Source organism: Aethina tumida, chromosome 3 (assembly GCF_024364675.1).
Source record: "Aethina tumida isolate Nest 87 chromosome 3, icAetTumi1.1, whole genome shotgun sequence".
NCBI classification, from domain to species: Eukaryota; Metazoa; Arthropoda; class Insecta; order Coleoptera; family Nitidulidae; genus Aethina; species Aethina tumida.
In genome coordinates this window covers 36,473,192-36,617,370 of record NC_065437.1, presented here as the reverse complement: position 1 = coordinate 36,617,370, position 144,179 = coordinate 36,473,192, and the positions used below count along the sequence as shown (strand labels likewise).

The following is a 144,179-nucleotide window of genomic DNA, read 5'->3' as shown; positions in this document are numbered from 1 at the left end:
TCGTCCAAAAACACGTAAATTCGATTTTAGAATTCATGATTTTCGATGACGCAGTAACAAAAGTTGATTTAGGAAAATTGGAATTCTAAAAAAGTAACCAAAAATAGAAGTTATCTAGTTCTGTTTTTATATTCTGGATGGCATTCGTCTGAGAATATTTATGGCACCAGTCACTTTAGTTTTGACACATTATACTATACTGCACTATATTCATATACACATTTCTATTATTTAAAATATACAAAATAACTTCTTGAACCCGAAGAAAATATTTTTACTTTTGGACCGAAATTAGCCCAAAAGGAGTCCGAAGTTCCCACGTAATTATTATGCCGTCTCGACGAAGTACAGCTTTTCTCACCTAAAATATATAATATAATACAATATGTCAATATATATATTAGGATGGGCCGTAGAAATCGACCACTTTCTTTTTAACTTCTGGCACTAAAAAATTGATTACTAGTCACCTTACCACCAAAAAAGCTCACCTCAGTTTTCCATTTTTTCTCTATTTCCATATGGCAAATCCATATCTCTTAACATTTCTTGTAGGAAACTGAATGCTCTACAAAAAAATATATAACTTTTTCATAGCCATTACCGTTTGAGTCAAAATTTGAAGAATTAACAAAAATTTCTTTTTTACTTCTAATTTTTATTACACGTAGACAAAATATTATACAATGCGCAACATATTTGTAAAGAAGTGAACGCTCTACAAAAAGGTCCCAATGCTTTTTATAACAATTAGGTTATTTTGTTCGAAAAAAACACCGCAGATGGTGTTGTTGTGAACAACATAATCGATTTATCACTTCGAGCTCACTGAATATTTTTCGCAACGACTGAGTTGTTTAGCTGTAATCTATAATTTCTGCTTGTTTCTCTCCATCTTTGAAAGGTTGATTTATATTTTTTTATAACATATCGTACAGTTTGATTAAATAATTATAATAAGTAAAAGGTCTCTGTTAAATAATTGACTGAATCAACACAAATCATTGAAATCTAGAATTAAAAATTTTTGTTCAAGAAAAAATAAAAAATGTGCACATTTTACTAAAGAATGAAATTAACTAACTGCATATTTGGCTTTAAAATTTTATAAGTTAAAATATAACATAAATACATAAAATCTGTACATATAAGTAAGATTGGAGTGTCTGTTTGTAATATTGAAATAACCGTTTTTTACTACATGCGTATGAATATAAATGTCTCTCTGTCTGTCTGTCTGTTCTTTGAAATGGCTGCACCGATTTTGACGGGACTTTTATTGTCAGGTAGCTGATGTAACAAGGAGTAACTTAGGCTACCTTTATTTTAGAAAAATAAAGTAATGTTGCAATGTCCAAGTACTGTCCTGTACCGCACGCAGCTCGCGCGCTTGCTGCCACAGAGTACAGTTTAAATTAAAAAGAATTGTTCTTTTAATAAAATGAGTATGTCTTTTAGTCATTTTTACGTTTTTAGAAAGAATTAGAATTATTTATTTTAACTTTTTTAATGATTTTTCAGGAAATTAGTTAATACTAATGTAAAAAAATAAAAATCCTTAAAGTTATTAAAGTGAAACTGATTTTAATTATATGGAAAATGATTGTATGGATTTTGATCGTATAGAAAATGATCGTATGGATTTTGATCGTATGGAAAATGATTGTATGGATTTTGATCATATGGAAAATGATCGTATGGATTTTGATCGTATGGAAAATGAGCGTATGGATTTTGATCGTATGGATTTTGATCGTATGGATTTTGATCGTATGGATTTTGATCGTATGGAAAATGATCGTATGGATTTTGATCGTATGGAAAATGATCGTATGGATTTTGATCGTATGGATTTTGATCGTATGGAAAATGATCGTATGGATTTTGATCGTATGGAAAATGATCGTATGGATTTTGATCGTATGGAAAATGAGCGTATGGATTTTGATCGTATGGAAAATGAGCGTATGGATTTTGATCGTATGGATTTTGATCGTATGGATTTTGATCGTATGGATTTTGATCGTATGGATTTTGATCGTATGTATTTTGATCGTATGGAAAATGATCGTATGGATTTTGATCGTATGGAATTTGATCGTATGAAATTAGGTCACTTTACGTTTTTACTAATTTCTCACGTTTTTAATGAATTTTTGATATTTTAGTAGTTTTTTACGTTTTTAGTAAATTTTTACGTTTTTCGTAACATCGTTTTATTTATATACAATGCGAAAAATGCTCGAGATGGATGCACGACACAAACAATGCGCCGTGCTGGTGAGCCTGGTGCACAATATACATTAATCTTTGCGAATGCATTTAGTAACTCACCATATGCGTAAGTTAAGTATATCAAAAACAAAAATAAGTATCTAAAAATAAACTTCTTCTTTCAAAATGAAAATGTATCCCAAAAATTAAATAAAATAAATAAATGCATAAATAAAAAAAAACTAAAAACAATTAAATAAAGTGTTCAAAGGCACCGACTCGTCTGCGGAGACGAACCGCATGCTAAACACAGCAAAACCAAATGATCCCCTCCAGTCAGTCCGGCCCGCCCACATAATTGCATGTATATCTGTCTTTTGTGTTTACAAAGGAGTATTGATGTTCCGTCTCAATACGCGAGTAAACACGTTCATCATTTTTGATACTGTATATACTGTATGTATATATATTTCTTTAATTGTAGTAATTAATGCATTCAAGAAATTTCGAAAGTGTGGCTCATTAGTATTTACTACTCATACGGGAAATTTTCTTCGAAACTAAATTGTTCGAGAAGACCGAAATTTCTTCCAATTTTGTTCTCACAAGAAATTTATTTCACAATAATTTTCACATGAAATTTATATAATTAATTAATTTTTTGGTTATAGAAGTGTAATAAACAGCTTGTATAAAATAAAACTCTCTTATTTAGGAGTTACTGAACGTACTTGTGCATCGTTTGACAGTTACTCACCAAACTTAGTTGACAATCATTTGAGTGAATCGATGTGAGTGTTTCTGTGAAAATGGAAAAAATTAGAATCGAACTGTTATTAAATTTTTGTTTTAGAAAGGCAATACGCCTACGTAAATCAAAGATGAGATGAGAGACTCTGTGTATGGGGACTTTGCACCATCATTTACCACAGTGAAATTTTAGGCACCTGAGTTTAAACGTGGACGTAAGAACTTGGGAGACGATGAACATTCGGGACGTCCAAAAACTGCAACTAATGACGATAACATTGCTAAAGTTTTCCAAATAGTGTTAAACGGCCGCCGAATTAAAGTGAGAGAGATAGCAAAGGCAATGTCCAAAATTTGCATTGCAGAAAAAGAAAATCCTGTTTCACCAAGACAACACTTCAGTGGTTGCCATGGCAAAAATCCATGAATTACGGTTTGAACTGGTGCCTTACTCACCAGATCTAACCCCAAGCGACTTCTTTTTGTTCCGTCATCTAAAAACTGCGCTTGGAGGACAGAGATTTTCGTCGAGTACTATTTGGACGAGTAAATTAATGGTTAAGTATCCAAAAACTATGAACCCTCGCTAAATATCCAATTTACTCATTTATTTTTTTGAACAAGAAGAATATGAGGGCCTTATAGTTAATTTCTTCAGTCATTCTACACTTACATACACGTATTTAATAGTTCTTCAACCATTGTCACTACAACAACAAAAATAAACAAGATATTTAAAATCATTACAAAAACTAACTTAAGATATAGTAGGTTAGATGAAAAAAAATTAAAAGTTCTGAGTGAAGATTTTATTGAAAAATATGAATTCGAAATATTCATTCATCTTTGATGGTATTTTTGTTACGATTTGGTTACGGAAGTACGCTAAAATCTTATTCTTTTGATCACATGTCCAACACATACGACCAAATAATTGGAGTACTTTGTGATGGTGATTTAATTTGGTTACCGATATGTTTACCATATCTTTAACTTTCTATCCTCTTATCATTTTTTATTTATGTTCACCAATCTGAGGAAGATGCGAGATCTTCCTGGGGAAGGATTGGTCTTGCTGGATTGGATCCGTTAGCTTCCCACTACCACTGGCTTGTGGAGCGGTACTGAGCCCCAGGACCACGACAAGGTGGATCCATCCTGGGGGAGTTAGTCTGTTTTAGTCTCACTACTATTAAGCTTTGTAACTGCACCACCGTGAGTTTTAACTTTTTTATTTGTATTTTTATTTTTTTATCATTTTTATTTCATTCAACTTATCTTGGAACAGTCAACATGAAATTTGACATTTTACAATTTCTACAAACCTCGAAATCAGCAAGTTTACTGTTCCGCGGCCAAATGGGAATATGAGCCTTTGTGCAGCGTCTAATAAGAAGATACATAGATACATCCCGTTGGCATCGGTATTTTTATATAAAAGTGCATGTTCCCGTGCCAAATGAAACAAAGGCGAATAAATCAGAAGAGGAGTCGCGTAGGTTTGCGGGAGCAAAAGCTAATAACGACAGTCGTTTATATAACAGAGTGAATCCGACAATAAATATCTTGACAAGCGGAACCAATAATAACACCGTGATGAAATCTACATCTGCGAATAAATCTCGTCCGGTAACAAAGCGCAACGGATATATTAGTAATATCGTCGGGATCCGGTGGAGGAGCAATAAATAAATACCGCTTAAAAAAGTAATTACACATCAAACGGTTCGCGGAAAAATGCGCCCCGGAATTCATATTGTTTTCATAACGCAACTCTGGCGATATAAACTGTCATATATCAAGTGGCCGGGGTGCGCCGCAAAGGATCGCTCATTGTTGGACCGTCTCCCCTCGATGAACCTTGTTAATATCATCCCCCCCGTTACCGACATTAGCCACTCGCTGTCATAACTGCTGTAATCGTCCTTTTAGTCCTTTTATGCGTTGCGATTCAATTTTTAGATATGAATCTTTGAATTTTTATTTGAAACAGTGACTCTCAGCTTTTTTTGTCGCGGCCTTTGATTAGTTAAGTTTCAGTTACTGTTACTCTTCTCTTTCGTTGGTTGTATATACAGATTAAATAAAACTTTGTGTTGCTTGACGATTGCTGAAAAGGAAAAGTTGATCGAGGAGAAAATTTATGCTGCTCAAACTTGTTAAAGGAAAAAGCAAAAGAGAAATGGAATTGTGTTTAAAGAAGTTTGTGGAGAAAGTGGTGGAAAGTGTTAATGATGCAGTTTGCTTATATTGGCATGGTAAATTGAAGACTTTGATTGAAAACTACAATATAATGCCCGAGACATTTTTAATAATTTGTAATATTTTAAAAGTCGAGTCTCAAGTTTTGAATTAACGAGAGTCGACTGTTTCTGTTTTTACCCTTGCAAGAATGACGTCGTTTAAAAATATTATCTGCCACTTCATCAATAGGGCATAAATTTTACATATATTTAAATTATATAAAAACAGTTCTTAATAATTTAAGTACATGTTCATCTTTTTTGTGTTCTTAGACATTAAAAGTCTGCAAATTTGCTCCGTAGTGGGCGACCTTTACTCTCTGTCATGCATTATTCTCCCTCAAATGCTACTAACAGTAAAAATATCGGCTGGCAATATTGTCCGTCTTCACATTAACATTTTCTTGAAGTAAATGTAGAGACAATGCCTCTCTACAAAACTGCTGATTGTGAACCGATGACGAGGAATGATTTGAATGATCACTAGTTGAGATCTGATAAATTATCAACTGTAGGAATAAAGAATTTATATATAATAAAGTTATATTTTGAGTTTCATTTATTGTTGTTCATGATTGTGTATTTTAAGTTAGTATTGCTTGAAGCAATATTTTCGTTTTTATTTAAACATTCGTTTATGTGACGATTCATGAATTCAGTGGATTTGACTTAATGTACGGCATTATTAAATTCTCAGGACTTCAAAAGGTTTATGTCGTTAGCAAAATTGTGAAAACTCACTTTGAAAGACAATTTTTACTTTAAGGTAAAAATGGAATTGAATATTGTAATAAATGTGTAATATGGGGAAGTATAGAGTTTGATCATCTGGGTAGTTCCCGCAGTCACATTGCCACCAACAACTCTCACAATGTTACCGCATCTGATATTTTATTATTTATTCATATTTCGATATGAGCAGAAAATATACATTGAAAATAAATAAAACGCTCTATGTAATTAAAAATATATTATTTCTTTAGACAAATGTGGAACAAAATCAAAATGTTTGAATTAATAAGTGTGTTAATTTCAAGAAAAAACCTCAAAAAATTACTATTTTTCAAATTCATAAAAAATAAAAATGTTATTGACATTTTTTTGAAAATATGAAGTTTCCGAAAAAAATAGGTTACTTTCGTTTCCTTTTCTTTAAATATTCTATTAATATTTATTACATAAAACCGCAAAAATCAGGATTTTTTCAAATTGTTCTTTAAGAAATCTTAATTATTTTACTTAATCGAAACATATTCTTTAAAGGTAATATTTTGAAAAAAACGGAAAAATGACTAAACAATTTCGTTTCAATCTTATTATTATTCATGGCTGATATTATAATTAAAATAAACCAATGAACACCTAAAATACTAAGCTAAAGTTATAGCAAATGAATTTTTTACTTACCAACAAAATTATTATAAATCACACAAATCAAAGGCAATAAAAATTATGTATAAATCAATGAAAAATAAGCTCGGAAATAAATGAATGTTAAATAAAATACAATACAAAATAAATGGATATACGCAAACACGTGTTAGAAATGAAACTTACTTACCTTAACAATATTGAATTAGTATTCAACATCATAAAAATAAAATGCAATATAATAATGAGCTTATGTATTTAAAATCCTTCATATCTTACACCTTATTTACTAAATTAACATAAATAAAATGAATCAAAAGTTGGGCTTTGGTTTCAAGTGTTGCACTACGTTCCACGGGTTCTTAGATATTTACAAATTGAATTTTTCCACCGTTCAAACTGTTTCCTTTCACGTATCTGTGCCGGAACTATTCGTGTCCTGCACGTCCGGATGAGAGTCGTCCAACATCAATTGCTGTTGCTTCAAAACTGCCAGCCGTTGATGAGTCAGTTCCAAATGGTGTTTTCGCCATTTAATTCTCCTGTTTTGGAACCAAACCTTCACCTGAAACAAACACACGTACAATTCTTCAGCGTATAAACAACGTGAAGAGCATACTTGAGCCTCCGTCAGTTGTAGAGTGTGGGCTAAATAGAGACGTTCTGGTCCGACCATGTATTGCTGCCTCTCGAATTCCGCCTCCAGACGTTCCAACTGCTCGGGAGTGAAGATTGTCCGCACACGTTTGCTCTTACAATTCTTTTTACTCGCCTGTTGCAAACTTGACGGCGACATGTGTTTTAAACCTCTCACTGCGACAAAAAGAACCGAAACAATTTTACGAGGATGATTTAAATATACAGATGTACTATTTAATAAGTGCGTAGTAGCTTTAGATAATTTAATAGTTCACGTTGTCTAGGATTACGTTTCGATATGCAGTGCATTCATTAATGTCACGTAATATTTAGCCTCATTAAAAAAGTCTTCTTATTCATGATGATCGGGTTTCCGTGTAATTCACATTTAAAACAAAGCGTAAGGCGATATTTCGTGTTTCTGCAAAGGAAGTTGCGATATTCTATGTCCTGTGGGATACACTTGGGTAATCGAGTTCGACATTACGTATAAACAAACTATTATTTCAGTAGAAAACATTTTCACCTGATTGTCTAGATGGACAACCCTGAGCAACTGAGTAGTGTTGTGCGACGGCGGCTGCTGCGGCGGCGGCGGCGGCGGCGGTGGCGGCGGTTCCGTGTCGATGCACCGGAAGCTGAAGTCTCCCACATGCTAAAGACCGGTCGGCACTCACAGCGGGATGAACGCTCAAATTCATGACACTTAATTCACCGAGTGCGGGACTCATGTCTTTGCCATCGTTCTTTAAACCTGCACCAATAACTTATGTTATGAAAGAAATAAAACAGAGCAGTCAGTCAGTCAGTCAGTCAGTCAGTCAGGTACCTAATATCGCAGCAATGGTGAAAGATTTATTGTTGGACGCGGACGAGTTGCTCCTACATCGCAGATCGTCCTCTTGGGAGAGTTCATCACAGAGAGCACTCGATATGGTGTGGTCGTTTTCGCTCGCGTTTTGTTCTTCCAGTTGGTGGTAGCTGAGGAAATGGCTCAATGAGGTGGAATAATTGTAGTGGTGCAACATTTTTAACGCAACAATCCGGGTCCTTTGTCTTTGTCTTTTGGACGGCCCTCACATAGCCGCAAATATCTGTAAACAATTTCGGGGATCATTTTAACTCTTTTTCTTGTGAGAGCACAATAATATTTATTTAAGAACAAAATTTGAAACAATTGCAAATAAAAAATTTAAGAGTGCTACATTTAATAATGTCCTAATGAATCTATTTGAAAACAAATCTTATAGTAATTGTAGATAAAAATATATTAAAGACAATCTGTTGTGTACTTACTACATTCTAAATTACATAAAAAATCGGTATGAATACACTATGAAAAATTATCTGAATAGCTGAGTATTTAAGAACAAATATTTAAATAATTGTTAATACAAAACTAAACTGAAAATAAAATCTACACTAACTCGTAAGTAATATAAAAAGCCGTACGGAAAGTGGAGACTGGGAACTTAGAAATAAAGCTAGATTATAGCCATACAACTCCAAAAATTACCGGAACAGACATGACAACATTGGAATAATATAAAAAATACACAATCTACTCGAACAACTCAAAATTCTTTGCAGAGTGATGATCACAAATTTTAGAATATAGATAAAAATTTATTTATAAGAGTTCTCTTCTTTTCTGCACTTACCTCAAACCTGAAATGGCATATTTGACAACAAAGTAATTATAGATAGAAAACCACCACTGCATTTACAAAAACAACTGCAATTGCAATGCAATTTTTAATAATATAGAACAATTAGTATGTAATAAACGGAAAGTTGCAAAACCGAAAAATGAACGGCAAAGCAGTATAAAGAAACAGAAGCACTGATTTACCGATTGGAATGAGGAGCACTAGCCACGAGTACACAATCGCGGTCACTTCGTTGGTGGCACCAGGTGCCCGACAGTCACAAGTCAATTAGCGGCAATGGAGAGCGATCGACCTGACCGTAGGAGAGTTAGATAGTTTGTTGTCGGTTGGTTATCTCCGGGGCAATAATACCGTGCACACATAAGTGAGACAACAGCAGACGGCAGACAGCGGGGACCGGGCTCATCACTCCACCGCAGCCCCCGTGCCCTGGCCCTGCGCAAGAGGGTGGGATCCGCCGGAAACGGACACACCTCCCTTCGCAAAACCACCCCCCGGATTTAATGTGCTCATTAAGGGCGATGCCGCCGCGCTCTCTTTTTTATTGGCCCCGCTAATTTGGTCTCATTAGGGGCGGCGGTGGCGGGCCGCGGCCCCGCTTAATGAATTTATTGCTTATGAAAACGTTTAATTGCGACGGGTGCCGCACACCTTGCCGGAGGGTGTTCGGACGTGCGCTGATTTATGGTGGTGCGTTCGATAAAGAATTTCTATTAGACACAACGTTTTTCTCATTGCATCTGAGATTAATCATTTGCGTAAATTATTTGTCGTTTATTTACATTTAAATCAGAATAATACGTCAAGGGATAGTCACGGGAGCACACATTATTACACCACATTTACAAAGACAACACCTCAGTGCTTCACCATCCGCCTCACTCACCAGATCTATCCCCAAGCCACTTCTTTTTGTTCCCTCATCTAAAATCTCACAATTATTTTACAGAGAAACACGGCGAGAACTATTTGGACGGGGTAGAGAGATGGGAGCGTCGCTAGGAAAAGTGTGTAGAGCTACAAAATAAATGTATCATTGCTAATTGAAATTGTACACATTAGTCAACTGAATCGCAAATTACACAAAGGAGGAATTTAAGTAAATTTCAAGGAAAACGTAAATAATTATTTTTATTCAACAGGAAACTAGAGAAAAAATGACAAAATTCGATTCACGTCCGAAATTTGTCCCTTTGGTTTGAATGCAAGCTTGGATCCGTCGAATCCACAAGTGCACCAACTGATCCCAAAAACGTAAATTATCATATGCTGTTTTGATTAGATCGAACAATTCTTCAATATTTTGTACTTCATTTTTGAAATGTCCCCATAATGTAAAATCTATACTAGACATCATGCTTGACAGAGACAGCACAAGTCTATCCTATGGTGGGAGACTTCATATCTCTGTTGCACACGTAAGTTTTAAATAATTTTTATGAAAAGCCTCATTCCGCGAATCGTTCGTTTATAATAATCACCAACACAAATGTCAACATTCGATTCAGTGCTAAAAAAAATTTCAACCAGTCTATAATTCAATACACCAATTAGATTTTTTCGGAGAATTTTTACGTTTTTTCCACACTGATTAATTATATCATAAACCATTGATTTAAGAATATTAAATTCATCATCCAATTCATGTATTGTATTTTTTTTTTTTTTTTTCATTGCATACTTTATCAATTTTATATTTCTTTTTATGAGTTATCTTTTTCATCTGAAACATTACTAATAGAAAAACAAATTTGAATTGATTTCCCTTTCATTCTTAATAAACCAATTAACATGTTATTAATTAACAATTAATTATTTTATTTTATTCAATATTTAATGCTTAAGGTTCTTACATATGGTTAATTTGTAATTAAATTATGATTTAAGTATGAAAAAGGACACATTATTTTTGCCAAATTACATATATTACATCAATGTAATTAATTAATGATGAGATGTTATTTTTTAATCCCTGTTATTATTTTTAAATTCCTCATCAACATATATATTAATATGTAAGTAATTAAAAAACCGTTATATTTTTCATTATTATTATTTTATATTAATCTTAATATAGAGATATACATTTTTATTTATATTTATCGTTATTAGAGAATAAATTAACCAATTGTATAATACAATTGGTGTGAATAAATACTGTAACTGTATTTAAATAATTATTTAAATAATTGATTTATTTACCAGAACAAAATGACAAAATAATTATTAAAAGTTAATGTTTTATTCGATTTATTTTTCATTAGTATATTTTCATTTTATTTAAAGATAAAACTTGATTTCAATTACTTATTATTAATATTTTATTAATCTTTATTTTTTAATGTGACATAAGAATTTAAATTATAATAAAATTGGTTGAATTGAAAGGTTAATCAATACGTATTATAATATTTAGATATATTTATTTTTAGATTAATTCAAATTTATTTATTTTTACCATTTACAACAATGTTCTATCTAAAAACATGTAAAAATTCATATTGAAATTAACACAATATTTTTAACAAATTACATTATATCAATGTAATTAAATTCCTAATGATTAAATGTTATTTTTAATATCTGTTATTACTTTTACATTTCTCACTAAAATACACAATAATATGTAATAGAATTAATGATTATTATTTTTTTAAAGGTAGTATATGTGAGGTAATAAGTAAGTAATTAAAAATCCATTATATTTTTTATTATTTTATACTAAGCTTAGTATAGAGGTGGTTAATTAAGAAAAAATAAAGATCAGATATACATTTTTATTATTTATCGTCGTTAGACGAAGTACAACAAAGTTTTTAATCCCCATCCTTGTTTTTAAAAAAATACATATTTAGTTTAATATTTAACGAAATAAATACAAGTTTACAGTTTTAAAAAATACTAACGATTAGGTATATATTATGTTTTCCTTAAAAACATTGACAAATAATTATTACAATTAAAAATAAATCATATTTATTATTTCTAAAATAACAGTGACAAGGGAACTGTCACATTTTAATCCCATTCTTATTGTTAAATTCCTTCTTAAAAATTATGTATTAACATGTAAAAATCATCAATTTTTTTGTCCCCTATAACTATTAAACTATAAATATTAGTAGTCAACAAAATAAACGCATTAATTTTTAAAAATTACTTGATCAATGTGGACAATTTAATAATAAAAATTAAATAAATAAATATTATTTTGTAATATATTTACTTTTTTTAAAAAATGATTGAATATGGAAGTCGTCAATTACGTAATATGTAAAAATAAATTCTACATATTTATTTATGTTGACGAAGTATTGCAAATAATTCAATGTTCCTCCATAAGAACATTGGAAAAAGCTATTTAGATATTAGGTAAACGTTTAATTATCCATGTTTTTGTTTGTGTTTTGAACAACATGTCTCCTCTCCAATTGAAAACGGCATCCGCTTAACCTACCCCAAGATCAACCGGATGGCGACCAAAAATGAAGTGGCCACCCGAAACATGAAATATGACAGTGGGGGCGTACCTGCGACCCCCGTCGCAGCACGAGGCTCGTCCACACGTACACGGCCCCCCGCCACGAAGATGCTCCCGGGAGGCGGAGCGTAGTCCCCTCCAATCAGTGTCGGTGGCGGTCCGCAAACACCCGGAACGGATAATAAACTCGTTTAACCGCACACACTGCCGACCGACATCATCGACTGCTTTGGAGGTCTGCGGTCACAACACAATCCCATTCCTCCTCCTAATCTGCCTCAGGAACGAGAGGATGCGACCGTGTCACTGCACCATTTAATTTGCATCGGCCTTACTCGTGCCGCAAATGATTATGTTGTTTCTTGGTCGCTTTCTGGTTAAAACGTGAAGCACAATGTCGGCCGCACAGCATGCTCTCCTGATAAGAGAATGTGTTCGTATGTATGTGGGAAGTTGGCACCCATGTTATTGAACACACAACCCCGACGGAAATTTTAATTAGAATGTTGTTTCCTTTTTGACCTAAATTGTCAAAAGATAAACATGAAAACAAAATAAATTACATATAGATTTTCTAATAACATTTTTCTTTACATATTTTGTTAAAACTAAAATCTGTATAGAAATAACATACTTTACTACTTAATACTATTTTATTAGACAAATGTATCAAATTTAAATTTTACTTGACAACTTGCAGTGAGATCATGACGACATTGTATTCCCTCCGAATGTGAATTACATGCATTTTAGTATCAAGGACTATCCATTGGCTTACACAGACACCTGATTGATCTGAAAATTATGAAACTTCATCATACAAAAATGCTAAATTGTCAATAAAGAAACATTATTAACCCACGTCCTATGTTGAAACATATGTCACAAAGTATGCAACATTATATAAAAATTGTTCGAGTAGTTTTCAGAGTCCATCCCAGACTCACACTGTGATACATGACCAAGTTATCTTGTTACTTAGCACTAAAGAATATTTTTTAAAAAAACAGTGAGAACTTATTCAAGATCCTAATATAAATATAAATATATAATATAACACTTAGATATAATTGATCTTTTCCATTGTTTTAGAAAAATATTAATCTTAAAGCATAAAGTGTCAGAAGCTAATAATAGGTCGGAGCCCCTTTTTAATTAAGACCCTCATTGACGCGTCGTGGCATCAATCTAATGAGATTATCGACATTTTCTTGAAGTATCTCATCCCAGGCAAACTGAATGTGACGCCTTAGTTTATTAAGAGACCGTGGAGGCCGGCCGCTGTAAATTCGGTTCTATGGGCAAAAGGTCTGAAGATTTGGGTTGCCAAAGCAGTAAAAATTAAAAAATTATCATCGTCATCCGCATATGAAAAGCAGGTGACCTGCTACCATTAAACTCTTAGTGTTGTGATCATGCCTCGTCCTTCTCCACATCACCGTCTTATTAACCCACGAACATTGCGCATGTCCAAACACAATGTGATTCCATTCTCCATGTTCTGTGCCAGAGGTGGCCAAACTGCGGCTCGCAAGCCACAATAAATGTACTCCAATTCCTTTTTCATTCCAGAATTATGAAGAAAAGTAAAATAAATGTGTTTAATTTTTACATTTAAACTCAAATTTGAAAAAATGACTCGGACTATCACGGAGCTTGGCCCCACCCCTGTTCTCTGCAAGAACTCCAACTACTGCATGAAACAAATTGTGAAACCTTAAAAAATGAAGAAAAAATAATAATACCGACAATACGTTTTCCGATTGACTTCAATAGGTTGCTACTTAGGTAATATTGCACAATCAGCAACTATAAGGAATATTGTAGAGAATAATAGTAAAGAATAAAATATGTAGAGAAAAATGTTTATCTATAAACGCCCTTACAAAGCGACAACACTGCATTGTAAACTGTTCAAGAAGCGCGAAACCAATGCGCGGATTCTGCAAGACAAGTGGGGGTACACTGGTATACCTTAATACGTTCTGGGTGTTGCTACAGCTACTCGCGTATTGAAACGAAACATCAGTACCCTTTAGTAAACAACTGACTGGAGGGGATCATTTGGTTTTGCTGCGTTTAACATGCGGTTCGTTTCCGCAAACGAGCAGGTTTTATACGGAAGGTTTAAATAAGCTTATTTTCAATAAAAAAGTTCAAATTGTAACGTCGCACCGTGCCGGCAGTGGTTACGGAAGTATTCTTTGGCCAGTTCACCGGATCTGACACTGTGGCCATATAATTAATTTATTGGAGTTTTTTACAGAAAAGTTTCCCACCTCAACCCAAAAATGGCCCTCGTCAATAAAAAATTATGAACGTAGTTGTGCATCTTTTGGCAATTACCATTTTGGACGCGCAGTTTTTAGTTGACAGTCGTCACTTATTAAATCAAAATTTAGACATGTGAAGTCCGCACGTTGGTTGCTGCGTTTACTCAAGTTAGACCAAAAATGTGTTCTAATCAACATTTCGATTTTGGCACAGTTTGGGCGCAATAAATCCGAATATGGGCGCCAATTAATTACTGTACGTGAAACTTGGATACACCACTATACGGCTGAAACAAAAATACAGTCAAAACAGTGCACGCAAAGGGAGAATCGGCTCCAAAATAAGCAAAAACTGGCGACTGTTAAGGGAGCATACTTACTTGACAAGCTGAAGGCATAAACTGCGGAAAAACGACCACATATGCAGAAAAAAATTATCCTGTTTCACGAATTATGGATTGAAGTGCTTGACCGTCCGCCTTACTCACCAGATCTTATTACCTCATCTAAAAACTGCGCTCGGAGGACAGAGATTTTCGTCAAATGAAGAGACAGTCACCTTTGTGAACAATTACTCTGCAAAAAAAAAAAAAAAAATTATTGTATCATTGTTAAGTCGGAAACTTTAATTTATATACGAATATCTTTATTTACGTAGTTTTTATACAACATTTTATTTCGGGAAGAGTTCATAAGTAAAGCAACCAAACCCTATATTCAATACAATTGATTTTATAATTCATTTCTGTGTCCTACATCGTTCTTTAAAGCTAAAAATGCGTCTTTGGACAGATGGGTAATGGAAAACAATTTTCTTCGGCTCCAATTATTCAAATATTATGTTTTTCTGGGTTTGCCATTGGCCCATTTATTAAGTTAGACGGAATAATTGATCGTTTTGTTTAGGTAACATCAGTTTAAAGTAAACCTCAAGGAGTACGTGTCATGCCATGACCAGCACTAAACCCAAACCTCAATCCAATGAAAAACCTTTGAGAAGAAATTGATCGGAAAATGCATGCAAAAAGAGTGTCAAATATGAATGAAAAGTTATACTATCAATGAAGAAAAGGTAATAAAAGAAGGCTAAATGTACGTAAGGTTGTTTTATTTTAATCCTTGAATGTTTTTCAAATATTATTAAATACCTAACTAAACCTACTAATAAACAATTATATTGCTGTATTGTTTTTATCAAACGTACAAGACATGTGAAAATTTCTAAAGTTGCTCTACATATGAGCGGTAGTGTGTATGTTATTATTGTTTACTTAATATTTAAACTAAGGTAGAAGGGTAATATGTTATGAAACCGAATATAGCAGTTTTATTTTAAATTTCAATGAATATTTTTGCGCCAAATCGTTTCATACATACTTATAGCTTTGATGCTTATAGACAATGAGATAACTCCAAATACTGACAGGAACGAAGTTTCAAAAACTAGAAAGAATTTATTAAAGAGCCAATTACACGATACGTTTCCGACTGCCCGTTGCCATTCATGGTCCCGATCATCCCTACTCCTCGACAAAGCGTTGTATTTACACGACGACCAACTGCTCAGGATCATCTAAGAAGAAAACACTAACTGCATTGGCCCTGTACGAGAAAGACAAGAAAAATGAAAGATATGGATGAAGGATTGATATCTCCAAAGACCCATAATTCCTTTTTCTTTACATTATTTATCAAGTAAACTTTTACTACTAAAGCAATGACCAAGTCCCCACTGGATTTTTTCGCGAACGAACAGTACAACAACCCTAAACTTGTAAGGCATTTCCTTTAGTAGTAAAAATTTTAAATTAAATATGTATTAATTACAATATTCTAAGGGCTTATGTGTCTCCTTAGATGAAAACAAGGCCATTTTACGAACATCCTGATCAGTTGATCGGGACAGACCCTATAGTGTGGTCGTCCTAATTCCACACTAAATCAGTTCCATGGACGTCAAACCACTCGAAAACTGTTCTCGATTTTCAGGATTGATACCTAATTAAATGTACTACAGGTTTCAATTTTCTTCGCTGCCGCGACACCGTTTCCATTAATAAGCAATCAGAAAATTGTCGCGTAGGCTATTAAAATAACGTAATGCGTTTGACAAGTGTTTTGTTATATTTTCCGATATGTCGACGAGGGAACGGGGGCCCTGCGGTCGGTTGAGTGCGCACATTCAGGGAGTACGAGACTGATACTTATATATAAGAGCTTATCAATCTTCCACTTCATTTATCGAGCCCCTCATCAAGATTCATATAGCTTTGACCGACTCTTCCAACTAACAGTGAGTACTTGTGTTATATAATAATTTTAACAATTTTATACAAACCTGTACATTTATTAATTATAGTATTATTAAATTTGTTAATTAATAACTATGTATTCGATTGTATATAATCTAAACTCAAATTCAAAAGGACTTCATAGAACTGTAATTCGAAGAAGAGATGCAACAACAATCAACATTATTTAAAACTTTTATTAATATTTAAAAGTAATTATTTTTTGTTATTTGGTAAAAATTTATATTTTTAAAGTGTTTATATAACATTCAATATTTAAAGGACTAAAATTAGTTTAAACAAAATTACTTAACCGTTTAAGAAATATTGACAAAAAACCAACCATATTGTTAAAGTTTCTTCTAAACAACCCTATCGATTTTTATTAAATGTAAATTATTGTTTCATAATTGTAATACTCAATAATCCCTGATAAACCGTTATCTATTTATTTATGTTTTATACGGTGTAGTTTATGAAGTTTGACACAACAAACAAATAGGTATAAATAATAATTTATCAGTTACTTTCATGAAAATTAATTTAGTATTCAGTTAATAATTTCAAATTGGAGATTTTAAATAACTTTTGTCGACATCAACACAGAAGTGGAAATAGAAGAGCATATTTTAAAATATTCTTTTAATATTTCAAAGCGTTTGATCTGACTGAATATTGAGAGAGACATCATGCACGACGAAGACACTAAAAGTGGCAATCTTTTACTGCTCTTTTACTGCCTCTCCCAACATTCAGTAGGATCAAAGACATTCCAATCGGTATATAAAAGAAACATAAAATAGTTCATTCATTTCTTGAAACATTATTTAAAGTTTGAATTTTTAAATATAAAAAAGTTATTTTTTAATTTAATAGAAAACTGGGGACATCATACATTATTTTATTATCCTATAAAAAATTTGGTAAATTACCCCTATTAATCCACCCGTCGATTTCCGGAGGGTGTTTTCAATCGTAGAGAGGTCTGTAATGAGAGCCGTCGGCTTTCTGCCGGGAATTCTACGCCGCTGGTCGCCAAGAGTGTTTCGATGTCGAACCAGAGGGTGGTGGTGGTCAATAAATCCATTTATCATTACACCATGGAATCGCCACGTCCACTTCTACACAATATGTTTCCGCAGACTCAACCAGACAATTTTTAATATGCTGCAGTTTGTTTTTAATTACAGGTTGCGAACATGACGACGTTGACGTTATGGATCATCTGCGGATGCGTCATCTATATGTTCCAGGTTGATGCCGCGTATCTCCCCAAGAGAGGGGTAAGTTATGGTGCTATTAAACAATATGTACTCAGAGGCAGAAAATAGAACACGTAGATCCAGTAGTCAGATTTTATTGATTTTTCTCAAGCTAATTAGCTTGAATTTCCTCCACATACTTACTTATTGACTTGGCTAATCATTGATCTAATAAAAGTGACCACTTAGTTTTGAGATACATTATTCCATACCACTTCTACTTGTAGACGGAGGGTTGATGATGTACCACACGTGTGGGTGATAATTGTGGAGTCTTCTTATCCAGGGCAACAAATTTACATCGAAAGGTTTCCAAATTAAGGCAACATATGTTTCACAACTTCCTGAAGTTGATTTTCCTTACATGAAAATAAATTACCTAACCTCTCAAAAACCCGGATTTTGTGGTAAACTCTTTGCATGATAAGAATGCTTCCTTCTAAGATGAATTAACTAGTTGATAACTCTCATATGTCACTACGTTTTACATAACATACAAACCTTCTCCAACTTAAACATAACAAGAGTGAAATGAATACTACATTATACGAATTTAACGTACACAAAAACTATACACAGAGTAAACCAAAAATTTACTTTGATTTACAACCTTTAAAATCTAATGTTCTGTTTTCTCTGTGAGTAAAATTAAATAGTTTTGTAATTAAAAAAGTAATATTTCGCAGCCGGCACCTTTTAACACTAAGGAAAGGATACTAGACCCGAAAAAGAGACCATTTTGTAACGCATTCACAGGTAAAGTATAGCACCTATTGTAAAGGATAAATTTATAGTTTATATCAAACTGTACACAGTATATAAATTATCCCTTATCCAATATCAATGTTTATTACCTACCAGGTTTACTAGTCATAAATTACTCATAAACTAATTACAAAAATTATAAGAACGTTAGTTCACATAACTCGCCAAACGGGACAAATTTTGACAGCAACAAAAAAGATAAAAGCTGATAAAAATAAATATCAATATCTACATGTCTATACTTGGGCTTCTAATAAACAATGTGGCATAGGTTGCGGCAGAAAGAGATCGAATCTGCCGGCCCTTTCAGACCAAGGCGAAGAGATAGACGAGTCGATTGGGAGCTTGTTGGAGTTAAGCGCAGAGCCCGCTGTCGAAGATTTGTCTCGCCAGATTATGTCGGAGGCCAAACTGTGGGAGGCTATACAGGAAGCCAATGTGGAACTCAACAGACGCAAACAAGGACTCTCCGATATACCGGAAGATGACGCCGTGCCTGCCAGAAGTGCCACAGCCTCTTGTGCACTTCCGCCGTGTTACATTTAAATAGGAACCTGGCCGTATCTTTGCTGTTTTGAAAATTGGGACTGGAAAGTTATGGGATTCACACGACCACCATTCGCTAAAACCCATCGTCGAACGTTTAAACAACAAATTACATTCTTTAGTGTTGTGGAACAGGAACCTGGCTGCAACTATTTATTACAATTATTACAATACTTCTATTTTTACCAGTCTCGCATCTTATCAGGTTTACCTTTTTTCTAGTAACCGTTACTTAATTAGTATAATATAAATAATTTAACCATATAATTTATAAAATTTACTGATAATACATATTTATATATCTTATAGTAATTAATGACAAATTGAAAATGGTGTGCTTGGCATTTATAAAAATTAAAACAGGCTTCCTAAACTATTATTAATATTTGTAATAGGTATATTAAAGTATGTTACATATCCTGAATGTTATTTCAAGTATACTACTAATAAAATTTACGTTAAAAAATTGTTTTAATCTCTGAAACCTAATTATATTGCTTCTTTAAATACACAAATTTCGTTTTTATTATATTATTTGTTTGTTATATATTCTATATTATTATTATTATTATTATTATTGTTATTATAATTTTTGCATATATGCAATCTAAAAACAACATGAAAAATATTTTTCAATAATTAATTAAAAATTAAATTTACTTTTTCTTTTTTTATTAAATTACTGATTTTAAATCGTTTAGGACTAAAAAAGTAGCTAATAACTCTCATCAGTCATATTATATAAGCACCTAAATCTTAGTGTTAATCAAGGAATAAAACAAGTGCAATGTGGGGAGATAAAATTAAATAGATATTTAAATGAGTTGCACATATTTATAAATTATTTAATATCCAGCCAAAACTAGTTTTAAAATATATATGTTACACATTACAAAACACACAAAGTTAATTTATTTGATTTTCGTTAGATCTTGATCTGAGTGTCACGGTCGTCGTTGTCGCTGACATCCTGCGCTTCGTTGAGAGCCTCCTCGAAAGCATTCCGTTGCTGAAAATAGGGATATCGGGACTTGGCCAGCCATAATTCCAATCTTAAGCTCGGGTCCATGGCAAAGGGTAAGGGGGGCTCCGGTGGGGAGGAGCGTTTCTTCAAGTAGTTGAAGCAGCAGGTTCTAAAATGTCTTGTGCCGCACGCGGACTGACATTCTTTCCCACAGGAATTGCAGGACTGGACTTCTCCCAACACCACCCCAGCTAAAATATTTCATATTATAATGTGTCTCAATATTTAAATATGAATATTCGTCAACAACATTTTTAAAGGATCATTCAATAATATATATTAAACGAAAAAATTTTAATACAAATTTCAATTTCCGATAAAAATGCGAGATGATTTTATTAAATAACGACAATCAATATTCAATGTGAGGAATGTAAAACACGGCGTGGAAAATTTAAAAAGTTGAACGGGCGGTTTCCCTTTGATCTCCGGTATTAATATCCAAAAAGTAATTTTATATCAGTCGTGGAAATTTATGAGAGAATAAGTCCGAACAGCTTTATAGCTTTATTGGATAATTAATTAAAAATGCTTGGTGGCTTAATGTCAAGAGTGGAAGAGTAATTATGTAAAACACCATTATAGAAATAATTTACATTGATTTGTTTATTTTGCACAATTATTATTATAATTTTTCATATAATTTTTATTATTTTGGAATCTTCTTTCAAAGAAAAATTCATATATCGAAAGAACAATGTTTAAAGGATTTGAAAAGCTAATGAGAATTTAAACAGTAAAAATGCCTAAAAATAATCAATTTTAAAAATTAGATGTTCAGTATCAAAATATACAGGTAAATCAAATTAAATGATACATAAAGATCTTAATAATAGAGAATACAATATCATAAATATAAAAAAACAAACAAATAAAAAGAATTTTGTTACACATTTATGATCATTTCATAAATGATATAGAAGAAGATGTTTTAAATATATGTAAAGTACAGAAATAATTAATACGTTCAAGATCGACCATATATTTAACATTCAGAAAAAAACTGTACTTACCACATGGAAAATTAACTTACCCAGAATGATTAGGGCAACTAGCAGTTCCTTGTTCATAGTCAAGTCAACCATCTGTAAGGAGCTGTCTTCTTGGCCAAAGTGTAGGATAACGAGCTCATCCACGACTTTATATGTCAGCGCTCACCCCCGTGTCAATCTGGAGGGGCAGGAATCGCCTGTTTATCTTATCAGGGAGCGCGTGAAATATCTACTTATCGAAACCAATCACATCATCAATTGAATTTCAAAGAAAAACTTCGCCATAAATCCTGATGGGTTTATGCAAACAGACTTTTAACCACGTCATGAAAGTGTTTGCTTGTAGCGGTCTTATCGGGTCGCATCCAATTTTCGTCGAACCGGGCGAGCGGAAAACCAATCAAAGGGGTTTGATTATTGATGCCGTCGAGCATGCCGGCAAGGAAATTCGATAATTGTAGGTGTAAATCATTATTAACGACACGACACATATGACGATCAGGAAATCATGTAAGTGATTGATTTAACTAAAATATAAAACTTTTGTAGTATATATGTGTACATATTTATCGTCCGTATATAAATATGAGCAGATCCTATTAAATTTTATTTTTTGTGGCACATACTTAAGACTAAAATTAAATTTTTAATTACTTTAATCACATTTGCTATTAACATTTAATCGAATCTTATGATTTATTAACATACTATTGCGATATCTTATTTTCAAATAATTTATGCGAAAAATAATAGACCAAGAAAGTTACTGTCACTGCGTATTATAAATAATGATATTTTCTCAAAATAGATTAAAAACGGACCGTGACTGATGTGATTTATAACTCTTGATAAGCGCCCCCAAATTGTTTTGATTCAAATGAAATAAGAGCAAACAAGCAATAAAATTATGTGTTTTATTATTAACAATAATAAGTATTACAAAATCATTTCTTTTTCTTTTTGCTAAACCCTTCAAATTCCATACTCAAGAGAGGATTACTCTTCTTTAACTGAAATTTAGTTGCGGCACTATCTGTAGCGCGATAGTGATCTCGTTTTCTTTTGTTATGTCTTGATATTCCAGCTAAACTCTTCAAAGATGGAGGAACAATGTAGTCTGGAACATCAGATAAATGCTGTTGTACTTTTACTGTGTGAAGAGCTTTATCATGTCTTAAAATTTGTAAATCATTTGGATTATCTTCAAAATAACTCTAAAAAAGAACATGTTAATAATAGTATATAATAGTATATAATAAAATAATTAATTTACCTTCAATTTTTGTGAATTGAATATTTCCATTTTAATTTCCTTTAATCTTGCTTCTCTGACTGCAATTCTGGTCACAGCCCTCCATGCATCTTTTGCTCTATATTTGAATGCTTCAACTTCTTCTAATTTAAATTGGTATGTTCTAAAATAAGTTCTTTTATAAAAATTTTTCTTTATAATAAATTTATTGGCTTACTTGAACACTGAAGTATCTTCTTGTCCTTCCTTTAATTTAGTTTCTACTTTATCAAGCAATTCTTTTTCTTTAACACTAACAAATGATAATACACTTCCCTAAAATAATAAAATTAATAAATGCTTAATTCAAAATGAGACTACAGAAAATATATATACCTTATTATTTCCTCTAGCTGTCCTGCCTGCTCTGTGAATATATGACTGAACATCCAAAGGAAAATCAAAATTAATTACATTGGAAACACATTGGAAATCAATACCTCTGGACACACCACTTTCTTTGTCCTTACGTCTTTTTGATTTTTTTTCAATGACATTTTTGACATCTCCAGGTTTCTCCAAAGCTTTTTCATCTGAAGCAACAATTATATCATAAATTCCCTGATTGAATTGATTTACAGAGTGACAACGAATTGTTGAGGGCAGCTCTGAATTTAACACACAAGTAGGGATACCAAATTGTTCCAAATACAGTTTAATTCTGAAAAAAAAAAAATAAATATGAACTAAAATAAATTAATAATGTAAATCACTACTTACTTATAACATTTGTCAACTGTATTCACAAAGACAATAGTTTTTCCTCTAATTAAATGTAGTTTTAGCAATGCATACAAAATTGTGGCTTTGTCTATTTCTTCTGCATACAAATGATAGTGGGTCAACTGACTGGCTGGTGCTACTTCAGGTTCTTCTAGTTTTAAAACCACAGGATTATGAAGTACTAAGCTTTTCAAACTCTTGACATCATCACTTAATGTTGCTGAAGCCAATATAGCTTGGTAAAGTTTTGGCATATACCTAAAACATATGTGACAAAACTATATTTAATTAGAAAAAGGTAATACTTACAACATGAGTTCCTTAATTTCTGCTTCATAACCAAATGAAAATACCAAATCTGCTTCATCAATAACCAACATATCAAGAGATTTTTTAAGGGATAAGTTATTGGCTTTTAAATGTAACAAGGTTCTTGCTGGTGTGCCTACTACAATATCAGGCTTCTCAACCAAAAGTGGTTTTTGGACATTTAAGTCAACTTGAGGTGCAATGTCTACACATCTAACTTCTCTTGAACATTTTACAGTCAAACTTTTAATTACTCCACATATTTGGTGACATAATTCTTTTGAAGGTGCAAGTATTAATGCCTTTATTTCTTGATGGGTTGCTGATTGTTTAAGGTTTAGAATTTTTTGGATTACTGGTATTGAAAATGCTGCTGTTTTTCCTGAGCCAGTTCTGGCTCTAACTAATACATCTTTACCTTCCAAAAGCAGTGGAATGGCTTGTTCCTGTATCAAAGTAGGTGCTTGCCAGCCTTGTTTAGCTATAGCCTACAAACAACATATTTAACATATTAAGATTTAATTATAATAGAATGAATCACCTTTAATATCCGATCATCTAATTCCATTTCATGGAAATTTTTAGGTTTCTCTTCAGTTTCGTCTGCCATAGTGTTTACTTTTAACAGTCGTATGTTTACATGTGCTACACTTAACCTAAACTGTAAAAGTGGTTAAAATTCTTCTTCTTTTAAATATTGACGCGAAATTTTTTTCACAGTAGTTAACTTGTTGTCTATGACACATTTGAACTATTTGTATGTTTGACGTATATATATATATATATATATATATTAATTTGTATTTATTACAACAAATATTAACCATGTCTGAATACGATAACGTGAGAGTGGGCAAATTAGTTTTGAAGGGCGAAAAACAAAAGTAAGCATATAATTTTAATGTTGAAAAATTTCTAGAGAAAAATTTTCAGAGCAAAGAAAAGGAAACACAAGACAAAGAAAGTACAAGAAGCCCCCAAGGAAGATTTGGATTGTATTAAACATGGAAATTGGTGGAAAGCCACTAAAATAGAAGATATTAGCGGACCTGTTGCTATAGAATTTGGTAACCACTGCTATGTAAAAGCATTAGACAACGGTTTGTTTACACTTGGGCCTCCCCACAATGAAGGAGATGGCCCATCTCCTGAAGAAATTTTGACTGCCATTCCAATTAATGAGAGGAAAGTAGCTTTCAAATCAGGGTACAATAAGTACCTAAGAGTTGAGAAGGATGGTGCAGTTACTGGAAGGTCAGATGCTATAGGTGCAATGGAACAGTGGGAACCAGCATTTCAAGAAGGAAAAATAGCTTTACAAGGTTACAATGACTGTTTCATGTCCATTGATGATTTAGAAGATGCTGTTGTGGCAAAAGATAGAAAAGCTGGTGAAAAGCATGTGGTACAAATTAGGTCACAAACAATCAAAGAGGTTAACCCACTAAAAGATGTACCAACTGAGGAGCAAGGTAGCCTTAAAGAGGTTGAAGTCAACTATGTGTAAGTACTTTAGTTCTTTAAGTCTTAATCGTCACTCATAAAAACTTTTTAGAAAGAAATTTCAGAAGTTCCAGGATAAGAAAATGAGAATATCAGCAGAAGATGTGAAAGAACTTGAAAAGGCAAAAGAGAAGGGTATTTTTCATGAGAAATTGTTAGACAGACGAAGTAAAATGAAGGCTGATAGATATTGTAAATAAATCACGGTTTTTTAAATGATATTTTGGTTTATTATTTTATTACTATCTAATTGTATTTTTACAGATTTCCATATAAAATAAAGGTATATCAATTTCCTGTAGTTCAAGATCAAAACTAAAAGAATTCAAAATTTAACCTTTAAAAAATATAATAAATTAACTATATCAGTTCTGTGTTACATTGTGACAGAAATTTCTAATATTAAAATTTAATGGTACTTTGTAAAATATTTTGGAGGAAATAATTTTATTGGAAGTAGAGTTTAAAGCAACTGTACCTAAAAATTACGATTTACAGTATCTATATTAAATATTAGTACAATTATAGGATACACTTCCATTAAAATTACTTCAGTTCACAATTAAATTGATTCAGATTCAGTAACTTAATAATTTACATTGTAAAGATTATGAAGGAATATGCCTCAACTTATGTCAGTTTTAGCTCTTGATGCTTTCAACCATTCTACAAATTCATCTAACATCACGGGCCCTAAAAGAATATAATTATTTAATCATTTTAAACAATATTTGAAACTTATCAATACATACATGCGCCATCCACATCATAATTGGACAAATCATTATAAATAGTCCTTGAAAATTCCAAAATATTACACCACTGATCCTTATTAATAACTTTGTACTTTGACTGATCGAGGAACTGACTGAACTGTGAATACAGGGGCCAATGTTTACCCAGTAGCAGCTGTAGCATCGCTTTCGCCGTCTCCATATCCATACTTCTTTGATCCTTATCCTATTAAGAAAGTGTTTTAATTAAATTTAACCAGTGAATAAACCTACAAACATACCCTGGCAAAGTCGTAGGCGTACCGGTAGATAGCCTTAAACGCATTCTGGTCGTTTAGCAAACAGCGGAGTTGGTCCAGTCTTTGCTGCAGCTTCTGTATCGAATCGCATTGCATTTCGGCCAGACCTTTCAGCCACTCGTCCCTTGTGAAGAAGCCCATTTGCCGCGCCTGCATCTTGTACGCCAACACCAGCATAACGACGTTCTCGGGCTCAACGCCAACATCCTCACAGAACTTTTCCATGCCCTCAGGACCGAGAGTATCGGGCTCGTCAGGGGTGGTATACTCTCGGAACCAGGCAACGCATCGCTTCTGATTGAACGTTGGTACCGTTTGGGGCGTAGCACCGCCACCAGCGGCATCGTCCACACGCGATACCCGCCGTGAACTGCAACAAACCGCATACCACATGTCTAATGCCTCTAATGAACAAGTTACTAAAGACAACTATGGTTTTATTATACGATTGACATGGTCGTGCCAAAGAAATTCAATATTCTAACATATCAATGATAACATTCTAGTAATCTACCAATACAAATAAGGTATCACTTTTCAATATAACAATAATTCCCAAATTGTTTTCATGTATTATGAATTAGTCAACACACAAAGTTATGGACTCAATTTTAACTATTAATAGTAATAGTAACTTATTCTGACAGAAAGATAAATAAATAAATATATTTTTATTTAATAACTCAAAATAAAAGGACGCATTTTTAGTCAAAAAAATAATTTTGCATTTAAGTATGAGACACAACAATCTTCTGTTGTTTTCAGTTTGCTTAAAATAATGTTAGTAATATTTCAAAACAAAAACTCAATACAAAAAACTTACTATCAACAACATGATTAAGATTATTTTGATTAAACGGATTCGATAGACGTAAAATGTGCTATTAAGTATTTTTCAACTAACAAGAGTTGTAACATTTAAATGTTAACGTCATAAAAAAGCTGGTATGCTTTTTAATTTCTAATAATATTTTATTTATTTATTGATTAGGAGGCAAATTATTATTAATGAATAAAGCATAAAGGTAAGACACAGAATAGTTGGAAACGATATTATTTTATTACATTTCAAAACAAGTGGCAAATACAAAGATGATCCGTTCCATATTTCCTTACCTTAAACAAAATTTTCGTCTATTCTGTCGTTTCATCCTCACAGTGAAAAATTAGTTACTAAAGAAAAGTAATACTAAACAGTATCGCCTTTTTAAAAAATCAAATTTATCAAAATTACCAAACCTGTTTTACGATTACCTCAAAACATATCAGATGCGAATGCCACTTAATGTTTAACTTACATTAAATAAGAAAGAAACAAAGCACAACGAAAAAGAAGTATTAATAAATATTTTGTACACAAAACGATGAGTAAAATGAGCGACAATATCTGACACTTCTTCACGCACATCACACAGAACGCATTTTTGTGAGGCCAAGCGAAACTTGAAATAAAAAAGATCTCCCAAAAAACTCACTACCGACACACAATCCGAGACGCTTTTTCTGTTTAATATTCTCAATGAATGCGTTGGAGACTACCGTTTGAATGCTAATTAAAATGATTATTTGGGGCGGACGTAACAATGAAACCAACAGAATGGTAAATTAATGAGAATGGGTTATAATCGAGGTATTTGAATAGTTTTGTTAATACAATTGCCAGTGGGCACTTAAAAGATTTAAAAGAGATTCTAAAATTGAGTTTTATGCCACAAAGCTTGATTTTCCGGTATAAAAAATACATGAATGATAAAATGATGCAATTTCATAATTAAAATTATTAAGGAAAAGTTAAAGCAAATATCACTCAGAACTCAACAGGTACCTATGGAGGTCTAACTTAAAAAAGTTGCATAATAACTTAGCAAACAATCCAATCAGCACACACATTTATATTTTTAAATGTATAACAAATAGTGATAAATACAAACTTTTACATACTCTTCATCATCCATACAGAGAGTATTTTTTATCTAATCCGATATGTGCCAATCTACTGAACTTGTTACGAAAATAATACCAGCAATACAAACTCGCTCCGCTAAAAATAAACCACGGTCAAATCGACTAAAACTAACCTCTTTTAATGTATCCAAAAAGCCAATAAAATGCTTCAAATCGAGATTTGTTAAAGAAAGCAGATTACGTAATTAATTTAATTATTGTAAAATTTAAATACACAAAGAGGTATTATGGTTCACAATTACGGTCTAGATTCTCTAGATGAAGAATTATATAAAGGACTTTTTAATACGGAAACGACATTTTAATAAAATCAAATATAAATATACACGTAATATTATTAAATTACTCTGGCAAAAGTAAAATCTAATATTTTAGATTAAATAATATCATTATTTTTATAGAACAAATAAATATTTTAAATTGAATTTTCACAATTTGCTTAATTAAGATATTCCCATAAAATATATTGCAAGAGAGACATAATTTATGACAGAGGCACTCCCACTACACAACACTTTTCAATCGGTATACTATGTACTTACATACAAAATATATGTTAGGTTAACAACATTTTAATATAAAAGTGTTTATCAAAGAATTTGTATTGATTTACTTAATTGTATTAAATATTTACTGTATTTATATATAACAAACTATTATTTTACTTTAAGACAAAAAAAAAACAAAGAAATGGATTTATAAACAATGAATGTTAGTATTAATTAAAATATTCTTGTTATATAAAAAAATAGAAAATAGTATTCCAGTAGTATTTCAAATAGCATCATAAAATATACTTTTTCATGTAAAACACTGCTTACCTATTTGAGTTCCTCGAACGTTTGGAGGCATATCTGTCATCATCTGTGGAGCTCATGTCTGACGCTGCTGACCTACGTTTACTACGTGGCATTGCAATTTTAAAGGGATTAAATGATAAAGAAGTGAATGCCTGAAATAAAAGCGAAGAATTTTTAACACTATTGAGGTTATGTTATTTCTTATTGATAAAATTTACACTTGCCCGTTATTGATTATCGTATTAGAAATTTTTAGTTAGTTTTTCGATTGGAAAAAATAATCACATTACCTGAATTGTCCAAATAGCTGAAATTTCTAGTAGCCCTGTGCGAACATAGAAAATCCGTAAAATGCACCAACAATATTTGGGGTTAAAGCTTCAAGTTCTATGTGAAAGCGATTTGTGAATGCTTGAATTATAGAATTGACCGGATTTATTATTAAAAAGCATGAGCTTTATTTTAAACTTTGGAAATCAAACTTGTACGTTTTATGCATCAGCTGGGGCATATTTAACCTTGAAAATTGGGGTGTTTTTGGCGGATGACAGTTGTGGCAACAATGCACCTCTAACTTCAGTGAAACGAATATGATTTCAAAGTTGGAACTTTCTCATTTCGTTCGTGAAAATGTACCCTAAACTTACAGCGTTGTTACTTAAAAATGCAAGCGACACAAAATAATTAACTTACCTAGCGAATGCCGGATGAAAAATTTACACTAAAATTATGACAACATTTAGACATTAACCTTTTTGTGAGTACTAACGTGGTTAAAGAAAATTTATTTGAAGTAAAACATTGTCACTAAATTTCGTAAAAGAACTTCTGTACTAAATCTATATTATTTTTCAGGGTTTTGTTCAATAGAAAATGTGATATATGAGCAATTTCAAAAAAGCCGCCAAATTATAAGAAATGTACGTTATTTAATGAACCGATGTTAGGCTAAAACTACCGAATTTAGTCGACGAAACACAGAGAAGTTTTATAAATGGGTTACAACAATACAAAAATTTTACCAATTTTACGATTTTTATCATTTTTATGAAAATATTGTAAGTTAGAATTATTCTATACTCCCCCTTTTTATTTATGGTCTCACGTTTACTAGAATTTTATCTTTTGAGATAATTGTTCAATATAAATAGTTCTTTAAATAATTAACATTACTAAATTAAAATAATAATAATAAATAAGTATGTGATAATAATTTTAAACATATCGCTGTTCATATGTCGTTTTTATTAAATTATTTATATTAATTTAAATCATATTTTAAATTTTTCCCTTTAATTTCTTTAATTATTGTTAATGATATGGATGAAGACTTTTATTTAAAAGCTTACAAATCATTTTTAATTAAATCATTATACATTTCCAAAACGATTAATAAACAATTAAAAAAAAGGTGATGGATGCCTCGTTGTCGTGCCAAGTCCAGGCGTTATAATATATTGAATGTGTTTTTATTAACATTTCCAATAAAAATTTTAAAATATTGATAAACCCTTTATATTTCTACGCCTATGTTGGTGTTCGTGTGCCTCCGTTGCCTTTGTAATCGAAGTTTATGGCACCACACCAAAACGTTTGGCCTTGGTTCTGGATTGTTTGATAGCAGATTTGAACACGTGATTTGTTTATCTAGTAATTTTATCCCTTAACTGCGTTATTAGCAGGTGAATAATTATTTTTGCGAAATAAGAAATCACATAACCGCGTTTGTTTTCAAGACCCTAATCTAAAATGATTATTACTACTGTTGGATGATTTATTTTCATATAAGGTAGTACTTTGTTTATCAACTAAATATTGTTTATTTTTAACTTTGTTGTTTATAAACAGGTTTTGGCGACATGATGTAAATTCCGTTGGGTTTTCAGACAGATAACAAGAAGTGTAACCTTATTAAAACAGTTTATAAATGTGGACAAATATAAACTATTGAATGCAATTGAATTTTAAAGTTTTGCTTTGTTGTGTCTATAAATGTAACTACACATTTCTGTTTAAAGGATGGCTTCTAGTGCTCTTCAAAGAAAACCAGATGTTGTGGATCAACTTAACGAATTATTTGGGAATGTTCTCAATTTAGATATAATTGAAAGTGTTGCGGTGTCTTGCCAGTATGATGGTAAATATATTTGTATTACTTATATTTTATCTTATGCATGACTTTTATAGTACACAAATCTTCAAATAAATTGTTAGAACTCAGCAGCCAGTTCTCTCATGGAGGTAATTGTGTACCTTTACCTAAGACCATGACAATGAATATAAAATCATTTGCTAGTACTGGTGCAATTAGTAAGTCTAAACCAAAAAAACAACAAGACATTGAGGCAGCCATTGCTGATATCTGCAAAGGTTACAAAGTTTTGGTTTTATTGAGGGGTTTACCTGGTTCTGGAAAAAGTTACTTATCTAAACAGATATTACAAAATACAATTGGCGGGACTTCCCATTCACATTTTCACATTTTAAGCACCGATGATTTCTTTTATAAAAATGGACAATATATTTATGATCCCCACAAATTAAGTGAAGCACATGGATGGAATCACAGTAGAGCATTTCAAGCTGTAAGCAAAGGCATCAGTCCAGTAATAATTGACAATACAAATACACAAATGTGGGAAATGAAACCTTATGCAACAATGGCAGTTGATTTTGGATATATTATACACATTTTGGAACCAAACAACCACTGGTGCTTTAATGATAAAGAACTTGCAAAGAGGAATACACATGGTGTGCCAAAACAAAAAATTAGGGACATGATAGATAGGTTTGACAAAAATGTGACTACAGAAAAGTTACTCTCTGCTTACAGTCTTTATTACAAGCCTTTACAAAGACCACCACAATATCGTAAAATTCCCCCTATCAATAATATTAACAACCATAACCTACAGGGTATTAGTAAATCTCAAAGTGCAAGTGCCTTAAATCAGGATACTTATAAACCCCAAAGGAATGTTGCGATTGAGACAATTAATCTCATGGAATTTAATGAAATATCCCCAACAGCCAAAGTTAATACTGTTAGGGAACATGAGAGCCCAACACTTGCTAGCTGGTCTAGTGATCCTGTAGATGAAATTTTAATGTGGAATGATCCAGTAAGTGCTACAAAAGTACTGAAACCAAGCAGTGCAAAAGATGATCAGGTGATTCTCATTGAGAGTGATGTTCAAAAACAAAAATCAACAGACATTGAATCTGCATGGGGAATTAACATGGAAACTCTGCAGTCTTGGAATGTGGTTACACCTCTGCAGACTCAACCAGCTGATGCTGTTCAGAATATACCACTTCCTTCTTCTCAACCAGTTATTGAAACCAGAGATTCTTTTTGTAATACTGATGATGATGATACAAAATATGTAAGAATTATAATTGCCACTAACAGGGATATTAATTTAGATACACCCAACAAAAGTCCAGGTATACCTAAAAAGATAATGGTTGATAAAAGCTGTTTCACTGAAAGAATTGATAATGAAGATCACATAAAACAATTGAAAGTCTTATTTCCAACAGTCCCTGAAAGACATTTAATTAGTTTATACAGACACTGTAGTGGTGATGTGGACTGGGCAGTGGAACTGTTGTTAGAAAATAAAGATGACCTTGAAGTGCTGCTGGACAAAGATTGTGATGAAACTCCAGAGAATATAGAAACAGAGCAGCCTGTTCAAATAATATCTACAATTAATTTTGAAACTCCATCTGAACCAAACAAATCACCTGTAAAGCGGAAATATGTACAATCACAAGAACTCAAGTCACATTTATTCTCTTGTAAACAATATAAGCCAAAAAATAATCACTCAACATCTAAGGTTGAGACTACAATGACTACTTCAGGGGAAGTATTAATGATTGATTCAGATATAGAATTTGATGATATTGAATCAGAAAAAAGTAGTGATTCTGGTGGTTGTGAAACTATTGAGCTTAACTTAGGTGATTCTTTGATCAATCAGTTGGAAAATAAAGTGGGCGATCCATGTATTAATTATCCAAAAGGGTTTCAGCCTATTGTCCAGTTACCAATTGATTTGGCCAAACAACTTTACATGTTCTATATTGAATCAGTTTATCAACAAATTGACGCTCAAAAAGAAATTCTAAACCAGTTGGTTAAGGAAGATGAAGAATTGGCTAAAAAATTGCAAGCAGAAGAACAACCAAATACATCTCCATCTCATACAGAGGGAGTCACATTAAGTGGACAATGGAATAATCTTACACCAGAAACATTGGCTGATAAGCTCACCAAACAAAAACTCTTTCAGACTTTTCCAACACTGGATCGCAATGTTCTGGTGGAAATATTAAATGCACATAATAATAACTACCAAGAAACTGTTGAAACCTTGATAGCCTCAGCAGGTGAAGACAACATTGTGGGATGTGTGAATGAGGCCAAGAATCCGCCAATAAATGAGACGATGATGAAGGAAATGAAGGAGGCACATCAAAGTAGCCAGAACTTTGAGGTCAGTATTCACTAGTCTAGGTATTGCTTTTGTTTTGGCAAAAACAATCCTGAAGTTTATTTTCTTATTCTATAAGTTTTTTTTTTGTGTCACTTAAATGTATCCACAAACGTAAGACGGAAATTATCAATCTATGTCGTTAAGTATTTTAAATAATCACAAATTAGTAACTTTGCTTTGTTGTAATTCCTATTGATGATGTTGTTTTTTCTAAATATAGGAACCAGAAGGGAGAAAAGATGCACAATTTTACAGGGAGGAAGCTAGCAAATACTTGAAGAAAAGAGAAGAGCTTCATCAAAAGGCTCAAGGTTTTTATAGTCGCGGTATGATAGAAGTTGCTCAATTCTACTCCAATCTAGCATCCCAACAGACAAAATATTTAGATACATCAAACCATCTAGCTGCTCAAACCTTTTTACAGGTATATGTTACAAATCTAAAGGAAAAATAAAATTAAATTAAACAATTTCAAATTTCAAAGGAACACTCGGAACGACTTCAGGACTTTAACACATTGGATCTGCATTATTTGTACGTTAAAGAGGCGATACCAGCTCTAGATTTGTTTTTAGATCGGAATATAAATCTACTTCAAGGAAGTGGGAAAAATTACGAAAAACTGACCATTATTACGGGAAGGGGAAAACGCAGCCATATGGGTGTGTCGAAAATTAAACCTGCGGTTATTGCAAGGTTAAAGAAACGACGTTTGCGGTAATATTGTTTAGATTGTTAGCAATTACTCACTAAACATGAAAAATTACTATTTCAGCTATACACAATTAAATCCGGGACTGTTAGAGATAAAAATCACAAAAGATTCTCTGGTATCTAGTGACGTACCGTCTTAAGGTATTGTGACTAATAAATATGCAGTGTTTTATTGTTGAAAGGTATTGTACTTACCATATATTTTTAGGTTTGTTATTTGGTTTTATTGATGTTTTTAAGAAATTTTATGAAGAAATACTTAAATTTATTTTAAGAAATTATTTTTATTTTAATAATGTCAATTGTGGTTGTGATCAATAGTTCAAATTTCACGGTTTTTTTCAATCGACCATGATATAATGACATTAAATTTTTACAGTGTAGTTCAAATTTAATTTTATTTTTTATATACTAATTATTTATTAATAATATTAACAGTCCTTTTTACATAAATACATTTAAATTTTTCATGGAATCATATTTACTATTTACCTCTTAAGAATAGAATATTTACTTATTGGTATTACATAATTACTATTAACTTTTCATTGGTCTAATGGTATCATGACATTTTATTTTTATAATATTCATGAAATCATACGTACTATTTAGTTCTTTAATATAATATGTTTACTTATTGGTATTATATAATTATTATTATATTTTCTTTGGTCTAATGCCAAAGAATACGTATTTCACCGCTACAATTTGGAGCGCAGCGAAATAATGCAAGTAAAATTGTCTTTAGTGTACAATCTAATGTTTGGAAATGTGGAAAGTGAGCCTAATTTAAACAAATATATGCTCTTGTTGTTACTGTATTGAGTTTATAGTAGTAATTAAGGTTATCTTTTCAAAAAATCTAAATTTTATTTATTTGTTATTAAAATTGGTACATTCCGTTACTCATATATATATATATATATATATATATATATATATACATATACATATATATATATACATATATATATATACATATATATATATATATATATATATATATATATATTTATTTATTTCATGTAATATTAAATTGATGAATTATAACTGTGAATTTGTGACGTATATTTTAATATACTCTATTTACATATAGTAACAATATATCTTATTTGGCTAGAGTGGAAATCACATTTTTGACAAATGTGGTATCAGATTATGCATTTTTACTCTAAACAAATAACCTCAAGCGATAAAAGTTAAAAGTGTTATTATTTTGTTTTATCAAACGAATTGAATGAAATTTTAATGTTTGTACAAATTAGATTTTAAGAATTATGTGATATGTTATAAGAGTTACCGTCAATATCTATTATAAATTTTAGGGCAATTTTCAATCATCAGAGAATATGACAAATCTATGTAATTCATAATATAATAATATATAAATTGTTTATGTTTAAAATGTGTACAAATATCTGATGATTGAAAATATGATTGTTATAACTTATAGTTACGCTGTTTATTACAATAGTTATTTTTATATATTTATAAACAATAAAAGTTACAAATAGGTTAAAAAATTATTTAAAATCATCAATATAAAATAGCTCCATCTTACTTAAACTATTTAGTTATAAGGACATCGTAAAATATTTTTTAGCATTTTATAATATCGCCTCAGATAAATATAGTTAAACATGATCATGTTTAAAATTTCTGGAGAATAAACAGTAGAATATTTTTTTATCGGAGTGAGGTATTGTATTTCAAAAATATTGATATCTTTTTTATTTTTTTGGAACAAAGAAGAAAAAATCGCACTTCTGATGGAATTCGGAGGCAGTGTCGGATTCACTCCGACTAAAAAAACCCCTCTTCGAGCACCGATCCGAAGATTATAGCCAAATGTCTCACATATATGACAACTCATATATGGATGACACAGGACGTATATGCAGGGATTAGTACTGAGCCCCAGGACCACGACAATGTGGATCCATCCTGGATATTGATATCAATGACTCGAATCTATTTAATATCACAATTGTGAGTCAATAGTAGGTATTTGATAGGTCCAAATGCAAGATGTCAGAACCCTTAGTGCCTAACGGTTTAGCAAAACTATTTAACTAAACCATATTTAATAACTAATGCAGAATTAGATTTGAAAAATAACTTAAATTGTGAGTCAACAATTGGTGAAATCGTTGAACTTAATTTTAAAGATTTCAGCCTATTATTCAATTACTAATTGAACTGATTGATCTTGGTAGGAAGTTATCAGGCAAATAGATATACAAAAATAAATCTAAGCCAGTTGCTCAAAGAAGATGAAGATCTTACATCCAAATAGATGAATGTAATAAATTTATGTGAGAAGTGAACTTGTGTTATTAGGATAATTTAAATATTTTATGACGTGAGTTTAATATACGTTATACATTTAGTTGCACAATTGAAGATAAAATTACTTTAAAGCTGATTTCAAACTGATTATACAAATTTTTGGAAAGATGGCAGGAATTCTACACATTAGAGAGATGGTTTTCAAGAATTACCAATCATTACTGGTCGATTAAAGTATAGTCCTTGGATTTCTAATATTAAATCAGCTTTAATAATTAAAGAAATATGCATTTTCAACTATTCAATATTTACAAAATGTGATAATAATATAATATACTGATTCGAAAATGATAGACCCCTCTACTCGGAACATCAATACGCTTTAGTAAACTGCGGCCATTTAGGAAACCGACTTTCTGTGAACTAGTTATTTAAAATATCTGATTACGTTTTTTTACTTCGTATGTTTGATCTACGCAGTGTCATCAGGCCAACGATAACGTTTAACCTAAAAATATTCTATATTCAAAACAAACAATTCTAATAAATATCTGTTAATTTATAAACAATCAATGTAAGAACTAACTAAATTTGTGCATTAACTAACAAATAATTACTGGTTAATGAATACTAAGATAATGTCAATTACATGCAAAATTTAGATGCTTACATGTTAATTATTATATTATTATAAACAAGACTAATATTTTAAAAATAAAGCCAATTGTTTTCAAACATTTCCTTTTACTACTTTTATGCAACTAAAATTTTATTCCAGTAATTCTAAATAAATAAATTTATCTAACTAAAAATATTACATTAAACAACAAACTTTGTTAAGGTATCTTCAGACTAGACTATTATTTACTTATTTGGTAACAAAATAAGTCTACTTGCATATTTTGTTTTACTATTTAAATTCACATCATCACAATAGTATAATACTTTAGATTCTTTCTAAAAATTGAATAGTTTTAAAAATTCATAAGTATAATTTTACTAATATCCATTTAAATTTTACACTTTGTCACATTTACTTTGTGTTACGTTTCCCCATTTCACAATTTAAGTAATGTTTTCGATGCTTGTTGTCAAAATATTATTAATATTGTTGCTAAAAATTTAAATATGTTCTAGTCTAGTACAGCACATTGAGTAGGGACTCCTACTACCGGGCAATATTTTATTCTCTTTGTCATGCATATCCCTTACAAAATTCAACAAAATCCAGGGGAACACTGTATAATAAACTATTCAAATCATAGTAATAAAAATATGATACTTATATCTTTAATAAGCAAATATAATTTATCATTTTGTAGTTTTAACTATTTGATTGTCAATATTATTTACGTCAATGTGGTTTGACACCAATTAATTTTTTATTTAAATATAACTTGGACAAACTTGGAATGAAACAGTTAACGTTTCTATTTACTACAACGTTTGTCACCCTGTCTAGTGCATACACACTTAAATGTATATATTATCATTCAAATTTCGTAAATTTGAGTGATGCCAAACCCGTAGATTGTGATGAAGAATGTATAGAAGTAATATATAGAGAAAAATTTAAGGAAGAGTCTACCATGTTCAGAGGATGTAATTTTGGATATTTAAGCTGCACATATTTTAAAGACGACTTGTACAATAACGAAGGATTGTCAATTGAAACTGTGGAATATTGTAGAACTTGTGGTACAAGCTTTTGCAATAATGATGCGTCCCTAGATGAACATTTTAAGAACAGGACTGTAGTAGGAGACTCGAGCAGCCCATGCAAGTTTCCTACTACATTTTTTCTCCTGTTTATTACTCTTTTGATTACAACATCAGTTAGTTATTAAAACGATTACCAAATAAGTACATAAAATATGTATTTGAATAAATGGGTTATTAAATAAATCCTTTTTTATTCAACACATCACATTACATTAAATTCTCATTCCTTTTAGTTATGTGCTAAAATTAAAATTCCAAAATTGAAATTTGATAAGGAAGTTTATCAAGAATTTTACCTGTGATGCATCCGACCGGAATGTTGGAACTGCGACGTACGAACTGATTTGGAAGTGTTTTGTTTGCGAGGTGAAACACGTCGTCTGCTTTTCTGTTTTACAGTACTTCGTGTATTCTGTGGTATGCCCGTTGATTTGCTGCGAGGATGTGTAGCTTGCGGGAGTGGTGATTTCGTTTTACGTTTAGGTGATTTTAGCGCTCTGGTTGTCTTTAAAAGGGTTGAAGTGAAATATATTAAATTATACTCAAATAAAAGTCACTTTATACCTTTTCATTGATTATTTTCTCGTCGGATTTCTTATGCTTTTCCGATTCATTGTACTTAAGACTCAAAAAGTATGCCTTTTTTAGGAGTCGTTTTGCATTAATTCGTTTCACCGGGTCGTACTCCAACATCTGTAGAATGATGCTGCGACATTCCCTAGAAACTTTGGGCAACAGCACCTGAAGACCGATACCAGAAGTGTAGGGGAATTGTATCGCATTTTTCGATCTAAAACACTTACTGCTTAAGGTTTAATTTAGTTTATTGATTTGTAACTTACTTTGGTTGAAGTTTATTTAAAACGTTTCTACTTGGAACTCCGATAATCTTGTGTATCTTTGCTAACTGGTCAATTTCATTAACACCAGGAAATAAAGGTTTAAATCTAAAAATATTGAATTCATATGAATTATTTTCATAAGTCAAATATTTACGTTAGCAATTCGTAGAAAACACAACCAATAGCCCAGATATCCATTTTGCTGCTATAATGACCAATTGTTAAAAGACACTCTGGCGATCTGTACCATCTCGTGGAAATGTATTCTGTATAAGGATGTGAGCTGTAGATACCCCGGATCGAACCAAAATCACCCACTTTTACGTTCTCTCCCTACAAAATTATATTAAAATTCACCGACATCACAAAATGAAATAACGACCTTATTTGTGAATTGTATTAGTATATTTTCCGGTTTAATATCCCTATGAAAAAATCCTGATTTATGTAAATGATTTATGCCACATATAATTTGGTAGACAAATGATTTAGCTTTATCCTCTGATAACGGACTGAAATCGCAAAATTTTAGGTGAGGCCTATATACATAAAAAAAAGTTACTATTTTTTATGAGTTATATATTCATACAGGCTCATGTCCATCATCTGAAAAATGAAAACCACTTGTCCTGTAAAGTAATCACTAAAATTTTATATAACAACACGTCTTGTTCTAACATACTAGTAATATTCGATCATGTTCAAAATATTATTATGGTAAGACACGTTCCTCCATGCGATTACTTCGGCACATTTTTCTACATTTTCAGGCCTGAAACGTGTACATGTAATTCTCGATTCATTCACAATTTAAAGGCATTACGATCGGCAGATTTTCTTGAGACGTTTCGCCGCGTACTCATCACCAGTTGTTTTCTTTATACATTTAATTACATCGGAAAATGTTCCTTCACCAATTTTATTGATGACGTGATACTCTAAAATCACACTTTTGGTAAGAAATTCTCCAACTACCGAAATTTTTCTTTACTAGATTGGAAGCTATTCATTATAAACTGATTTTGAAAATAGAATTTTGACACATTTCAAAGAAGAAATTCTGAATGATCTATAGATATAAAACTATCAAATTTATCTATATAATCATATTTATGAAATGTTCGATTTTAAGACATAGTATTCAATTTATAATCTTATGTGTAGTCAAATACAGGATGACAATCTGAAAATTTGGTGACCTATATCTGCGTTGAGTTTTCTTCCTTCCAAATTATTAAACAAATAATTCGTTATATTAATGGTCAAATAGATAATTTATATTTCTATTAGAAAATTAATCTTTGCTCATATATTAATAAAATCTATTTATGTGCGTATATACCAACATTCTCCGAACGAAATACATAGGCGCACATCTCTGATTAGTCAGTTTACATAACCACCTTTATTAACAATTTTTATTGTTTTAATAACGCACGAAACCGTTTTAGATAAAATCTCGTTGATTTTATTAACATATTTTGAACAGGTCCCCAGTTTTATTATCATTAGTTGGTTGCGGTACAGTTGAACTATTACAGACAGCCATTTGTGTATCAAGAGCTATTTAATTGCAGATAGTCCGTATTATTTTGCTGTGCGATTGAAGCGAAAAAATGGTGCATGCGCATTACCATATGACAGAAACAAGCATTTGTATTGTGACGGAATATTTATTGTTTTAATAGTTTCGTGAGCTGTTTGGTGGTCAAGCATTCCCTCGGAGCCGACAGAAATCAGATTTGTCAACCTGATAGGATACGGGTCAAAGCAGTTTACGATCAGAAAATAACTCAAGGCCCCGAGGTTGATTTTGTTTGCAATAGCCTCCTGTTGTTTATTTTTTTGTTACAAATAAAAAAAAATAATTAAAAAATGAATAAAATAGAAAATATCTCTCAAAAAAGATCATTTGAAGGTAAGAGTGGCGATCTGTGAATAGTGTCAATTCATTAACAGACATTTACTTTTCAGAGGACAATGTGATATGCAAAAAAAAGATTGTTGAAGTAACTTATAATGATAAAAATCCTATATCAGTCCTGAATGAGCTACGCTTGGGCTTAAAATATAATATCATTGAACAAAAAGGTCCATCACATGCACCCATCTTCAAAGTATCTGTAGAAGTAGATGGTCATATTTATTACGGTGTGGGAGGTTCAAAGAAATTAGCAAAGGCTAAAGCGGCTGAAGAGGCGCTGAAATCATTCATCCAATTTCCAAACAATGGGAAAATCATAACAACTCATGAAGTGATAACTAACGGTGATTTTACAAGTGACTCATTCGAAACAAAAAAAGTCAAACCAGACGTAAACGTGCCAAAGAGGGGAATAGCCAAAGCTCCAATTATGTTGCTTCATGAACTTTATCCGAACAGTGAGTTGGACATTGTTAGTAATGATGGTGATCAGTTTTCTAGGTTTAAAGCAACTATCACTGTTGATAAAGAGCATTATGTTGGAACTGGTGAGTGCAAGTATGTTATTTTAATATAATTATTATACAGTGTGTAATTTAAATAAGTCTGATTTTTTTTTCAAACTCATTTTTTTATTATTTTATTTGATTCAATCTGGATTGTATTATTTATTACGTAATTAAATTTAACCTGTTCAATTAAGACCCTAAAGATGTATAATGTGTTAAAAAAATAAATTAATTATTCTTTAAAAATAATAACACTAATAATGAAAATTAAATTTAAAGTAGTGTTGATATAAATATCATCAAGATAATAGTAAGTATGGTATGCACAAATATTGCTTGCATAAAACAACGCTTTTCTGCATATTTTATTCTTTTATAATTATAATTTTGCCTATATTGATTTTGAATTGTATATAAATAACACTTTCCTCTTCTATAATGCTTATTGTTGAAATAATGCTTATTGTGGAAATAATTTCTAATAACAAATTTATGAATATATTTTCAAGAATTAATATTGGTAATTCTGCTCACCGAGAATTACATAAAAGCATGTCGATTTTTATAAATAATAAATAATATTTTGAAAGTAGTGACTAATTTGTAGCAATACACTTTTACTAAAGTTTTTAGTTTTTTGGTGTGTAAGTAGACATGTTGTTTGTAATATAGATGGTGAAAGGAAGCCCAAAAGCGAGATATCCCTGAGTCAAGAGTGGCAAAGTCCTATATCGATTTTGAACAACTTCGCGGTTAAACTTAAGTACGAGTTGGTCGATCAAAGCGGTCCTGCGCACTCCCCCACGTTTACAGTTGTGGCAAAAATGGATGATAAGACGTTCACGGGAGTTGGAAACAGCAAAAAGATGGCCAAACACAAAGCTGCACAAGAGGCGCTCCGTGTTCTCATGGAAGACGACAAAACATCCAAGAAATATGTCGTAAACGATCTAACCGAGTCGAAGATCAAGAAATCGTTAGGCAAGATGTTCAAGAAGGGTAAGTGCATGGTTAATCCAATATCAGCGTTGAACGACATGTCGGTTGGTGCCCGCTACGAAGTTTTGGAGCAAGAGGGTCCAGCTCACGCACCAATCTTCAAAGTGGTCGCCATAGTTGACAACAACAAGTACACCGGCGTGGGCATGACCAAGAAGCAGGCCAAGATGAAGTCTGCAGAGGAAGCTCTCAGAAGCATGCACGAAGCCGCTTGTTTGAATAACAACAACGAATCCGACTCGGAAACGAGCTCGACTTGTGGGGACGGCTCGCTGACGTGCGGCTCCGAAACGGACGCTTCCGATGAACAATCGAACGGCGGCGGCCGGACGGTGCCGAACGCGCACCCAGTGTCCGTTCTGCACGAGATACGATCTGGTCTGGTTTTCAAAGTTGAGGAAGAGACTGGTCCGCTGCACAAGCCCGAGTTTCGCATCTCGGTCGAGGTGGACGGCGAGAAGTTTTACGGTGTAGGTGGCACCAAGAAATTGGCCAAATGTAACGCCGCACAGAGTGCTCTCACCTCGCTGATGCGCTACTCGGATGATCAGAAACTAATCGCCGCTCGCCTCAGCAATGACGGCTCCAAGAAAAAGGAGATCAATCGGCTTCTGTCGAAGAAAGGTGTGCTCAAGCATCCGCTTATGTTAGTCAATGAATTGTTTCCCAACAGCGAGTTTGATGTTACGTTTAAGGCGTTGGATGAATTTTCACGGTTCAAGGCTGTTTTGACACTAAACGATGACACCTTCGTAGCCACTGGTAAGTAATGCGTTAGGGTCGTGATGTTTTGTCATGGAGAATAGGTAGTTGGGTCACTAAAGTAGTAAGCAAGTAGATAGTTAAGTTAAAAAGTTTCTTGTGCACTAACCAAATAATTATTATTGATTATCTATGTTTGAGAGTATTCATTTTACAAAAAGTTTTATTTTTGACTCTTGGTAAAATTCTTACGCATAGGAAATACTATTGGTAAGTAATGGATATAATAAACTTTTTTTTACTAAATGTTTTACTAATAATTGATATTAGTAAAACATTTAGTAAAAAAAAATTAATATGTATAATAACTTAACTCATTGTCAAATATAAATGACTAACCAACTAAAACTATAACAAAAAACCATTGCATGTGGGTAATATGTTTCTTAATTTTTAAAAATGTTTATATACGTTTCCATGTTAAATTCTGTATAAAATGTCCAAAGAAATACATGGGGTGTACGTTATTGGACAGGTATTATGTATTATATTATTTAATAATTGGGAATATTATATTTACGAGTTTATTATCAATTTTAACACACTGTATAATTGTGAACTAACATAAAATATATTCTTATTTCCACAAAATATATTAACATTGATATTATAAATGCACTTGATTATAAATTAATATTCAAATTTTTAATGTTCTACCTATTCAGGTGCAAGTAAGAAATTAGCAAAAAACGCCGCTGCCACAATAGCTCTGAGAAAATTAGTCAATTATCAACCTAACGGTGATTCAAATCCAAATGCCCAATTTAAAAATGTGTCTACCGAGGAACAAGAACTAGCAGACACTATCGGAAGGTGAGTTACTATTAAAAAAAAAGTGTTAGAGGGTAAATTTTGTTACATGTGGGAAGCAAAATTCAATCCTGGTAAAATAATTCTAATGGATTATTTTATTTTACAGCAACATTGCTGTATTTCTTAGAGTTCCCTTTAGTTTCAGTGTCAGGTAAAAGTCCTTTATTGTTGGTTGCATGTTGTACAAGGAATATCTTAAGTGCAGTATTAACATCAACTACTTAAGCAACACCAATCACCCATGTTACTTGAAACACATCATTTTTTCCGTTTACATTCAAGCTCTCATCATTCATAAAAAATACATAGACGCTGCATTTTTGATATTTTATGTACAGGATTTAATATCCGCAGTTTATCTGACACTGTAAGTGCGATTTCTTGCATTTTGTATACTAAAGGTGTGCCATAAAGGCCAATAAGTGTACTCAGAAATGCACCCGTGGTAGGTATTGCGTGAGTATAAATAGGCAACCCGGATGCTTTTGTGGTCTCCGAATTATAGATGATGCCACTGTGGAAGAAGACAATGTTTCGGATTTTGGAACCTTGCAGGTAAGTAACAGTGTTAAAATTGTATAAGGTTCCAAAATGGTACATATATAACTTCGAAATTAACAGAAATTGAACAGTCCCAGGATTGTATACATTAAAAATGATCAATATACCAGAATATAGTTAAATATTTTTGGGTGTAGTAATATTGAGTTGCAAGAATTTATTTTTAATTATAATTTTATTAACAAATGTAATTTTAAATTTTATTATATAATTTACTTTATAATTTCAATATCTAAAAACATTTTTAAGAAAAGTTATTATCAAAGTAGACAGAAGAAAAAAATCTGTTTCATAAATATCGAAACTGCTTTTATCTGTTTTTTTTTTTTTTAAAGAAATTTCATTATACATATTAAATCTTCTGTCTATTTTGAGATTATCTTTTTGAAATCGTTCTAACATGAATTTTTAATTTATAATTAGATTGGTGAATGACAAGTTCAGTGAGCTTATGGAAAACGACGTCGCACACTCCAAAAGGAAAGTTTTGGCGGGTATCGTGATGACCTACGATTCCGATCCACAACACGCCAGAGTTATTTCGGTGGCAACTGGAACGAAGTGTGTGTCTGGAGAGCACATAAGTATGATGGGCAGATCCGTGAACGACATGCACGCAGAAATTCTGAGTCGAAGAGGTTTAGTTAGTTTTCTCTATTCGGAGCTTGAGAAACTAATCGTTCCCGGTAAGTTTATCGTTTTTTCTACTGTGATAAATGGATTGTTTTGAATATAGGCGTTTTAGAAGAAGCATCAGATTCTATATTTGAGCCACGACCAGACGGCAATGGTTATAAGTTAAAGTCGAATATACAGTTCCATTTGTACATAAGCACGTCGCCCTGTGGCGACGCACGGATATTCAGTCCACACGAAGAATACGCTGCTGTCGACAAACATCCGAACAGAAGTTCACGGGGCCAATTAAGAACAAAGATCGAATCAGGTGAAGGAACCATTCCTATCAAGTTAACTAGCGTCAGTCAAACGTGGGATGGCGTGATTCAGGTGTGTCTTCAAAATTGATTGTTGTTATGTAAAGTTACATTGATTTGAATGACTTTAATAAAAGTCCATAGGGGCATTTTCATAAAGAGATTATTTTAGGGAGAACGATTATTAACCATGTCTTGTTCAGATAAGTTATGTAAATGGAATGTTTTGGGTCTGCAAGGCGCATTATTGTCTCATTTTATAGAACCAGTGTACCTGAGTAATATTATTTTAGGAAGTTTGTTAAGAGAAACGCATCTTTTTAGGTAAGATATTTGAATTTATTAAGTTATACCCAAATTTGATTTATTACCAATTAAAAGGGCAATATGTGGACGAATCGAGACAAGTCTGCAGGGATTGCCTCCGCCATATCTCCTTAACAGGCCCGGCATGCTCCTGCTAAGTGCCCCGGAGGTACGACAACCGTCCAAGGCTCCAAACTTTGCCGTATCGTGGACAATTGGAGACGAAGCAGCCGAGATTATAACCACGACAACAGGAAAAACGGAGGGTGGACAACACGCGCGAATCTGCAAGCAAGAGTTCGCTCACAAATTTGCAAGTCTTATTGCTGCGGGTCGGTTAACGACAATTTGTCCTGATAAAATGCGCGAATGTCCACCCATGTATTGTGAGGTGAAGGAGGCGGCGAAGAACTATAATGTGAGTTCTGTGATTTATGTTATTTTTCTTGAAATAATTTTTTGTATTATTCTAGGTAGCAAAAGGTAGCCTGTATGAGGCGTTCAAAAAAAGTGGATTAGGATCATGGGTTTCCAAACCAGTAGAACAAGACATGTTTGAAATTTAGTAGTATAAATTTTATCCATGTCCTATTTAACTGGTTTTCCACCTTATTACCTACAACACATAAATTGTTCATCTGATTTTAGTGTTGTAGGTTTCCATGGGAATTATTTCTTGTAGCAATACAATTCTACTCAATACCTGATTTTGATGTGCGACCTCTATGAAAACACATCTTTTTTCTGTTTTTTTTTAATTATGATAAAGTTTATCAAACTAGGATTTAAGATTAAAAACTATTCATAGTAAGTAACGAAAAAATGATTTTCAAAATAGACGTCCCATTATCAAAACGTTTAGAAATTAGATTGTAAATCTCAATTCCAACTAAAAAATCTGAAATATTTATTCCCATGTAATTTACGTTGTTTTAATTTGAAAATGTCTTCTTTTTCATTTACTTAGTTTTAAGTTCATATCTGTATAAATTTATCATTAAATATAATCATAATTATTAAATAGTACATTTATTTTATATCCAATATTAAAGTACTATTGTTACTTTATTATACTATTTATGAAACAAATAATATTTACATTTATTTTTATAGTTTTGCACATACACATTTTGAAAAATCTACATGATTCACAATTTTGGATATTTCTTCTTGAAGCAGTTGATGTAATGTTTTTCCATCATGTTTATATACCCAGTAATTTCCATCCATCACATAGTCATATCTTTTTGGACCAGATGTCGGTGAACTTAGCCAGATCTGTTTATTGGGTGATTGTCTATTTATCACATATGTTCCATAATTTTCTCCTAAATTTATAGTTAAAACCCCACTCTAAAATTGAAATAATGCATCAGACTGGTACTTTTTTACAGTGGATAACTTACACTGTATGATACATCAGCTGTATCTAGATTTGAACTCTCTTCTACAAGTTGCTCAAAATAATCACTTAAAGATTCTAATGTTTCTTCACAAACTTTTTCATAAAGTAGAGGATCAACTTCATCTGAGTTAATTGCTTGGGTAGAAAACAATTGTGGCGAGTTTGATTCAGGTAATCTTAAAGAATGAAGTTTTTTGATGAGAACAGGTTGGTAGGTTAAAAAGTATCTTAATTGATTGTGATTTATAATCTTATTTTGCCTACTTATTCTTAATGTATGCAGACTGATCAACTTTTTAAAACTCTGCATTATACTTATATTAATAAATACTTATCTATTTGTGATTCAAAAATATTTAGGTTAGATAAATGACAAGAAGTATGGTTACGGACTACCAAGTCTACTTTCTCTATGTACCGGTCCCAGGGAAATATTAAAAATTTATTTTCGTTATTTGATTACTATTAATCTTTATTTAATGTTTTTTTGGCACATTTATGTTTTAAAAATTGTTTGTCGTATTTAGTCAATTGTGCAATACAGAAATCTGTATGTTATCTGTTTTTGTCACCGGCGAAGGCGTCTTGTTCTTCTTCTTCTTTTATATCGGCAAATAACCTTAAAACGAAATTCGAGGTTTGTTTGCTTGTGTTTATAATGATGATTAAAATTAGTATTAAATAAAGTTCAGAAAGAGTACATTTAATTAATCAATCATGGCGGATGCTGCGGCTAGACAGCTTCAATACGAGTATAAAGCGGTAAGTATAATTGCTGTTCTATATAAATTTTTTTTTAAAACGTTTGTTAACGTACACAATTTTTAAGAATAAAATTCATGTTTCTTATTACTAATTTTATTATTTAACACCTTGTCTGCAACAAGACAGAAACATGTTTTGATTTCTGTAAGATATCAGCCTCCAGAGACCTATAGAATTATGTACGTAGTATAGGTGACCAAAAACTAATATTTTTTTCGGTTAATTTAAAATCCTAGTTTGTAACGTGTATTTAATTACTCAAAATATCTTCCAAAGTTAAAAGATACCATTAATACCCAACCCTCAAGAAAAGGTTAATTAAATATAATTAATATGCTACATATGCCTCACTATATGAAAGTGTGGCAATTGTCCCTAGGCACCAATATCACAGTCAATATAAGAATATTTTATTTTTAGAACTCAAATTTAGTATTACAAGCTGATGTTCGCCTCATTGAGAGGAGAAGCAGAGATGAAGCAACTGGTGAAGTTATGTCACTGGTTGGCAAACTCTCTGGCACTAAGATGGGGGACAGGGCCCAGAGGACCAAACCTGGTAAAGCTGAGGAAAGAAAAGCAAAGTAAGATATTACCTTTTTGTAAATACATAGATTAAATAAGTATGTTTCTTCCTGCAGGAGACAAAAGAGAGATGAAGCACAGTATGATTTTGCACGTATGAAGGGTGCCACACTTCTGTCAGAAGGTGTTGATGAAATGGTAGGCATAATCTACAGACCAAAAACACAGGAAACCAGGCAAACCTATGATGTACTTCTAAGTTTTCTTCAAGAAGCTTTAGGTGATCAACCTAGGGACATTCTATGTGGTGCGGCTGATGAAGTTTTGTCTGTTTTGAAAAATGACAGGCTTAAAGAAAAAGAAAAAAAGAAGGAGACTGAAACCTTGCTAGGACCCATTGCTGAAGAAAGATTTGCTCTTCTGGTGAATTTAGGTAAAAAGATTAATGACTTTGGTAGTGAAGAGAAAAATGTCACTGGTGAAGAGAACATTGATGAAACATATGGAATCAATGTTCAGTTTGAGGAATCAGAGGAGGAGGATGATGAGGACATGTATGGTGAAGTTAGAGAAGAAATGGATATTGAAGAAGGAGAGGAAGCTAAAGAAGATGGAGCTATTCATTCAGAAAATGTAAGTTTTCATATTTTTATCTTCATTGATTTAGATTTTTGCTTGTTTAATTTAAAAATAGTGTAAAAATACTCATTCTAGTTCAGAAAATATTCTAATTTTCTTGTTTAGCTGGGTGGAGTGGATGAGATGAAAAAGGAGAAAAGTTTGCATCCTTTAGACATTGATGCTTACTGGCTGCAAAGAAGGCTATCCAAAATTTATGACGATGCCATGGTGTCACAAGCTAAAGCAACAGAAGTTTTAAATGTACTAAGTGATGCTAGTGATGATAGGGAATGTGAAAATCAACTGGTGTTGTTATTGGGTTATGATTGCTTTGAATTTATCAAACAGCTTAAGAAATACAGACAAATGATATTATACTGCACTCTATTAGCAAAATCCCAAAGTGAAACTGAAAAGCAAAAAATCAAAGATAAAATGTCTGATGATCCAGCTTTATCAAAAATCTTGCGACTTTTGGACTCAGGCAAGGGCGAAGACGATCTTGAAGAAGACGAATCTGCTATGGCTTCCTCAAGAAGAAAGAATGAGAGTGATGAAATGGATCCCAATAATTGCGCCCAAGTTTCGGGAAATCGGCAGTTGGTTGACTTTGAAGATCTCGTTTTCTCTCAAGGGTCACATTTTATGGCCAATAAAAGATGTCAGCTACCGGATGGCTCGTTCAGGAAACAACGCAAAGGCTATGAAGAAGTGCATGTACCAGCTCTGAAACCAAAACCGTTTGGAGACAATGAAAAACTACAACCCATTGATCAGTTACCAAAATATATCCAACCAGTATTTGATGGATTTAAAACATTAAATCGTATTCAAAGTCGACTGTACAAAGCAGCTGTTGAGTCGGATGAAAATCTTTTACTGTGTGCGCCCACTGGTGCAGGTAAAACTAATGTTGCACTTTTATGCATGATGCACGAAATTGGCAAACATATTAATCCCGATGGTACAATTAATGCGGACGAATTCAAGATAATTTATGTAGCTCCCATGCGTTCTCTTGTACAAGAAATGGTGGGTAACTTCGGAAAAAGATTGGCCACTTACAACATAACAGTCTCTGAATTGACTGGAGATCACCAGTTGACCAGGGATCAAATTGCAGAGACGCAGATAATAGTATGTACGCCTGAAAAATGGGATATCATTACCAGAAAAGGTGGCGAGAAAACTTTTACTTCACTTGTGAGGCTGGTGATTATCGACGAAATTCACTTGCTTCACGACGAAAGAGGTCCGGTACTAGAATCACTGGTTGCAAGAACCATCAGAATGATAGAGTCTACACAAGAAGATGTTAGATTAGTTGGTTTATCTGCTACATTACCCAACTACCACGATGTTGCCGCCTTTCTCAGAGTAAAACCAGAGACAGGACTGTTTTATTTTGACAACAGCTTCAGACCTGTATCTTTAGAGCAACAATACATTGGTGTTACTGAGAAAAAAGCTTTAAAGAGATATCAAGTAATGAACGAAATTGTGTATGAAAAAACTATGGAACATGCTGGCAGAAATCAAGTCCTAATTTTCGTGCATTCAAGAAAAGAAACTGGGAAAACGGCTCGATCAATCAGAGATATGTGTCTAGAGAAGGATACCTTAGGTCAATTTTTAAGAGAAGGTTCAGCTTCTATGGAAGTGCTAAGGACTGAAGCCGAGCAGGTCAAGAATCATGAACTTAAAGATTTATTACCTTATGGTTTTGCCATCCATCATGCTGGTATGTCCCGTGTAGATAGGACGTTGGTGGAGGATTTGTTTGCTGACAGACACATCCAAGTATTAGTGTCCACAGCCACACTTGCTTGGGGTGTCAACTTACCCGCTCATACTGTCATCATAAAGGGAACACAGATTTACAATCCGGAAAAGGGACGTTGGGTGGAATTGGGGGCACTGGGTAAGTTCTTTTCTATTTATTATTTATTTAAATTATTATTTGTTTTTTTGTTTACAGATGTTTTACAAATGTTGGGTAGAGCGGGTCGTCCACAGTACGACACCAAAGGCGAAGGTATACTTATCACCAATCACAGTGAGCTACAATATTATTTGTCACTTTTGAATCAGCAACTTCCTATTGAGTCCCAATTAATTTCAAAACTTCCTGACATGCTTAACGCTGAAATCGTGCTGGGAACTGTTCAAAACGTAAGAGACGCTGTCACATGGCTGGGCTATACTTACCTCTACATCAGAATGATGCGGCAACCTACTCTCTATGGCATTTCCCACGATCAGCACAAACATGATCCTTTGTTGGAACAGCATAGAGCCGACTTGATACATACTGCTTCAGTGCATCTGGATAGAAGCGGCCTTGTAAAATACGATAGAAAAACAGGCCAGTTTCAAGTTACAGAATTGGGAAGAATTGCTTCTCATTATTATTGCACATATGACACAATGAGCACATACAATCAGCTACTCAAACCAATGCTGAGTGAAATTGAACTGTTTAGAGTGTTTTCACTATCATCAGAATTTAAGAACATATCTGTAAGAGAGGAAGAAAAACTGGAGTTGCAGAAGCTTATGGAGCGAGTTCCAATTCCCATAAAAGAGAGCATGGAGGAACCTAGTGCAAAAGTAAATGTTTTACTTCAATCTTATATTTCTCAATTGAAACTGGAAGGTTTTGCTTTAATGTCTGACATGGTTTATGTTACCCAATCAGCTTCCAGACTGATGAGAGCAATTTTCGAAATTGTTTTGCACAAAGGGTGGGCCCAATTGGCTGACAAGACTTTGGCATTGTGCAAAATGATTGATAAACGCATGTGGCAATCAATGTCACCGTTGAGGCAGTTTAGAAAAATGCCCGAGGAAATTATTAAGAAGATCGAAAAGAAGAATTTCCCGTGGGAAAGGTTGTATGATTTAGGACCCAACGAAATAGGTGAATTGATTCGTGTACCAAAATTGGGAAAAACCATACACAAATATGTGCATCAATTTCCAAAGTTGGAACTCTCTACGCATATTCAACCGATTACCAGATCAATGATGAAAGTTGAATTGACAATAACTCCTGATTTTCAATGGGACGATAAGCTGCACGGCGCATCCGAAGCGTTTTGGATTTTAGTAGAAGACGTCGATTCCGAAGTCATTCTTCATCATGAATTCTTTCTATTAAAGGCGAAATATTGTCAGGACGAACATTTGATAAAATTCTTCGTACCAATATTTGAACCATTACCACCACAATACTTCTTGAGGATCATATCTGACAGGTGGATTGGAGCCGAGACACAACTTCCCGTATCATTCAGGTAAATAATTATTACAAACATTGGTGATTCATACATAATATTATTTATGTTTTAATTGTCCCATTTATAATTATTCCTTTTTCAATTTCAGGCATCTTATTTTACCTGAGAAAAACTTTCCTCCTACAGAGCTACTTGATCTGCAACCTCTTCCGATTACTGCTTTAAGAAACGACCAATTTGAATCGTTGTACTCTGAAAAATTTCCGCAGTTTAATCCAATTCAAACGCAGGTTTTCAATACTGTTTACAACGGGGACGATAATGTTTTCATTGGTGCTCCCACAGGTTCAGGAAAGACTACAATTGCAGAATTTGCAATACTTCGATTATTTGACAAGAACCCTGAAGGTAGGTGTGTTTACTTGGTACCCAAGGACGCTTTGGCTGAATTAATATTTGCTGATTGGCACAACAAATTTGGTCAGGTTTTGGGTAAAAAGGTCGTGTTATTGACTGGTGAAACTGGTACTGATTTAAAGCTGCTTGGTAAAGGACAGATTGTTATTACTACTGCTGAAAAGTGGGATGTTTTGTCCAGAAGATGGAAACAACGAAAGAATGTGCAGAACGTGAACTTATTCATTGCTGATGAACTGCATTTGATTGGGGGAGAAGATGGTCCAGTTATTGAAGTTGTTTGCTCAAGAATGCGTTATATTTCCTCTCAGATAGAAAAACCAATCAGAATTATTGCGTTGAGTTCGTCATTAACTGACTATAGGGATGTTGCTCAATGGTTGGGATGCAATTCTAATGGTACCTTCAATTTCCACCCTACTGTCAGACCAATACCCCTGGAATTGCACATACAAGGTTTTAACATCACCCATAATGCTTCAAGATTAATAGCGATGGCAAAGCCTGTGTATAACGCTATACATAGATACAGTGTCCATAGACCGGTCATTGTTTTTGTACCTACCAGAAAGCAAGCCAGAGTAACGGCCATTGATTTACTGACTTACGCAGCAGCCGAAGGACAACCCAACAAATTCTTCCATGCTGAAGAGGAGGATATCAAACCGTTCTTGGATCGTATGACCGACAAGGTAATGTTATATTTATTTCTTTATAATACATTATTTAATTTTGTTTTTTTTTTTTTGACTAGACTTTGAAAGAGACATTATCGCAAGGTGTAGCTTACATGCATGAGGGACTCTCAGCAAGCGATTTGCGTTTGGTGGAACAGCTGTTTGATTCAGATGCCGTGCAGATCGCCGTTATTACTCGAGATCTTTGCTGGGCCGTGAATATTTTCGCCCACCTGGTTATAATTATGGACACTCAGTTTTACAATGGAAAGCTGCACGCGTATGAAGATTACCCCATCACGGATGTGCAACAGATGGTTGGAAGGGCGAATAGGCCGCTGGAGGACGACGACGCCAAATGTGTGCTAATGTGTCAAACATCAAAGAAAGATTTCTTTAAGAAATTTTTGAATGACCCCCTGCCAGTTGAGGTAAGTGAATTTAAAATCAGTTTGTATGCATATATTTTATTTATTTATTATTTAACACAAATATTTACATACTATTTGCAGAGTCATTTAGACCACCGACTCCATGATCACTTCAATGCTGAGATAGTGACGAAAACCATTGAGAACAAACAAGACGCAGTAGATTACTTGACATGGACATTTTTATACAGACGACTTACTCAAAACCCAAATTATTACAACTTGCAAGGAGTTTCTCACAGGCATTTGTCCGATCATTTGTCGGAACTGGTAGAAAACACATTGTCGGACCTGGAACAATCAAAATGCATAAGCATAGAAGAAGAAATCGACTGCGTGCCGCTCAATTTGGGAATGATTGCCGCTTATTATTACATTAATTATACAACCATTGAACTATTTAGTTTGTCGCTTAACAACAAGACCAAGATTCGTGGCCTCCTCGAGATAATATCATCCGCAGCGGAATATGAAAACATTCCTGTACGGCATAGAGAAGACAATATTCTGCGTCAATTAGCTCAAAAGCTACCCAACAAATTAACTTCACCATCAGGTGGACAACCCAAATTCAATGATCCACAAGTAAAGACAAATTTGTTGTTACAAGCACATTTGTGCAGATTGCAATTGGGTGCGGAACTGCAAGGCGATACCGAGAACGTACTTGGCAAAGCGATCAGATTGATTCAGGCCTGTGTTGACGTGTTAAGTTCAAATGGATGGTTGTCACCAGCTGTGGCTGCCATGGAATTGGCTCAAATGGTTACACAAGCTATGTGGAGCAAAGATTCCTATTTGAAACAACTGCCGCATTTCAACGCTGATATTATTAAGAGGTGTACGGAAAAGGTAATGTTTTGGGATATTATAAAAATAAAAATATAATAATCAATCCTTTAATATTTAATTGGTATAAAATATCAAATATAATTGAATTTTTATAATTTAACAGGGTGTTGAAACTGTTTTCGATATAATGGAACTTGAAGACGATGCTAGATTGAAGCTTTTACAACTGAGTGATAGTCAAATGGCAGATGTAGCAAGATTCTGTAATAGGTACCCCAACATTGAACTGAGCTATGAAGTGCTTGATAAGGACAAAATCCACTCAGGATCTTCAATACATGTTGCAGTACAATTAGAACGAGAGGACGAAGCAGGTGGTCCAGTCATAGCTCCATTTTATCCACAGGTATTAATTCCTTTCTTTTAATTCGTATATCTATCTATCTATATATGTATGTATCTCAAAATATTACAATTTGTTGCAGAAACGAGAAGAAGGATGGTGGGTTGTTATTGGTGATCCGAAATCCAACTCCTTACTCTCTATTAAGAGGTTAACTCTTCAGCAAAGAGCCAGAGTGAAGTTAGATTTCGTGGCTCCCAGTCCGGGCCATCATAATTATACCTTATACTTTATGAGTGACGCCTACTTAGGTTGCGATCAAGAATATAAATTTTCTGTAGACGTAGGAGATTTCGAGTCCAGTGCAAGTGATTCAGAATGAATTAATGAAATCAATAAATTGTAATTTAGTTTTAAGGAATCAATAAAAAGTCTTTTTAATATAATCGGGTTGTGTTTTGCTTATTGTGTATAATATATCAAAAAGGAAACAACTTTTCAATTAAATTCCATTTATAGTCCAGTCAGTCATTATAGGCAGTTGACTTCAGAAATCGAGATACTCAGCTATAAACTCGTATAAACTTATATTTTGACATCCTAAAACTTCACCCAAATTCATTTATGATATGATGGCCTGCAATCAGAGGTTAAATTTCACAAAAATCGATTATTTACACATTTTTTGTAAATATCTCGTTTCCTTTGGGTTTTACGCTATTTGTATACCTTATCAATATTCTATACAACTTTTGTTTTAAACATTTTTTTCATTCATCGAACCGTTTCCATTTCATCACATATAGTATTTGTAGCATACATAGCATAGACCCATTTAAACAAAACACTTTTTTTTTGTACTTCGATCACGAGATACTGTTTTCTTCTGTTTTCATTGATTTCATAAGAGTTTGTTCAATTACCATATCTGTCCATGGTGAAAAATCCATTTTTAAAGTTCTCAAAAGTTTGTTCATCCATAGTTTCTTCCAACTTTAGCCTATCTTGAAGATATAAGTGTGCTGATTTTGCGTATAAGAAGTGACCATTGTCGTGAAAATACGGCAGTATTTTGCGCACTTCATCAAGATGTTCTTGAAACTATTTCGAAATAGTTGTGAGGTGGATAAGATTTGGTTTCAACTATGGTTAATCGGATATCTTCTCTAATAATAGCTGCTGCAGCTTCTACAATTCTTAAGCTTTCTACGTCGGGATTTAATTTTTTACTATCGTACCAAGCTTTAGAGAGAATATTGGCGTGTGTAATAAAAAATGATAATTATATATTTAGCAATAATTTATAAACTTTATACTACGTATTTTCGATCGGAACTATCAGTTGAACTCAAATGATACTCTAGTTGCGAGTTTTCAGCCGTCTATCGCAACAACGGTTAGACGTATGAAAAAATGACTAAAACAAAAGTTGTAGAGAATTTAATTCCCTACAATATTGATACGGAGAAATAAGATATTTACAAAAAATGTGCAAAAAATCGATTTGAGTTTTGACCTCTGACTTTTTAAGTTGCGTCCATCCTATCATGTGTTGATAGTGAATTTTGAAACATGTTTTGGGATGTCAAAATATAGTTTATAGCTGGGTATCTTGATTTCTGAAATATTCATCTAATTTTGATTAAGATTACTAGACTATTATTATATAAAAAGTTATTTTAGATATACTAGATGACACATACTTACCTTAAATTGCTTAACTTTTAATATAATTTTATTAGTAATAAAACGTAAATTCGCACGTAAATATTTTTGTTTATTCTTATAATAAATAAAATGTTAATTTTTTACATCACATGGGTTACATTATCCTGGAATGTATGCTTACAAGTAACAACGTGATTTATTATTATCATTAACATACTTAATGTATATATTCTAAGATATTTACATAATTTTGAAAATATAATCATTATCATTATAATTATTGAATTGATCCTTTCATTTAAAATTGTTCGTCACATTATTATATTAATAAATACGAGATATGTAAGTCTAAATATTTAGGCCTGAAAACTACTTTTAACTATAACATCTAATATTTAAGTATAAACCAACAACATGTATGAGTCTTATGTCGGTCAAGGAAGACAACAAGGCAAAATTGTTAGAAATTTTTAGAAGTTTTCCAATAATACTTGTTTTTTATCTCAATAATCTCAATGTTTAGGTAAATCAGAGATGGGCGAAACTGTTATTTTGGTCACTATAATATAAAATAATTCCGTAAGGCATTCTGGGGTCACTTATACTCACCTTAGGTTTTTATTGGTACTAATTATTTTCAGCATATATTAAAGCAATTCTCCTGTAAGTCGTATAGTTTCAACAAGGCCCATCGTAAATGAAATCAAATTAAAATTTGATTTAAATTGATTTTTTATGGAACATTGTTTAATCCCAATACGACCTAATCGAAACTAAGCGATTTAATTATAAACCTTCATGTCCGGCGCATGATTATCTTAGTATCACAAATGAATGTTATTGTATTAAATTTAATTAGCATTTAATTTTGGAGAAATCTACCCAAATCTATTGTTTACAAGCCGAATGTAAATAAATTATTTCAAAGATATAAATACCTACCTTTCTAATTTAAATATTTAAATAGAAATATAGTCTATGATTTCTCTAATAAACTTCTATTTTTAACGCACTATATTAATATTATTGTCAAATTAGATCTACTTTTTTAAAATTGAATGTGAAATTAAAAGAGAAAAATATTGAGTACTTCAGTTCATGTAATAAAAAAAAAATGTAATCTTCATCACAGATGTTAAAATATAGAAGAAAAACTTTAAAAAATTAAAATAACAGTTTACAGTTTGATCAACGGTTACCCATCTCTGTGTCAGTGTATATGGAATATAAATATTTGGTAACTACAGCATACACATTCAACAGGCGATCTCTACCTTCCTACCACCAAAAAAGTCTTTCTACAGGTTATTATTTAAAAATTATTAGTCCAAAAACACGCACAGTGTGAGAGTTTCACAGGTCCGCAACGCGGTTAAGGCACGGAAACACCTACAGACACAAACCGTGCAGTGTGTATGTGTGACCAGATTGTTGTATCACAGAAAGCAGTGATCAGACTAGAAATTTCGAATGTGTTTCCACGTACATTGCAAAGGATTTTACACAGAAACTAAAAACGTAAGATATGATTAGGTACCATTGGGGGATGGTGAGGGAGGTACGCCAATTAGTTTCTGGGTAAGTCGGTTCGTTGTATACGTGTATGGGTAAAACATCTAAGTTAAAATGTTTTATACACATTTTAAAGTAGATGTTTTGATTTGAAAGAGACACATTTTAGGTATGTAGCAATCACGCTAGTCTGGCTAAACGGTCCAGCCAAGAATGACCGGAGTTAAGTAAATATCAAGGAATTTCAAGTTGCAAGATGTTCAGTTTTGTCCCCTAATTTTGTTGGGATTTCGGAGAAATTGATATAGATTGTAGGATTGTCTTAAGTTAAAAATTTCCAATTAATTTTTGCAAATAGAAGATGAAAAATTACATTACATTACATTACATTACATTACATTGCATTGCATTGCATTACATTTAATAAAAACGCTTTATATTAATAAAACAAGTCTCTGTTAATAATCTGTTTGTTTGCAAAAAAAATTGGAAGTTGTGCTTACCTGAATTGCTAGAATGAAATACTATATAAAAGGTCTATACTCAACATATCTACATACGGTAAAAACGACAAATTAGAAAATTGGTTAGGGACAAAAACAGAATTTAGGTTGGTGAAATGAAATTACCCGTTATTTACAAAACGCCAGTAACATCGAACTGTTCAGTGGAGATGAACAGTCGGTATTAAAAAGCAATATTCAGAATTGACCAAGCATTGTCTACTTTATGAAACTACTTTATTTATAATAGCTCTACTACAGTGCAATTGCGATCATCACCGCACTACACTACACACATAGATACATACTACAAACACTAAAACTAGTCACTATGAAATTATACAGTACTTATGTAGCTACAAGTAACTTACATACGACAAACAGCTAAACAAATGTCTATGTAACAAGTAATCGTACCTAAGTACCATTTGCCTTTAAGTTTGTCATTTTGTTTGTTTGTTATATTTTAATTAAATAACCCTCTGAAAACTACAGTATATGCATCCTTAGGGTTCACCCGACCAGTGAAACTAAAATCTTCATTCGTCTTAACATTTATAATTGAATACAAAAATAGAGGGTTCATTCTGTTTCACAACGCTTATTGCTCTCAACTGGATAATAATTTACAAATTTTATTGTTGTCGTTGGTGGGGCGGTCGTTCGGCGCCGCCCGAAAACGGAGCAAGTTCGTACAAGTACTGGTTAAAAGTTTCGGCATGCCACCGTACGACAACCCCATAATAAACTCGGGGACAGAATACGGCCACCCAACAACTTATCACAAGGCTGAGCCAATCTCTGTCCCCACCCACAACCAGCGACACGTAACGCTAAAGCATATAATATAAAAACATCAGTATTGAACATTATAAAATACAATGAGCGACGCGGAACTAAGAGCAACTCAGTCACAGAGATTGTTATCAAGATAAAACTACTAATATTGACAAACGTTGCAGGTGTTCGCGATCAATTGGCAACAGAATTGACACTGTTGCTTTTCAAAGTTCAACTTATATTGTTAAGTACGTTAATACTGAATATTGATGTTTCAATTGACAAAAGACCGCCAACAGAGATTAAGTAAGTAATATACAGAAGAGAAATAGCGTGCTCTTAGTTTCGCAAGCATCAGACGCATTGGTCCGCGAATCACATATATAATACATGACAAAAACGATATTTTTGTTTAATTTATATGCAGAACTACACTAGGAGGAATGTAGGCAGGTCTGTTTATGTAAAAAACGGATGATACAATTACTAAAGGCCGATACTGCCTTTGACTAGATCTGCAGAAGTTAGACACAAAAAAAATAAAAAACTTAAAATAGCCGAACGGAAGTCGGCAAGGTATGGCGGAGCTGCACTTAAATTAAAAAACATAAATAATACGAACAAATTTTAAATAATAACCTAATCACTATTCCATGAGATCTATTATTAATGAGCGGTGAAACGCTCTCAGACTGACTGATCCTCTGGTTCTAAGTTAATGTCTTAATGCTGCCACGTTAACAGTAAAAACAGTAAATGTTTGTCTATCAACTAGGATTTATTCTCAAGTAACGCTAATATCTACAAATTTGTACATACAATACTTATCACTAATTTGTATTAAAATCTAGCGAGTACATCAACTTGACATATCATGTATGAAAGAGAGTGTATTGATTGAACCTTTTATGATGCATGATTCTTAAAATTTATCCTAAGTGAGTCTGAGTGAGGCAGTCTGAGGCACTTCGCCTGTCACATTATTAAATAATGGCAAGTAACTAGTAAAAAACCGCCAGTGTTCAGTCGTAATAATTGTAATAAATAAATACTACAGTAAAAATTTTTAAGTACACTCGTCTGCACAACCATATTCATTAAAACTTTTTCTTATAAATATAAAGAGTGTTCGTTATTGCCATTCGGGGAGAATGAGTGAGGAATTTAAATTTTTTAGCTTGATCTAAACGAGATTCAATTCGTTTTAGTAATACTGATTATTGCGAGTTATTGCTAAACACTAAATTGAGCATAAGGCGGCATCGGTCGTATGACCTCACCCCTTACCACAACAAATTTCAACCAACAATTGTATACAGTATCGGAATTTCAGTAGTCGAATTTACCAGGAGCAAATTACAAATGCAGGAATAAGTGAGCAATGTAATGGAGAGCCCAATTTGGGCTAGTATCAGGAAATTCGAGAAATGAAAGCCCGTTTATGTAAGGAGCGAGGCTTCTGTCAACAACAAACAAATAAGCTTGTGTATGATGAAAACGTGCTGCCTATCACGCGAGAATCGGAATCACGACAGTCTACTTAAAATTAAGTAAGTAATAATATCAAAGTGTAATAGGCACGGGACGCCGCCATTGACATACTGGAAATGTTAATTGGAAGTCCGTAGGGTATTTTGGCCCATTATGTTTCGCGTGTTATTCTTACTCTTACGAAAAAAAAAAAACAATATCAATGAGCAAGTTAGACGTACATGCCCACACCATACATGGAGCCCCAGTCGACGCCCTGGAAGCTGGTCATGTCAACATTAGTGAGGTTGTATCCTTGATACGGGCTGGCCGCAACCTGGGGCGCCAGAGTGGTCGTAGCTGCTGCAGGTGCTGGAGCTGGATTGCCACCGGCCGCCGCTGCAGCCGCTCCAACATTGGCTCCCACCGCGGCTGCGGGGAGCGGATAGGGAGAGTAGCGGTAACTGGCCAACGGCGGGTAGGCGCCGAAGAGTTTTCCATAGCCGGCAACTGCGGCATTCTGGGCTTGGGCGGCGGCTGCGGCAGCCGCTGCCGCCTGAACATGTGCCTGAGCCTGTACCACCGCCAAGGGATTGGCGGCCGCGATCGCCCCTGCTGCTGCCGCCGGAGCGGCCATGCGCATGCCAAGACTGCTCAGCATGATCCTCTTACCGAGCAATTGTGCACTGGCCTGAACCGCCTCCTTGGGCTGAGCTTTTTTGCATTCTACCTTTTTGTTTTTGATGGTGTGGAAATGAATTTCGCACACACGATCGACAACGTCTTCGTTCTCGAACGTAACGAAGCCGAATCCTCTATGTCTTTTAGTTTGTTGATCCATCAGCATTACGGTCTCTTCGACTTTGCCAAATTGACTGAAGTAAGCCTTTACTTCTTCGGCTGAAGTATCCTGGCTCACGCCACCTACAAATATCTTCTTTGTTTTGTTGGGTTGTTTTGGTCTGTTTTTTGGTGTAGCGTGTTTTGGGTCGATCTTTTTACCATCCAATGTGTGGATCGGAACTTTCAAAACTTTGTCCACACTTGACGGTTCTGAGAATGTGATGAAACCGAATCCTCTACTTCTCTGTAAACAAATAAAGAATGAATAACTCACTCTTCTGATAATAAATATCGAAAATTTCTGTAGAAATGAATGAATCTTACCTGTGTGACGGGGTCTTTCATGATTAGTACGTCGGTAACGTTACCGAACATGCCGAAATATTCTTTGAGCTTTTCGCTCGACGTTTGCCAGCTGAGGCCGCCGACAAACAGTTTGCCGGGGGCGGGATCGTTCGTGTTGTTCGGCGTGCTCCTGCCAGACGAACCCGAATGGCTACCGTTCATCTGAATGAGGGTGCCGTGGATGTCGTGGTCGATTATACCGTTGCCTTCACCCATTGCTGAACTGAAAGACAAAACAGTGTCAGACAAAGTCTTGATGTACCACAAAAAAGGATGAACCCGAACTAACTCTCACTCTACGTAATGAGTAGTTACACTTGTGAATAAAGAAATTAAGGAAATTCAATTAAGTTAAACATTATAAAGCTCACGGTGGAATAAAAGTTGTTACTTGACTCACCGAACAAAAGTATTTAAACCGGATATTTGCGCGTTAGCTTCTTAGACGCACTCTCGCTTTTTATTATTATTATTTACTTGGTACGAATTACAACCGCAACAAAACACCAAAACGCCGATTGAATTTTAAAATGCACACTATCTGACTACAGACTCTTGCACACAACGCTTGAATAGTAACTAAGTTTCGTTCATGCTTGCTTTAAACTAGGCACGGTTTATTTCGCAGTGTACCTAGAGGGATGCACATTTTTACCTAGTCGAGAATTTGGACCGCAATGAATTGTGTTGAGGGGAAAAATTTACCTGGACTCCATAAATGTGTAACGGTAATAAGGGATTATACAGTAAATCCTATTCTGTTCTCAGGAATAATAAATCGAATGCACACTAACACAATCGGGTTTCCCAGTAAAACTCTAATTAAAACTTTTTTCTGCGAATGTGGGTACTTCGACTAGTTTCATTTATGACCGCCCTTTGTAGAATTAATTAATGTTTTTAAAAATTGGCACAACAAAATGCATACGTGGGTAGTCGGTTACATTTATCCATCGATCGACGGATATTAATAAAAATAAAAAATACATCTATGTAACGTGAATCAATTTGATGAAGAAATTCATCATTCAAGATTTCCATCATTTCATAAAATTATGCTGTATTTCGGTTAATCTTATTTGTTTTGTACGGGTTCTATTGAAATCTACCCCAGTCCGTCTGTTCCATCTATGGGGTCGAGTCCAATCGTGCTTTCAGACGTGGACCGACATTCGTCCCGCATTACTTATTCATCGTACCGCCGTGGCACAAATTCCCGCTGCATCTCAGCCAGGTCACCACCGCGTGAGGCCCGAAGCGACGCAAGCGAAAGACGGGAACGCGCTGCTGCCCTCCTGCAAACCAGCCACAAAACCGGAGGCGGGCGAACAAGAAAACCGTCGGAGGGCCGCCGCGGCATCGGCGTCCTCTCTGCCCGATCAATATCCCCACGTCGTGCACGTGTATACATTAGTGATACGGGGCGCGGCCCCAGGGCGACGGCGCAACCCGGTTGCCATGGTGCCGATTGAGCGATCGGGGGGGTTGATCATCTCCCCTCGGTTCAGTCGGTGTCCGTGCCGCAGTCCAGACGCAACTCCTGTCGTACGCCGTTCCTGAGTTCTGCCTCCTGCTGCTGGCCAAACATCCTGCCTGGCCAACGATACCTGCGGATCCATCGCGGTCACACTTTTCAGTTTATTGGTCCGTCTCTGATATTGTCCTGTCACAGCAGTACTATTTAGAGTTACTGCTGCCTCGGGACATTCCCAAAGCCGGACCTGCACCACCGAGTTGTACCAGTGCTTCATTTCAAAGTGTAACGCACGACCAGGATCGCCAAAACGCATAACAATGTAACCCGTTAGTTTTAGATATTAGTTTGAATGTATTTGGTATCCGTCACCGATTTGTTTCAACGTAAAGTGCACTAGTCGTATTTATGCTTATGTACTTGTTTAGTATTAGTAGAGCTTTAATATATACATATATATATATATAAGTACACCCTGTGTAGTTTATTTATTCTAGGGTGTATGCCTATAATTTTTATCGTGACATGTGCAAAATCGACAACAATGAAAAATATTTCCCGATAAAGGGGAGTGACACGTCGGGTCGATAGTTGGGGTAGCGGTTCCTCAGACGACCGCAGGAGGCGCCGCATTTGCCCCTCTTTGTGTGCCATCTCGCGGCGCATATCCTGCTGTTAGAGGGATGATGCGGGGGCTGAAAGATAACCATGACGTAAAACGGCACATTCGGTTTGAGGGCGAACATCGATTTTTTTTATAATTTCTTCAACGAAAATTCTTTTCCGGTAGGCTCTTAGTATCGATTGGTGCAGGAGGGTTTTTAGACACTTGCCCAAAATGTCTTGAATGTAGTAAGCGATATGAATTGCATAGATTTACAGAAATTATCTTGTACATAATAATTAACAGAACGATATCGTAATGTATATAAATATCGAACTGCAGCAGGACGAGTAGATAATTTCAGTGTTAAAAATACACTTGTAGCAAAATTTATGTAATAATTTATTACCGTTTCTGGTTAACCATAAAATTTGTTTGCTGCAGTCTTATGCATAAAATAGAAGAAGATTTTACTAAAACTGAACATAGTAGCAGTCAGTATTTAAAAATGTATTTGATACAGTTTAAATATGGTTATGTGTTTCATATATAAATAAGATTTCTCGAAATTATATATAGAAACCTTGTTTGAATAAATAAAATATATAATTCATTATGTGATATATGTCGTGCTTTCAAATAATACCATACATAAATGTCAAAATGGGGGAGAGAGTAAACGGTGAACACCGGTAAAGACGTTCGGCGTCGGAATGTGAATGGGAGGTATATCTCCGCATTGATTTCGTATTTTAGAAAACCTTGCACCAATGCAGATTATCGACCTATCTAAAACATGAATGCGATTAGCAGGAAACGCGAACATGAACCGTATAATTTGTATTTTTGCTTTTTTCCGTCTCAATCCGGGCATTGATTTTACAGACAGCGTCGTATCATAAAGGCGGAGAACAGAGAGCGTGGGGATGGTCAAATGAAAGAGTCGTTTTTGTTATTGTCCGGTGTACCAAGTAAAAACAATTGTACTCTTGTGGCAGCGCACTTCATGTTTACGATTTCGTTACACGCTTTGATTATTGTCAAAAAACGACGAACGAGATTATATTTGTATCTTCATCTCATCAATAAAAAATTCAGCTCGCGGAGGAGTATTTTGCAGACGGTTCTTCAATATGACCCAACATTTGAAATGGTTGTCCGTTTCAGTTCTAGTCTGGAGAATCTGCATTGTCTCACGTGACTAATCCGACCATTTATCTTAAACGAGAGTGTTCAGGTAGAAATAATGTATATGAATGGTCCTTAGAGAGCTTTTGTAAAATTGATCGATGCGTCACTGATTTTTAAACTGTCGCAGGCTTGTTGTTCGAATAATATCCCAAATTAATTCGTGCCGTATTTACTGTCTGTGCGAATGGAGTCATCGATTTTTCAGTTAAAATTTACTGAATCGTTTCCGCCAGTAATGCGCAGAGGAATTTTAATTGCCTCAATTGCAAAAAAGCAAATTATTAATTAAGGGGACTTTTAAACTTGACAGTTTGAACAAACGACCGTTTTGCCTCTAAATTAAGGCCTTTAATTATTATTATAAATTATATATTATATTTTCTGTGTCTAACATATATTTTCGGTTGTTCATGCTATCTATTTTTTATAGAAACTACTGTGTGCTTATGTTTTTATGGTGACACTTCTAAAAACATCTAATAGTTTAGTTTTATTATTAAACATTATTTAAGCCATGCGGTTTGTAATATTAAAAAAACGTTTGTGATCTAGATCATTTGATATGCACCTAAAGTTTCCATCGGTAGCTTCAGCGAGTGAAAATATTTGAAACAGCCAGCCGATCAATTGGGCTTCAAACTCAGGGTGCATACCACGAACTCGATTTATCTCCAGGCAGCGAACTCACCCCAGTCGAGAAGCGTTTTTGCAGCTCGATCGGGTGTCTTAACCCCTTCGATATTTTTCAATAAACGACCCGGTGGGGGTTTGAGTCTCTGCACCAGATGCGTATCGCCGGTTCCACCTCTGCAAACAACGATTTATTATGAAGAACTAATAGAGACAATCTATCAACTTCGGAAGGCTGCATATAAATTGACAAGTTGGCTTGCTTTTGGTAATCGTACCCATTTTACATCCAGGATGTAAAGATTGTTTTAGTAATGTCCCGAATTTAATTAGATCAAATAAAATTCGGTCAACCATGAAATATAATGATGAAATGAATGAAACAACAAATAGCTTCAGAATGGGAGTAACGGTAACATAATTTCTTACCCGTTTATGTCCCCGATCTGACGGGGATCTCCCCAGAATAAATGACGTCAGAACACCTTATCTCATCCCTTAAACAATCCCAATTTATCAATACCTAGCTAGTCGGCCACTTTAACTGTTCAGTGCTTGTAGGTCAATAAACTGCGTTGAAGTGAATTTTTATAATTTTAAATGATAAATTATATCTATGTTTAAAACAGAATATCAAAATGTAAAACTATCCTAAAGAATTTAAATTCTTGTTGTTGAATCTGTAACACATACTACAATATAATACAACATATAAGAATGAAACTCCATTGCGACAGATCAAAGGTATTAACAACGCGATAAGAAACAATCGATTCTCTGATCCGCTTCAATTTCACACAATTACAAAATTATCGAATTACAGAAGTCAGTGTGCTCACGAAGGCCAGTCCATGGCTCACATCATTGATTGGCGTTATTTATGATTAAAAAAATCGATTACGACGCTGACTCTGTGTTTGTGATTCGTGATACTTCCATTGATATCGGTCTGTATCCGACGAACTGACACGACGGGCATTAAATATTAAAACGAGTACGTGCTTTATGCAAGTTTTGTCGCCGGTCAATAAGTCGGATTCACAACGTAATCAACGCTTCAATTTGGTGTTTATCTTTTGATTGCTTTGCAAGGAATGTGTTTTACAAATTCTGGATCACAATTATATAGTGAAAACGAGTCGCCTCGTTTTATGAATGAAGTAATACAATAAACGGCATTTTACAATCACCTCATATCTGATTGATCAACGTCCGTAAAGGATTTTAACCACAAATAACTATAATATATAATAATAATAATAATAACAAAGTAACATGCATTAGTGCTGACACAATAAAAAATACCTATACTAAAATAATTCGTAACAAAGTGCGCTTAATATGATAAAGTATCCAGTGTTCCACGGTGGATGCAAATTTACAGCAGACAAGAATCGCGTTTTATGCGTTTTTTATTATCGAAGGAGAAATTCGTGTAAACAAGACGAGTGTGCGATTCGATATCGTTTTCCTTGACGGCTTTATGTTCGCATCGAAAATGGAAACTGTTTGTACAGGGGTAGGTAACTTTAGAGTCTTCCGGGTGGTATTAGTTTATCGGCTGGTTCGGATGGGTTAAGGGAAGCCCTTTGCGACTGTTACAACTTAGGGTGTCAGGCGTATAACAACCAATTTAGGTTTAAGACATACAAGAATGTCGATAGACGTAATCTAATGCTTACACTGTATTAAGTCGTACGATTGATTGAAATAATAATTAAATTAAATTGATTTGCAAATTTTATTTATTTACTAAAATTTATTAAGTGAGCACGAGATTAATAAATATAATGAAGTTTGAAATTCCAAGATTAAAATCAATCGAGTCTATTATAATAATAAATCATTAATTTACTTAGGAATTTTAGACTTAATTAGAATTTTGTATATGTACTTTAAATATCAACAATGTTACTAAATTATATAATTTAATTTAAATTGTAAATAAAATTTTTATTAATAAAACCAGTTAAAATATCAGGAAACACTTTAAATAAACAATAAATCAATTTTTTTAATATATAATAAACTATGGAAATTAGAAAGTCGGATTTATACACAGGGCATTTGAATATGTTCGCACCACCTTTATAAGACTCTTTCCTAATATACCGATTGGAAAGCCTTTGATCCTACTAAACTTTGAGAGAGACATCATGAATGACAGAGACAGTAAGAGATTCCCACTACGAAGCAAATTGCAGAGATTTACTGTCTCTGTCCTGTATGATGGCTCTCTCAAAATTCAGTCGGATCAAACGGTTTTCGATTGGTATAAAGTATTCTATCAATGTCCAGTGAACAATGGTAAGGCAGGCATTATTTTCAAACGAAAAAATTTTTTGTAACTAATGTACAACTGCACTAATACTTGCATTACTGATTATTATTTAACAGTTATATTTTAATAACAAATTAGTATAATTAATTGTATGAAAGATTCATTTAAAAAATATTTACATTCTTTATCTGTTGGGCATTGTTCATTTCTATTAACGGCGCTTCTGCTATTGAAGTTATTTTTTTACATTTTAAATATCTTAGACAAGGAGGTGAAGACATATCTGCATATCCCCCAATAAAACCGACTCTCTAATTTGCACGGTGAAAAAAAATAAAAAGCTTATTTATATTGAAATTCGAAAAAATTTTAAATGCTGAAGAATAAATAAAATAACGACTCACCTTGAGGAACGTTCAGCAAAATGTAAAATCCTGCAAAGTTTATTTAATCTACGAATATTTCGAGCCTGTCAAAGGCCAAGTTGACGGAATTAGCTAGCACTAAACGAGTGTTAGATTAAAAAATGGGGCCCGTGTTTCCATCGGACCCAGAAAACAGAGTTACTACCAAAAGAAACGTTAATAACGTTCGAAAAAATCATAGAGTTAATACAATGCAAGATCAAGGTCTACCCCCTACTCAGAATAGTATAAAAACAAATAAAAAATAAAACATACGTCTGTCTAATACGTCCGACCGCTAAGCTACAAATCGTTCTGTTTTGCTTTTAGCTACTGGCCTGGCCAGCGTTTTACCTTCAGTGGTGGCCGAAGCTCGCGCAGCTTAGCCTGTGGAGGCCGCACCAGATAACTCCAGTTTCGTCCAAACGGCCTGAGTGTAACGCCTGCGACACTTAAAAAATCGAAAAAAACATTTTAGTTTCGGTTCGCTCGGTCCCTCCGAGTACGTGCAATTGTTTTATGTATATTTACTTTGTTTATATATAAAATTCTGTTTCTCTGACTACTTGGTAAGGCGGATTAGTGATGCAGAGAGCGGAAGAGTATAATAACATGAAGATGGTTGTTCTACGTTTCGTGACTAATTGTGGTGGCCTAATGACACTAGTGTTGCACTAAAAATCAAGAGCATCAAATCTTAAAGAGGTCCACTGATGTGTGGCCAGGTCGACTATTCAAGTTTAATATGCACTACTGGCTACGGTACAATTATTAACAGTGACAACTCGATACGGAACTAAATTACCTAATTGTAAGTCTAAGTTACTAGTCTCTGTAAAATATACTATTATGCTATTATGGCGAAGACCATAATTGGACAAATATCAAGTACATTCTGGACGCAAAAGTGAATATACAATGGGAAAGGCGTCGGACCTGTCTGAATTTAGAGAGAGACGACATGCATGACAGAGACAGTAGAAGACTTACTGTCTCTATCGTGGATGACGTAGCTACAAGAGAAGAGGCCAATGGTAAAGTTGACTTTGTTCTCAAATGAGATTTCCCATGACGTACAACTTTGAGTTATTTATTGTTAGAAATTTGTACTAACAAATTAAGGGATAACCTCATACAAATTGACTGTTAATGAAGTTAACAGTTGTATATTCAACAAATCAAATTTCACATTCGAAAACAACACCTACTTTACCTTTAGTCACTGGACATTGTCCTATTGGTCAAATTTAGATCGTCTGCTTCTGAAGGTGCAATAATTCTGTTAATACTTTACATATCTAGTTTCGCATCCAGAATGTGGTCATCGAAGTACATACGAAAAATATAAATTTGACTGCTTTCCATTTTTAATACTGCTAAATTTATTATATATATATATATCAGTCATTAAAAATGTTTAAAAAGGTTTATTTATCATGAACATATGCTTCCCATAATTATTAGTAATTTATACAATCGTATACAGTGCAGTATGTAGTGCATTGACTAATTTAACAAATAATGCAATATTCTAGCATTTTAAGCTTTTATTATTGTTATTATTAATTAAATTTAATAATCTGGTCTCAGACTCATTATACTTGAATAGACTGCCCCATTTCACGGTAAGTGAACAATAATAATTAACAAATACCGTGACTGACACCACTGTCATATTTAATAAAAACCACAAAAATCTGTAGGTTTAGTTGGACGGAGAGCCCAGCACGAAAAACACTCTCACTTCAGTCGACTGACCATTAAGCTAATTGACAATTTGGACAGTGACTAGAGTCTTTAAGAAATGACACTCGCCTAGAAATACTAATATATGTTAAGATACATATAATTTATACACTAGTTGACTGTTATATTTACACAATTCTATACAGGTTGACAATTTTCACTGAAATGCGATAATTTCAATAATTCATTGTGAACCTGTTGCCTAACTTAAAAAAACATAGTGATTTGCACATAAATAAATAGTACACAGCTACACGAAACTTTTATAAACATACACACAAGTTTTCTCATTACAGCTACAGCTTCAGTTGAACTAACAATGTGTAAACTCTACATAGGTAAAATCCGACTTGTTAAGTATACAAAGAGACAAATAAAAAGTGCTCTAAAATATAATACACAGGTACCGATAGTTTGTGTCCCCTGTATTAATCCACAAAATTCCAGGGTAATTTCTCTCAAGAATGTCCTCTGGAAGTTTGCGGAAATACGAGACATGATTATTAGTAATGAAGCCTGAAAATTGTTATACTTAAAAATAATAACAGCATACACAGATGTGGTAAAAACATGTATTTTTTATTATGGATTAGTACGAATTATCCTAAATTAACACTAAAGGAAAGTAAAGACTAAAAAACAAACATTAGCTAATTACAACAATAAGTATAAAAAACAGTTATAAGTCACAATTTAATTAACTACCATCGTCGGGGAGGTCAAATAAAATATACAAATCAGTTCCTTTGTAAACTTAAAATTTAATTATGTATCAAAGGTGTTGTTAAAACAGAAATATTTCTGCGTTGTCCTGGCGAAAACCGGACTTTGTAACAGACAGAAGCCATAGAAAAATGTAGTTAACGTATTAGAGGAAATACCACAAGTTGAATCTAATTTATTTATTATCCGATATTGGAAATGTGTATTTATTTCAAGAACATTCATTTCCTAAGCTTTGCTATTCGAAAATCTAGATAAAGTCATTAATTAAATAAAAATTTCTCTAAAGCATTTTTTTTAATTATTAACCAATTATTTAATGGATTACTTCTTTGAATTGAAAGGATTCCCTGTACGAAGAACGGAAAAACGACGATGCCATTGACTCGTTCTTATTTAATTATGTAGTGTTTTTTAGTTTAATTAATGTACTGTCTGTACAACCGAATGTTTAAAAATTGATTGAAAAATGGTCCGCAAATATCGAACAGAAAAAGCAGTCAAGGAAAATCGTTTCAGGTAAGTTAAAGTAGTCGTTGAATTTTCACTTGTATCGTTGATATAGGTAATATTCTCGCTGTTTTTCCAATTTCCATTCATTTCCCATTTACATGTGGTCTTTGTAAAAACTCACGTTAATCTTTAAAACATGTTTAGCTAGTTGAGCGGTAAGTAAGCAATTCTGTTAAGTTTAATTTCCGGTTTTATTATAGTCGATTCACCTTAACCGTCCGTTTATTACATTTGTAAAACAGTAACAATTAATGTTTAGCAAACAGGAATGTGAGCATACTTTCATTGTACATAATTATAATGTGGAATTACTGACAATTTATTAGGGCTCCATCTGCCATATATATATTATACACTATGAAAAGTGTTTGGTCCATCCGAATGTTGAGAGAGATAACATGTGCGATAGAGACAGAGTTTTACTGCCTCTGTCGTGCATGATGTATCTCTTCCAGACGGGTCAAACTCTTTTCATACTGTATGCGTCAACAACTTATAAGTTGCTAGTATCAAATGTTGTTAAAAAATTACTCGAACATTCAAACATTCGAAAAATTCAAAATTGTGCAATAATTTGTATGTAAAAACAGCAAAAATATTAATTGGCCAAAAATTCAATTAAAGTAAAATCATATAAAATAAATTATAAATATTTACAGTCCAATTATATTAATTTAATAGTTTTAAAACTGTTTTGTGATTGTTTAAATACATTTTTATAAAACAGTCAGTGTGTTAGTGCGACTCTTTTACACAAACCCTTTGATCTAATGGGGAATGTTATTTTTGAATTTTTGTCTATTATTGTAGTGTATAATTTATACATTTATTTTAATTTTAATATACTATAGTTTAATGTAATATATTATTTTTATAGGTTATATATATTTTAAATTTAAATGGTAAAAGTAGTTAATATAATTTATGTAAAAACTGAACCATGCTAAAGTATTATATGTAAAACTTGACTAGATATTTGATAAACTGAATGTTTGGCATGGGGACTACTATAATCTGACTCAACAAAACATCTTAATTATACAATTATATTATAAAATGGTGTAGGAAGTATAAATAATTAAATACTAAAAAAAGAATTAATTGAGTAACCTGTTATAAAACTTGTAATTTATGGGAAATTTACAATATTAAATAAGGCAAACAATATAAACTGCAAAACCAATAAACCTTGAACCTAACTTAACAAATTCCATATTAACATTGTTGAAACGTGTAAATTTCAATCACGTTACAATTATAAATGTTGGATGTCCGATCCTTATTAAACCCCCCATTCGAACTCCCAACGTATTCCCCTCCGTCTCTCAATTCCCACGGCAATCAATACAAACTAACTCCGACAAACCAAAGCCCCTTCTTTGATCTTCTCATTCATTTCACATTTCGTTTTTATGCAAATCCGGCGCACAATGAAGAAAACTTCACGCTGACAAAAGCCCAAAGATAGTTAGTTGTTGAAAAAAGGTGGACCGATAGTTTCAGCGTTTTGATAAAATCTGTTTCGAGGAGTACGACTAGTGAATGCCATTATTCGACGTGGTCATACATAAAACTCGTTTATATTTGTGTGAGGGAAGGATCCTCTCAGTCGCGACGAGGTCAGCAATCGTTTCTGTTTTGTTGGTACGAACGCAAATCTCCCCTCACAAAATTCACTGTTATCGGGATTATGGAAATTGAAAAAATAACACGTCATTTGTGTCTGTGTGTGTGTGAAACTTCGAAATTTAACTGGAAAGAGTATTTTGGGTATTTTGAGTTTGCGGGCTTTTTTTATAGGGTATCGGTTCCATGTCAGATTACACATCGATTTTCTACAGCATTTTACTTGAAATACTTGTTAAGTCGTGGTATATTTCTCATGAATAACTTTCCATTACATGCTTTATAGATTTTGTCAGCTCTCAGATAGGACAGTTTAAGCTTTAAGAATAAAATCGTCGTGCCTCTAATGAACCTTTTTTATTAAGTTTGTATTTTAAAAATAATTCTAGTTAAAAAACTAAATTTATAGATATACCTAAAATATGCACATAAAAAGAATTTAAATTTATTTTACACAAGTCAATTTATTGTTGATGATTGATTATCCATCCAATTTTGAAGTGGTCAAGAAATTGCTGGAAAATAGGTCGGCAATTTTGCATACTTTAAGGAACATTTTCTAACGCATGCGTCGTGAAGTACTGGTTTCGCGCTTCTTGAACAGTTTACAGTGCAGTGTTGTCACTTTGTAACGGTGAAAATATTCCAATTGTTCTTTGTAAGTTTTCTGTTATTTGTGACTGAATTGTTGTTAAAATAATGTATTAATTTTTTTATTTTTTTTAGTAAGTTTCTACTCTATATTCTTGTGGTGCTTCTAAAAACAATGCATTCTTCTTATTTTTCTGGTAAATACATTCTTAATTTATTGCTATGTTCATTTAATATACTTTATAGATTATTTTCATTTTCTAAACAGTATATTTTAAATCAAGTCTAGATCTGGTTCTTGGTATTATTTTTATTCTTCTGGTAATTGTATATTATTAAAAATGTATTTTTATCTTTCCAATTTATTGATAAATTTTATTTATTTATTTATATGGAGAAATAAATATAAAAATCGCAATGTGTTTATGAGCATTATAAAATTGTATAAGGGAACAATATCCATTGGAATAGATTTGAAATGTTATATTAATGTATTATTAGATTAGATTATTTAGATATTAAACTTTAAGAAATGTAGAGCAAATAAAAAAATAATTAATAAAGTAGGATTAGTCAATTTTTATCTGTTTTAGAATTCAACCACCTAAATGACAGAAGTCATACATGAAAAACAAAATAAATTACATATAGATTTTTTAATAACATTTTTCTCTGCATATTTTATTAAAATTAAAATCTGGCAACTATGCTTTATAAAATCTCCCAAACGGATGATCAAATCATGCGCATGCGCTAAAATATTTCTTATAGTCGCGGATTCTGAAATATTATATTATTTCTGTAATTTTTTAGTAATTTCTGATATTACCACTAAGTCAGCGACAAAGTTTATTTACATATAATCTAACCTACAAATTAATTTGAAATGATGGAATATGCAGTATACAATAAATATCGAATATACTGCATATTTCAGTAATATATGTTAAGAAGTGGTTTATTCTAAAAAGGATTGTCGATTCATAAAAATGATTTTTCTTGAAAATTATCAATTATTCGTGTTTAATTAAGGTAACTGAAGCATAAACTAATTTGTCCAAGTACGTAACAAGATGCAGCTGTATTTGGAAGTTTCATTGTCACAGCATTGAGATGTACTCAGTGTGTGTAAACAAGACAATAGTGGTAGGCGCGAAGGAAATTCCTTCTTTGTTTACATTTTGCCCGGCACTGTACGCTGGAAACGGACTTCTTTGTCGTCGAAGAGTTAATAATAAACGGGGGGATTTTCAGCGCTCAAAAGACATAAACGCGGGAGCTTCCCATGAACTTGGCCAGAGTTTAGACACCCCGAAGGTCTCCGGCCGAACAAAGAAATGCGTTGTTCGGAAACCCAATTTACTACCTACGACAGCAGGTAAAAAGTTGCAGTTGTTGACGAAACGAACGGTCCCCCTTGGCCGGCCGTCCCTAGCGGTACAGTCTTGTTCAAATTCGCAAAGGAAACAGAAAACAATACGAGCTACTCCAACAAGTTTACAAGATTACAAGGAAGCCACAACGGGTTAATGGGATGCAACGGAACATTCGCCAACAGACTAATTAACAGACTCATCCAGAAAATGAATGAATTCGGGGTGATAAATCGGGAGACGGCGGGCCTAACGCCATCTGTGGCGGCGGTCTTCGACTACGTACGCCGCAAGAAGTAAACAAATCGGCCGACACTCACCTGATGACGGCGGGAGGCAGAACGGGGGGCGGCACGCTGTACGCGGGAAACAGCTTGGCACCGGGCGGATTCTCGAACAGCATCTTAATCACGATCGGTTGTCGCACACTATTTCAAATAAATGAACGGAAAAAAACCGAACAAGACTCGAGTGGAGCTTAGCAACGGCGTGACTGTGCAAAACTCACCCTCGACGGTTGGATGACGACTGAGCGGGCCAGCTCTACCGGTGTGTGTGTGTGCGAGTGAGTGTGCAGCGTGTGCAGCTGTTTCGCCTGCCCTTCTGCTGTTGCCGGCTGTTAGCCGGTTGCTCCTCGGCCTCACGCTACAGACACGACCAGCCGCAACACATGGCCCGTCGTCGGTGCGCCCTGCCTTCCCCCCTAATGCACAATCCTACATTTTTCTTAGTTATGTGGATTTGGAATCTTTTCGAATGCAGAGCGATTATTATAACGATATTTGTTGATTGTAAAGAGAAAAATATTGAAATATTAACATTTATATTTCAAATTAAAATTCAGTACTTTAGAAGATTTCATCTTTGAATTTATAAGATAAGAAGGGAATTAAGTTGAACTGATATTCAACGTTATATAATAAAAGTTCTTCTAACGCTTTTCCTACTGTATACCTCCTTAGTGGGTCTTTGAAAAAAATGTATGGGAATTTCACAACATATTCTCTATACGTATTAATTTAAAATGATAATTATTGGCAGAAAGTAGAGCAACTTTTTTAAATTCAAATAATTTTTGTCCTGATTATTATGTTAAAAAAATGTATATTGATGATTTTTTGTTTTTGGCTGGCAAAAAGTACAGCAACTTATGCTATTTAAAGTTTTATTACTACAAACAATTTGTAATTAGTATTCTAATTAATTCTACACTAATATAATGTAAAATTCCCATTATTATGAATAACTTTCAAACTTTTTTTAAATGGAAAGCCGAAATATTTGTTTTTTTGATTTGTAACTAACAGAATTATTTTTAATACAATCAATAAATATTCACCACATGCTTGTGTACAGTGAGTTCATAATTGGTACAAATTATATTAAATTTGTATGTACAGGGCGGTATTGTATATCTATTAATTAAAAAATAATAATTCATGTAAGTTTTCAAATTAATTTCTTATCTTAATTATAGTAGATTTGCAAACTATTGTATAAATACTGTTAAGTTATATTCTAAAAAATTTGCATAAAACTTGAGATGTAAATGTGTCCAATATTTTTTTAATCTCCTTTATCGATTTTAAGAGATTTTAAGCCACCAACAGTGGTGGCTTCAATTCCAGTTGAGCTGAGATGTATTTCACTTTCGTCCGATACGCGTGGGAAGTACGTGATCCCACCGTGCGACGTTCAAGTTATGTCGGGCCACGCCGTTCCTACTTACGTCCTCTTTACGAAAAAACGATCCTATTCAAACGTCCCGTTCCGTTCCGTTCCGTTCCGTTCTTAACCTTCAACTTGATATTCTTAAGAATTGTGTGTGTGTACAGCACTGTTTTAAAACTGCGTTCGATATTCAGACACAGACACCGGCTGCAGTTGCAACAGAGCAATGTGCACTGTGTTGTTGAACCGTATATGTCTTCGTTCTGGACGTGAAACACACCAACGGTTCTCGCCTGCTTTTTTCTTAATTTCCAGGACGATTTTATTCTTTTACACATTCAGGAGATAGAAACAGAAAAATTGAATATGCAAACAATTTGAATTTTGAAATTCTAAATGGTGACTATAAGAAATTTAGACAACGTAACAGATTAGTTCTACAGAATTGAATCATTTTAAACTTTGCAAACTACCTACATACATTTCAATGTTAAAACATCAAGAATAATAAATTTGAATGTTTCAAATCAAAATTAAAATATCGCTAAAATTACATTTTGAATAATTTAATAATGTATATATAATTTAAAGATATGAGAAAAAAATATATGTTTAATTTAAATCGACTAAATTAAAAAAATGATAAATATATTGAATTAAATATAATTTAAAATAAAAATTTATTATATTTTAATAAAATTTAAAAAATGTTGTTATTTTAAATTTTGATATTTTTCCAACGTCTCGACCGTCCAAAGTTATTCTGGCAACATGCGGCCGAGTGTTGTCGAATATAACAACTGCAACAGGGACAAACGGTACTACAATTTCTTTAAGATCCTCTCTTATATACCAATCAGCTGTCAGAGAACCACGATGAAACAATTTCGGATTTGTCTCTTTCACCTTCGCGTCTGTACATTGGAATGCGTCTATTAGATCCGAAAAATGAAAGTCTAGACTCATCCATGAAAAGGACATTAGCTCAACCTGAATATCCCAATTAAAGGGTTCTCTTGCAAACGTTGTTCGTGCCATTCGGTATTTTCTGGCTAACAACGGTGGAGTAACATTATGGCATTATGGGTCTGACTCCAAATTCTCTTAACCCATTCCTAACGGTGTTGACGGATATTTGAACATTGTATACGTAAATAAAGATCATCTACAGGCACAGAACGTCTTGGTCGACCGAGTACTGCCCTTTCTTTAAATCGTACAACCCTCGAAACACTGGATTGGTCGATTCCCAGCAAATCTGTTACATATGGCTGCGATCTATCATCTTTAGTTAAGGCAAATGTTTGGTCTGCTTGTTCAGATGCTAAATTGCACATTATTTCATTAAAATACCGCTATAAATTAGCAAATAAATCAAATGTACTGTATACAAACAATTTCAAAATAAAAATAAAATTTTTCGCATTATTTCTATTTTGTTTTTTTTTTTTTTTATTTTTTTTATACGTCACAATTTGAAATAGTGGAAATCATATACAAATATAAAAAAGGTTTTAGTAAGAACTACGATTAAATTTTATAATTTTTTCCTATTTTAAAAATTGAAAGTAAAGAGAATTAATAAAATTGTTTGTTTTAATTATATCATTATTCAATTCATTTATTGGTTATCCTTATTCGAGAAAATATTAAAATAAGAGCGTAATTAGTAATTGTTATTGCAATTTGAATATCCTGAATTCATATATTTTAAAATAGTTAAAAGATAAAAAACTGTAGAAATTTATCAAAAACAAATTTAATATTATAACTTATAATACAACAACAAACATTTTATTTTAGCCGTTTTCTACATTAATAAAAAAAATTAAAGGAACAGAGCAAATGTAGCGTGTAATAGTTACGAAAAATATTCAGCAAGTGTTGAAAAGTTAAAAAAAATCTATATATAAATTAAAGTAACCTGTAGGAATGAACTTTAAGTTTAAGTTAACTTTAGTTTAAGAAATGTGAGAAGAAGGATAGGGCTTTTTTTGACCAGAAACCTATAAAGACAATCCTGCTTTCTAATAAGAATGTGAAAACCCGATTCTTCTTCCCTCAGGATCACTGGACCTTAGAACAGTGGGGCTGGGAGTTTTTAGTGATGTGTCTACATTTAATTTTGTATAAAAATGATGGTTCATATTGTGTTAAACGTCCGTCAGAGACAAAACAACACAAAATGTTATGTTATTCCCACCGTGAAACACTTAATTAGGGTTATGATCAAATCATCAACGTTTTGTTTTGAGCAAGATATCAAATTTGATACAAACATTATTAAATTACTCTTCACAGCAATTTAAAAATAATTGAAAAATACAGGCATTTCATATATTCGGAAACCGGAGTACAAAAGATATTATATAAAGTATTAATGTTTATATTAAATAAAGTAGAGTTATTTATAGTCACAACATTTAACATTTTAAAAAGTTAAAAATTAAATCTTAGTAGTAATGTCAACAAATATTTGTTAAAATTTTTTAAATTTAAATTACACTTGACCCTTGACATTGTGTAGGATAGTAATCAAAATAATTTTGTCATTAAAGTATTTAAATTATAATTTACCATACATTCTTACCAGTACAAGTAACAACACAATATGTACTGTTCATAAAAGTCTTATTTATTTTTGTCATAATGATTTTGGTGAATTCCTAAAATTTTATTATAAAAAAATATATTAAGTATACATAATTCACAATTTACATTAATATAAATGTTGCTCTATTTTCTCGTAATTGCTGATTTCTTCACGCCAATTTGTTATTCATGCGAGTAATACAGAATTGACCAATAAATTGTTCGAAGATATAACAAGTTCTTTCTCATCAATTTTCTAGTAACACTTGAACGATACCAACTTACACACAAAGTTTGTTTATAAAGCTGCGCAAATTAAAAATAAGAATGTTAGCTACACTGGTGTAAGGGTAAAGCTATCGCAACTAGTAGTTTGTAACACAGAGTTGTTATATTACAATTAGTAGTATTATTATTTACAGTAGATCTTTTTGACTTTTTCCCTTAATACTTGTACTTGCTTTTAACGAATAATAGCTTAAAATAAGTTATACAACTATAATAATAATAAATAAATATTACATAATAGTGAGTCTGTTGTAACATTTACAATCACATTCTTATGGAATAAAACATATTTGAGAATATTAAACGTTTTCCACTGATCAGCGTAATAGAAAGACTGTATTCTATATATCTCAACATTTTTTAAAATGAAAAAAATTGACTCTTTTATGAAAAAATTGTGTATGTCCTTAAAAATTAACGTAAGACAATTGAGTTTTTCAATCTCTCCTTTTTCTTCTTCAAACTCATTACGAACAGACTAAAAAACAGAGTTTTTTAATAATTTTGGTCCCGTCATTCATTACTTATTATTATTTTTGTGTTAAAACTATTCAGATGTGTTTATGAAAAATGTCACGAGAAGGAAAGCAGCAGTCGCTGCTGTCGATACTGCCAGCCACGCTGTTTTGAAGTGGTTTACCTCATATTCAGCAGGGGCAGACAATGGGGATCTTTCATTAAAACTGGATGGTTGAAAGGGGACAAAGGCGAAAATGTACGGTAAACACTGATGCGAAGGTTCCGTGTGTACACTGACGTAAGCTGCCATGGTTCAAACGAACATCCCACTAATTATAAATGAGAAGTCACACCGTTGTGTATGTGATACGTTATTAACGTACCTATCAGTTTAATTTATTGTAGATACCGTAAACAATAATACAGAAAATATTTTTGTCTAACTGCATAAACAACAACCGTCATAATTCATTTAGTGTGGAATTAAATTTACTTTCGCATCGATTTTTCATAACCATTTTTTCTCATATTTCCAATGGCGGCTTCCGTATAAATCAGTGCCAGTCAAATGCCGAAATCTCGTAGACAATGATCCCGAAACCGATATAAAAACTCACTCCTCGCTTTCCGGCCGATCGATAGTTCCTCATTTGTCGTGTTCACAAATTTACTTTATGATTTCAAATCGGTGGGAACGTGAAAGCGGTTTAACCTACCCTAAAATTGACGAAAATGGTTTCGGGTTATGAATCGATTTCCTCCGGACACCCAAGTTTAAAATTAAACTTCTAATACCGTTAAAAACGATACGGGATGCATAACAGACACTCGTTTCAATTAAGCGAATGATTAATTAATTTACTTCCATAGATGTATGTAGGCTTTTGAAAAAAAGAAGAAAAATATGGGAGCTGTATAATAAGTAGTTAGTTAGTCTAAGGAAGATATAGTGTTGTTTTTATTAAAAAAGTGACAACAGTACAGCAAAAATTGCGTGGTTTAGTTTATGATTGGTAGCAATTTAAATAAATCAATAACAGAAAAAATTGCATCAACTGATAAATTACTTGTTTTCTCCGATCGTCTGTTTCATTAAAACGTGCATCAAAAAATATGGTGAGTTTATTGCTAAAATGAATAGAGATTTTGAAGGAGTGGATCATTGGAGAATAAATGTTACATTCGTATTCCTATTTTCATTTCAACACTACAATGTTCTGCAGCATTTTTTCAAACTATGTATGTATTTAAGGACGGACTTCCTGTTAGACATTTACGTTATTATAAAATATGTTTACACAATCTGTACAAACAATATAATGAACATTTAAATCCTTATATCTTCACTTTTGATATTAACAAATTAATAATGAGAAGTTTGAAAAATTGTGGCAAAATGTTTGGAAATATAGAGTATATTTAAGAATAAAGATATTGGAAAAAAATAAATTAAATTGAAATAATAATATAAAAATAACAATTTACACTAAAAATTTAGAAAAAGTCACGTAAGAGAAAAAAATATAATTTAATATCTTCTTTAAATCTATTGACAATTTAAGTTTGTGTCTCTAATGCACAAAGAAGAAAATTGGATTCAACCAACGTAAACAAATTATTTAAAAAAAATCCAACAAAGATAAAAGCTGTGGTTGTTCGGACAGACAAAGCGGTACAGAAACGTGTCTGAAAAGTTCTCTAATCTCCGGTTTTTGTCTGTTAGGGAGAAGAATGACGAACGTAAACTAGAAACAAAGATGTTTTCCGGGCGTCGCAAACTGCAAAAATAAATCCTTTATTCCAGAGATGTGCAGACACTCAAACGGAAATGTGCTTTTGGACAGCGCGGTGAGAGGCAGATGGAAAATCTTCACATCTTTGTCGATAAATAAAAATATTTAAAATAAATAAAATTTATTTTCATTAATTTTCTTTTTTTTAAACGTAAACGTAACAGATTTAAAACCTTGACTGTAACACATTAATGAGTAACAAACCTTAATTTTTAAAATAATGCCCGACAACTCGGAGAAAGTTGGCCGGAATTTATTCAGAATTTCATTCTTAAAATGCAAATTCATAGTAAGCGCACAATAAATTATTTATTTAACTGTTAACTTCCTGTAAAATTGTGTAGAAAAAATATATAGATAAGAGGGAGCAAATATTATGAACATGGTAAACAACAAAATGCTTTTTCGTTGTTCAGATCAGAAACTAAATGGAGAAAAAAATTATATATATTAACACTTTTAAAGTAATGAATAGTTAACTCAATGCACGTTCTTACAAAGGCCAAGATCCGGTAGCTCATATGTATAGTCAAGAAATTCGTTGGGCGAAGATGAAAGCGTCCATTCCATGACAAAAGCATCTCGTAATTTACACGGTTTTTTGAGTGTCGTTCGATAATGTTGCAAAAATAAAATAGAAACAAAGACGTTTTTACAGCAGTCACATTAAACTGGAAACTAGATCCTTTATTACGATATTATGCGGGAATCGGGCGGAAATGCGCTCAAGGCACAGCAAGAACAAACAGTAAGTGATAGTTGTGAACTTGATAATTCAAAATTTTGTTTGCCTTACATTACGGACAATTCCATTTGATGGAACTCACTCTTAAATAGTGATATATGATAATACTTTCGTGATATGGAAACATGGACAAGAAAAACTAGATCAGTTTCTAAAACACCGATATAGTTGGAAAAATCTTATTAAAACATAACATCCATACTGTTTTTATACCAACAAGGAAGATTCAACGCAGTCACCAGATCTACCAAAGATAGGAGAGACCATCAAACAGCTTCTGGGATATACCGCATACCATGCTCTTGTGGGAAACTACAAAACTAGGGACTAGGATTAAAGAACACGAACGAAACTGCATCTTAGGACAATGTCAGATGGAAATCATAAGATAAAATTCCAAGATACACAATTGCTGGCCTCGGTAACTGGATATCACAAGAGAATGATTGGGGAAGCAATTGAAATCCATAAACACGGAAACAACTTCAACAGAAAAGAAGAAGAAGCATTAAAGCTTGATAAAATCGTTAAGCAGATAAGAACGGCCAACGGACAGAACGAAATTTCTAGAACATCTGTTGTCTAAGTTGTTATTTAGTTGTCAATAAAATGTCAACGTGACACGAACCAAATCAGACCTCTGAAGATGCTAAACATCCGTGCTAGCGAAACGTCAGGAAATAATTCCAACAAACGTCGACCAATAAATGCGAACAACTATAGATATTTAATTAAATTATCAATATTGTCTATGAAGCAAATATAGTGTAAGTGGAATTTTATTTATTATGAAAACATTTTGAAGGAAATTGTTGTCTATGAAACAAAGAGGGTGTAAATTGATATTTTATTTATGTTTGTAAAAATTAAAAATTTGTTAATTCTAACATAGTCACCTAATTTATTAGCAACTATAAAATTTTGGAAAGCTTGTTTTTTGCAACTAAGACAAATTTAATTATGAGTTACTGAAATTGTATTAATTTTATGGTGAAACGCATGGAAATCTGCTCGCAACATTGCGACACAAATAAATGCCAGTGTTTTTATATTGTGTACTTTTATATTCCTATATGTAGAAACGTACAAGATGTGTTTACACGATTCTAAATTGGTATATTTAAATTCTAAATTGAAGCTGTAGTTGAATAATGCGCCTTCACCATTATTAAAACACCGTGACACTCGAGATGTTTCTGCAATTTACAGATGCACGTACAGTTAAAACGGAAATAAAAGACAAGGAAGAAATGAGGCGCTGAACGAAACATAATTAGTAAAGTGAGGCGAACGTTTTTCAAACATCACAACTACGACAAATAAATTCATAATTTAATAATCACGTCGACGTCTCCAATTCGTCCCTTTGTTAGAATCGTTCTTCGAGTAATATTAGACCGCATGCAATACAAAAAAACCCGTTTCTTTGTACATTTATCATTTGCATTTTTAACAAAACGTTTGAAAAAGGTCCAATTACGAGAAAATCGATTGGGTGGCGGACCGTAATTAAGTCGAATTTTACACCTCCAATTTCAAGTTACAATTTTTCTAACTTAATTTTTATTTAAATGATTAATTTTATCATATTAAATCTTATAAATATTAATTTTTTAAAATTTCAATTTGTTCACTATAATTTTTTACTCTTAACATTCTTAAATTTATAAATTTAAATTAATAATATCAATTTTTTAAACATTAGTAAATTTTAATTTTTATTTATAATAATGTTGAAATTGAAGTACCAGTAAAACGAAATCAAAACACCTAAAACTGTAGATACCAGATATAAATTCATATTAAACAAGTATCCAAATTGATTTTAGCCGACATACGTATAAAAAGTTATTATTGGTGCTTACTGTGTCGTTATTCTAGATGAAGCCATAAATAAATGCGAAAATATCGGAATGTAACAAATGAGTTTTCTGGAAAATATCATAAATTCAATATTTTATCATTATATTATATGATCAAGGATATCGTTTATGTATATTTATACTTTTGTGAAAAACGTCTCGTCCATCAATTGTGGTTAAGAATGTAACAAGTAAGTTTGTTGCCTCCCCAGCAAGGAGCAATAGACTGAAGAATTAGTACTGACTCGACATTTTGCTTGCCTTAAAAGCTAGAGGACCGATAATCGTTAGTTCCGTAAATGAGTTCGGTAAATGATCCTTTTGGTGGGCAAACATTTACAAAGCGTCGGTGGTAGGGGAGGAGAGGCAGCCGGTAGGCCAGTTAACAGGTAGAGGTCCCCGGAAAATGGAGATCGTACGTTTGAATTTTTATGGGGGACACCGGAAGTCCGGAAGGCGATAAAAATAAGGCGGCGCGAGATGGATGTATCGCGAGCGATGAACGCGACGGTGTAAATGGACGTAACGACCCACTCACTATAGTGATTTGTATCCGTTACACTTAAGATGTTACATATTAATAGTGTCGGTGCATCAGATGGTGTCTTCTGTATCTTATTAAATTTCAGTTATATAAATATTTAAGAACATTTTTTCAATTTAGAATCTAAATATTTAATAATTATAATTTTTATCAAAAAATTAGTTTAAACAATTATTTTCAAAATAATCATTAAATAAAAAATCTGATTCTAAGTTGAAGATATCGATATAAAAATTATCAATCATTAAATAAATAAGTAGGAATTCAAAAAGTAACAGCTTTTCATTTTTTTATAAAAATAACAAAACAATTCTAATAATAAGGATAAAATAGAACTTTAAAGCATAGAAATATTCATTTTTTGAACATTGAAAATCATGAAATAAAAATGATCAATTTGAGAAAATTGATCATCCAAACAAAAATAAATAAATAAATAAATAAATATCTGAGAAACCATTACGTTCCAAACATTGAGTGATGGTGATAATTCAACCGTGATCTTCTTTGTTGTACAAAAACACCAATTACTGTAAATAATATATAGACGAAATCGTGAACGTTTATCTGCCACACATTTTTTTCAATTTAATATTATGACCACACCTACATTCTCGTACACTGCTGACATTTAACAACAAGTAATTCTCTCTGATTCCAACGACTGGGACGACTTTATTGTATTACACAAAAATTTACTGAAATATGTACGAATTTCTGATAATTATAACTAAATAAGCATATTAGCACTTCTCGTGAGGCAACTTCATCGCTCTGTTTCCCATCGCACTTTCCCTCGATTTATGTACAAACCGCAACATGTAAAAATTAACTTCGATTTCTTGCGACCATCCTAATATACATAATCATCGAATTTTTTGCGGGGAAATTTACGTTTGCAACATTTTACTGTCGGTTACATCGGAGGATCAAGATACTGCAATTATCGGAAGTGGAAACTGGCAAATATTAATATAACTGGTAATGCCAGCTAATCCGGCAATGTGATAAACCGGAATATCATATTACGTAGGAAGAAATCCCTATATCGATCCACACCCGGACCGTGACCGTACCACACACTATACTTCCCGTTTCGCTTTTATTGCTTTTACCACTTTTTTAATACATCACATTATATTGCGGCAACCGAGACTGAGTACAAATATTAAGGTACAAAAAAATTGAAATGCGTAAAATAATTTACCTTAGGAAAGTAATACAATAACAAGCTACTTGGAATTTAAATGAGCCAACATTCCTTCGTTAAAGTTGCAGAGATTTACTTTTTTGATTTTGTCTTTAACGGTTAATTAGTGGGGCCGGACCAAGTTTACGAGTAATGTCAGCACAAACAGATCTACATATCTGGGCAGTTAAGTCAACACTAATCCAAATAAACTACTGCTCTTCCATGTTGTTTAATCAAATTCGTTAGGGTTGTGTAAATTAAAGGGTGGTAATGCGTTTATACATTTTCGAAGCTTCTATTCACTCACACATTCAGTAAAATGTAACGCACGATCAAAATTCGGCTATGCGGACACACAAAAGATGTAAATAAAATCTGTTTTGTCCGAATGGGTCGCTTTCGCCTTTGAATTTTATGTATAATCCGCTAAGCTATTTTTTGCGATATTGCGTTGGAAACTGAATAGTTGGATTTCATTGTGTCCAATAAGTCCGTGGCCAGATTCTAAGTGAATAAATCAAGTTCAATCCGAATCCGAAGTGAATTTTGTCAAGTAAGTTTAGTTTCGTCGGTTTTATTGCGAGAACAAGGAATTCGTTGTAGGAAACATCCCAGTTTCACTTTCGAAACTAATCTAACTTCATTGTCGTTTTCCGTAGTGTGCCAGCCAGTCTCCGAGGAACAAACTAAATAAACTATTGTTATTTACGTTCATGACCTTTTTTACATATGTACGCATTCTCGAGATTTTCCCGCAGACAAATTTGATATAAAATACCTCGTCAAACCTACGGGCGCCTTTTTATCACATTGGATAAACCCAATTTTATTACGGTACGGTTCTCCACAAACAATTTTCTTTGTAGCGACCGCGTAAAAACCAGACATTTATATTGTGCACATAACATACATTCGGAGTATTGTGGTCGAGGTTTACTGTTAAAGCACGTCAGTAATAGACCTTTTTTGACTTTTCGGTTTGACCAGTTTGAATTTGACGAAATACAATTGAAGTTGTTCTCTTAAAAACTTGAAAGTTACAAATATTGAAAATAATTGTAAACAAAACTATACAAAAAACTGGTATTAAGTCAATTGAATTAATTTGGAATTTGTTTATTTTTATGTGTATAAGTATGTAAGTTGATATAGAAAGTTTAAAATAAGTTTTTTTGTCTAATTTATCATTTTTACAAGTAAATAAAAATTGTTCGAAAAATATTAATTTAAAATGAATTCTTAAAAACAATAACAATTTTTGTTATGTTATTATTTCTCAATTCTTCCTAATAATATTTAAAACAAATAATTGTAAATTTTAACTTATGCTTGTTTAATTGTTCTCTCAACATAATGGTAATATTTTTGTTATTTTTTGTAATTGTTAATACAAATTAAAATTAAATATCTAGTTTATTTATTTTATCAAACTTAAACAAGGATTTATCATATTAAGTATATTGGAATAATTAAATGGAAAAATGATGAATGATAAAAATAAAAAATTGAAACCGCAAATTATTTCTGAAATTTTTTAATATATATTAAAGATTTTTCTCTTGTCACGTTAATCATTTTTTTTTTTTCAACCAATCATTATTTGGCTAAACATTTGAATAAAATAAAAGAAATAGTTAATCTATACTACTAATTGAAATATTTTTAGAGAAATTAATTGGAAATGTTTATTTCATAAAAAATAATTTATATTTAGTCAATTCAACTTAAATTTAATAATTATATCTTCAGTTTTCAAGTTTGTGTGGCATTTGTGATTTTAATATGTTCCAAACATTTGTGAAAACATGAGAAACTTTTATTGTTTAAACCATTGGAACGACTGGGAAAATGCAAACATTAACTTTAATAAACATTTGCAGCGCTTGCTGAATTTTCCTGAAATTCTCACACAATATTAAACAACTAATGCCATAATTCATGCTGCCGCTAAAAGTCGGCCATCAAATTGCGAACTAGATTTTAATAAAGTTTAATAGTGCCATTTTATATATACATTCTATTGATGAAAGCATCTAAACAAATCGTGCGGTTTCCAGCGTCAATAAAAATGATTTACATTTCAATATGTATAAAATGGAAATTGCTAAATCGAAGCGACATGATTTATGGGCTGTTTCATCAGTTCTGCCCTGTTTATCATCTGGAGAGTGCAAAAAAATTGTTTCCCGACTCTAAATCGGACCCGATCTCCGTACGTCCTGAAATCCGATAGTGCAGTCGGGTGAGATTTCCAACCGATTTAGGTATGTTAGGCCGGGAAGAACAGGTTTCCATTGCATTTTGCACCACCCGGTGGATCGGTCAGCGTTTTGTCTTCACTACACAACCTGTTGACTGGTGTAATTAAATTAAAACAACGGAAAATCCAGTAGAACAACTCTAAACTTATATGGCACTTCCTTCAGTTGTAAAAGTTTTAAGTTACGAATTTGTATTAATTACGACATTGTAAGGGTGGGTTTATGGGTTTATGGGTTTATGGGTTCATGGGTCTCTAGAGAATATATCCTTCATTCACATCTACAGGGCCAAAGTAGTTATTGTTTTTTGTTCTTTATATGAATACAGGTCCATTTTTACGAACATCTTGAACAGTCGGTCGCGTCTGAAAACGGGTCGTGTAAATGGGATGATCGGGACCATGAACGGGAACTGGCGGTCGAGAACGTGTCGTGTAACCCCCCTTAAATGTCCCAAAATTATTCAAAGAAATAAAACCTTAAACAGAAGAGCAAGCCGAAAGTTTGCATAGTGCGGTATCGGGCGTAAATTCTAGAATAATGTGCAGTCGTTTGTCTTATTTGCTCAATTGCATTTCTGTAGGCAGATTTCAGTTTCTCAATCGTGTGTGATCGAATGAAAAAACTCGGGATCTAATCGGTCGACAAAGTCTGAAAAATTGCCTGATTGCCGACTGTTTTTTACGATAAAACGTTGTTGGTTTATGTAATGAGGTGAGAAGATTAATCGTGAAACGTTTTATGTTCAGTTTAATGTTTTGTATGGTTGGAAAACTTACATTAACTCTATATTGTAGATAGAATTGTTTATTTCACGGGCTCGGGTATTATACCATCGATATCCCGTATTATCAACTGTATCAACATAGAAATCATCACATATCTTATGGTCTTATGTAAGAAATCATAATAATAATAAAATTATTGTATTTTAATTAAAGTTAAAGATAATTCAGAAGTATACTACTATCAACATTATTGATTGATACTTTAAAGAAACATAAAAAAATATCAATCAATCAATAAAATTAGTGAACAGTTAAAATTAGAAAGAACCTTAAAACACTGTGGATAATCTCCATCGAGTAACAACATTTACTACATCTTGCAGTTTTAATGTTGAAACTGTACATAAAACTGGCCACAAAAAAACTGCCGACATAACATATATAAAAATGGGCGTTGTGCAAGTCGAAATGACCGTCGTCCCCATTGTCCTCACCTTTCCGCTTCCGCGTTTCGCGAATTTGCACCAGTCGAGAGAACAAACTTTCATGAAACGGATCCGACGAAACTTTAATTCAGCAACAACAAAACCGCCAACTAAATTATCTCTATTTTATTGCACGGCGTTACGTGAACTGGTAATTTAGTTTAAGGACCAGCCAAACCCAAAAGGGTTTGTTAAACAGCACAACGTAATTATTATTTATTAACGCGTGTTTGTTGTTTGGGTGGGTAAACTAATTGCAAGGTACATAAAAAGGACGAGTGATGCAGCAGTTCGTCTAAGACAAGCACTGTGTGACTTAAGTCGTCGTTTCCACGGACTCACCTACCTCCAAGTACCGCTAGTAAACAATACACTACAAAAGCATTTAGACATGAATTTATCAAATTGGTTAATTATGTCAAATCAGATTGTTAATCGATTCATGTTTACATGTACTTAATTTTTGTACACTAGTCGACTAAATACATTGTAATTCTACGTAAACATTAAATGAGACATTAGTTAATAATGCTTGGCATGCACGTACTTGATTCGCAACATGAATAAAAGTAAACAAATTCTACGTCAAATATAATGTTGTCTATTTAATATTTGCCTCTTTTTATTCATATTATTTCTTAACTGTATGACACCAGTTTACAGAAAAAATATAGAAATTTTCATTTAGGTATTTTACAGTGATCTGGGCCTTTTTCTATTTTACTTAATTCACCATTCAGAATACATCATAGGTGAATAATATTTTGTTACAAAGGTGTGTAAATATGCATCTAAAAATGAGTTAAGAGCTATTCTACAAAAAATTTCCCCTTCTGTATTGGTGAAACCTTTAATCTTATTTATCGTTTTTACGTTTGGAACATTGCAACTCGGTTCTTCTTCTTCTTTCTTCCGATGGATACATATTTACACACCTTTCTATTGAAACGTGATCAATTGGATTGAGAGTTAGGAGAAAAATTTCTATATATGAAATATTGTAATTTGTAAACCAGCGTATTTTTTAAGTATTGAGGGACCGAAGATGTTTTCCATCGTATATGCAGCGCAGCCATATCGGCGTAATCATCGCGAAAGCGATGGAAGACAACTTCTGCATCCTTCAAGACACTTATCATAATTGAATAATGTTCCTGACAAGCCATAATTTAATTGTTCAAACAAGTTACGATAACGCAAATTAGGACGTTATTGAATTATGAACAGCTATCGCGGTTAATTGTTTCACTATTAAATTATGGAATGCTGGAATCACGTTGTGTGTTATATTTACCATTCTAGTTTAACGTTCGGGTAAACTGTGACGGCCATTTTTTGCGGGAATAACCTGAAAAAATGAACAGTTTTGTTAGAGTCAGTTGAAACAATAAAAAACGGATTATCTTGAAAGCTTCCCCGTTTATTTATTTTTCCAGACCTGAAAATCACGGTTAAGAAGGAACGGGGGGTTGTTTGCATATATGCAGTCGTATTGATTTTCCAGACGAATATTTAATGTCGAGTGTATTCTAGGATGTGCTTTTAGTGTTATGGCAATTAACTGCAACGGACGGATTTTAATCAGAAAGAAAAACTTAAATTACTCCGACGTTCACATCAAACTGAGATTTGAATTTATTTCGTTAATTAGCAAAGAAAACATCGCGGTTAAAATCCGACCGTTAAATTCGTAACTCCAACAAATGTTTAATTAAACTCGATTCGTTCGGGCTTCGTAAATGGCAAAAAGTCGAAAATATCACGACTGTTTATTTTGGATTTAATGGGAAATTAGGGCGGGATCGAACAAAACTAAAATTTATAAGTGGGAGTTGTAATAAACGGTATGAATTTAACACTATTTTTAGATGTGAGCATAAAAGATTCAAAAAATTAAACAGCCCCACATAAAGAGGATTTAAACTTTCATCTCTCGTTACACGCCCTACATCATAAGTGCATCAAAATGAGGTTTCGCCAGGATTAACTTTTTATAGAGCCGTCACACTTAAATGCTCAATATGCGGGGATTTTTTTGCACATTTTTGAACATGTACAATTCGCAGATTGAAAACTGTGTTGAAGAGTGAAAAACTCATATCGTTTAACATGAACCCTCTAATTACATTTCTAAAAACTGATTGTTTTAGTTTCAATTCGCCGCACTCCTTTCTAGAAAATATCGTCTTGGATGGATATTTTTATAGACAGATCGATAAAATACGTGCAAGTATCAAATGCCGCATTTCAATTTCTTAGTTACACGAAGTTTATTTTAACGGAGCACGCAACACTCCGAATAAATTTGTTCATTCATGAAGTTCTCGAATCCCATTTTAATTGATTGACAACAAAAATGTTTCAATATGAAGTAGGTGCACAAAAATAATATGGAATTGGTTAAAAATAAGTTAAGGATTGTAAAATAGCACACATCTGGTGGACACACAGGATTAAACAACATAACGACATTCCAAGGTGTATGTACCTATATAACTGCCAAAAATATTTTAATTATTCATTTTTTAATTTCACTTCTACAATCTTTACAGTCGACTCTCGTTAATTCAAAACTCGAGGAACTCTTAAAATATTACGAATTATCGAGTGTTTGGTTCGAAATTTTTAAGAGAAAAGCTATAAAACTTTGAATTATTGAGTGTTGATAATCAATTATTATTTATCATTCTATAAAGAATAACAAAAGTTGAAACTCTGTTATATTAGTTTGTATTTTTTCATTTGTATCTGTCGCAGATAAAATTTCGCCATCGATTAGTGAACCTGAGATACCAAAATCTTTATCCACTTGAACAAAGTCAGAAAAATTCACACTGCTGATGTCAACTATTGCTGGTTCTTCATCACCCGTAATTATTGTTGAGTTGAGTTGAGAATCGTCAGGGATGTTACAGCTCTCCATATGCCTTGCCAATCAATAAAATAGTAAGTAAAATGAGCTTAACAATTTTTTTGCGATAGAACGTCTTAAAATTATGAATGACCCCTTGGTCCAGTGGTTGCAATTTGGAAGTTGTATTCGACGGGAAAGAAGTAGTTCTACGTTGGACAGGAGGACTGCCATAGACAATGCATTTGTCGAAAAAGAGTAAAATTTTCCGTTTTTGTCGTTTCATGTCTCTTACTTCTTACTCTTAAAAGAAACATATCAAAACTTAATATGCGTGTTTTCATCCTCTTTTTTACTAATTTTAATTAACCCTTATTTTCTATATTTTGCTTTAATAACTCTACAATTGAAATAAATTTCTGAATGGTTGTCAGTCAGACGTATCTTACGTTGAAGCGTTTATCTCAATTACGAGCATCGGACTAATTTAAACTTTGTCGCAAGATTTCTCCCAAGCATGTAAACTCCTATCGTCTCCGTGAAACAATACGTCGAAGCTATTGTCTGGTACTGCGGAACTGAGCCGAGACGTTGTGGGTATGTTGCCGGACCGCCCACGCGGTACGTAAACTTGCATTATAAATCTCTTTTGGAAAAGACGGTTTAATTACGGTGCCCAGCAATGCACCGCACAGCACATATCAACGACGCGTTCAGCTCCTTTGAGGAACGGGCTCGAAAAACCATCCACTCGTACGCTTCCGGTGTAACGTTTGGTACGTTTGATCCAATCGTTTTACTGTGCCGATTAAAAACGATCTTACGATATAAGTATGTGATGTTTTTTTCAGTTAAATATTTGCTGTGCTGAAATATTGAGAGCGTCACCGGAGTTTTTATTACCGTGCTGGCACGAAAAATACATGAGGCTACTTATTGCAGTTTATTAATTTTAAATAGATGAAAGTTAAATTTTCTGCCGTACAGTTTGGGGTAAGCGAGTTGTATATTATTAACCATTCAGAAAAAATATTCAATATCACTGATATAAATATCATATACACTGATCAATATCAGTATTATTTTTTATATTAGTATATGATGACTGAGACACTCATTGGCTGGTCAATTTCGTTCTGAAGCACCTCTTTCAATGTAGCATTTACTAATCTGTAATAATGTTCAGCGGATGGTAGGACACTTCGTTCTTTTGTAAACAAACCACCGGTAGGTACTTGCTCAGGTGGTCACATCTCAGATCTACGGAAACGTTCTTGATATTTGTTCGTCACTCGACTTCCTCCTGAACCATTCCACTGGAATATTTGACGACCTTTGGCAGTATGAAAGAAAGTTTAAAGAAGCTTTTCTTTTTCTATAAATGACAGGTTATTATGGTTCATTTCATTTTCTTAAATGAAGAACCTGCCGCCTCTTTTCAACCAATAATTCGCCATCTATCAAGCTCACTTATTATTAAAACTCTTAGGAATCTAACAAAGTTTTTTGTTTAAACTGGATCACTGCAACTGAATTAATTCTATTTTTGTAGTATATTCAGTAACCTTGTGTAGTCTTTATTTTAAATAATCATTTACGGATTTTATTTTCTTTTGTAAATTATTTTAAATAGAATAATTACTGTTCACAAAAATTTCTCTTTGTGAATTAAAAATTTAAATTTGGATGTATTAAAAAACATAAATTGAATCACTGTCAGGTTAACTATTTAAAGATTTGAAGAAGATAAAAATTAACATGACAATAATTACTTTTTGAAGCTATAAAAAAATTTATATTTAATATGTTCAAATTTATATTTAAACGGCGATAATATTATTTGCAATTTTAATGATACATACATAAGTATTTAGCTAAACCGAGACTGAAACTGAAACTGTAAACTTGTAATTAGCTATATTATTGTGGTTGTAATTATTTTTAGAACCTAATAGAAACTTGACATGAAATTCTTCCTGTTCTGCAAGTTATAAAACAATTTCTCAAATTGAATTATAAGTAAGTAATATTTAACTTACATCGAATTTATTATCCATATCATAATTATTATACTATTAATTGGAATAAAGTTGTTTTCGATTAATCTAGCGAAGCGTTTTCATTAACTGAAGTATAACAAAATAAATAATAATCATTATCTTCGATCCATATTTTCCCAACAAGTAAACTATTTGTAACAACATTGTCGAACATTTTTAACCCACTTAAAATCCTCGAAGATAATTTTTATTCTCCTAGGTGAAAAATATGCGGTTGAGACCGAAGGATCTCGGGATGAGTTACCAAAGAAATTCGAATGCACAATGCCCGTACATCTTGTTAGCAACGAACCGCATTAATGTAACTAGATATTAAATAAAACTCTTTTCGACCGTAACTTTATATGTCACCTTATTTTACTGACTTTTCATCCTCGCACACCCCGTTCCCAAACCGATCGCATTAACGATACGATTAATCTCCTTATTTGCAGGCACAAGGAAACATTGATGGTCCGACAGATGCCATTTACAAATAGTTAACGAAACAGACGTTCAACCCGTATATTCGTCGAGGAGCATAACTTATTTATGGGTCAGCACGCTTACCTGGCAGGAAAAGTCCTACTGCGACAGTTATTTGATTAAGTTTCGAATCGAGGTCGGTCCCGAAACGTTCATATTTCATTCGTAGGTCCAATCGGATGTCGAGGAGACATGCTTCAGTCTTAGTGCTTCCCGATTTTTAAAACTATTAACTTACTAGGGTGGCTTCCGACAGGATATGGAACATGTACGGATTCCGTTTAAAAATATCTTAACAGATTAGAAGGAAATCGTATAAAAGTTCAAAGAGAATTGAATAACGTTACAAATTAAACACTATAATGTATTTTCTTATAAAAATTTTATTGCTAATAATTTGCTATGTAATTTAATTTTTATAAAAACCATGCAAAGTGTTAAATGTTAAATAAACGAATTAATTTAGTTTTAAAGTAGTAAATAGTCGATGGAATATGTTTGTCTATAATAGTATAATAGTTATAGTTGTATCAATCACATTCTATCTATATGAGTTGTTTATGTATCCTGGAATCAAAGTGCTTATCTTAAATGTATATTTTTAAGTATTCCGTACAATCAAATTTTTTTTTATCCATTGTTTGTTTGTGTGTTCAGTTATGATAATGGTCACATCACATTTCTTGTGATTTTAATGACTAGTGAAATGATCGAAACAATACATTTCTCTGAAATAATGGAAAAAGACATTAATGCTATTCGGAACAAAGTTCCAGTCTTTTCGAAAATATTAAATTTGAGAATGAATAACGATACCTACCTGGTATATGCTTCAGTTTTGTGGAAAAAATGAATAATATACCTTCTGCGATACCTTCTCATTCTTTCAAAAGTGCTTCGGATTCTCAATAACTCTTCCCCTTTATTATTTGTTTTCTTTTGTATTGAAATTCATTATTTATTCCGTTTTCAATTAATTTTTTGTATTTTATTTAATTTCACTCTATTGAATCTCTTAACCGAAACCAACTTTTGAAAACTATCAAACCTATGATTTTATTCGAATCACTCTTTGTTTTATTATATTAAAATTGGCATTGTAAAAGAAAATATATCTCGTTCTTTCTCTACCAATCTGATTAGGCTCATGTGGTTGCTTCTTATCTTAACCGAGTCTTATTCTTACATCATTATTTTCTCTTGAGAGTATTAACTGGATGCCTAACAGTATTGTTCCCTCTTTTGTGTTTTATTCTTCTTTATCTTAAAATCTTTGACTGATGTTTTATATTTAATTTCATTTTGCTCAGTTAATATTCAATTCTTCTCTGATTATTCTCAATACTCCGTAATTCTCCGTAATTTACGCAGGATTTTTCCGTATCCATTTTGTGCCAATCGTAACTTAATTTTATAGCGGATCCATCAGGAATTTACAAAAATGACTTGAAACGACGCAACCCTCACATTTTACCAACAACATTTATCGAACTAACCTGAATCCTCCCCCGAACCTTAATCTAGATCGGACATGGCATTCGAAAAATATGTAGTAACATTAATTCCAGCCCGTCATAAAGAAGCCATAGCATGCATGACTTCCATGCCGGAGCACCGAGTTGGTGTCACTTTGTATCATGTAGCATAACCTACTTACATTTCGTTCTATCGATTAATCCATCCAGAATGTTGGTGAAGAATCCGCAGGCACATGCCGACGGGACGGAATAAAATTAAATCGGGCAACCGACGACAAAGGACACCGCAAATTATGGATGCCAGCCAGGATTTGATTGTCGAACGCAAAGTTTATCGGATGCAAGTCTCAATAAACTTTCTTTGTTTAAATTGCTGTTTGTGATTTTGCAACGTGTGGGATAATTTTATCAACATGTTGTAATATATGTTTATTGAAAATTTTTCTGCAAACTTTTCAAGTAGATTGTAATATTAATTAATAATTTCAGTTTAACAAATACTTTTTCAAAAACTTTCAATCTGATTGTAATAAGAATTAGTTTTACAAATATTTTCTGAGTTACACATAAAAAATGTGTTAAAACTACACAAATCAATCTATTACAATGTCTATTTGAAGTGGCATTTGACCATTTATGCAACAGCTTAAATATGTCAACAAGATGTCAGAAATTGATGTATACCCTTGAAGATAAGATTCTAGAATTTGATGAGTTTTTAGATCTTATACTCAAATGATATACATTATTGGCAGAAAGTAGAGCAACTTTAAAAATTAATAAATTGTTACCGCCCTGTATATGCAAATAATGCAACATAATTTATACCAATTAAAAACATACTGTATACAAACACATCGGTGAATATTTCATGTATTCAAAATAATATTGTTAGCTGCAAATCAAAAAACTAAATATTTTGTTGGCAATAAACAAATTTTATCCCAGTCCGAAAAAGATCGTTTCCTGAGTTCCAGCAAATACAATATAGAGTTAATGTTTCTGCAAGAATCGTAAGAGATAGATTGAAACAAGGAAGTCGTCATGCGAGAAGGCCAAACTAAAAAAACACTGCTATCAGAAGAGAACAGATGAGCCAGAGTTGAGTTTCCCTTTTACACTGGACATGATTGGAAACGAGCGATGTAGTGTGAAAATCAAGTTTAATCTGGTTAGTACTGATGGGATTTTATATGTGAGGCGACCTATTCATGAAAAGTTTACCATACTCACTGTTAAACACGGCGACAGGGCGGCAATGGTATGGGGCTGCTTTTCTGGATTTAGAATAATATGGTACCGTATTCAGATAAAAATATGTTACTAAAACTTTATTTTTAACAAGATAATGACCCGAAGCATACATATAGTGCGAGGTCGTCGGCCTCATCTACTCGAAAAAAAATATTTAATAAAAAGGAACTTAAATCTTAAATATGATACACGTACGTGTACATCTAATTCTCTTTTTATACGATTTTTTTTACACGAATTTCATTTAACACGACTTAAACAGAGAAAAGAATCTCTTTTACACGAATTATTTTATTCCAACACGATTTTCAATATTGTATGAATTTATCTCGTATTTCACATTATTATATTATTTTCCTTTTTTCTAAAAATAATTTATTTTTTGTAAAATATATATATATAATTTCCATTTGGAAACAACTGAGAGTTTGTGCGCTTATTTATTGAAATATGTGGTTAAGCAAAATTCCTCAAATGTTGTATTGTACAAAGCAAACTGCTTAATTCCACTTTGTTCATTTGAACTGGTATTTGGATAATTATGAAGCAGAATGTGTTTTAAACATGTCAACGAGATGTCAGTCTCTGATTTATGAACTTGGAATGTTATTGAACCAGGAATTTGCGGAAATTTTGGCACTGACTTGTTAATGAATTATAAATGTGAAAGCATTGATCACATTGAATGTGATAAATCTTAAGAAACCATTAACAATAGGTGCGTGTTTCTAAGTAGCATTTCAGTGAAATATAATAAATTTGAATTCAACTCACACGACGAATAATATGATATAATAGAGCATCAAGTTAATGCACAATCTTACATTTATTAAGGTGAGTCAAATCTATCTTATTTACAATCCAAAATTACGGACGCAATGAAATGGTACAGTTGTACATTAAAGATTTGGCATGGACCACAAAACCTAATAATACATAAAGAACGGTTGGTCCTCCTTGATGTGTGCCACCGTTGCACCTGGTGCTGAATGCAATTGAACATCTGCGAAACGACTGATGATCCAAGTAATTCAGGTACGTGGTACGTCATTCGGGGATGGTTTTATGCACGTGGAAACTTCGGGTTTGTTATTCATTCATGAACGAGGGTCTATCGTGACAAAGCGGGTGAAATTATTTATTCATTGAGATGATGACTTAAATAGGACCTAATTTCCTGGCCACAAATTTTGGTCAGATTGTTTCACATTAAAATTAATCAGGTGAAACTCATACGTAATTGTAATTACTCGATTTGGAATGATTGTCTCAGAAAATTACGTTAAGGCAACGTGTATTGTCTGATTTTCGTCATCTTAAAACCACACGTGCACTTGATTTGATACAAAACTGAATCACTAACTTTTTAAATAGGAAATCAAAGGATTTTTAAATATATCCTTTAACGTATGTTCAATGTAGAAATGAAATTATTTCGAAAATAGTTAGCACATTAACATATTTCGACCAAAATCGTAAAAATGAAAACAATAAAACCATAGACAAAAGACGAGATAAAAATGCGCATCATGGATTTCAGTCGATATTTAAATATTCAGTTTTATTTTAATATATTGTCTATATCATTTTAACTTTAATATCTAATTTCTATATCCTTTTCTTCAGATAATGCGGAGACGCCATTTACCAGAAGCTGGCCGACATCGTGCTGTAGAAATGTTTTAGACTGGCTCAAGACAAGTTGATGTGGCCGCTACATTTACGTTTCGCTAGCTAGAAGATAAATAGACTGGTCAGTTTCGACGTAGTGTCACTTTTTCATGTCAATGATTTCTTAAACGTATCAGAAATATGGAAATATGGAGGGAACAGCTAACATATTTCGTTTGGAACAACAAATTCTACGAACAGATTGTAGGATTAGCAATAGGCAGACAGACCTCTTAGTCCAGTGTTCGCCAATTTCTTTATGGAAAAGTTTGAACAAAAAGCGATTGAGATTTCCAATTACAAACTATTTGGTATCGTTATGGAAACATGGACAAGAAAAACTTCAAATTCGCAATGGAATTGGATGTCCTAGTAAAAAAAGTGGCTCAACATTTAGACCATACAGTATACCGAAAACCTACAAACGCCGATTGGTATGTGCATAAACTATTTAATCATCATCTTAGTCAAAAACAAGGGGTCATCAAAACACTAACCGAATGAACCAAAAGGATGTGTGGTACACACACACATACCGTACGAAAAATGCTCTTCGTGTCTGGATGTTGTAAGAGATGGATGCACGATAAAGAAAGAAAAGTTTTGCCCGGTAGTAAGAATCCCTACTCTCAGAGACAATGCGCTGTGCTGGTGCGCGCCGGCGCACAATGTAAATTAATCTTTGCGAATGCATTTAGTAACTCTCCGTATGCGTAGGGATGTAGTTCGAGTTCTTCGGATGCTCCATTTAAATTCCGTAACTTTGTATAATTTTCAATCTGTAAAATGAAATATTTTTTGAGGGTATATCAAAAACAAAAATAAGTATTCTAAAAATAAACTACTTTTTTCAAAATAACAATGTATCCCAAAAATTAAATAAAATATACTAAAAACAACGTCTGCGGAGACGAACCGCATGCTAAACGCAGCAAAACCAAATGATCCCCTCCAGTCAGTTCGGCCCGCCCACATAATTGCATGTATATCTTTCCTTTTTGTTTACAAAGGGGTATTGGTGTTCCGTCTCAATATGCGAGTAGACACGTTCATCATTTTTGATACGGTATATAAATGTAACATTACAGCTCTTGCAGGAAAGTATACATCGGTACCACGTTCAAGAATGATTAGGAGATGCTAGACACTCGTGCTAGCGAATCGTTAGAAAATAATTCCAACAAACAACTATAGATATTAGATTATCGATGTAATGTGAAACCAAATTTTCGATTTCTAGACGAGAACGCTACACTGCAGTGAGCCAGGGTTGTACTCAACCACGTGCTCATAGTGCCAGAGAATTAAGACAACCTCTTTCAGGATTATAGGACGCTTTGAATCAAAATCATTTGGATGACCTGATAAGGAGTATGCCAGATAAGATACAAGCTGTAATAGGAAACAGAGACGGCAAATAATCATTTAGTTTTAAAATAAGGCAATATGTTTAACTTTTTGCGATCAATTAGTTTTTATGAATATGCTAAATAAAATAACAATTTCATTCCACGACTGAGTCACACTGTACATGATAGCATATACTAATTTGTAAGTTTGTGGTTAGAAAATGATAATTAATTTTAGATATTTATCGTTAATTAACACTAAATTAGAGTTTAATGTGTTACGGAAGCATCATTAACAAAACGGTTAATGGATATGCGTCTATTCACAGCATTATCCGTACGTCGATTAATTCTATTGTTAGACTTGTATGTTTTTTAGCTACTAATCACACAATAGACTCGACTGAAAATCATCTATTAAACTCGCGTTTATTAAAACGTTACTGAAGATTTTTTATTACTCTGTTGCCATATGCTTAAAAACATTGCTCTGACCATTAGCACTGTTTAGATAGTGCGTGGACGTCACTTGGTACTCAAGACTCGCGCAAATAACACATTTTTCGTCAATTATATCAGTGACTAATACCAGGAAACATTTAGTAAAGCAATACCGGTAATTTGTTTTATGACGATAAGGAACTCGATCGTTCAATAATAACCATCGCTTTGTAGCTGTCCTCTTGTTAAAAGTGTCTTTAACTGTACAGTCATTTGCTGTAACGATATTTATCGACGAAATTGGCCATTTTCTTCTACTTCAATAAGACCGTTATCTCACTCCCGAGATGTAATGGATCTCGTAAATCTTACGGGTAATCCCACATGATAAACCTAGGAAATCCTTTAACACGTACATTATAAAGACCAATAAATATTTACAGTATCTTGTGTTACAATTTTTTTCTTTGGCTTATACCTGAGACAACGTGTTTTAATAACACGATCTATCATTAGTAATTGATATATAATTGAAATATGTCACAATTTGATTATACACCATCAAACTTTACCTTGCGACCATGTTTACCTATTAGCTACTCCCAACCATTCATTTCTCGCGAATGTCATTAGTTTTTAAATTATTAATCATTTAAATCGATAACTATTGGTGTATAAATAACTATATCGAATTTTCAACGAGCCGACATTAACTTTATATGGAATGATACACATGATTAACATACTAAAATTCTTTGCCGACAATTCATATTTTATTTTAAACTATCTCGAGTGACAGTTTAAGAAAGATTAAAGGAACCTTGTGTGTAGGCTTCAACAGATCTAATTAATGAATATTAATAGTGGTTGGTACCTTAGAAAACTCAGTTACGCTTAAGCGAAATTGTACTCCGGCCGTACCGATTCCAACTATTATGTTACTATTACGTAAACACCCACAGCGTATTTTGATATGTATCTAATTAAATATTTATACTGTCGTGTACTAATGACCCATAAAAAATAATTCTATTTATATTCATTTATAGTGTTCAATATAATTGGAAGTGAGTCACATACTCGAACAGAAATGGCTTTTATCCTTCACACAGTTCTTTGAAATTCACACATGAAAAATATTATCAAGGTCGGTCAATATTTTACGAAATATTTGAATACGTATGTATTTATGTAAGTACACGAAATTCATGTATTCAAACTTGAACACATATTGGCCATTTAGCTCCATTGGACGGGAGTCGATTTATTAATTTATTTAAACTGACTAATGATTAAAAGTTTAGTAAAATTAATAAATTCGGAGTAAATTAGGAATTGGAAATATGTTTTACTGATACTTCGAATCAAGATTTATAATTATGAAACTTTCTCCAATATTTGTCTAAAAAATCACAAAAATACGAAAACTCTGATAAAACAACCTTGATATTAAAAACAACAATAACTAAACCTACAGTATTGGCAGAAAGTAGAGCAACTTTTTTAAAATTCAAATAATTTTTGTTCTGGTTATTATATTAAAAAAATGTATATTGAAAATTGACTTCCCTTTATAAATTTAACAATTACGTGGTTAACCCAAAAATAATAAAAAGTTTAATTTTATTATTATTGATGATGATTATTTGTTTTAAGGTGGCAAAAAGTAGAGTAATTTATGCTATCTAAAGTTTTATTACTACAAATAATTTGTAATTAGTATTTTAAATAATTCTACATTAATATATTGTAAAATTGTCCATTATTATGAATAACTTCCAACCAACTTTTTTAAAAGGAAAGCAACAGATGATCAATAATATTTAGATCCTTATTTTACCAGGACTCTAGCAGAATCGTGAATAAATCTTAATGATTAATATACCTTATGTTCTGTTTTGTTGTTCACTATCCCCCACTATAAGTTATCAATGGAATTTAGATCGAGAAATTGATATGGTCAGTTCATAACATTAATTTTCCCTTTAAAAGACTCTGCTTCAAATATTTTGAAGTGTGCTTCAGGTCATTATCTTGTTGAAAATAAAGTTTTAGTGGCATATTTTTATCTGAATACGGTACTATATTGTTCTTCAATATATATATATAAAATGATCCATGATATCCTCTATTCAAAGGAGAGGACCTTTTCCAAACCCCAAAAAGCAGACCCAAACCATTATCAACTTGTCGCCGTGTTTAACAATGAGTATGGTAAACTTTGGGTTAAATTTTTCATGAATAGCTTGCCTTACATATAAAATTCCATAACTATTAACTATATTAGACTTTTTGATCATTCCAGATCGCTCGTTTCCAATCATTTAATGTTCAGTGTAAAAGGGACCTGGTAAACTCAACTCTAGCTCGTCTGTTCTTCTCTGATGGTTGTGTTTTTTTAGTCTGGCCTTCTCGTATGAAGACCCCCTTGTAATAATCTATCTCTTACAGTTCTTGAAGAAACATTAATTTCAAGTTGTGTCTCAAGTAAACCCTTTATTTTGCTGCAACTTAGGAAAGGATCTTTTTTGGAGAAGGATAAAATTTGTTTACCCTGAAAACTATTGATTTTTCTTGTAATCTTGTAAATTACTGTAAAACACGCGTTACAATCGATCTATATTGATTTTTCTCCCATCGGATTGAAAGAACGATACAATCGGTGATTTTAATTTTGAAAATAATTTCTTTCCTCGAGGTACTAAATTAACTTATTTTATTTTGACGTATACAATGAAACTAAAAATTATTGTGGATTTTGTAGAGATTAGTGACATTTAGTAAAAAGTTGCTCTACTTTTTGCCAGCCAAATATTTATTTATTTTTTTTTTGATTTGTAGCTAAATGAATTATTTTTGATACAAGAAATATTTACCGATATGTTTTGCATATACAGGGCGGTAGGAATTTATATATTTTTAAAGTTACTCATCTTTCTGCCAATATATTCGAGGAATATTGTCATATCTACATTACAAACTCTCACTAAAGCTTTTACATTTCTCTTATCTATTTCTCAGTTAGTTCGACGATGGGAGTTTTGAGACTGATAATTTATTATAATAATGTTGAAGATATTTAAATAAACAAAATGATAATATTATAAAATTATATAAATCTTAATCCTTCTCCATTGAATTTCGTCAATTGTCAAATATGATAATAAAAATCCTCATTCATGTCCCATTTCTGGTTTTCAATTTAAAAAGTGAGTATCACACTTTTTAAATAGAAAACCACCGTTAAAAGGAAGACAACGGCCGATGACTACCGGTGTCCCATGGTCCCCCTTTGTGACGTGCCAAGATCCGGAGATAAAACATTCTCTTACGGGTGTAATTTGTGTGTACACGGCCGAGGCGGATTATCTTAAGGACCGCGAGATTACTTGCACAGGATCGAGTGAGTCACGGCGGCAAAAAGCGACGACCAAACAAGACGTCGTGAAGTCGGGCGACGTTGGCACAAAAAAGACGGGGAAACCGTTGACAAATTCCATTATGTTGATAGATGTGTGTATGCATTTATGTGTGTATAGGAGTTGGTACTTTATCATAGATATAATGATTATTGTTATTACAAATGTGCACTTGAGGGCGTTTGAAGGTAAAAGATCACATAGCAAAGAGAGAAAAATTAATAACAACTGATTAATTGTTTTTTCTTCTCATTAAACTGCAATTTAAATTTACTTTTAAGTTAAGTTTGCTATATATAGAGACACTGATCTTCTTGCGGAAACATTCAAACAACTCTAGAGCAGCTTAAATTAAAGGGTAAAAGTAAACGAAATCACTTAAAAATGTTATTAAATATTACTTTAAAATTTCAAATTTCAGAAACTAGTCGGTAAAGTTTGATGAAAATCACATCGAGTGTTGTGAATAGTGTGTCACTGGCAACTGCATTTATTAGATTAAACTCGAATTATTTGTCAGTGTCTCGCCCCACTTGTTGTTCCTTTTCAGTAAAAACTTCCATGTTACATTACTTTATTCGGTGAACATTTTCGTGGAGGGTAATTTACTTGGCAATATGCTCGGTGAATAAATTTCGTACACGATTTATACGGTTCCTTAGGAGGTTGCATTTTATGATGACATAATGCGGGGTCGAAAATAGCTTACGCTATGAATTTTTGCGCTAGTCGGAAAAATGACCACCATAAATTTAGAATGAAAAATTATTTATAAAGTATCTATAAATAATTGGGATCGACATTAAAATAAAACTGCTACCAAACTAATATGCTGTATGCTTTTTGATAGAAGACATTTTGAAATGACATTTTTATGTTCAACGTCGTTGACGGGACAGTTGTTTGTCGGTGTCTTTTGGCACCTACCGTCGTATAAATAGCTGATGAGACACGCCAATTGATTTTGTGTCATTAGTTGGGGACCTTGGAAATTATTAATATTAATTTTGTGATATGTTTGACGTGCACGACGCCCAAGTTTGTTGCGCAACTCACCACCAAGGGTTAATGGTCTAGGAAGATGACAAACATACCTAAAAAAATAAACGATAATTTAGTAAATTGGACTACTTTTTATAAAGTTATAGTAATGAAAACACGTTTGACTGAAAGTAATCAATTTATCATGTGTATTGTTCACGTTATTAATTCATAAGTTATATGCAAATAAATGTATGTGTCTGACTTACGTGAAAGAACTAAACATTATAAAAATGTATTATTGACTTCCTGTTTCTATTCTTTTCAAAGTAAACTATGTGCATTAAGTGACTACTGTGAGGATCTTTAATAACACTTTAGAGTCGTTCACTCAAATAAAATTCACAATTTTATAAATTGTATATTACCTATTAACAGTAGTAATTTTAAGCATTATATTTTTGAATTAAATTTATTTCAAAATATGTTGTAATGATACCAACCGGGGTATCATTAGAGTTTATAAAAGTACAAAGAAATGGCCAAATGATCAATTAGAATAATTAGAAACCTTTATTGTGTATGATAAGAAAATAATTATAAACATGTAGTATAAAATTAACAAATGCGATATAATTACATATTTGGTATAATCATACCAAAGATCATATAGTATTTGTTCAAAAAATATGCAACTTTACTTTACTGTGATTATAAATATCAATATAATGTGTCTTGCAGTAATTATTATTTATAAGTAATCAAATTAAATGAATTTAGTTATTGTCCATCGTCATGTGGACATTATTGAATACTGAAGCCAATTTCCTCCTGGTCTCAAGTGTAACTCAGGCTACTTTTATTTTAGAAAAATAAAGTAATGTTGCAATGTCCAAGTACTGCCCACCACAGGAACGTTACGTAGGGCGCCTCCCGGACAAAGTCGCGGATACAGCTGGTTAATCATAAAATTAATTTAAATTAAAAAGAATTATTTATTTTTACTTTTTTAATGATTTTTCAGGAAATTAGTATTAGTAAAAAAATAAAAATCCATAAAGTTATTAAAGTGAAACTATGTAATTTAATCGGTATGAATTTAATCGTATGTATTTTAATCCTATAGATTTTAATTGTATGGAATTTAATCGTATGGAAAATGATCGTATGAATTTTGATGGTATGGAATTTGATCATATGGAAAATGATCGTACGGATTTTGATCGTATGGAAAATGATCGTATGGAATTTGATCCTATGGAAAATGATCATATGGATTTTGATTATATGGAAAATGATCGTATGGATTACGAAGCAAAAATGCAAACTTTTACTGTCTCTGTGGTGCATTGATGTCTCTCTCAAAATTCAGTCGCATCAAACAGTTTTCGATTGGCGTAGCGAGAATTTCAATTCAAAATCTACATGTCAAGTAAAAAAGTATATAATTTATTAAACTTTTCCGAAGTGTAATTAAAACTGAATATGACTCACAATCAGATGTATTCTTACATTTTATAGTTAAACTATAGAATGCTTATAAAAATTATTAGTATCACACACTTTTTTTAGGCATATTTATAGAATAAAATCAAAATTTAATTAAAAACTTCTTAGATGTTTTTTGCATAAAAGTAATGATCACTCAACTGTTAAAGTTGTTGATCAGTACTTGAAAGTGCAATAACATTTAGAAATATTATGCAAGTGTATTATATTATTTAATATTTTATAATATTATTATAAAAACATTATTAATTATAAAAATAAAGTACCAATAAATGTATATAATTAATAGAAAATATGTAACAGCCAATTGCATTTTATATATATTTATTGATTATTATTTCTTTATTTACTACGAATAATAAAATATAAACTTTTGTGAATTAAAGTGGGTCCGTTCCACTTTAGTTGTATTTTATTGTTTAGGTATACATGCAGTGATTATTTTATTAATATTCATAAAGTTCTACATAAAATATTGTGTTACAGTAGTATTAGCACGGGTATCTGCCGAAGAATATCGAATAATAATGCATAAACGTAAACTAACACCAGATGAAAGGATTAGAGCAATTGAAATGTTTGAAGCAATCAGATCGAAAGGTTCAATGTTCAATCAATATTGTACAGTGTTATTTTATGCTGGTACACATTATCAACCCTACAGCATCCTTATAGGAGCTTGTACTTTGTATCACTGTAGTTATGGAAAGGAGGCGCTTGGCAAATGTTGGTTTTCCTTCACTAAGACCATTCTGGCACTTGTTTGCCCACAACCACAACCAACAAAGACTGAAATGGACAAGTTCTCATGTTCACTGGACGGAAGATGGAAATAGAGTTGGACTGTGATGATTTTTGAAATCGCGTGTGGTCCTGATGAGTGGAAGAGTTGAAGAGTTGTTATAAAGGTCGTACAGAATTATAAAAATTGAGACAGTTACTGATGACGCGTTTTAACATAACATTTAAACATGAGTTTATATTTTAATAGCACAAAGTACCAATAAAAAATATAATGCAAATGTAAAAGTTTGCCAACAACTATTTAGAAAGAAATATTTCTATATTTCCATATAATATATTATTATATTATTTTATTCATGTCCTTGATCTGGTTAATTTTTTATTAATATAATATAATGAATATTGAATATTTCCTTAAAAAATATTAGTATAGTAAGTATTAAGCATATGAAGACTATTTTTGACCTACTTTTGTCATCATTTATGATTAAAATTGAATATTACAACGTACATTTTAAGCTCAAATTCAACTACTTACATTACTTAATACGAGTTTTAATTAATTTCTTCATTATTAAATAAAGTACCAATGAAAATATATAATTAATTGAAAACAGTATGTAATAACTAACATTTACTTACTTATTTGTTTTTGGGTAAGTTTAAAATCTATTAAAAATATAAAAAGTCCCAACCAAAACTACATTGCTATTATAAATAGCACCAAACTAATTTCATGGAGGCATCGTATTCAATTAGTGAGTAATAATGATTTGGTCTGTATTTATAACTCTTGCTACATACATATTTTTCTATTTTTAACAGGCCAGATTTTATTTTGTAAATTGGAGCAATAATTTTATTATTTGCATGCTTCTCATTAACCATGGTAAAATAGCTATAGAATGGCATAGTAATTTGCACTTCCTACTACTTGTGTTAACATGCAAAAACTGTTTATATATTAATCAACATAAGCCGGCGAAGTTTAATCATTCACTTATAACATAACAAATACAATTTCATGTTTTGATCATTCGGAAACGGCGACATTTTTCACCCCTCACACAAATATCAGGTTTTCCACGAAGCCAGAAAAATAATTTACGACGCACGCTTCCGAAATTAATGAAAACCAGATGTGTATCTGCGAGATCAACAGCTCGGGTTGCGAAGGAATGTAATGTCTTACGGTGAGTACATCGAAACACAAACAAAACATTAATTACTCGTACAGGAGTGCGGTTTTCGAACTATTCAAGCTGTTTTATTAGTTTTCTTTGTCGATTATGTTTAAGCAACACAAACAGAACGATCCGTAAAACCGTTGTTGGGGTAGGTAATATTCTGGAAACGGTGGGTCTCACATATGTGATGTGAGTGTGTGCTAACACTGTGCTTATTCGTTTATTTGGATGGTTTTGATTGATTTTAATGATGCAGTATCACATCAGCCTTAATGTATCTCCTCTTGATATTGTCTTGTTCCAGTCTGCTAAGAACCAAATACTTGATACAACTGTTTTAAAAACGTCGTAGTTTATTTACTAGAACAGTGGAAAAACCTTCGTCCAAACGTTACTAAATTTGGCAAACTAAATCAGCGACCAGATATGAATATTTGAATCTTTGCTGGACCTAATTTAAATTCGTCGTGTCTTAAGTAACCGCCCACCATAAATTTATGAATACTTTATGAAACCTCACAAATACCCTAGCAGAACGATAACTCAATTAAGTAGAGAATTACAAAAGGAAGACATAGTTAAGCACGTGGACTCAATTTAAAAGCCCTTTTATCTGTGTTTCAAATTGCAATTTATTAGATTCCGTATAAATTCTTATTATTTGAAAATCGTCTCGAATACCAGCCAGAAGGAATTATACGACAATCAAGTTTCCTCATTTCTTCTAAATTTGCACAGTTAAACAATAAAAAAAATAAAGAGTTTAATTAGTAATTAGTATTTTAATTTAAATAAATTAGAAATAATTCTACACTAATATATTGTAAAATTCCCACTATTATGAATAACTTCCAAACACCTTTTCCAAATGGAAAGTGTCTTATTTTATTGTTCACTATCTCCTATAAGTTTTCAATGAAGTTTAATTTGTTCCTTTGAAAGCCACTGCTTCAAATATTTTGCAGTGTGCTTCGGGTCATTATCTTGTTGAAAATAAAGTTTTAGTGACATATTTTTATCTGAATACGGTACCATGTTGTTCTTCAATATTTCTTTACACATAAAACAATCCATGATGCCCTCTATTCCATTACCGACCCCTCATCGGACAAAAAAGAACGATACAATCCGTGATTTTAACTCGGAAGATAATTTCTTTCCACGAGGCTTTATATTAACTCAGTTTACTTTCGTGTATACTGTAAAACTAAAAATGATTTTTGCTCCACTTTTTGCCAGCCGAATAGTCAGTTTTTTGATTTGTAGCTAACAGAATTATTACTAATACAACAAATATTCACTGATGTGTTCATAATTGGTATAAATTATATTAGAATTGCATATATAGGGTGGCAGCAATTAATATCTACTTTCTGACAATACTGTAAGTCGTTTGTTAATATTGTTGAAGATCTGGAGGTCAAAAACACGGAAACATTAGCCATTTTGGTTAGCTGCTTTTCGATAACCTCGAACGGTGTATTATTGAGCACTGGAAGTATTTTCTTCACCTTGTCAACATATTTTGTCCATAAATAAAATTAATTTAGACAGTATAAAGAAAATTATTGTGAATATCGGTTTATATTTATGCATACAAGAATCCAAAAATGGAGAGAAAAATATCAGGCAATTGATCCTATGTCGCATAATTACAACGCAATTTGCATACTTGATTTTTCATGGTCTGAAATTATAATTTAAACGATTTATATCAGTTGCTTACTAATAAATTAATTCCTCTGACCACTTAATAGTTCTTTATGTCGGTGTGTAATTTACCTACTTAATTTTCACGGTCCATTAATCGATCATTAAATTAGAGCCATTGTTTATCCATCCATATTTAAGGCTCGGACACAACATCAGATTGAGTTGCACACTTCGATTAAACAGATCTTACGCAAATCGTGTGTCCCAGCTGAAATTATCCTCCAATGAATTTCTTTAATGCGCCTTCCGGACCGAACCATCAAATTAAATTATAATGCGATGTTTCGAAAATGACAACTCAACTTAAGGAACAGATAATTAATCTGAGACATTCTAGAACGTTGAAGGTGTAAATAAGTTGGGGAAGATTTCAGATAGTACATCGTTATAATTGTCAATTTCCCTTTAGTAAACCGAAGTGTCAGACATATAGATTTACGACCCACCCTTATAATGGAATCCTGTTAACAATTTCGTTGGTGCGAATTCACGTGATTGGTCCCGGGATTGCGGTGCAACCGATCTATTTTAATCACATTAAGTACAAATAATTCAATTAAAATCGCAAAACATGATGTCACGTAACCGCTACGCCAAAATCAGATAAATAATGATTAAAATAGGACTGACCCACATATTATACCAAGGCTGGTTGTGTCTGGAATTTGTAAACAATTTTCACTTTTCGACTTTACGTGAAGACCGATTTGTATTCAGCGAAGCCGAAAATTCGATTGTTCCTTCGATTAATGTGCTGCTTTGACAAATGTTTTGATGTTATTCAAATAAATTAGCTGTTTGATTAGAATTACAAATTACGCACGGAAACTTTTGTTTGTTTTGAATGGTGGTCGGTTGCACCTTAGCATTAATTACCAATTATGACGTTCGTAATAAGTAGTGTTGCAGTTAATTATTAATCATTACCAATAGTTAGTTCCCATTGCCCCTAATTAGATTGTTAGACTTAGAAATGAGGTTCCTTTTTCGCAGACGCAGAAAATGTGGACATCTGTAAAAGTCGACATCTGCAAAAATCGAATCGAATTCGGATTCGATGATCGAAAACTTTCTCGTACAACTTTCATCGGTCACCACGGAAACCACACAGACAAAATTATCGTGCGCTTAATTGCTTTCCATTGTCGCAGATAAGTTTGAACCAATTACCTTGTAATGGCGCCCGTCTCTTGAACGACCCACGTTATGCAAACTTTATGGGTGTCGTTGCATTCGAATTATCTAAATAAGAAATAAATAAATTATTAATAGGTGGACGCCAAGTGCTGTTACAGCGACACATTTCGATTTAGTTGCACTAAAAACGATTGCAAAATCATGTTACGGAACGTAGCAAACTTGCTTCGCTCTGAAAGAGTAAAGCTGAAAAGAAACATCACCAGTAAATAAACAAGTAAATCCACACAATAATACTCAACATTGAGACCAGACAATTTTAATAGTTTCGATTTTTCCAATTTAATATTAATAAATAGATTATTGAAGTGAAGACAAGCGTTTTAGAAGTGCCGACTAGTCATAAACTGAATGAAAATATCTTTCTTGATCTTCATACTGAAGAAATATTTTATCGAGGATCGAGAAAAATGCGTCGATAGATATGAAATGAAAACGAAAAACGATTGCATCCTGGACTCGCTCATAAAACTTAAATTAAAATGCAATCTTATTCGGTTGACTCTTTCCGCTGAGATAAAAAAATACTTATTAATATTAAACGACAACTAGAAACGTTGAAATTAAATTAAATAGATAGACCATTTTATCTTTACATGGAAAATTAAAAGGTCTACGTTTTTACGTTTATGAAAAAATAGGTTCAAATTCAAATAAACATTTCAGTCCCGGCATATTTTTAATTAGCAGACGCTTAGTCGATGAGAGCAGATGATGAGCACATCGAGCCGGAGGCTTAAAGGACACTTGGAAACAAGGCAAACATATAAAATTGCTCCTTAGTTGAGACGAATACGCTGAAATAAAAAAGAAAAGTCCATTTCGTCCTAGAGGCGGCGAAATTTTTCAACCAAGTTCAGGAAAAATTGCGTAGGTAGATGTAAAATGAAACAAGTTACGGTCACAGGCTTCGTTGAAAAAGGAATATTCATAAGGCCTCATTAAATTCAACAATTTATGTATATTTAATGATGTGAAGCGTTGCAGAGGTGTGAGATAACTTCGCACAAGAAAAGTGTCATTTAATGTTACAGTTTCCGAAAATTGCTTCGCTGTTTTAAATATTCCATTTTGTACTATCGAAAATTAATGAAATTATAAAACAGCAGAGATTTGTTTATTTTTGAATTTGAACATTAGAAAACTAAAAATGGAATTAATACCTTATTCTTAATAAAGATTCATATCCACTTTTAAATTAATCATTTAAATTATATAAAAGTACACTAAATATTTAAACAACAATTTAAATTAAAATGAATATAAAATTATTATGTTAAACTATAATAATTATTGCAGTAATCAACTTTTATTTTAATATATAATTTGTATAATGTATTAATTAATACTGATTAAATAAAAGTATTTTAAGAAATTACATTAATTACAAATTATATAATATATATAAATTAAAAAACTACTTTAAACAAATAGCTTAAATTGTTATATTTAATTTCATTTTAATTGTTTTATACGCCACAATAATTTATTGGAATACTTATTTTAATGGTTATTCTAAATAATGGAATTTGTGGAAGAAATTTAAATTTTTAATAATTTAAATAATTAATGAAAAAATAATATCTTTTTATTGAAAATGCATTAAGAATGACATTTTTACTCTTGCAACATTCTTGACTATAAATATTATAAATATAAACAAAATACTTTTTTGATTTTAAAATTGACGCTGTGGCTAAATAAATTGTAATAAATAATTTAAAACAATAGAGGCACATTTCTATTTTAAGTAATTTACTAAAAAGTGTATATTTAATTTAATTTTAATTATGTTACATGTAACTCCATTTTAAACATTATTTGAAATAATTTATTTAATAAATTATTTCAAATAATTTATTAAAGTGTATATTTCATTTTAATTATATATATTTGTCTTTAAAAAAGTTTTCTAAAAAAAATTATATTTAATTTAATTTTAACCGTAAAACATCGGTATATTTTATTTAATGGTTAACTACGTCAAATTTTTGCTAATTTAAATCAGGGGTTGGCAACCCTTCGTGGTAAAGTAAAGTAAAGACTGTACTTGTTCATAATTTTAATAATCAATCCCATATAATAGTTTCATTTACAAAATTGTCTGTGGGCCGTAAAGAGGAGGGTGGTTATTAAATTATGAATATTAATTTTTAATGAAACGCGAAACAAATTGTGCACCTAGCTTTTAAATTACTTAATTAAGTAGTAGTCATGATTATTGGAATATTCATATTATAAATTAAAATAATAAATTATTCTCGTTTGTTAGATGATTTATTTAAAATAATTTTAAAAGCCAAAAGTAGTCATTATTGTAACAACTTCTTGAAATGATTTGATTGATTTGTAGTTAACTGTGTGTTTACAATCGGTATAAATTATGTTAGATTTGCTTATACAGGGCGGTGCAATTTATATATTTTAAAGTTGCTCTACTTTCTACCAGTACTGTAGAACTAATTAAAGTGGCAATATCTGTTTTTTATTTACATTACAATAATTATTTCAATATTGAAATTAACAATTAGGATGAATATGAATAATAATAAATTGTTTTTGTTGTTATCTTTGTTAAATAATATAAAATGTTAAATTTACCTAATAGTGATAAACATTTAAAAATTTTGTTACTCATTTAATAATGAAGAAATAATAATGCATTAATAGTCCATTCAACGCGAAATTAATTTAAAAATAGATTTTTAGCGAGCGCAGATAAAAAACGTCGGTTTTGGTCGTAGAAAAGCGGACGGACGAAAACGAAAACGAAAACGAAAACGAAAACGAAAAACGAAAATTGGTCTCTGTCGGGAGGTCGTCGACGAAATACGAAATACGAAGTACCGGCCGGGCCGGTAGGCCGGACACCACCTTCAATCTACAACCAAGGCCAACAACGTCGCACAACCAGTTTTCATTGTTCTTATTTGCCATACAAGTCTGCATTCGTCGTACGGTCCGGGTAGATTTTATTTGTAGCGTGACGAGGCGGGGACCTCAGACAAGGCTGGCGACGCATTTATATATTTCGTTTTCACTTCTCATCGGGGGTTTTACATTTTACCATTTCCCTACGAGTGTTTGCATAAAACGATGCCTGTTTAATTAGCGTGTACGTGCGTGTGAATTCATAAAGCTCGCTTTGTTTCAATTTTTGATGGTCATCCGATATTGTTTATGTTATTCACTTTGTTGCTTTGTGCTCGATTTCCACTTATTGGACGTCAAAGGTTGTGCGTCAAAATCATCAAAAATCAAGGAACGAAACAATGTAAAAGGTCAACCTAAGTGTAAAGGGGTCGGCCGTCATATTTCATATTATTTCATATTTCACATTTCACATTTCACATTTCACATTGTACATTTCACATTTCACATTTCATATTTCGCATTTCACATTGCACATTTCACATTGCACATTTCACATTGCACATTTCACATTGCACATTTCCCGTTATATCCTTACATTTAGAAATCACAGATATGCATCCATTGCTAAGCAATCTTTCGGCAGGTGAGGGCCACTAACTAGCAAAGTGAAGTAAAGGCGGGACACATTTGTCCATACATTTGATAATCCTTTATAATCCTTTATACACTTTACAAAACAAGCCGCGAATAAAATTCAAGATCGACGTCTAAGACTTATGGACTTCCTGGCTGATGATACCTCTGACCGCTGAGCATCGAAGACAACGATTATGTTACAGTGGTGTAAAGAACAACATTGGAATGTGGAATGACATCATTTCTTCTTCTCTGATGACGGGCGAAAAAGAGTCGGACGACGTCAACTTGAGTTTGATGTAGAGCGACATGTGCACACTATGAGCGATAGTCTTTATTAGAGGCAGTAAGATAATGTTCGGCTCCATGTTATCAAAATCAGTTTAAACTTGCTATGGCCAGTCAGTGTCCTCGACCATTCACCCATGTAACATGTTTGGGACATTATTCGTTGAAATTAAATAAATGATATTTTTCAAATTCCTGACAGAAGTATTTTTATAGGTTTACCGAGACAACGGCAAAATGGCAATAGACGCATTATTCTTATTAATTAAAATGATGCGTGTGTTTACATTTGGTCGCAAATAGAATCACACACTGAATCAATTTTTCTCAATTTTATTTCAAATTCAGTGTTCAATCAATTGTAACAATTCGTTTTTACAATCGTCACCCATATGCTGCAATGTTATAAGTAGCTAGTTTCAAACAAATTTCAAATTTGATCATCACCACCGTCAGTTTCCTTTTAGGCACTTTCCTCCTGCATTAAAGTTTTTATTAAGCACTAACGAATGTGTTAGATTTTGTTAGTGTTAAACATCTGTTGAAATACATATTAAAATTGTTTAATTATTTGTTTGTTTGACAAATTAAAATTTAATTTATTAAAAACTTATTTTAGTTGGTAGTTTTCAGGAGGGTCCCAAAACTGAGGTCATGGACTACGGAATGCGTCACGAATGTAATTGCCAAAAAGTATAGTCACTTGTCTCGAGACGCGACTGTGTAGATATTAATATACATCCGAGTGTATATTTAATGCATAGATAAAAACATAACTGCTATGCAGACATGAGTTCCAAAAATAAATTGCCGTCATTCGTAACGTGCCATTTAGACATCCTGAAAACATATTCTGGGGTGGCTTTTGTTCATGTCAACTCGCCAAATGTACAGGTCTCAATGTTTATTAAACACGTTTTTAATCACCTGTCCGGATTTTCTGTGCTACGTTAATTTTTGGTCCGGTTTAAAAATATTCTATGATTTATCGTAGAAAATGTGTGCTAATGAAACGAACGTAACTTATTTAATTACCACAAGCAACACACAAATTTATGGTTTCACTAGATTTTATTTTTATCTTTGCGTACGTAGTATATACGTAAACTAATTTGAGTGGTAGCTAGTCGATGTTCACCATTAATCTTACACTACACTGAAGTGATTATAATATATTCTAGAACGAAATCATCATAAATAATTGCACGAAAAAGTGTTCAAAGCGCGTAGTAAGTTATTTAGATTATTTAAATATAATATTGAAAGAGAGATTAATTAATTTTTAGTAGCTTGACACTGCGTAATGTGTTACGGTGCTTCACATTTTATAAGCGTAACAGTCACTTGTTGTAAACATCGTAAAAATGCGCGACATTTTTATAACTTTTTTAGACACACGTCTATTTTGTTTAAGCAAAACAATCCCAACATTTATTAGTCACATGATAATGAAAATTTTCTTATAAATCTCAATGAACATTTTTTATACAATAATGTTATTATAATATTGACAGTTCACCGTTTTAGTTAAATATTCAAATATTTTCTTTGCCTTACTACTTAAAAAATAATAATATTTTTATAAAGCCAGCTTGAAGAGTTTGATTTGTGGACATGTTCAATCATCATCTCATACATTCGTATGAATTTTCAGTATTATCAATATTGGGAAAGTATCTTTTCAGCTTATTAGATGAGGATGAAGAATTAGCAAGATTTCCAAAACCTAATTTATTTTATAAGAGCGTCTGCTTTGACCAATATCTTATTCTAACATTTTTCAGTCAGTTTGAGGTAATACAGAAAAATATTGAATATATTGATCAGTAGGTATTATCTTTTTCAATCAATAACCGAGGCATTGATCTAATGGTAATCAATTTCTCCCGTAATGATGGTATTCCAGTCGGGTAATTTTGATCTTATGGTATCGCGTTCTTGGCCTTCCTGAACTTCTCATACGTCGATAACCACTTTTCCCAGACAAGGCAAAAGTTTAATAATATTTTATCATTTTATAGATGAAAGCACATATCAATTTTTTCTAAAGCTAACATAGCACCTATATTATGTGCGCAGGCAGCAGTATCGGAATAAATATTAACTTAGTCCATGATTAAAATGGTCGTTAAACTGTATTCTCTTAATTTCAGCTCATAACTAAAGTGACGACGAACTTTTAACTTCAACTCGTGAATGAAACACTGAAAATCTTAGTTTGTGTTAGTGTTAAGAGTAAGACGACACTTACTTTTAGGGATTTTGTATTTAGTTTTGCATTACTCGGTCATTCACGTCTCTTTCAAAACAAATATAATTAATGAGTTAAAATTAAAAGTAAAATAAAGGCCAGCCTCAGAAAGGGCTCATCGAAGTATCCTATGAGGACCAACATTTCCTGAAAATATGAGTCCGATTCGATATTCTTATCGTCCCAAAGCCTTTCATCTGTAAATTCAAGTCGAGGTTTTCTCAGGTGTATTATAGGCATTTGGTATGGGCAACATTTTTTTCATCCTTAATGCCACGATTGCATGCTCCACAAATAACTCTTATTCGTTAAATTGCTGTTATTGTTTCCGCTAGCAAAAATCTCCACGGACACTGTTTACAATGTGGATAAAGATCCACACGCTTTGTCAGATAGGACTAACTAATCTAAACATAATCTACATAATAACCGCCGCTATAAAATAACATAATGTTTTATTTATTATTGTTAGTAACAATTGCAGTGTACATCTCAAAACCCGCAATCAATTTTAAACCGGTTTAATCTTCAATGAGAACCAAAACTGTTACAATTTACCAAAGCTGGTATTTCGCTTATTGAAAACAATCCACGAATGGAATTCAATAAATCATGAAAGCGCTAAAAATTGTACAACAATTAAGACATGCAACCAATTAACATTGCATTAACAGTGCATTGCAGAAGGAATTCGCTACGAATCGGAATAGCATGGATCGAGGTCAGAAAAGCAACCGTTTAATATTTAATCACTTTTCCCGGTTTATCAGTTTGATGAGTTTTGCTGTCTTTGCGTTTTTCAACATTCACGTGTTGGTGAGTGAATATCAAAACTGAACTAGTTACTGTCGGCTTTTCGTTTTTATGTCTATTTGTTTAACCGACTCCGCATTTGAAAGATTAATGTGGAAAAAGCTCGTTACGAGCCAACCTTGGCTAATTTAACTGGATCGATTTTTTCTCCAGTTTCGGTATTAATTCAATTAAGATAAAGAGGTTTTCACTTCACCAACGCCGTTGTTTGTTTACATATTTTGAAATTTGTTTTGGAGCACGTCTTGATGAGCTTTTGACACAATTTTCTTAACCTTGTATTTATCACGTTATTAAATATTATTAATGAATTAAAATACAGACGGGATCGCATAATTAAATTAATGAATTAAATAAGCGTAGTAAATGTCGTTTTATTAAAAAAAAAAAAAAAATCGTGATAACAATATAGGCGGAAGATAGAAATAATTTTGTTTCACACTATCAACAAAGTTCATTTGAATTATGAGAATGCCTACAGGATGCGGAGCATTCTAATTTGATGCAAATTAAAAAGTAAAACGTTGCGTGGGATACGATCTCACGTTCAACGTGGCAACCTATAAAAATTTAAATGTAAGATATTTAAAAATCAAGTTTAAAAGATAAAGGAAATATTCGAATGTGAATCGCATCGCAGGATAATGGTACCACAAATTTATTGGATCGAATTGCATTACGAATCAATTATAAATCAACATTCACGTCGGCTTCACTTTAAAGCCGCTGCAATTCCAATAAACAAAACCACTTGGGGAAAAACGTGAAAAATATTTTATAATGAGTTTCTCGTAAGAATTCGTTCGCAAATACAAATAATAATAACATATATCAATAATTGATGCTATTACTTTAAATTGTTTCAAATATGATTTTTACTGAACAATTAATTAAACATATTAATTCAAATGAACCCTAAAGTATCCTTCAAGCATACAGATTTTCTTCGTAATTACAATTATTATAATTGCACTTGGGCTACTATCATTAGGTATCTCAATTGTGTTCATTTCTATTTTTGATTACTAGTTTTACAAGATAAAATATTTTATTATTACCTAGAATCACTGATTTACTATTTGATATATGTGAACTATAGACATCATTCGATGGTGATATATTAAAGTGTAGCAAATAATTTAAATGATCTATTTTTTAAATTATTATTATTATTATTATTATCTGAAACGAATATAAGTCAATGATTTTTATGTAAACTTGATTTAACTATTGCTGTTTTTATATTAAATTACAGATGTCATTTGTTGGTCCTGCCACATTTAATTGTAACAATAAATGAACGAACATGTTCAAAATTACTTGTCATTAAGTCTTACTTATTATAATACATGCTTAAGTTGATATCTTAGTTAATAATGGTTTTATTAATTACTAATACCAATCATTTTTTATCTAAACTCTATTTAACCATTATTATTTGATTTAAATCATTAATTGATACTATTTCACTTGATTGTAGCATATAATTTAAGTGAACAAAAATATTTAAAATTATTCAATTTTAATGCTAAACATTAGTGTTTACAATGAAGCCTAATGGGTTTTTTTATACATATCTGAATTATTATAATTGTTTTATTAATTAATAACTGTAACTGTGAGCAACAACAACTTTTGACTATTTTCATATCATTCTTTATATTATACCCAATTTATCTATTGTGGTGTCATTTATAGCAAATAATTCTTTGGTAGAAAAAAATAAATAAATAAAATTATTTAATATATTGCTGATAATTGACATCAAATGTATCCGTTTAATATTCATTCTTAATTACAATTAACAATTGTTTGATTTATTAATAACTACAACTGTGGAGCATACTTAATAGACAGACATCTTAAATATATTTATCACAAATCGTTGTTGATTACCAGTTTTACGAGTTAAAACATTAAACTATTTTGTGAAATAATATATTCTTATAATTATTTTTTATAGTCACCAGTCATCAAAGCAACTACTACGTTGATCGTTGATCATTGATCGTTGATAATTCGATTATCAAGCCCTCGTGAAAAATAAAATTACATTTATTAATGGCGGTTCAATTTATTTAACGACTTCCTATTTGAAATGTATTCATTTCGCCGCAATGATTTATAACGCGAACGATTTATTTATTCATTTTCTAGCCCGCAAAACCTACAAAGTTCACCTTTATGATTACGATAGCATAGTTACAAGGTTCTTGTGCGGCTCTAATAGAAATTTCTCTTCGTACATACCTAACCGTTCTACGACTACGTACGTAGTCATAGTCAAACTACTAATGTAGTTCACTTACAATTTAACAAACCAGTGGACCGTGTACTATTTAAATTATACGGCAAACTGTCAGATGATTTGCATATTATGCATTTCCAGTGACCTAAAGTGTTTCTTTCTTCTTAGATATAATTTGTACCTTGCAGATATTTCGGCAATTTATGTATTGTTTTGAAGCACGTTATAATAACGAAATATTATGATAATGTTCCCTTCGTAAAATGTACATTTTAATGCGTATTATTGATCAAATTGTTTAGTCTTCACAAATATAACTACTACTTCAATTACTACTTCAATTTGTTACGGTTGTGATGAATCAATCCGAAAATTTATTGTTGTTATTGGTAGTAAGTACTTAATTTAACAGATGATAGTAAGATTTCCATGTCCTTTGTATAAAGAAACAATTGACTATAATTAATTAAATTAGATGACCAATTTAAAAGAGCTCCTCTCACAAACGCTCTCTTTATTTCAGTGATTTAATTAAAAATATTTTATTAACCCTTTTTTATTTAAGTAACTAACCATAAGAATAACAAAGCCGCTTTCACATTTGAGTATCAGAAAACATTTAAGCGCCACATCAGCGTTGGCTGATTGTCGTGCCTCTTAAAATTTTTGAACACACTAAAAATTGACTAAAATAAATACCTTTGGGCTTAAGAAATTGGGCCTGGTCGAATCAGTACACCGTCACCATTAGATTTTATGTAGTCACGATTCCAGTTAATCGTTACCGTAACTATGATTTTGTCAAGATCTATCTTAGCAATAAATTCATTCGGTAACGTTTCGTTTCAAAATGTTTTTGTTTGCCCGGAAATTAATAATGGCCCAAGTGGGTTCCGTTTCCCGTGACTGTGGGTCACTAGCAATGTCATCGTTCACGTTAATGAAGAACCCAAAAATGTACGACTTCCTACGAAGTAGCGGTGAATTTGCATTTTTGTGTGATACATTCCAGTTGAAAAGGACAAAAAAGTCCGATATGAAATCTTAAACCGAGATGGCAAAAAGACCAATAACTGACGTGCTAACTAGGAAGCGAGGACTGATGAACGATCAGTATGTAAATTTTGCTCGGTATACAGTTACAATCAATTACAATTAATATATACTCTAGTGAAAAAAACTGAAAAATTCCCGACGACGAAATATGTAAATTTATTTTATATTAAACGTTCTAATTACTTACTTACGATATTTCTTACATTTACTACAACAAAACAGATTTTAATCAATGGTTACGCTTTCGAATTATTTAATTTTATTGTTCTGGCGATAAGCAATTGAGAACGACTGCAGAAACATGAAAAGTTCTATATTCGTGTTTATTGTAAAGTATCAAGCTGCCAAAAATACTAATTTAATTATATATAGTTTTATATATAGTTTCATTTTTAGCTGTCAAATCATGAAGAATTAATGTCCAATTAATTGTTAAAGAAATAATCGCACTGAAGTAGTTTTAAAAATGAATAAAAACTCAATTTTGAGCTCAAAAAATGACTTCACTGTGAAGCTGGACCCCACACCGAGTTCTTGCATGTAAAAATTTTGGATTCGATTGTCCCAGGCTCTGAAATTAAGCGTGGGATTAGCTTTACAGTTATTTTTCGAGTCCAAAATTTTTATTTTTGGACCAAAATTAGTCCATAAAGGTGCAACTTTTCCCACCTGAATAATAATATCAATTACTACGTTAATCTAAATAAATATATTTGTTATAAAACTATACATATAAAGTTAATTTAAATAAACTAAAGGTTATAAAAAATAAGAGTATTGTTACAGTTTCGCATAAATACATACATTGAAATAATTTTACAATGACAAAATAAATATATACAAATGTTGCAATACGAATTGCAAATAATCTTTTACGTAAATAATGAGTAGTAAGTTAATAAATAGATAGGAAATTCATTTTTAGTTTTATTAATAAAATTTTTGAAAATTAAATCAAATGTAAAATTTTTACAATGATTTAAAATCATTATGGCATTAATTTATGGGTTAATGTCATAATGTTGAATCACATAGAAATAAATTTTTAAACGTTTTAACACAAAACACATTTTAATTTTAAACATATTAAATTTTAAAACAATTAATTGTTTAATCCTTTAAATATAAAAAGTTCAAGCAGATTTTAATAATTTACCTTTTTTATTAACATTTAATTTATGATTTTCACTACTCGGTATGACATTTTTTATTTATTTCTAAATGATTAAAAATCATTTTATTTTTCATCCATTAATCTGTTAAAATTTTAGACATCTCATTTAATTGATATTTACATTGTAGCTTTTTATTCAAACAAAATAAAAAAAATTTTCCTTAATTTCAAAATTACTAAGTCAAGGTTGAGCCTTTTCAAACATCATTATTTATTTAGCTCATAAGTGATTTTGGTTACATTCATTAAATTACAAACGTATTTAATTTACATTTGATGTGGGTTTTACTAAATGAGTTAAATTATTGTACAGGTGATTTATGTTCTTTGGTTCAATTGTATTTTTTAATTATTATTTTCAATATTTATTATAGATAGTTTCTTACATATTTTTCATAACTTTAATTTACCATCATTCTTTAATGGTGAATTTACGTAAATACCTATTTTAAGTACGAGTATCGATCACCTTCCAAAAAATCTTCCTATGGAGCATTGAATAAAATATTTAAAAATATTGATAGACTTAATACTTGTTACATTTCTATTAGATATTCTTCATATTCAGTTCAAATTCTCATCTTAACATTACTTAATTAATATGTCTCTTTATTTTATTCGTCCGTGAAATGTTGACATAACCAATTTAGTATGTTAAATAGAAGTTTGTCAATACACGTTTTGTTAATAATCTAATTTAACACGGAACATAAATATTGTAGCTAGCAAATAATTATCTGTGATTATAATCAACTAGTTAATTCTAAAATGATTAATCATTGAAATTTTGATACGTGCACCTACGATATTTTTATATGTACTAATTAAATCACGAGGTTCTTATAAATATGAATTGATTACCTTCACTTGACATAATTATAACAATTAGCTTTTCCCAAAAAAGTGTTTGTTTTAAAAAGTTGATTAGCGTGTTGAGAAAATCACCCGATAATTTCAGCAGTGCACTCAACATTTGTGTTATTAAAGTTTTATTACCTTATGAGAGTAACAATTATCTCGAAAGACATGGTCAAGAAAACGCGTGCAAATACGAGAACAAAAAGCAACCCTGAGACCCAAACCGTGCGTTGACCATGTACCAGGTTGTTAACCCAAGACGACCATCACGCTCAAATCAAAGTCACGATCAATTGAAAGTAAGAGGAATGTTTTACTTTTGTTGACGATTGTGTCAAACGTTCGAGTTTTGGGGCCGGCAAACTTTTCTTAAGACGACCACCGGACTGGTCTTCGTCAATGGTAACGAATAATGGAGGAACGAAAAACAAGCGTACCTAAGCGTAACGGAAACAAAAGCAAGATGAAGAATGAAGGATTGAAGGATGGATCAATAGTGAAGAGTGAAGATAAGTTGGTTGACTCACCGTCAAGACTCGCGGCAATCGATGCGAAATCACAAAAACAAACACACTCAAGCGGCGGATCCGTGTCCTGAGCTGTCTCGACCCCACACTAATCGCAGGACGATGTCGTTCTGCACTCGTGCAACATATGTATATATATATATATATATATATATAAACCACCAAAATTTGCAACAAAAAAATAAAGCACTCTTCAGAACCGGGCCATGGCGCTGCGCTGGGACGGTTCGCCGGAGATGCTGGAGCAGCGGCAGCAGGAGAGTGAAACACACCGTCTGCAGCGTTGCCACGTGAACCGTGTGACTGTGTGACTGTGAGTTTGAGTGTCTGGGCAATCGGACCGGAGCCGAAGCATGCGAACGAACGACTTGGAGTGATCTGGTTCCCGTAGCCCCGTGTCCGCCGTAGCCCCGTGTGCGAGAGGCGGTCTCTCTCCGTGGCGGTGTAGCGCGCGCAAATCCCGCGGACCGAACGCAGAGTCCGTCGTTCTGTGCCGCCGCCGGTTGAGCCCGTTCCTCGCAAGGATGGTACCGACCGTCGGCGCAGCCTTTGCTCCTTGTTTTAATTATTTGCCTGGTGGAATTTATTAAGTAAATTGCGAAATCACATTTATTGCGGTACGAAAGTTGACATCAATGGACGGTCTTTGGTTATTCCATTAGATGTAAACATTTATGTTCATTCTCTTTATAAAATTAATGTAACATAAACGCAATGATCAACGATTGTTGTTGATAAAAGCTATTACGTTTACGTTATGTTTTTTTATCAAATATATCATTACGTGTCTACAAAGCTTTGAATTAATAATGGTTAAATAATTGACATGTAATTTCATTATAAATCAGTTAAGTAGTGTCAGATTTAGATTATAATACTACAAATTTAGTAATAATACTATATATATTCACTATAGGCACACTCTCGAAAATAATATAGTCAAAATTAGGTGAATGTCTTGGAAATCGAGATACCGAGCTATAAACTCGTATAAACTTATATTTTGACATCTCAAAACTTATCACAAAATTCACACATCATAAGACGGCTGCAACTTAAAAAGTCAGGTCAAAAGTCATAAAAGTCGATTTTTTACACATTTTTTGTAAATATCTCGTTTCTTATGGGTTTTACGCTAAATTCTCTATAACTTTTGTTTTGCGCACAGCATCAAGATGTTCTTTAAAAAGCCCAAGTCTTTCAGCACGGGCAAAATCAAGTGTTCTTGAAACCATTTCGAAATATTGCACCCATAACTGTGCTGTTGAACCTCGAGCTTTTAATTCATACAGTTTATTCAGAAATGTCGCAGGAAAAACGCTTGAGCTACCTATACACCCTTCTATATTTTCGCAGGAAACATCTCGAGAATTTATTTGCTGTATTAAAGGATCCAAAGTACCTCCTTAATTCTTCATATCTTCAAAAATTATCATTGATAATGCAAATCGTAATAATATATGGTCTCTGATGCTTCTCGAATAAGCGTGATCACTGAGCAATTTGTCCACAGAATTCTTTGTATATATTTCACCAAGAGCTTCCTCGAGTCCACTTCCGTCCATTATGTACCCTATGCTTCCAAGAAAAGACATCAGCATATGAAATCTTCCGAATTTTACAACTATTGTACATAAAGGTGAGTTAGCATCTGAGGCAGCTACCATTTTACGTGCTTTAGAGTAGGGGGGTTGATCAAAAGTAATCACACGTGTTTTTTGTTCATGTGACTTACCTATATCGAGCGCAATGTAAAGTTGTGTAATTAGTGTCTACGTGATTGGCAGGATTATCAATAAAAGGATGAAACATAACTTGAGATGTTGAAAACTTTTTGTTATTTTTAGTGAGCTGTTCAAGATAACTATTCGGCCCTTGCAACGATGTAATATCACTCTACTTTCTACAACCACAAAAAATCAACTCCGTTAATGTTTTTTTCTGAGCATGCTTCATCATCATGTAAATTTTCGACTTGAACTTTACTCAATCCAGGTACGACTGGTTTTTCATAAACTTGAATTAATACATGTGATATGGCTGCCATTTGACTTGTGCTTATAACACCTCAAGTAACCCGTTTTTTGAATTACTAAACCATCATCATACCACCATTAACATTGAATATGTTAACTGCAAACACTGATTGTAGGTCACTAACACCTAAAATCCATCTTGCCAAAAGTGATCGTCGCGAGATCATCCGACCACAATCCCATTTTACTAGAAATAGAGTAAAGTGGGCAACAAGGCACTAATATCGAAAATGTCTCAACAGCCATAGAGGAATCCTTCTACAGCTCCACTCAGAACCAACCAGATGCAAACTCGCATCCCTCTCCCAGAATCCCTGAAAAAATTGTTGCTTTGGAAAAGGTGACTCTAAAAGTTCAGGGGTTCCGATCATCACACATATTGCCTTTTGGTATAAGAATTCAAAATCAAGAGGCATAAGAATTCAAGATCAAGTGTCTGAGAAGTCGGGCTTGGATCGACAGATTCCCACGGTCTTGACGCAGATTCCACTTTCAGCAAAGCAATGAAGAAAGACATAGCGGGTAAACAAACACATCCGCTACAGATCTCGATTCGTTACAACTAGCAGACAAACTGAATATTATCGCAAATTCCTGCCCTAGTAACTGCATGGAGTCATCCTTTCATACTCTGTCTTTATATTAGTTACTCTCTATAGTCCCATATTATTTATTTATTTTTATGTCCGATTTTAAACTTAAGATATGATGACCGCTGTTAGTGGTTGGTTGTCGTAATGCAATATAAGATCAGTCTTTCATAGAGTCAGTGAACTTGTAGTCGCTTAGTCGCTAATATTGCCAAATCAGATGAATCTTTCGGGAGCTCGATCAACTTGTGAACGTCTGGTCGTTAATATGACGAAATAAGACCAGTCCTTAAGAGGATCGATCAACTTCAGGAGTCACTATTACGAAATCAGTACGAATTGGAGCAGAAAATTTGCTTAGATTCATGAAATAATGAATATATAATAAAACTACATCATTTAATCTCCTTTCTAACATAGATCGATCTAAAACTACAGGAAAAGATCATTAGAGAAGGAAAGGTCGTTCACAATTCTGTAATAAAGAGCTTCCTTTCTGTTTTTCCCTATTTAAAAATTTATTTAGTGTTTTTTTCTCATATTAAGGTCTGCTTCGTCATTTTAGCTCAACCAGATGTATTTAAATTTCCTTTTTAGCTTTTGTTTAAGGAAATCTAAATGAAAATAGTCTTTAGATGTAAAAATTTTTATGTTAATTTTATTTGTTTGTTTCACTGTTCACAATTAAATGACAACTTAGACATCTGATGTTTGAGAAATTTTTTTCTGTTTCTGTTGAAGTTGTTCCTGTGTTTATGGATTTCAGTTGCTTCCCTAATCATTCTCTTGTGATATCCAGTTGCGCGTGTTCAGCTACAGCAGTCGTGTCTGATTGTTCTAGTTTGCAGTTTGGTTTGTGTTCCTTAATCCTAGCTCTCATTGGACGTTTTGAAGTGTTATATTAGCTTCTGACAATTTATGCAGTTTTTGTTTAATTTTTTAATCAATTATTATTCTGTATGTATGTATGTATATTCAATTGTATCTACACCATTAATTATGTAGGTGTTTTTGGCTTCAAATTCAATATAAAAAACACCAACTAAGTGGCCATAAATTGTGCGCGGAATAAAAATTTTAGTGAACAAACGGGACACGATATAAAAATGAAAACGACAGCCACGTATAATAAAAGACCGCATCTAAACGCTATCGGATTCTTATGCATGACTTCACAAAAGACGAGCTACTAAAACGTATTTGCTGATAACTCCTGTGCGAAAAATGCGCTGAGGAAACACATTATTAAAAATTCACCATCAATATTCGAATTTGTTAGCGGCAATCTCTTTTAAATCAACTTAAATTAAGCGACGTTGTTGACGCATTTTCTTTTTCGTTCTTGGCAGTCGCAAACGGTGAACTGATTTTAATTTTAATAATAGCCAACATAAATTGACAAACAAACGAAAGCAAATGCCATTAATTTCAGTTTTAATTAGTGCAAACGATCAATGCAACATATAACTTAACTCTTAATGGACAATCATAAATTAACTGGCAATGCAATTTCTGCAGTGTGATGAGAAAAAATGCGATTTACGATTTCGATGATAGATACATTTTGCCGCAAATATTATACGAATTTGAAAACACGATTTTCCAACCTTCGAGAGTTTTTATATAATTCATGCGGCTCTAAGTGTGGAATATTTAACTGAAGCGGGGCTCTTTAAAAATTGATATGAGCCGCAGATCCACAAGGAAATACTTAACGTGGAGCGGTTGCATTATTTACAAAATACAAGCGGGCATTATCTAAAAGCAAGCGAGACAAGTACAAGTACGCGCTTCTTTACATTCTTAAATCTGTTCCGTTAATATGTGAACGGTGCGAACGGTGCGAACACTGCGATAACTCAACCTGAAAACGGAAAAATTAAATTTACGGTACGCAACGTAATTTCCCGGTTGAGGTGCACATTATTTATTTATTGATTTCGGCCAACAACGTTTAATCATGCTGGTGGTTTTTTTACAAATCCGTTTAGTGTTTCGACACAGGAATATCGATCCAATAAAAAGTTATCGTCGTATATATTTTATATAGAGCCCGTCATCTGCACGCATTGTATTAATGGAACCGAAATTGTGATATTGAGTGGAAACCATAGCGATAAGAATACAATGAACATTACTCCAGATCATCAATTATATACCTTTTTGGCGGCGATCATCCCCCTTTTGTTCGGGTCCGTAACAGCGCTAATACGGCATAATTAAATCACGCTAATGGTGCAAAATACTGATAAACACTTTTACTGTTCGGTCAGCAGGAAGACGCTCGGTTTTAAATACAAACAGCCCACCAACAAACCCCCGTGGGTGATGGCTGCAGATTAAAATGTTCTGGTGTTAATAGCTTCGATAGTTAGCCGTTATATCAGAGGATTCTGGGGATTAAATTTAATCATCTTTCGCCCATTCTCACACTTAAAAAGGACAGTTGCCATTTAATGAACTTTACATATACACTGGAAAAAACATTTATGAAATCAAAAAAGGCAAATTTCATAGAAATTCATGTTTTAAAAAATAAAGTACAAGAGCCAGAACGTAACTTTATGTAGTCAGGTTACCTTTTTGTAAAAGTATTTCACTAAAGGGTATTTGTATGAGAGATCTTTTTCGATTTGAACTTTAAAGGGATGGTTTTACTTGTTCGATTTTATTATTATTATATTTTTATAATAAAAGTCAAAATTAATAAATGGCGACTTTTTCCCAATTCTTAGGAGTAATAAACATAGATGAGTCTTTTCCTTGTTAGACAAGTAAAAAATACCTCTGATTATTTCTCTCGAACTTTCAGACGAGTAATTTCCAATTTTATTGTTTAAAGTCCCAATCTTCAATTGCATTATTAGTTGAATGGATTTAAAAGTTAATAATGTCTTCATCATAAAATCGCTATTTTATAAGATGATCCTCGTTTGTTTGCAAACACTTCTTTGCGTGCTTCAAATGGAACAGCTGTGATATTTTTAGAGATCCGTAAATGCAACAATATTTATAAGTGACAATAATTGTACAAATTCTTTTTCCATTTTTTTCTCAAAAAAAATAAGAATTTTTAGTTGATGAAATAAATGAAATCGTATCAGGGAAAATTAAATGTTTTTCAAAAACTACAATTCCTCATATGCAAATTCTGGTTCGATATATAACTCTAACTGTAGTAACTGTATAGACTACCAAATGCATACAATAGAGGGAAAGTGAACTTTGATCTTAATGCAAGTAGCTTCCGATTTTTCAATCCCTCTCAGAGTCATATTCTACTACGTTCTGAATAAGTTGTTTATACAATAAATAAAGCGAAACTAATTTTTAAACCTGGTTTCTAGGTATACTGTTAAAATATTTCTCAATTCTTCTTTCTTTCTTAGACTCATGTTCTACTGCGTCCCAACTGATATCTGATATTTTAGATTTTTTTCCCATGATTAAATCCAATTATTCAAAAAAAAAAAAATAAATTCATTAGAAGGTGATTTTTTAGTTTAATACGTATTTAACATGCAATATATTTCTGCCCAAAAAGAAATTCAATAGTCCTTTTCTTTTTAAACAAAAAGAAGGGAAATATTCTAATTAATATACCTATTGCTGATATTTTATAATTGATTTTGAATCGATGATATGTAATGGCAACTAAACTTCATTTAATTGTAATATTGTTTTTCTTCTACATTATTGTTTTTAATAAAAAATATATATTTATATTACTCTGACTCATAAATTATTAAAGAAAAGCAGTATTTTTTTTCAAGACAACCGCAATGTCATTCAACTAAAATACCAACAATACCAACAAGATCTTGTGGCACACTTAATTAAAATACATAAAACAACTACTTTTTACACATAACATCATATTGACTGAGTTACAATAATTTTTCTTCATTACTATCTTTGATAATCTTGGAGAATCAGTTACGTTGAGTTTATGGACTGCAGCCGAGATAATTGATAAATTGCAAATTAAAGTTCAAATTAAAGTTAGGAAATGACGATAGAACTTCCACAAACACAAGCATCTATTAACCTGGCGCAGATATCCGTGATTTATTGTAATTATTGATAGTTTATTGATCCAAACAATATTAATACATTGTACCAGTATTGGACCAGTTAACGAGAATCTGTTGTGCCAGTTAACATGTTTTACCCTGTATTGCAACATGTTTTGTATGATGTTCACTTTGTAAACTGGATGTGTTTCCGAAATGAGCAGCAGGAATAAGCAGGCAAAACCCGATCATACACATTCATTAAAAAATATATAATAGTAAAAAACTTCCTTACATTTTTAAACATTCTTATTCTGAAAAGTTGAATATAAATAATATAAGAAATTAAAAGTATTATTTTATATGAGCTGTAAAAAATTTTAAAATATTTTTATTAAATATTTTAATTAATAACAAATGTATTTGTACTTGGCTGTACCAAATAATCTCTAACAGTTTTGATTGAACTCATTTATTCAATATATTCGACACATCTAATACACCGTCTTGACTACATACCAATTACAATTCATTTCTTGGATTAACTAAAATAAATACTAATTACTATAGTTACGAATTTATCGGTATGGAATTTTTATTCAACAACAAATAATTTCTTATATATATAAAAAAAGAAATTAATAAAAATATTATTTTATATAAGCTGTAAGAAACTATAAAATATTTTTATTTTAAATGGTTAGTATTATAATAATTAATATTAAAATTCCTTATTCTGATAATTTTTTTACTCAACTATTTGTTGTGTGACAATAAATATTTAATAAATTTATTTAACTAAAATTGATAAAATAAATACTTCAGATTTTTTTTACACACAATTTACATTTTTGTAAATATTAAAATATTTTTGATTTTTGGACTATATATATATATAAATATATTATTTTCAATAAGCAATAAGATATTAAAATTATAAAATATTTTTGTAAATTTTATGGAATATGAAAATAATATAATTTTTTTAATATTTAATAGTGACAACAAAAAATAATTTCTTATATAAAAATATTTATTTATATTTATATTTTTTTATTTTTTTTTATATTAATATTAATTATATTATTTTTTTTTATTCTAGAATTTTTTTTAATTAAATATCTAATTTAAATAGAAAGTTGTAAATAATAAATATAAAAAATGAATGAATAAATGAAAAAATATTTTTTATATTTATGTAAATAAGAAAATACAAACAAATTACATAAAAAATAATAAATAATATAACGTTTCAATTTAAGAATCATTCAGGTTTTATTACAAGTTTTGAACTTTTTTCATTCTAAAACTGAAAATCATATTAATTTTAACCTAGAGTAATTTACCCATCTAATTCATTTCGATAGGCACAAAATAACTGAATTGTAGTTAAGAAAAATTCATGGCCTTTTTTGTCAGTTTTAGTCTCTTTCGACTTAAATTCAATATTTCATAGTATTTCAAGATCTAGAAAATATGGAAGAAATTCTATAGTGCAAATGAAATTCTATAAAAGTGATTAATTTAATGTTTATAATATAATAATAAATTATATTTTATATAAATATAAATATTTATTTAACAAATTTCTTTTAAATAATATTAAATATTGAAATATTCATAACATGATCAATGTAATATTGAAAAAGACTTCTATTTAGTGACGAGTCAAAGTTTCTCTTATTTAAAACTCATCACTTCATTATTTTAAAACATGGAGGCGGGAAGGTGTCGGGGTGGTTCAAAGAAATGTACAATGAATGATGTATTTCAATTTATTTTGACTGAAATGAGCCATTAAAATTTTCTTTAAAACGTGTTAACGACTCAAAACGCACTGCAAAACTAAATACAGAAAAACTGGCTTGATGGTTTAGAATGATTGGTTCGATTACTGGATTTAAAGACCATTGAAAATTTATGGGAGGTGATGAAACAGAAGATTCAAATCAACAAGTTTAAAAATTATGATAATCTTTGTCAAGAGATTCAACTCGATGGCGATATTTTGCAGTTAAGTTAATAGAATGTTGCTGCTAAACTGATGCCACAATATTTATTATTAAAATAGTTTTTTAATTTTTCGATTCACTTATGTCAATTAACACGTTGACGGACAATTGCGGCTATAGCCGTCAAAGCGAAGTTCACAATGTGGCATGACTGCTATAGCCGTCCAAAACGAAACGGTCGTTTTTAGACACTACGGTTATAACAGCACAAATGTGCACTTACTGGCGTATACGTAGAAGCATAGTGTCGTGTTTTGAAAACATCTTTTTAGATTGAAGTTCATATTTCACCTGTTATACGAGTTGCAGATTCAGTATGCACGTGGTTGTGAAGGGAGTTGTGCGATCGTGTTTTCTATTGAATTTATAGTTCTAATTGATACGTTTAGCGATATTTATTATTATACTTCTAACATTCTAAAAATCACAAAAACATATAGTGTCAATTTTCGAACTTCGCTTGTTCCTACTGTCCGTCAACGTGTTAACATTATGTTTATTCTCAACAGCGATTATCTATCGACATTATATATAGTCGCCCCAATTATGATTAATATTGTATATAAATAAATAATTGAATTAAAAGAAATTTTGAAGTCAATATGAATAAAATGGTGGATGCGCCAGTTTTTCATCAAATAACAATTAATACTTTCAAGATATGATTAAACTAATCTTAAATGTAAATATAAATACTGTGTGAAATAATATTCAATCAATTCAATGATTAAATGACGATATTAATACATTATTTTATTATATTATTTATTATGCTTGTTTACAGAAGTTTTATATTAATTTTTTTATAAATTGCTTTAACGTATTGTGAAACAATACAACATGTTGAGATTACTGTTTTAGTAAATAGTAAACTAATTTTAGTAATTTCATTTATTTAACTGCGTTGGCTGATAGAAAAATTGAAATTGGTAAATAGAGTTTGAACAGACTTCAACATTGAACTAAAGTAATTGAATCTTATTTTTATGTTTACAATGGTTTTATTTAATTGAACTCTGGCAATTCTAACATTTATGACCACTAGTTTATTTTATCTTTCTTCTCTGAATAATTTCAACTATGAATCGTTACAGCATTTCTTCAGTTCATTAATTAAACGGACGTTGTTAAAAATTAATATTTGTGAAAAGATAACGTCGGCGTAAGTTGGACGTGAAGGAAGAGATGAAGCGACGATAAACAGGGCGATTGCAATAACTCGAAAACTCTCAGGTCCGATAATGTCGATACAGGCCGGTACATATTTATCGTGAACTCTCCCCCGTCCTCTAGATAATGGGTTGCCAACGATTTTTTTCGGCAGAAACACGCTCGGCGACCCGTTGAAAAGAAATATATCTGGTTGTCACGAGCAGTCACGGCGAAATCCGCATGACATCCCGCTTGCGCTCATAATCCGCAAACTCTTACTGGTTACTGTTTTTATATTGTTTTCATGTTTTTGAATCGTTAGACCGGTTAGTTTCGGGGGCTGGCAATTTCGAATGCCGTTGACAGATGAAGGAACGAAGAAGTATCACGAACTTCGCGGAGGGGGCGTCGCGACGTCTGTCTTATGCGTATCAGCTGAACGCTTATTGCTTGTATGTACAGTATGGTTGTATGTTCCATTCCAAATAGATATTGAGGTGATATAAAAAAGTAAATTTAGAATTACATAAATTAATGATTAATTATAGTTTATTATTAAACAAATAATAGGATATGGCAGGGGATGTAAGTTAATTAAACATTTATTTTTTTGTTTTTCTCTTATTGGCACTTTTTGTTCTGTTTTCGGATCTGAGTTCCAAGTTCTGGTCCGGAGATCTGCCTTTACCAATGAACGAACACATAATCTATCTAATTGTTGTGATATCCTGATTAGATCGTTTACCATTTGAAACCCTTAAGGCATTTGTAGACCTAAGTAAGATACTAGTAGTAGAGGTTTCCGGCAGGTTTGCTTTTCTTCTGTTGGTTTAGGTCAGTCTACAAGGTGTTTGATGGACTGTGGAATTCTGAATTCTTGGTGATCTCTTCCAGTAAATATTTGTGTCAGTAACGTGTGTCCCGTCATAAGTTTCATTTTAATTACTCATGCTGTTCTTTCAGAAGGTACTCTACTTTACTAGTAGCATGGATTCTTTTAGTTGATTGTTATTTTGTCAGTCTCATATAGTTAGTCATATCTCTTTAGTGTGTTTCTAAACACGTGGTTTAAGATCTCTAATCAAAATTCTGTTTTGCCTTTTATGTCGTTGATGTGCCGCTGACTTGGCTCCTTTATCAGCTGCTTCGTTACCACTAATTCCTATGAATGAGGGAACCCACATAAGTTCTATTTCTTTGTTGTCCGGTAGTTCATGTAGAAGCGTAGAAGGTTAATTATTTTTTTGGAGATATATTTTTTGTAGGTCCAATAGTGAACTAAGTTATCTTCCTACACCTAATTAACGTTAATAACAAGGTAAATCTTTATGTTCCGAAGCAACTACAACAACTGCGAGGTCTCAGCGTAGACTGCTTTATTCGAAGGCTCTGCGGCTTCAAAACAACATTCTAAAATAATACTTTAGAGATGTCGTCAACTTATGTGTTATCTAATTATGGCAATAATGGTATGAAATGAATATTTAAAATGAACATTTTGAATGTTGAATTATTTTACTGTTAAAAATCTAATGAGACAGAAGAAATTAGTCCCAGTAAAAAATCATATAGAATTAAGTACGATAATACAAAATAGTTCCATTTGTTGGAAAACTAAATGGATGAAATTATTTAGTCAATTGCCAACATTAGTTATAACCATTTGTGAAAATATGTGAATAAAGTATGTTTAGTATATACTAAGTACTTATTATTGTTGTATTTATCTAACTGCCTCCATTGGTTAAACTTATAGTTACTATTAACTTGAAAATAACCTAACCTAACTGCCAACACTAGTTACAGCCATACATACTTCGGAACAATTATAAAGCCAAGATAAAGAAATAATTACAGGACAAAGTGACAGATTGCAGTAGTTAGTCAATACCAGCGTTCGCTAGGCAATCGCGACATTTAACCCGCTAGAAGAGATAATTTATGCACGGTCCTTCTACTCCGGTTACTGGATAAGCAGAGCTTTATGCAATATGTTATATGAATTAATTACAAGGCGGGTTGCAGGATTCGATGCACCAAAACCTTTCAATAACGTCCCCTGATATATAGTCGATTTATAATTTACAGGAGCTAGATGCAATTTTACCGGTGGCTTAAAATTCACACAATTTAAAATTTCACAATTTCACACATGTTTTATTTTCTTGGTTGACTGAATTTTTCATCGTCAATGTAGTGAGTATGTTTTCCTTTAAGAGGTTTCGTATAGAATTTAAGTTGGCGTTTTGCATCGACACAGAAATTGATTTTGGTTCGGTCACCGCAATAAATGTGAATTTTATTTTCACTACTTTTTTTATTTAAAATTTCATCATAACGATAAAAAATTATATGGTTGTTGACTTTCACATTATTATATTAAACTAAATATTATCTCTTACGTGAACTAGTATCATTAGGTGGATATAATTTAGTTTTTAGTCAATAAGAGTGAGTAGATGGATTCTTCTTCCTTCCTTCCTTCCTTTGATTTGTTTAAATTAGTTACCTCAAATTACACATTGCGCAGTTTTATTTTAATTTAATGATTCCTTATAAATGATCTTTCCTTATTTTTGAAAAATTTTTATTCAATAATTTATTTGAAACTTGTATTTCCATTAATTTTTCAACATGAATTCCAGCTTCATTCGACACATCTCCAACACTTTTAAGAGAAACTCGTTAAAAGTCTGCAGTTTAATTTTAAGAACCTACGCCTTCACATTAAGTACTCTTTGTAATAATTTGATTAAATTATTCAAACACATGAAAGGCACATCGACGCAGAGTGGTCTTATTTCCTCTTGTTTATTAAATTATTGAATATCTAATATCTTATACATTATATTGTTTCATAAATTTTCTCGAAGGCTAATTTAATTATGGCACGAATCTACTGGAGTAATAAACTCCAGAATTCGGTACGTATTTTCCTTAATTTACCCGTATTTTACAGAATCGATACAAAACAAGTATTAGGGTGTTTGGGAGGCGCATTCATCACTTCCACCTTGGCCAAATAACACAAAAAGCTAATTTAGCTGTTGGCGTGTTATCCGTAATTTGAGTTACAACTTCAAAGACGGGCATAGCTTCATTAATTAGCACTGTAAACTATTCGTTTAAATTGCTGTACACAGGTATCTTGCTATTTTGCCAATTTATACCTAAAATGTTCATGGTCTGCGACAAGTCGGATAATCCGTACGGCAGCGCCGAAAGCTAAACTTTAGTATTGTTTTCATTCCAGTAAATCAATAAGTTTATTGCAGTGAATAAATTCGAGTTGGGGGTCTCGTTAAATTTCATATAATGAAACGCCCTTAAATTTTCAGTGTCAACCCACTTTCCAGCAATAACTTGTACCACTCTTCATTACTATTGGGCGCTTGACAAACGTATGAGTGCCGGTCCCGGTAACTCACGCTTGACGAGGTAATATAACTTAAATCTTAATTAAAAATATCACTTGGCTTGCCGGTCCAAATTTTAGGAAACATTTGTATAATGGCTATAATAGTAATTAAAACATGTCAGAATTACGTTTAGAATGGTGACTAAATGTAATGTTAGGAGAGTTTTTATTGCGACATTAGGCACGGCATTCGGCGTTCTCTGCTGTCATTTTTCGAGAAGTAATTGTTTCAACCGAAGCCGGCAGGTATTTATTACAAATAAATTTGGGATACGGCTTTGTTTTTCAGACCTCTCGGTTATTTATTAACATTTTTACTGATCCGTAAGCGTGAAAACAGACAATGATGTCAAAGAGATTCTAGATATGTGCACTGAACGTGTGTTAACTATGTAGGTACTCTAACCTTTGCATGTTTTCGTGGTGCCTTTATGGAAATTGAAAAATGATACGTCCTAAACCGGCATACCCACATAATGGTGTTGAATTCGAACGGCCTACTTGCGCACGTTTTTAATTTAATGCACCACAACATGGGGTACGAGCACTTTAAAAATAACAACCCTCGCGTCCCATTCAGCAAATATAATAATAGAGATCCGCGCTCTGTACGTGTGCTATCTGAATTACGAAAACCTATTCACGCTTCCGGATACTGCCGTCGAATTTTATAATTTCACACGTTCAATCGGATTTGGCATGTAATGTAGTCGACATCACTTTACTATCCACATTTTCTCGTACATTACTTCAGTACAATCTTGTTTCTATTATCATTATAATTTGTAATACCTGATTGGGAAATAACTGAAGTATTGGGTTGTTCGGAAAGTAATTTCGAACTGTTGAATTTGATAAATTTAACCTCAATCCGATCTCACGTGTTGTTATTCGCCGGTTCGCATCAACTAATCACTTTATCGCGTCTTTATCAGCTTCAACCGGCCTTCCCGAGCGTGCTGCATCTTCGACATCAAAATTGCCGGATCGGTCAATTTCTTTCTGGCTTGAACAGCATTTTTACCCTATCGCTCTCCATATTTAAAATCCACACCAACCAAAAACTATTGCGTAGAATTAATTGGAATTTTTCACACACAAGCCTTGCTATATGAGCTCTCAATGCACATAAAAATTATACGGATTAGGTGTGAAGTTGGGTGCAAAAAAATACAATTAAATCCTGTCCTGTCGGGAAAAAACGAAATGACTTTCCGAACAACCCAATAGAATAAGATATTTGTACATTAACTAGCTACAAAAAATGTGTATCCATAATAAACTTATTTTATAGTTACATTTTGTTTGTTTAATGTTTTGAATATTTAAATTTTAATAAAGTACATCTGGTCGATGGTGTTCCAGAAGTCTTGTTTTGGAACTGCTTATTATCATTTGTTTAGTTTTTGTCATACTGCATATTTTTCCCAATTATATTTCGAACTAAATGTATACATTTGCAGAGAGAAAGAGTTCAGACAAGTTCAAACTTCAAATCATCGTGGATGAACCTTTGTTTTTGTAATGATTAGTTTGACACAAACTTCTTCACGAATTGGTTTGTTAAATTAAGTCTTTCGTTGGTTGCATAAAGATAATAAATTGTTTTTAAAAGTTTGCTTATATTGGGATGGTAAATTGAAGACTAAGATGCCCGAGACATTTTTAATACTGATGAAACTGGTCTATTTTTCAAATGTTTACCGGACAAGATGTTTACTTTTAAAGTTGAAAAATGTCATGAACTTTAACAATTAGCTTTTAACAGTAAACGGGGACATGAAACGACAAAAGCGGAAAATTTTACTCTTTTTAGACAATTACACTATCCACAATAGTCCTCCTACATTATCCAAGTATATTAGAACTCTACTTCTTTCTACCGAATACAACTTCCAAATTGCAACCAATAAACCAAGGGATCATTCATAATTTTAAGACGTTCTATCACCAACCGATGGCGATATTTCATCTGTGATAGATACAAATGAAAAAAGCAACGATGAAGATGAGGACGATACATCAGAACCTATGACGGTGGTGTCAGTTAAGGAAGCAAGTTATTGAGCAGTCTGAGTAGTAGCAATGTGCTTTAAAGCAAACCAATATAACAGAGTTCTTTCGAAAGATTAATTAATTCACATTATGAATATGTACATGTATGTATGTATCATTCTTGAAGAATAGCAGTTAATAAATAAGTTTTATATCTTTTATCTAAAAAATTTCGACCCATTTGATATTTCAAACACTCTAATAATTCGTAATATGTTAAGAGTTCCTCAAGTTTCGAATTAACCAGAGTCGACTGTGATATTAAGCTGAAAAATATAACTGATTAAGTTTTTATTTAAATTTTTATAAAATATGTTTAATTTAATAATTTAAAATAGAGTTTATGATGTGGTATAATTTCACGTCTTCTCTAAAAATCTTCTGTAAAATTTAAGCATAAAAAATACTTACAATGTGTGAGAAAATACTTGCTTATTAATGTGGAAATGCTAATTAAATAATATTTGGGGTATAAATTAATTGTTTAAATAAAACAAAATATTTTGGTCTTCGATATTCATAAATATTCAAATTAAACAAAGAAAATATTACTTCAGAACAATTTTATTAGCGATAAATGGTTAAAGTAAAAACATGATAATTTGTCACATTTTCGGAATAACATAAAATTAAATTCGGTCAGTTTTCAGTACGAAAACCCCATAGGTAATATAATTACTGTTCCGTCGTTAATAAACAAAACCGAACGAAATGACAATATTAAACTAGTCAAAATGAATATTTAATGACAGAACGCAATAATAGTGGTAATTGACGAACCGACATAATTATAAATAATGGCCTGCACACGAACAATGTGCCCGAACAAAAGAACAATTATCAATGATCAATTTTCGAATGATGTGTAAACAAAACACGGTCCGGAATTTATCGTTGGACCGCACATAAAAAACGAGTTGTATATATTGAGTGTCATAACCAAAACTTATTTTTTATATATATATGTTTATAGATATATATATGGTGAATGTTGTCCACGCGTCATCGGCCTGCGTTGCGTTTGATTGATGTTACCGCCAACCCTCGATTCGGGGGCATCTGCAAAAGTCAGCCCGTCATTACCACGCGTCGGACGACGGCCAAAACTGCTAATTAATACTGCAATATATGCATCGTTATTAATTATCGGCAAAATGTTGCCGGACACTGGAGGATTACTACTCTTGTTTCAGTTAAACTCGACCCGATATGTCCCGTGTATTGACGTAACTTATGAGTCAATTTAGAATTAGCCCTTTTTTGGGCTAACAGCAACTGACCTAAGAAGACTTGCTTATCAATTGGCAGAAAAATATAAATTACCACACCGTTTTAATAATATAATATGAATGTGGAAGAAATAAAACTGCAATTAAATATTTTAGCTTTTATTCTAATAATAAGCCAAACTAAAACGTTTCAGGGATGCATTATCGCTCATATGTAGAGTAACTTAAGAAATTTTCATTTGTCTTGATAGTGTGTACGTTTAAATTTACATATTATTGTCACTTATGCAGTATGTTTGATAACAACAATACGGCAATATAATTGTTTAGTATGAAATTGTTTATTTATGAAATATATATATATATATATATATATATATATATATATATATATATATATATATATATATATAATGTTGAATAATATATTTATTTGACAAATCCTAATTTGTTTTGTATTAACTATCAAACGAACAAAGAAAGTCTTAAAATAGCAAACGGCCCCCACAAAGGTCCCGGCGGAATGACGACAGGCGAATTCCCTAAATTTTATTAGCAATGTTAAAAAAGGGCATCCCGATATTAAAAAATAATCGCAGTCTCACCTGCAAAAGCCCATGACAAACCACAAATCCGGCGTAGTTATGAACGAGTGAATGTGCAACGTAGAACGAATAGGCTTTGAAAATTCCAGACCCCCGTTTATATTAGCTATTCCCGGTATAAAATATTCCTTCCACGCCCTATTATTATGAGCGGCGAAAAGAGGCGTCGTCTGTCAAAAGCACAACGACGCATTGTTTTACTCCGATGAAATACTGCTACTTGACAATATGAAAACTGCACTCATGAACAGCCGCCAGTGACTGTTACTCACAGGTTCCACTACGATGATATATGCCAGATGAGGTTTCACATCTATTCGCATCTCGATTGATTATCCATTTTATTACTACTTGTTATTAATAAAATTGTACTGCATCAAATGCGCCTCTTAACTCGAGGCAATCTTGTAAATGTGGCAACCATAATGGGAAGTACAGACGCTTAGCCAAAAGAACTCATTAGGTTCCCCGGGGCCTGCCGAAATCAATCATGGTTTTAGGAGACAAGATTTAATCAAACGTGGGACGGTCACTCTGTTCATTGTCCTTCGAAAATTGCCCGCCACCGATCCGTTGGGGGATGAACGCTGAAAATTGGATCGTGTCGACATTATTGACACCTGAATTGAAAAATTAGTTTGGTCCATGTGGGTGATTTTTTTACTTATTATCATCAGTCACTGCTCGTTTGATATTTAATTGAGAAACGGTTTCACTGAAGTGGTGGTGAACGCCTCGTGCACACATCTAATTCCAACGAAGCGTCTTTATTAGGGAATTATAGAAAAGAGGATTACCGAGAACAATTCCGTTACAATCCTATATACGTAGACGATTCAGAACGTCAAGTACAGCGGTTTCGCCAGCAACACAAAACTTGTACAGGTACGATACTGATTTGGAGCCATCGGGGACACCTCGAGAGAATTCAATACGAACTTGCTTCAAGTACAAGGACACCTCGGCAAAACCGGTCAATAGAACAAAATAAAAGACGAATGAACACCGAGGAATACATCGGGCAAATATAATTCCAAAAGAATTTCTATACGGTTTTATTCGAGTGCCTTGAATAGATTTGGTCTATTCAAATAATATGCGATTGTTGGCGACTCTTCTGTATTCTCCAGTGCTGTTGAAAGTATTGGAAGAATTGTATAAATGTAATTACCATCGAAGGGAACAGACCAAGTCTGATTTAGAGAAAACATATAAATACTCGAAATGAAATATAGTTTTATCTTGGTGATAACAAGCAGCTCGATGAAATAGAAAGTAAAACACTTAGAAACAGGGCTCCAATTTAGACAAAAATTATTAGATTTTGAAGATATTTTATATTAGATAGAGTTAAGATTTTTTTTTTTTTTCATTCATTTAACACGCCATGTGTACAAAGATTTGAAAATATTAGTCGTTTAAATAGTTTAATGAAAGTGGAGGGAAATTATGACTGGCAGCACTGCGTGATTCAACAACTCACTCTAACCACTCTTACTAGTTAAGGTAAATAGAGTTAAGGTGTAAATGAATGTCGACTTATACTAGTCACTTTTTACTTCCATTTGGAACTTAGGCGGACCTTCCATGTCAAACAGTGTTGAAATGAAATGGACACCATCAGGGACCATGTCAGGACGAACTTGGAGTTTCAACTTATCATTAGTTTTAAAAAATGATACTGCCAATATATTCAAAATTTCTTCATTAATTACTACTCTATATTGCCCTGGTCTGTACCAATAATCAATTAAATGTGACGACTAGATCTATGTGGACCACATTCTGTGTTACTAAGTATAGTATATTTGAAAATAAAATTTCGATTAAAGAACAATTTAACGTGGCTGCTAAAAATAAGAATATCATCAATATGAATTAAAG

General features: G+C 32.4%; 11 protein-coding genes and 2 long non-coding RNA genes across 29 annotated transcripts; 7 read left to right on the top strand and 6 right to left on the bottom strand.

Annotated features, from left to right (window-relative positions):
• Positions 1-6,886: 6,886 nt before the first annotated feature.
• On the bottom strand, positions 6,887-9,121 carry LOC109602474 (homeobox protein BarH-like 1b). 2 transcript variants are annotated; one of them, XM_020018840.2, is made up of 5 exons: positions 9,070-9,121; positions 8,047-8,311; positions 7,744-7,971; positions 7,198-7,391; positions 6,887-7,143 (listed from the first exon to the last, which is right to left on the bottom strand). In XM_020018840.2, exons 2-5 carry the CDS (start codon positions 8,243-8,245, stop codon positions 6,988-6,990), a joined length of 777 nt encoding a protein of 258 aa, XP_019874399.2. In that variant the 5' UTR covers positions 8,246-8,311; positions 9,070-9,121; the 3' UTR covers positions 6,887-6,987. The 2 variants fall into 2 exon arrangements, with proteins under 2 accessions (XP_019874399.2, XP_019874398.2); XM_020018839.2 differs by lacking the exon at positions 9,070-9,121 and adding an exon at positions 8,879-8,947.
• A 7,783-nt stretch (positions 9,122-16,904) lies between these two features.
• LOC109602489 (cardioactive peptide) lies at positions 16,905-19,905 on the top strand. Its single transcript, XM_020018863.2, has 4 exons — positions 16,905-16,934; positions 18,123-18,215; positions 18,881-18,950; positions 19,231-19,905. The coding sequence occupies exons 2-4, from the start codon at positions 18,132-18,134 to the stop codon at positions 19,503-19,505; spliced, it is 429 nt and encodes a 142-aa protein (XP_019874422.1). The 5' UTR covers positions 16,905-16,934; positions 18,123-18,131; the 3' UTR covers positions 19,506-19,905.
• Positions 19,906-20,325: 420 nt separating this feature from the next.
• Positions 20,326-21,648, bottom strand: LOC109602490 (uncharacterized). Its single transcript, XM_020018864.2, has 2 exons — positions 21,563-21,648; positions 20,326-20,720 (listed from the first exon to the last, which is right to left on the bottom strand). Exons 1-2 carry the CDS (start codon positions 21,612-21,614, stop codon positions 20,431-20,433), a joined length of 342 nt encoding a protein of 113 aa, XP_019874423.2. The 5' UTR covers positions 21,615-21,648; the 3' UTR covers positions 20,326-20,430.
• Positions 21,649-22,421: 773 nt separating this feature from the next.
• On the bottom strand, positions 22,422-24,527 carry LOC109602485 (probable ATP-dependent RNA helicase DDX56). The gene is made up of 7 exons (XM_020018853.2): positions 24,386-24,527; positions 23,845-24,332; positions 23,533-23,793; positions 23,149-23,473; positions 22,991-23,088; positions 22,795-22,936; positions 22,422-22,735 (listed from the first exon to the last, which is right to left on the bottom strand). The coding sequence occupies exons 1-7, from the start codon at positions 24,452-24,454 to the stop codon at positions 22,466-22,468; spliced, it is 1,653 nt and encodes a 550-aa protein (XP_019874412.2). The 5' UTR covers positions 24,455-24,527; the 3' UTR covers positions 22,422-22,465.
• Positions 24,528-24,595: 68 nt separating this feature from the next.
• On the top strand, positions 24,596-25,568 carry LOC109602486 (protein FRG1 homolog). Its single transcript, XM_020018854.2, has 3 exons — positions 24,596-24,728; positions 24,778-25,347; positions 25,400-25,568. The coding sequence occupies exons 1-3, from the start codon at positions 24,604-24,606 to the stop codon at positions 25,545-25,547; spliced, it is 843 nt and encodes a 280-aa protein (XP_019874413.2). The 5' UTR covers positions 24,596-24,603; the 3' UTR covers positions 25,548-25,568.
• A 103-nt stretch (positions 25,569-25,671) lies between these two features.
• Positions 25,672-29,915, bottom strand: LOC109602487 (DCN1-like protein 5). Of its 4 annotated transcripts, XM_020018857.2 has the most exons (6): positions 29,839-29,915; positions 29,436-29,782; positions 29,167-29,297; positions 26,363-26,750; positions 26,100-26,307; positions 25,672-26,040 (listed from the first exon to the last, which is right to left on the bottom strand). In XM_020018857.2, exons 3-6 carry the CDS (start codon positions 29,256-29,258, stop codon positions 25,973-25,975), a joined length of 756 nt encoding a protein of 251 aa, XP_019874416.1. In that variant the 5' UTR covers positions 29,259-29,297; positions 29,436-29,782; positions 29,839-29,915; the 3' UTR covers positions 25,672-25,972. The 4 variants fall into 4 exon arrangements, with proteins under 4 accessions (XP_019874416.1, XP_019874420.1, XP_019874414.1 ...); XM_020018861.2 differs by lacking the exons at positions 29,167-29,297; positions 29,436-29,782; positions 29,839-29,915 and adding an exon at positions 28,322-28,437; XM_020018855.2 differs by lacking the exons at positions 29,167-29,297; positions 29,436-29,782; positions 29,839-29,915 and adding an exon at positions 27,679-27,832.
• On the top strand, positions 29,799-30,172 carry LOC126264829 (uncharacterized). The gene is made up of 2 exons (XR_007547452.1): positions 29,799-29,938; positions 30,001-30,172. It is a non-coding gene; the product is annotated as an uncharacterized LOC126264829 (long non-coding RNA).
• A 562-nt stretch (positions 30,173-30,734) lies between these two features.
• On the top strand, positions 30,735-34,751 carry LOC109602467 (NEDD4-binding protein 2). 2 transcript variants are annotated; one of them, XM_049964943.1, is made up of 7 exons: positions 30,735-30,934; positions 30,994-31,282; positions 31,333-33,653; positions 33,874-34,077; positions 34,138-34,370; positions 34,429-34,508; positions 34,576-34,751. In XM_049964943.1, exons 2-6 carry the CDS (start codon positions 31,165-31,167, stop codon positions 34,505-34,507), a joined length of 2,955 nt encoding a protein of 984 aa, XP_049820900.1. In that variant the 5' UTR covers positions 30,735-30,934; positions 30,994-31,164; the 3' UTR covers position 34,508; positions 34,576-34,751. The 2 variants fall into 2 exon arrangements, with proteins under 2 accessions (XP_049820900.1, XP_049820899.1); XM_049964942.1 differs by having other exon boundaries at positions 34,429-34,751.
• A 1,731-nt stretch (positions 34,752-36,482) lies between these two features.
• LOC109602472 (MAPK/MAK/MRK overlapping kinase) lies at positions 36,483-40,282 on the bottom strand. Of its 4 annotated transcripts, none has more exons than XM_049964439.1 (10): positions 40,212-40,282; positions 40,044-40,158; positions 39,903-39,992; positions 39,783-39,863; positions 39,603-39,732; positions 39,375-39,553; positions 39,221-39,325; positions 38,943-39,180; positions 38,675-38,883; positions 36,483-37,164 (listed from the first exon to the last, which is right to left on the bottom strand). In XM_049964439.1, exons 1-10 carry the CDS (start codon positions 40,228-40,230, stop codon positions 37,101-37,103), a joined length of 1,230 nt encoding a protein of 409 aa, XP_049820396.1. In that variant the 5' UTR covers positions 40,231-40,282; the 3' UTR covers positions 36,483-37,100. The 4 variants fall into 4 exon arrangements, with proteins under 4 accessions (XP_049820396.1, XP_019874394.2, XP_049820398.1 ...); XM_020018835.2 differs by having other exon boundaries at positions 36,486-37,164; positions 38,943-39,168; XM_049964440.1 differs by lacking the exon at positions 36,483-37,164 and adding an exon at positions 38,550-38,618.
• A 610-nt stretch (positions 40,283-40,892) lies between these two features.
• On the top strand, positions 40,893-47,050 carry LOC109602484 (double-stranded RNA-specific editase Adar). 2 transcript variants are annotated; one of them, XM_020018851.2, is made up of 9 exons: positions 40,893-41,138; positions 41,195-41,692; positions 42,326-43,414; positions 44,080-44,227; positions 45,212-45,474; positions 45,534-45,796; positions 45,896-46,047; positions 46,105-46,447; positions 46,503-47,050. In XM_020018851.2, the coding sequence occupies exons 1-9, from the start codon at positions 41,096-41,098 to the stop codon at positions 46,593-46,595; spliced, it is 2,892 nt and encodes a 963-aa protein (XP_019874410.1). In that variant the 5' UTR covers positions 40,893-41,095; the 3' UTR covers positions 46,596-47,050. The 2 variants fall into 2 exon arrangements, with proteins under 2 accessions (XP_019874410.1, XP_019874411.1); XM_020018852.2 differs by lacking the exon at positions 42,326-43,414 and having other exon boundaries at positions 40,898-41,138.
• Positions 47,051-48,040: 990 nt separating this feature from the next.
• LOC109602492 (putative U5 small nuclear ribonucleoprotein 200 kDa helicase) lies at positions 48,041-55,690 on the top strand. The gene is made up of 10 exons (XM_020018870.2): positions 48,041-48,196; positions 48,620-48,783; positions 48,841-49,357; positions 49,469-51,266; positions 51,324-52,641; positions 52,733-53,693; positions 53,756-54,109; positions 54,191-54,961; positions 55,065-55,307; positions 55,387-55,690. Exons 1-10 carry the CDS (start codon positions 48,152-48,154, stop codon positions 55,624-55,626), a joined length of 6,411 nt encoding a protein of 2,136 aa, XP_019874429.2. The 5' UTR covers positions 48,041-48,151; the 3' UTR covers positions 55,627-55,690.
• Positions 55,691-59,137: 3,447 nt separating this feature from the next.
• LOC109602491 (RNA-binding protein Musashi homolog 2) lies at positions 59,138-125,328 on the bottom strand. 8 transcript variants are annotated; one of them, XM_049964380.1, is made up of 5 exons: positions 91,436-91,489; positions 69,304-69,400; positions 66,323-66,441; positions 62,345-62,588; positions 59,138-62,264 (listed from the first exon to the last, which is right to left on the bottom strand). In XM_049964380.1, exons 4-5 carry the CDS (start codon positions 62,579-62,581, stop codon positions 61,410-61,412), a joined length of 1,092 nt encoding a protein of 363 aa, XP_049820337.1. In that variant the 5' UTR covers positions 62,582-62,588; positions 66,323-66,441; positions 69,304-69,400; positions 91,436-91,489; the 3' UTR covers positions 59,138-61,409. The 8 variants fall into 8 exon arrangements, with proteins under 8 accessions (XP_049820337.1, XP_049820339.1, XP_049820336.1 ...); XM_049964382.1 differs by lacking the exon at positions 91,436-91,489 and adding an exon at positions 75,842-76,023; XM_049964379.1 differs by lacking the exons at positions 66,323-66,441; positions 69,304-69,400 and adding an exon at positions 125,186-125,328.
• On the top strand, positions 101,767-102,155 carry LOC126264844 (uncharacterized). The gene is made up of 2 exons (XR_007547459.1): positions 101,767-101,885; positions 101,945-102,155. It is a non-coding gene; the product is annotated as an uncharacterized LOC126264844 (long non-coding RNA).
• Positions 125,329-144,179: the final 18,851 nt, after the last annotated feature.

Excerpts from the sequence above, each read along its gene's own strand:
- LOC109602485 (XM_020018853.2), bottom strand. The coding sequence starts at position 24,454 with ATGGCAGACGAAACTGAAGAGAAACCTAAAAATTTCCATGAAATGGAA. Across the intron at positions 23,794-23,844 it reads GAAATTAAGGAACTCATGTT|GTATATGCCAAAACTTTACC; the intron begins GTAAGTATTACC and ends CATATGTTTTAG. Across the intron at positions 23,089-23,148 it reads CAGCTAGAGGAAATAATAAG|GGAAGTGTATTATCATTTGT; the intron begins GTATATATATTT and ends TTATTATTTTAG.
- LOC109602489 (XM_020018863.2), top strand. The coding sequence starts at position 18,132 with ATGACGACGTTGACGTTATGGATCATCTGCGGATGCGTCATCTATATG. Across the intron at positions 18,216-18,880 it reads CGTATCTCCCCAAGAGAGGG|CCGGCACCTTTTAACACTAA; the intron begins GTAAGTTATGGT and ends AATATTTCGCAG. Across the intron at positions 18,951-19,230 it reads ATTTTGTAACGCATTCACAG|GTTGCGGCAGAAAGAGATCG; the intron begins GTAAAGTATAGC and ends AATGTGGCATAG.
- LOC109602492 (XM_020018870.2), top strand. The coding sequence starts at position 48,152 with ATGGCGGATGCTGCGGCTAGACAGCTTCAATACGAGTATAAAGCG. Across the intron at positions 52,642-52,732 it reads CAACTTCCCGTATCATTCAG|GCATCTTATTTTACCTGAGA; the intron begins GTAAATAATTAT and ends TTTCAATTTCAG. Across the intron at positions 54,110-54,190 it reads ATGACCCCCTGCCAGTTGAG|AGTCATTTAGACCACCGACT; the intron begins GTAAGTGAATTT and ends TACTATTTGCAG.
- LOC109602490 (XM_020018864.2), bottom strand. The coding sequence starts at position 21,614 with ATGGTTGACTTGACTATGAACAAGGAACTGCTAGTTGCCCTAATCATT. Across the intron at positions 20,721-21,562 it reads AGTTGCCCTAATCATTCTGG|CTGGGGTGGTGTTGGGAGAA; the intron begins GTAAGTTAATTT and ends GAAATATTTTAG.
- LOC109602472 (XM_049964439.1), bottom strand. Across the intron at positions 39,993-40,043 it reads CTCAAGAAAATCTGCCGATC|GCCTGAAAATGTAGAAAAAT; the intron begins GTAATGCCTTTA and ends TACACGTTTCAG. Across the intron at positions 38,884-38,942 it reads AGAAAATAATCAATGAAAAG|ACAACCAGAGCGCTAAAATC; the intron begins GTATAAAGTGAC and ends ACCCTTTTAAAG.
- LOC109602474 (XM_020018840.2), bottom strand. The coding sequence starts at position 8,245 with ATGTTGCACCACTACAATTATTCCACCTCATTGAGCCATTTCCTCAGC. Across the intron at positions 7,972-8,046 it reads CACCATTGCTGCGATATTAG|GTTTAAAGAACGATGGCAAA; the intron begins GTACCTGACTGA and ends TTATTGGTGCAG. Across the intron at positions 7,144-7,197 it reads TACAACTGACGGAGGCTCAA|GTGAAGGTTTGGTTCCAAAA; the intron begins GTATGCTCTTCA and ends TGTTTGTTTCAG.
- LOC109602484 (XM_020018851.2), top strand. The coding sequence starts at position 41,096 with ATGAATAAAATAGAAAATATCTCTCAAAAAAGATCATTTGAAG. Across the intron at positions 41,139-41,194 it reads TCAAAAAAGATCATTTGAAG|AGGACAATGTGATATGCAAA; the intron begins GTAAGAGTGGCG and ends TTTACTTTTCAG. Across the intron at positions 45,797-45,895 it reads CGTGGGATGGCGTGATTCAG|GGAGAACGATTATTAACCAT; the intron begins GTGTGTCTTCAA and ends AGATTATTTTAG.
- LOC109602467 (XM_049964943.1), top strand. The coding sequence starts at position 31,165 with ATGGCTTCTAGTGCTCTTCAAAGAAAACCAGATGTTGTGGATCAACTT. Across the intron at positions 31,283-31,332 it reads GGTGTCTTGCCAGTATGATG|TACACAAATCTTCAAATAAA; the intron begins GTAAATATATTT and ends TGACTTTTATAG. Across the intron at positions 34,078-34,137 it reads CTGCTCAAACCTTTTTACAG|GAACACTCGGAACGACTTCA; the intron begins GTATATGTTACA and ends CAAATTTCAAAG.
- LOC109602486 (XM_020018854.2), top strand. The coding sequence starts at position 24,604 with ATGTTTGACGTATATATATATATATATATATATATTAATTTGTATTTA. Across the intron at positions 24,729-24,777 it reads TTGAAGGGCGAAAAACAAAA|AGCAAAGAAAAGGAAACACA; the intron begins GTAAGCATATAA and ends AAAAATTTTCAG. Across the intron at positions 25,348-25,399 it reads GAGGTTGAAGTCAACTATGT|AAAGAAATTTCAGAAGTTCC; the intron begins GTAAGTACTTTA and ends AAAACTTTTTAG.
- LOC109602491 (XM_020018865.2), bottom strand. The coding sequence starts at position 75,924 with ATGCTGTTCGAGAATCCGCCCGGTGCCAAGCTGTTTCCCGCGTACAGC. Across the intron at positions 62,589-75,841 it reads CTGCCTCCCGCCGTCATCAG|TTCAGCAATGGGTGAAGGCA; the intron begins GTGAGTGTCGGC and ends TTTGTCTTTCAG. Across the intron at positions 62,265-62,344 it reads TGAAAGACCCCGTCACACAG|AGAAGTAGAGGATTCGGTTT; the intron begins GTAAGATTCATT and ends ATTTGTTTACAG.
- LOC109602487 (XM_020018855.2), bottom strand. The coding sequence starts at position 27,788 with ATGTGCGTGAAGAAGTGTCAGATATTGTCGCTCATTTTACTCATCGTT. Across the intron at positions 26,751-27,678 it reads TTGTTTCTTTCTTATTTAAT|TTCACGGCGGGTATCGCGTG; the intron begins GTAAGTTAAACA and ends GGTTTGTTGCAG. Across the intron at positions 26,041-26,099 it reads TTATGATGTGGATGGCGCAT|GGCCCGTGATGTTAGATGAA; the intron begins GTATGTATTGAT and ends ATATTCTTTTAG.